The sequence below is a fragment of the Epinephelus lanceolatus genome, chromosome 16 (assembly GCF_041903045.1).
Source record: "Epinephelus lanceolatus isolate andai-2023 chromosome 16, ASM4190304v1, whole genome shotgun sequence".
Lineage (NCBI taxonomy): Eukaryota > Metazoa > Chordata > Actinopteri > Perciformes > Serranidae > Epinephelus > Epinephelus lanceolatus.
This window is the reverse complement of record NC_135749.1, coordinates 15818825-15960923: the sequence shown is the minus strand read 5'-3', so window position 1 is coordinate 15960923 and position 142099 is coordinate 15818825. Positions and strand designations below refer to the sequence as shown.

The 142099-nt window shown below is 41.7% G+C and overlaps 9 protein-coding genes and 1 long non-coding RNA gene across 15 annotated transcripts; 5 read left to right on the top strand and 5 right to left on the bottom strand.

Annotated features, from left to right (window-relative positions):
- The first annotated feature begins 12766 nt into the window (after nucleotides 1–12766).
- ccn4a (cellular communication network factor 4a) lies at nucleotides 12767–21819 on the top strand. The gene is made up of 5 exons (XM_033636502.2): nucleotides 12767–13038; nucleotides 16325–16613; nucleotides 18232–18486; nucleotides 20282–20475; nucleotides 20578–21819. The coding sequence occupies exons 1-5, from the start codon at nucleotides 12991–12993 to the stop codon at nucleotides 20875–20877; spliced, it is 1086 nt and encodes a 361-aa protein (XP_033492393.1). The 5' UTR covers nucleotides 12767–12990; the 3' UTR covers nucleotides 20878–21819.
- ndrg1a (N-myc downstream regulated 1a) lies at nucleotides 21419–40284 on the bottom strand. 2 transcript variants are annotated; one of them, XM_033636500.2, is made up of 16 exons: nucleotides 40126–40284; nucleotides 33475–33546; nucleotides 31799–31834; nucleotides 29013–29118; nucleotides 28534–28654; nucleotides 28153–28215; nucleotides 27993–28053; nucleotides 27278–27364; nucleotides 26476–26532; nucleotides 26284–26387; nucleotides 26098–26154; nucleotides 25942–25993; nucleotides 25292–25339; nucleotides 24775–24810; nucleotides 24396–24447; nucleotides 21419–22984 (listed from the first exon to the last, which is right to left on the bottom strand). In XM_033636500.2, exons 2-16 carry the CDS (start codon nucleotides 33526–33528, stop codon nucleotides 22728–22730), a joined length of 1191 nt encoding a protein of 396 aa, XP_033492391.1. In that variant the 5' UTR covers nucleotides 33529–33546; nucleotides 40126–40284; the 3' UTR covers nucleotides 21419–22727. The 2 variants fall into 2 exon arrangements, with proteins under 2 accessions (XP_033492391.1, XP_033492392.1); XM_033636501.2 differs by lacking the exons at nucleotides 31799–31834; nucleotides 33475–33546; nucleotides 40126–40284 and adding an exon at nucleotides 29833–29976.
- A 14168-nt stretch (nucleotides 40285–54452) lies between these two features.
- On the bottom strand, nucleotides 54453–57693 carry LOC117263433 (uncharacterized). Of its 2 annotated transcripts, none has more exons than XM_033636750.2 (5): nucleotides 57556–57693; nucleotides 57185–57252; nucleotides 55775–56028; nucleotides 55581–55676; nucleotides 54453–55476 (listed from the first exon to the last, which is right to left on the bottom strand). In XM_033636750.2, exons 3-5 carry the CDS (start codon nucleotides 55928–55930, stop codon nucleotides 54832–54834), a joined length of 897 nt encoding a protein of 298 aa, XP_033492641.2. In that variant the 5' UTR covers nucleotides 55931–56028; nucleotides 57185–57252; nucleotides 57556–57693; the 3' UTR covers nucleotides 54453–54831. The 2 variants fall into 2 exon arrangements, with proteins under 2 accessions (XP_033492641.2, XP_033492645.2); XM_033636754.2 differs by having other exon boundaries at nucleotides 55775–55930.
- Nucleotides 57694–57745: 52 nt separating this feature from the next.
- On the top strand, nucleotides 57746–62477 carry LOC117263436 (uncharacterized). The gene is made up of 4 exons (XR_004502183.2): nucleotides 57746–57870; nucleotides 61956–62098; nucleotides 62208–62246; nucleotides 62368–62477. It is a non-coding gene; the product is annotated as an uncharacterized LOC117263436 (long non-coding RNA).
- A 963-nt stretch (nucleotides 62478–63440) lies between these two features.
- LOC117263435 (uncharacterized) lies at nucleotides 63441–64657 on the top strand. The gene is made up of 3 exons (XM_033636755.2): nucleotides 63441–63689; nucleotides 63788–63883; nucleotides 63988–64657. The coding sequence occupies exons 1-3, from the start codon at nucleotides 63534–63536 to the stop codon at nucleotides 64630–64632; spliced, it is 897 nt and encodes a 298-aa protein (XP_033492646.2). The 5' UTR covers nucleotides 63441–63533; the 3' UTR covers nucleotides 64633–64657.
- Nucleotides 64658–67278: 2621 nt separating this feature from the next.
- LOC117263434 (forkhead box protein H1-like) lies at nucleotides 67279–68413 on the bottom strand. Its single transcript, XM_078176095.1, has 4 exons — nucleotides 68229–68413; nucleotides 68028–68123; nucleotides 67581–67923; nucleotides 67279–67499 (listed from the first exon to the last, which is right to left on the bottom strand). Exons 1-4 carry the CDS (start codon nucleotides 68382–68384, stop codon nucleotides 67279–67281), a joined length of 816 nt encoding a protein of 271 aa, XP_078032221.1. The 5' UTR covers nucleotides 68385–68413.
- A 3363-nt stretch (nucleotides 68414–71776) lies between these two features.
- On the bottom strand, nucleotides 71777–81276 carry LOC117263601 (catenin beta-1-like). 2 transcript variants are annotated; one of them, XM_033637146.2, is made up of 17 exons: nucleotides 81137–81276; nucleotides 80098–80147; nucleotides 79290–79499; nucleotides 78945–79195; nucleotides 78568–78806; nucleotides 76855–77056; nucleotides 76570–76714; nucleotides 76297–76400; nucleotides 75817–75951; nucleotides 75486–75689; nucleotides 75219–75377; nucleotides 74996–75115; nucleotides 73829–73979; nucleotides 73618–73739; nucleotides 73324–73384; nucleotides 72824–73019; nucleotides 71777–72733 (listed from the first exon to the last, which is right to left on the bottom strand). In XM_033637146.2, exons 2-16 carry the CDS (start codon nucleotides 80108–80110, stop codon nucleotides 72829–72831), a joined length of 2307 nt encoding a protein of 768 aa, XP_033493037.2. In that variant the 5' UTR covers nucleotides 80111–80147; nucleotides 81137–81276; the 3' UTR covers nucleotides 71777–72733; nucleotides 72824–72828. The 2 variants fall into 2 exon arrangements, with proteins under 2 accessions (XP_033493037.2, XP_033493038.2); XM_033637147.2 differs by lacking the exon at nucleotides 81137–81276 and adding an exon at nucleotides 80298–80391.
- A 2752-nt stretch (nucleotides 81277–84028) lies between these two features.
- Nucleotides 84029–94143, bottom strand: dync1li1 (dynein, cytoplasmic 1, light intermediate chain 1). Of its 2 annotated transcripts, XM_033637674.2 has the most exons (14): nucleotides 93989–94143; nucleotides 93677–93750; nucleotides 91648–91764; nucleotides 91300–91530; nucleotides 90893–91047; nucleotides 90619–90712; nucleotides 89832–89967; nucleotides 89646–89757; nucleotides 89338–89397; nucleotides 89159–89203; nucleotides 88976–89063; nucleotides 88759–88881; nucleotides 88536–88553; nucleotides 84029–85541 (listed from the first exon to the last, which is right to left on the bottom strand). In XM_033637674.2, exons 1-14 carry the CDS (start codon nucleotides 94090–94092, stop codon nucleotides 85423–85425), a joined length of 1476 nt encoding a protein of 491 aa, XP_033493565.1. In that variant the 5' UTR covers nucleotides 94093–94143; the 3' UTR covers nucleotides 84029–85422. The 2 variants fall into 2 exon arrangements, with proteins under 2 accessions (XP_033493565.1, XP_033493566.1); XM_033637675.2 differs by lacking the exon at nucleotides 88536–88553.
- A 1402-nt stretch (nucleotides 94144–95545) lies between these two features.
- cpne4b (copine IVb) lies at nucleotides 95546–125520 on the top strand. The gene is made up of 16 exons (XM_033637264.2): nucleotides 95546–95871; nucleotides 100157–100347; nucleotides 106916–107095; nucleotides 110244–110315; nucleotides 110574–110648; nucleotides 111221–111304; nucleotides 111399–111488; nucleotides 114344–114442; nucleotides 116280–116366; nucleotides 117111–117170; nucleotides 117272–117405; nucleotides 117577–117631; nucleotides 117841–117892; nucleotides 118498–118631; nucleotides 119055–119291; nucleotides 124547–125520. Exons 2-16 carry the CDS (start codon nucleotides 100177–100179, stop codon nucleotides 124676–124678), a joined length of 1662 nt encoding a protein of 553 aa, XP_033493155.2. The 5' UTR covers nucleotides 95546–95871; nucleotides 100157–100176; the 3' UTR covers nucleotides 124679–125520.
- Nucleotides 125521–126884: 1364 nt separating this feature from the next.
- mrpl3 (mitochondrial ribosomal protein L3) lies at nucleotides 126885–139391 on the top strand. Of its 2 annotated transcripts, XM_078175689.1 has the most exons (11): nucleotides 126885–127092; nucleotides 128292–128473; nucleotides 128568–128659; nucleotides 129643–129741; nucleotides 133491–133590; nucleotides 135169–135229; nucleotides 135455–135566; nucleotides 135706–135783; nucleotides 135888–135965; nucleotides 139068–139240; nucleotides 139274–139391. In XM_078175689.1, the coding sequence occupies exons 1-10, from the start codon at nucleotides 127019–127021 to the stop codon at nucleotides 139215–139217; spliced, it is 1026 nt and encodes a 341-aa protein (XP_078031815.1). In that variant the 5' UTR covers nucleotides 126885–127018; the 3' UTR covers nucleotides 139218–139240; nucleotides 139274–139391. The 2 variants fall into 2 exon arrangements, with proteins under 2 accessions (XP_078031815.1, XP_033493156.2); XM_033637265.2 differs by having other exon boundaries at nucleotides 139068–139391.
- The last annotated feature ends 2708 nt before the right edge of the window (nucleotides 139392–142099 follow it).

Genomic DNA, 142099 nt, shown 5'->3' with positions numbered 1-142099 from the left:
TTTAATTTCTCCTGGCTATTTGGGATCAATAGGACCGAAAAGTATAAAAGACTAAACATTGTCAACGATAACTAAGTCCCAGTGTCCTCAAAGGAGACAACAATAAAATCCCAATGTCTTAATTGAGTACTTCCTAATCAACAGTGTCTTAGCTTGTTACTGTTGCTAAAATTGGTCAATTTTGTTGCCATACCAAACTACAAGCATTATTAATCGTAAGTAAACAAGTTTCAACCATAAAATGTGATCAGGTTTTGGACCTTTTGTGTCGGGATCGGCAGCACACTGACTTGGCAGACATGGCTGCCATCTTGTTTTTACATGGATTATTGTATTGTGCTCTTACTACCACTAGATGGCACAAAAAGTGTCCATGAACGAGGACAACAGGTCTAAGTTAAGTAGAATGAGGTATAAGGTCAAGTTAACCCAAAATGTGATGTCCTCATATGAGGAGAGAGGGTCTCAGGAGGATAAAACTCCAAACTGTCTTAAGTCTTTTTTGCTTCTTGATGTTCCGACAAAATCAAACATGTTTAATATTATCGTAAGCTTGTAGTCTGGGCTCAAGAACATTGTCCACAACGAATAGCTTCGGTCTCTACAGCGCTAAACAAGAAGTATCAAGCTGGGTGGACTGTAAATATGGAGGGGACACCGGGATGGCGCAAAAACATGTCTCCATTGTCTTGTACTGTGGAAAAGGAGGAGAGTTTTGGAGTGAACGAGAGCGGTCGTGTATCTGATCCACCAACCAGCACTTGATAAATCTTACATTTTTAAAACAGTTCACCCCTCATTCCCACAGTTTCATACATACTTTTTCTTATGCAACAGTAATAACAAAAACTGCGCTGACCAGTGTGAAATATTTTGTATTGAAGCTCAAAGTGCAGCTTTAATGTGCAGGAAGAAACAGCCATTAAAGGGAAATTTCGGTTTATTTCAACCTGTCTCCTATCGTCCTAAATTTGTTTCAAGTGACTAGTGACATAAAAATAATAGTTAGCATGTTAGCCGTTAGCCTAGATACAGCTGGGGCGCATAGTAGCGTCAGACCTGTTAAAACATAAGTGAACGGGTATACTTAAAGTCCAAAGTTAGTCCACTAAACAGGCACGGTATGAGATCGCTGCTTGTTCTCGCGATATTTTGGCCACGCTTTGGAAAGCAGAGTTTGTTAATTTAACAAACATGGCACCACACCGGTAAGGTAAGAACACGTTTACATGACGTTTTCTATATGTTCTCTGACATTCATCCTAACGATATGAGACAGTCTTTGTGGAAAAAAAAGCTTGTTTAGTGGACTAACTTTGCACTTGAAGGTTGCCCTTTCACTTACGTTTTAACAGGTTTGACGCTACTATGCGCCCCGGCTGTATCTAGGCTAACGGCTAACATGCTAACTATTATTTTTATGTCACTAGTCACTTGAAACAAATTTAGGACAATAGGAGACAGGTTGAAATAAACCAAAATTTCCCTTTAAGTTTTAAGTTCAAGCGAGGAGCAGCCTCATGGAAGTGCACCGATGTTTCTCTCTGCATGAACTTCCTCAGCTGACACTAACATTTTAGAAGCTTCAGATGACAAAAAACTGGATCTATCTATTCACCCACTCACTGAAGCTTGATAGGTTTTACAATTGATCTAACGAATGATAATAAGGCAAAAACAGTATTCCATTTCTGTCCTGCTGTGAGGGAGCAAATGCTTGTGGTGTTCATTCCACCAGTGTAACCACCACTGAATACGCGTAACGTGATTCCTGTCATTTCCCTCGTTCCTGGCATTCCTGCCTGATGTTTTTTAACTTTGGAATTCACCTTGTCAACTGAGTTCAAGGTCCAGGATGAGGTGAGAACATTGCTATTTCTGTTATTGGAAAGTGGTTATTTTTTTTTGTTGTATTGTCCCTTAACTTTACTCTCATCTTCTTCACTTGTGGTTAATTTAATTTCAAAAATAAAACATCAAGAATTAAGCAGAGGCAGATCTATCTCTAGGCAACATAGTTTGCATGGGGTGCCAAATGTGCTCGGTCCGGCACTTTTTACACATACTGATAAAACACTCGAGGCCTTACTTCACCTGTCAATAGCTGCATGACTTGAAGAGAATATGATCCCAAGTCACAACAATATATTGACTTAGTGTCTGACTAACATATTTCATTGTCAAATGCAGATGCTAACTTAGACTTCCACTGTGTGCAGATTGTTTTTCATCCCAGTGTATAACTGGCCCTGGTTCACTCCCATTACCAACTTCACAAAGTTGTAAAGGTCAAGGAAAAATTCTGGAGCTATCTGGAATGATTGCAGTGCTCTTATATGTACAAGTTTATGAAGATGGAGCGAGACATTAAAGGAAGCCCTGTCATACATCCCGTCTCACTTTCAACTGGTCCCTGCAGGTTTGGAGCTGTGATTGCGTAAACCAGACAGACGTTTAAAGTGCGGTTTCTGCTGTGGCGGGTTCACCAGGGATGTGCTCAGCTCTAAATCTTGTTTACGACTTCACTTTGAGAAAATCCATTCAGCCACGATGACTCCAAGATTCCCCGTAACCATCTGAATTTCTCAAAAGATGGAGCAGATAAGGACTCTCACAGTGATTATATTTTTCCTCTTCTACTTTTCCTTGTGCTGCTGCTAATTCTAACCACCGGCTTGTATCGGAATGAAGGTAACTACCTGCAAAAGTGCCAATGACTGATTCCATGAATGCTGAGGGGATTAGCTGCCGATGTAAGAGATCTGGCATTAAAGCCTGAGAATGCCTCAAAGTCATTTAGCCCTGTCAGTCACTTGGATATGCACAGGATCCAGAGGGACTGTGATAAACAGCTGCTGCAAAGCCTCAGCACAGACCTGATTTCTTTGCTGTGTACCCATCTGTATGTCAGATAGCACCTTGTGCTAATCCTTGGATGCAAATGGCAGCTTTTCATAATCACATATCCTGAGGCTAGGGCTTTAGAGATAGAAGGTCAGCCGGGGTAAACACTTAAAGACAAAGCATTCCTACAGTGGGCTGGGCTCACGCAATCAAGAAATGAAAGGACCTTTACGAATCAGACATTCATAACCAATACATATGCAAAAGCAGTCATATGTTTGTGGGGGTTTTTTTACAGTCAATGTCTACGCAAAGTTAAAAGGAGCTCGAGTCGGTGTTTGATTTGAATTACAGCCAAAGCCATACTGAGCTGAAACGTATACGCCTCACTGGGCTGCTCATTGTTGACCCACACACAGATGCTGTAAAAGACAGCTTTTGTTAAAAGTCATGATCATGAGAGCAGTTAGGATCTCGAAGCATCTTAAGTCCCTCGCTTTGTCTACACATCACCTCTCGCCCTGCCAAAAGCTAAACAAATGAACAAAGCAGCACGAAAGTTGGGCCTCAGTCTGTAAGACGTGAACCACAACCTTTGCCTGTGATCAACGCACATACACGTTCATTCATACGCATAAGCACTGACGTCCCTTCTGACTTTATCACACACACACTGTATTACTGTATAATGCTTATTGGCTGGCACTGTACCAGCATGTGCAATACATTCACATGAGACATGTCTGAGCCTGGACTTAAAATCAGAGGACAAGGCTCATGTGAGATGAGGAATTTCAGCTCAGGTTACCTGGAAACCAAATCCATATTCGCACAGATGTTTGTTTTTTTCTGTAACACAGTTAAAGTCCTTTGTCACCAGTGTTAGTATCTGATATCTTTGCTTTCTTTCTTAGGTTTTACCTGCTCATGATCAAGAATGACCAAAGGTTTGTGATTTAATCTTCAGCCTACCTACTTATTTAACATACAAGGACTGCCGACCGTTGTCCCTGGAGACCCCATGAATAAACAACTGTAAGAGACAACCATCATGGCAAAGTGTTAACTTAGTTCATCTTAAAGCATTAAAGGTTATGTAATGAATGTCATCTGAGAAAAAAAATATATTAGTTTAGGAAAATTATAGTTAATTTGCATATTGTGTAAAACAAAAATATCCATCCATCCATCTATTTTCATCCACTTATCCGGGGCCAGGTCGCAGGGGCAGCAGGCCAAGCAGAGCACCCCAGACGTCCCTCTCCCCAGCAACACTTTCCAGCTCCTCCTGGGGGACCCCAAGGCGTTCCCAGGCCAGACGAGATATGTAATCCCTCCAACATGTTCTGGGTCTGCCCCAGGGCCTCTTACTAGAGCTGAGCTGGAAAGCAAAGCTTTTGATTTACTGGTCCATCTACGTCCAAACCCTCACCTAAAAGGATGAGATTGAGGATACAAGCGGTGGAAATGAGTTTCCTCCGTGGGGTGTCTGGGCTCAGCCTGAGAGGTGGGGAGCTCGGACATCCGGAGGGAGCTCGGATTAGAGCCGCTGCTCCTACGCGTTGAAATGGGTCAGTTGAGGTGGTTCGGGCATCTGACGGGGATGCCTCCTGGGTGCCTCCCGCTGGAGGTGTCCCGGGCACGTCCCACTGGTAGGAGGCCCCGGGGTAGACTAAAATATACAGTTTTCTTTAATACAAATTGCAGCGTAAAATTCGAACTTAAAATCTTAATTAAAATCCCTTGCTTCTGGTATCTTTTAATTTTAGTAATTTTGAGTAAACATTATTCCTTGATATATTTACGTGGTAAAACCAACCAGCATTTTGACCCCAGTATAAAATAATTGAAATAAACCCACAATCACTCAAGCTTCTTTTTCAGTACAAAATTAGATAAAGACCTTGGTCTCAGTATGACCAAGATGTAACACAAATTTTGATTTTTCACTTTTTGTGCATAATGTAAAATGAATGGCATTTACATAGTATTACAGGCAGTTATAGTAAATTTTCCAACTGAACACTGGACGTCCACAGCAGCAGGTCACGGTTTATAAACCATCCCATCTTGATAAAAAATAAAGTCAGGACTGAGAATTTCTTGCTAACATCTTCTGTGGTGAGAACATTTGGACAAATGTGCTGTAAACTGTGATATAATCAACTTTAGGTTTGCAAAAGCTGATTAAATCACATTGAAGGCACATTTGTGAGCGCACAAACCAGAGACAAAACTACAACATTAGTTTTTCAAATATGGCTTAGATTAAAGATTGCATCCGTAGGCTACTTATGTCCATCTAGTCTGACCGTCCTGACTGATCTGTTATTGTCTAGATGCATAGCCGCAGACCGTTAAAGAGGAGATACTAAAGCAGGCCTTTGATAGGAAACGGAAATGTCAGACAAAAATGTTTTGCCAGAGTTATAAATCTAGCCTCGCTGGGTCAGCCAGTGGAAATCAACAGCTAGATGAGAATAATGATAGACATTAAAGGCCTTTGGTATAAATCATATTAATCACAAGCAAGCGAGCATGGCCCCTGGTGTGTGTGCTCTTGTGTGTTGAAATGTCTGTGCGCATTTGCACAACACACCACTTTTTATACAAAGCCTATTATGCAGAGCCGACAGCGTTGGAACAGAAACGAAAATAAAAGTTGTTTTTGGCAGGGTGGTGACTTGCTAAATGTTTGCAGGACCATTTTTCACTTAACAACAAACACAGGCATGGAAACTTGATTTTTATATACATGTCTCTCCTCAACAACTGCAGGGTACTAAAGGTGCTTTAACAAGTTAACTGTGCAGTCTGTCAAATATTAATGTATATTTTCACCCAACCCATTCCCTTACAAAAGATGCAGAGAGCATTTCATGTAATAAATCAGTGGTTAAATAGCTGACTGAGTGGCATTGTGAGCTTAGCTTTGTTTAAACTGTACCTGCGTGCTGTTGGCTGGACTAAGCTAACAATGTTATAGCTATATAATCTATCAATAGTACAGTATTAGATGGTAAATAGTGTTAACAAATACCTACAGGCTGCATGAGGAATCGTTCGCCATTAAACCGCTTCAACTTCATGTAGGATTCTCATATCTGCAGAGCCCAGCAGATGTTTTCCTCAGTCCATGTGACCACAGCTATATAAAGACAATATAATTACTGGACTGGTCTGAGCATAGCTTGCCGTGCCCTTTCTCCGTCGCACACACACATACACACAAACAAACAAGCCTCTCATATAAGCCTGAAGGCCTACATATGGCTCACAAAGTTCAGTCGGGTTCAAAGGTACAGTTTGAGATTTTGGGAAACACGCAAATGCGGAGTCTTGCTGCGAGTTAGACGTGAAGATTACAATGCTCATGACTGTCCTGTAAATATAGCTTAACATGCATACCGGACACAGTGGAAACCGCTAGCCTGGCTGCACTCAAGCTAACAAAAGGATCTGTTTGCCAAGCAGCACCTACACGTTGTGGTTTTACAGGGACTATTTTTTGGCAGGGCACAGTCACTTTCTGGTGAATTCAGGAGACATTCTCATCATGTCAACCCACTGTACTTAAATTAACTTTGAAACTTCTCTTTTTGCAGGAAGACTGATTGTCCTGAAGTTGAGCTATTTCCAGCTGCAGAGAAGATACATTCTGCTGTTTTAAGAGGTATGCAGTCTGTTATGAAGCTGGCTGCAGAGAAGAAAGAAAATCAGACATTCTTCCCACACTGGTGGTGTGCTGTGAGGGACCTTTTTTTTTTTAATGTATCACCTCAGCAGTTTTTGGTCGCCTCAAGGTGTTGTAAAGTCAGTCTCCCATTCTAAGGAGGATTACCAACTCCACTTGACTTTGAAGCTCGAAGATTTCCAAAACACTGTTTGACTTCAAGACTTCTCTGCGAGTTGAGGAGATTTTAATGAGGGGATTTTGACTGGAGTCATAGATGGTCGGCTCCCGTAATCAGGCCATCCATCACACTTTTATACCTGGAGTGCTTTACTGGCTCCTTCATTCTCATGGGATAGATACTGCACAGTGCTCAGGGTGTACTGTGTTTTATTCTGCTTCATATAGGCTTACAGGACTATGATGCACCCAAAGAGTGTAGTGGGTGACACAGTCGGGCAGTAGTTAGAACAGTGCAGACTTTTGGTTTATGCACATCAAGTGTATGACATGAATGAATGAAGCATGTGTTATTTGATTTCTTGTTGAGAATTTCAAAGATCAATATCACTCCATGTCTGTACAGTGGGAAGCTACAACCAGTAGACTGTTAGCTTAGCTCAGCTTAAAGATTGGAAACAGTGGAAAACAGCTAGCATGGCTCTTTCCAGAATGTAAGAATCTGGCCACCAAAACCTCTAAATTTTAAACATATTAATTGAAATGTTAAAACAAAATATTGCTGAAAGTCTTTCTTACTTGTTTGCATTTTATTAAGGCTTAAAGTTACACAAATTTAAGGGCGGGCTGCTTTGAGTGACAGGCTGTCTGCCAATAGTGTTGTCGGCTTCTCAGTCAGATCCACCCCTCGCGTCAGCCTCTCGCCTAATATGATCACTTCTGGCTCCAAAAACCCAAGATGGCGACAGCTGAAATGCTGAACTCAAGGCTTCAGAATGGGAGTCAACAAACCAATGGGTGATGTCAGAGTAGCTTCATCCATTATTTTTACAGTCTGTGGTTTCAAGTCTTTATTTTAAGCTTGGCAAATCACCTGCTTACTATAACTTCATATTTTGGTACAATGCCATAATTCCAAAGTCCCATTAGTCTGAAAATGTCCCACTAGACCAAAAGCCCATTTGCCCAACAGCCTGTTATTCCAAAAACAAACAACCATTGCTCCAAAGTCCCGTCTCCAAAAAATACACACTCCCTGCAGCTAGTTTCAGTTTCTCAGCAATGTTTGAGCAACCAATCCTGGGTGTTTTTACTGACCCATCATGATGTTTCCCAGCGGCGTTTGAACCACCAAACCTGGGTGTTTCTCACCAACCCGTGTCCTTCTTTTCCAGTGACTTTTGTGCCACAAAATGTGGGTGTTTTAAGCCAAAACATGATCTCTTCCTAACCATAACCAAATGGCTTTTGTTCCTAAACCTAACCACACACTCAACTCAGCATTGTTGAGACAATTTCAGGGTCAATTTATCTGCCACAAAATAATGTACAAATGTAACATATCTGTGGTTTACAGACACGTACAATGATGACATTTCTTCTTGTGATTAAGTTGTCTAACTGCAGGAAGCAGTGCAAATCTTTGATATAACAGGACTTCGGAGCAATGTCCATGAGAGTGGTATTGCTCATCTAGCTTTTGGCAAAAAACAACTATTGCCTTGAGACAATAAATTTATTCATGATTTGATACACTAGAGCTCTTTGTTTCTGCTGTCACTCCCTGTTAAGCCTTTCCCTTAAAAAATCTTCACCCTTAAACTTTGACTGAATCATTAACCACTCAAGTCAGCTGACAAACTCAGCCCTATATCCTCTTCATGTGAGAGCAAAGCACTAGTTGCTTCAGACCTAGCTTTCATCATAGGATATTTTTTGCCAAATGCACCACAACAGACACATGAAACGCACCGAGGAGTTGGCACGCAGCACAGCTTTGATTGACGTCACCTAATGATGCATAAAGGTCCACGTGAAGCCCCGCAGTTAACACTAACTACTATCGTAACAGACCAGAAAATGGAGGACAGATGCTGACATGAGCATGAATGATACCACCTGTGGTTTGAAACTTTTCTTTCCTGTCTCTGTATGATTTAAGTGGTGGCGGAAGGCCTTTGGTGTGCGAGGGAACCAGTTTGTGACGGACGAGCAGAGAGCGGTTAGAGGATTAAAGGGAGAAGGAAAAAAGGCAGAATGAGAAAGCGATATTTCAATGATGATTTATAGAGAAGAAATCTCCATCAATGAACTCAAAATCTCAAGATCTCAAAATTAGCTTACTCACCTTTAAGCTGTTAGTTATATATATCTGCCTGCATGTCTTAGTTTATTTTATTTTTTTCCCCAAATGTTAGCTTGTTTTTTAATGTTTATGGAAAAGGAAATCCAATAGGGTTGATGAAATCCTTTGACAGCACAGACGTGTTGCCACAAAATAGGATGCAATTATAAAACTGATGTTTAAATGGGAGTTTTACTTCTGGTCCCAGACGGTTCCTAATTTACATTGGAAGACATCAACACCGTTACATTAAGAACATTGACTCAAGAAAAAATGAATATTTAAAGCTTGATGGCACAGGAAAGGTTACATGGCATAAAAAAGTAACCGATATACCAGAGAACTGAACTGAGCTGACGTGAGGTTGACGGAAAGGGACTAAAGTAGGGAAAGAAAGAGAGCAACAGAAAGTGACAGAAATGGAAAAGTAAAGATGGAGAGAAATTGAGCGTGAGAGAAAGAGAGCAGCAGAGACAGACAGAGTGGGCACATTGTGCTGTGGAGTCAGATCGGGTCGTCCTGGTCAGAGCAGAGAGAGAAGCGCCGCTCAGATCAGCTCAGAGGCTGACAGCTCTCTGACAGGGATTAGAGGACTGCCTGTAAATAATAGGGGTTCAGACCTGGGGCACCTTGCTCCTTGACAAAGTGCTCATTTCTCATCTGTCACTCTTTCCCTCTCCCTCTCTCGCTCTGTTGCCTACGGTGCCTATAATTCTTACAGAGTTTAGATTATTCTCAGTGATATTTTCACCAGACCAGTGGCATGAGAGGTAGCTGAAGTAGGAGACCGTTTCCATATGGTTGAACAGCAGCGTAAAGTGGAATTCTTTTGGCGATCATTTGCGCCATCTCAAAAAGAAACATTCGAAATTCCAGGAAAATGAAAAGAGAGCAAAGTAGCAGACTTTGAGATAGATGACATCATTGATTCGAGCTCAACATCTGTGGGCCAGACACAGCCCCGGCCTTAAAATAACATCTGTAGGTAGGAGGTAGGCAACCTGCAGGGGTGTATTTGTTCACACCTTCTAAAGCAAATGTTCATTTCAACAATTTCAGTTCAGATCATTTTTGACTTAAAGTCTTAAAGGTGGTCTTAAAGGGACAGTTCACCCCAAAATTAAAAAATACACATTTCTTCTCTTACCTGTAGTGCTATTTATCAGGTTAGATTGTTTTGGCGTGAGCTGCCGAGTGCTGGAGATATCGGCTGTGGAGAAGTCTGCCTTCTCTCAAATATAATGAAACAAGATGGCACTCAGCTTGTGGTGCTCAAAGTGCCAAAAAATTGCATTTAAAAAACTTAAATGCAATGTGTCTTTTCAAAAATTATTACCTGGTTACTCAAGATAATCCACAGACCTTGTTGTGAGCAGTTTCATGTAGATGTAGGAAGTATTTTCTTTCTACTGAACTACCTGCCAACTGTATTACTGCGCAGAAGGAAGTGTCCGATGGAGTTGACTCGAGTGTACAGATTAACAGATGATTTGTGCTGATTAAGATTTAACAGAAGTCTTTCATACTTGGACACCAGAGGGAGATATTTTGTGATTGAGGGACATCTGAGTGGCAGCAGGATAAATCCCCCCATGGAGTCCAGACACTAGTGGTGGTGGTGGCTGATGACTCTGAGGGGCTGTCCACACCAACGCGAGTATTTATAAAACCATGACTCTTTGCTCACGGTTTGGCCTTTCATCCACACGTAACCGCAGATTTGGGCCCCTGTAACCGGAGGTTTTTGTAACCGGAGTCCAGGGAGAACTTTTTGGAAAAGTCCGGTGTCAGCAGTCATGTGTGGACAGGATAACCGCAGTTATTTTGTCTCGTCTCCATTGTATGACGTCACAGTGTGCGACGTAAACAGAAAACAGCTGTGTTGTTATCCGATCTAGTGTGTGCGAGAGATGATTTGAGGATGGACCTAAACAAAATACTGCTGCTATTTAGCAGCATATCAGCACTTTGTGGCTGTATCATACAACTAATGCTACTCAACCACATCCAGCAACAGAGGCGCAAGAGTGTGCTATTACGGAGACTGCTCCTGCTGCATTATAGTTCGCTTGTTGTTGTTTTTCCGGTATTGACGTTTTACTGCCTTCTGATTGGCTACAATGGCCTTACAGTTAGGAGTTATATCGCCACCTACTGCTTTGGCATGTGTATTACATTGCTTGATAGTGGAATTTGCGGTGTCATGTGGTATTTTTATTACACCGCTCGTATGGACGCAGATTTTTTCAAAAGTGGATGCCAAAAAAGTTCGGCTTTAAAAATACCTGTGCTCGTGAGGACTAGGCCTGAGGCTGCTGACTGCTGAGACGTATGAGGCTGATGAATCTGTAAAGACTAGGTGGTGATGGGGAGGTGGAAGGCGCACACAATGGCAGCAAGAAAGAAATGCAGCAGAGAATGAACCATATTTAAAATGAGGAGCAGTAAGATGATAGGCTGACAGAGAACAGCGGATGACTCAATTGACAGCCTGGACAATGACACCTTGAGATACTAGTGAGCATGCTTGCAAGGATTAATTGACAGGGTGACAAAGAAAACTTACAGCCTGAGCTTTGAAAGTATTGTCTTCCCGACTGACCTTTCACTAGAGTTTCATTTAGTTCCATTATATCTGAGAGGGCAGACGTCCCTATAGCCTATATCTCCAACATTTAGTGTCCTACACCAAGACAATCTAGACCAGTGGTTCCCAGCTCATCCAGCCACAGGGTCCAGATTCCTCCTTAGTCATTAGTTCAAGGTCCCACAGTTTAATACATTCAGTGTCATACTTGTGTTTGGTCATGTCACTGAGCTAGTTTTCCGTCTCGTCTAGTAGCAGTCTGCTATTTACTGTCTGCTATTTACTCACTCTACAGCAGGAAAGGAAAGGGCGCTTCAAAATAAAAACTATGTGCCAGAAATCACTGCACTCTAAAATGAAGTGTGTTTTTTACAAACTTGACACATTCGTTAGTCACTTGGGATACATTCAGGATGGACCTGACCCATGTTTGGATCGCGACTCACCACTTAAATTTGGAGTGAACTGGCCCTTTAAAGTGTGTATGGATGACCAGATCAGATGAGGTGAGAGTGGACACTCAAGGGCTTGATTGGAGAATACCAATCCCAAATCAACAATAAGTAGACTGTATTTCAGTGCCATAAATACAATACAGTTACCAAAGTTGATGCTGTGGCATTTTTGGTCCAGATTTCACACTTATATTTGAATTTATTGAAAAGATACCCCTTTAAGATGTAGCATCTTATTTTCAAAGGGGTCCTCTAGACACAAATACAAAACCAAAACACACAAACAAAACTGCATGACATAGCAAACATCTTGCTCACCATCTCCCACCCACCCCCTCTGCCCTCAGCTGCTGTACAAGAAACACTGGAATTGGATACCGTGACCTTGGATGGTTTCACAGCACTTTTCAGAATGACAACTTGAAAACATGAGTTGTTTTGAGATGAGAATGCAAAGAAGTCCTGAAGCAGCAGAAAGAGGTATAAAGCAGACCATCAGTCCACAATCAAACCCACTGTGACACTGTGGGTAACAATGCTGGTGTAAGATTTGCAGATGCACATATGGCAATTGCACATGCAAAGAGTTATTGCAGAGACATTTTTTAAAGTGTATTCTTGCACACAATGAGCACTGTGGTTTTCCCAGCTCATCACTCAACAGTGAAATCCTGAGAGGAAAGGATGCCTCACGGCCAGCATGGAGATGAGACATCATTAAAGCAACCAAACTCTTTTAATCCACATCTGGGCATGTGAGTAACACGTGCGTCAAAGGGACCTCTGCCTGGCCCTGGGTGTCTTTGGGTTTCCAGACACGCCCTGTAACCACCGGGGCTGCCAGTGCCGCTGCTGAGGAGGAGGAGGAGGAGGAGGAGGAGGAGGATCGGGTGAAAGTGGAGCTGGAGGGAAAGAGAAAGAAACCGTCCCCTGTCAGAAGTATGCGGGGCTTACGTCAGCCCGGACTCTTTATCAGGCTGTCAGCCCCGGTCCGGACGCAGACAAGAGGTGCGCTGAGATGACAGCGACGGGACGAGGATGTAGCACACCTGCGGGGAGCGGCGTGTCGCGCGTTTAATAACGGGACTAATTCTGGATTCAATGCATTTGCAGTTCCTCACCAGTGATGAGTTGGCTCCTGTTGTGGATTCTAACTGCAGCCGGGATTCAACAGGTGGGATGGAGAATAGATCAAAAATAGCCTTTAAATGAGCAGTTTGCATATCTAACTTACTGTCAGGGTGCAGAGGACATTATACATCTGCTGCCCATCTAAAAGACTCAGTGTTCCTGTTTACACAATACTGTAAACTTCCAGCAGGGACTTCTCAGCAAGTTTTCTTTTTCTTCGAGTTTTTATTTTACACTGTGTTTCCTCAAAACTTGCTATATGGACTATATGAGTATTTGTATATCTTACATCTTACATGTAGGGACTTCTGGGGTGCTTAAACTTCTTCAAGGTATCTTAAATTAATGCAATGACATGAAAAATGAGTTGGCTGCAGATCTGTAGATGTGGCCCCAGTGCTGCCTGTGCCAAGCTCCCATAACTTGTCACAGGGTAGGCTTGATTAAATGAGCCCCATTATTCCCTCTAAATGTTTCTGAGGAGAAGTGGTTTTGTCATCAATCATCCCGGGGTTAACTTTACAGTGGGAGATGTTGGCAGCTGCCACACTGCAGTCTCACGTCCCCATCGTTTGTTATGTTTTAGTGCCACCTCGTGGTTATGTAGGAAACAGCATTTTTATAAATGGCCTAATTAATGCACATCCTCTTTCCACAGATCCACATCTGTCAGTCAGCTTTTGGAAATTGGATGCTTGAGGAGAAGAAGCAGTTATTTATTATAAGGAAATTGCAGTATTCTCCCAGTTAAACAGCCATTTAGCAACTGGAAAAAATGATTAATTTAATACTTGGCAAAATATACATACATATATATAAATATAAAGATTTCCCTTTCACAATACATTGTGTAAAAATTAGGTCATGATAATACATCATCTCAAATAAGATGATGTTGTCACAAAACTTGAATTTCTAACTTTGATACAATACCTTGAAAATATCAATATCCGATACAACAGGGCAAATAAATAAATAAATAAAAATCTTAATTTAAAAGTAATAATAACAAGGATATAACATGACAATGACAACTTTTCTAATTTTGGTAAGCAGCAGAGAACAGCAGAATAACTGCAGTAAACATTAACATTAAGAGAGAGCAAGAAAGGTCAGCAGGTACCGGTGTATTGATACTGTAGAAAATAAGTATTGCAACAGTTTCAAATATTCAGAATCAGTATATATTGATAAATCAATATTTTTCACACTTTCATAGCATCTTTTACAGTAGGCTGAGACTAGGGGTTTAACTGTTTTCAGCCAGGTTTCCTCTCTAAATTTAAGAAAAAAGTGACAGTTTGCCCATCCCCCCCCCCCCCCCCCCCCCCACCCCCCACCCCCCCCCCCCCCCCCGGCCTTTTTTGTTCTTTGTTTTTTCAATGATTTCCCACTTCCCTGAGGAAGGGTTTGTCCTTGCCTGTGCACAGATTAGAGGTCATCCGATCTGGCGGGAGATAAAAGATCAAACCAGCAGGGGAAGAAAGATCATCAGTCCTTGCCATCACCAAAACATGACAGCAATTCAAGGTCACACTGGAAAACATTCAAAGAGATGACAATGTTGGAGGGTGGTGCCACAATTATCTTAACATAGAAATACAAATGTTTTGGGATCACCACATAATTTGAGTGTCTCGTTTAAGTTTTTGTCAGTATCTGTTTCTGTAATTCATTTAGTGCTCTGCTACTCAGCCCTTTCCAGACAGCAATTAAATACTTTTAAAACAAAATCATGAATTTAGTCAGCAAAGACAAATGATTTCAGGCTGATGACTGCATTAGGCGTAGCCCATGTTTTCATAATCAACTTATGAAACTCCCCCCTCTCTCTCTCTCCTCTCTTCAGCTGTGTTTGTATTCCTCCTCTAATTCCCTGTAAATTAGCCTGATAACAGCGGGCTAAATTAACTCTTTTGATGAATTGCATTGTGGCACGGCTGTGATTAAAACTCATTCATCTGCGTTAACTTTCAACACCATGCACAGCAGTTATTATTATGACCATAATTCCACTGAAGTGCCAAGAACAAGCTCAGGGATGTGATGCAGCGTATACGGCTTGCATAAGATGATTAAGCATTGTGTCCTCACAATTAATTGCGGATTAAGTGGGCATACATGTGTGTGTGTGTGTGTATGCATTTGTCTTTCATGGGTCAGAGGCTCTTTACTAAAGTGCAGTGCTCTGAGCATTTGGATGATATTATGATTTATGAGTATAGAGACAATATTGGACCTCCCTGTTTAGACAATGTGGCAATGATGATGGACATGGTGTCTGCTGCAGCTTTAGTGTGTCTAACTCATTCCCACTGTGATTTATTATTATGTCATGAAAACTGACTTTGCATTTTTCCCATAAATATTCCATGTTAGTTTTAAGGATGAATTCATTTGTCAGCTTTTATTTGCCTGAACAGCTAATCTTGATGTCTCGCTCACTCAGCAATGACCCAGAGATCATCCTCTGGCATTTTCTCAAGAACAACATGTTCTCATTACAAGCAAGATTAAATTTGGCTTCCAAATGTGATATCTGTCATCATAAAAACACATACTAAATCAAAATAAGACAGGCTCCCTCTGCGGAGACTCGCAGCATCCACTGCCCAAAACTAACCTCCAAGTGCTAGGCTGTTAATGCGGCTCATGTGGCCCGTTTCAGCGAGAACATCTGCTTTCAAGAGCCGTGGAGCTGTTGATTGTGTCATTTTGTCTTCACAGAGCAGCTTGTAAGAGTCAAAAGACAGTGAGGATGGGCTTGTTGATTAAGTTTCATTGGCAGGATTTTGTAACTGTTCAGCACAGTTGCAGATTTTAAATATGATGATGGAACACTTCCAGAGTGTTAAGTACATGCATGTCATTGATTTGATAAGATTATGTCCACTGGGTGTTCCATTCATTTTCAGAGGCTTAATTGATTTATGTCACAGCGTGTGAGCAGATGTTAGCAGGCTGTGTTTCACCGTGTTGGAAGTGAAACAGAGGTGTTTGAGACCGGTAGGATCAGCAACTTTGTGGTTACCACAGAGTGCAGGATATGAAAGAATTCAGGATTACGGATATTAAGAATATTGCCTCACCACATGGGGTCAAATACCTTTCATGTAATAAAAGATGGCATTTTGATTTTGCTGAGAGAGTAGCTCCTGAAGCCTATAACTTTGTGTGATCAAAGCAAGGTTCATTAAGGTGCATTCAGTTAATAATTGCATATTGAGAAGGCAGTTGGTCATACTGTGAACACAAACATTATATGTCAGTGTTATTTTTGTTGTTGAGACTGTATTTCAGGTCTAATTTGTCCACTTTTCTCTCTCTAGGCCTACTCCCAGAATTCCACTGCCATGCCGCCTGCCACAGCCTTTACATCCCCAGCTGCGGACCTTTACAACCGCACGCAGTACTGCAAGTGGCCCTGCGATTGCCCCAAGGTCACCCCTACTTGTCCGCCGGGCGTGAGCCTCCTTATGGATGGCTGCGACTGCTGCAAGACCTGTGCCCGGCAGGTGGGCGAGGTGTGCAACGAGGCAGACACGTGCGACTACCACAAGGGACTGTACTGTGACTACAGCTCGGACAAGCCTAGGTACGAAAAAGGATTGTGTGCATGTAAGTGTCACTCACCAAAACCGACAAAACAAACAACAGATTTTACACTGCAGGTTCTATCTTATATTCTGTATTTGAGTAGAGCAGGTGTTTGCTGCCATATCAATACTGGTTGTCCTAGCAACAATACAGATGTCACTCATCCAGAATACTGATGCATTTTAATGCTGTCTGCTTGGCAGCACAGGCAGCAGTAAGCCATTCCTTCATTTTCTCTGATTTTTGTTTGATATTTCAGTATTTTGTTGTTGCATTTTGACAACAGATATTCATGTGCAGAGCTCTGTTAGCTGTTATCATAAAGGGCCATCTAGGTCATCTGTACAAGCAGCTTAGTACAACCCATATTTACGTCTTATTGTTCAATGGGAACGTCAAGTGGCCATTGTGATTATGACAGGAGCCAAGGAGGAAGTCGGGTGACGTAGTATAAAGAGCAAGAAAGTCCAGGCAGGAGGCAGGAGTTCAGGGTGGATGGATGGCTCTGTCACTACCAATCTGTACTATAAACCCGATTTGTTCAGGTCCTTTCCCCTGACCAACGGGCTGTCCTAACCATAACCATTCTAGGTCAATGTGTAACCCTAAGGCAAGCTTTTTTTTCTGGGATGGTGAAGGTATAACCCACCCTACCCTCTTACCCTAACAGATCTAACCCCTCATGCCTAAACCTAACTAATCCAGCCAATGAAAGCAACAAGTACTAACCAGTCAGAGGTAGAGTAGGACAGGTCATGCCTATGCCATCATAGGAAAAACAAATTGCAACCATTAACCTAACTATCTTTGCACATGCATAGATAAGATCAGGTTTCCAGTACAGATCAACTAGCGACAGAGTCAAACAAACACAGGACTTTCACCCAGGAGAGCACTGTCTGTGTCCAGCGTGAAATGAAAAGTCAACATTAACTTACTTAACATAACGTACTGAACATTGGTGAGGTACATATGTATTTACAAACTTAAAAGTTATTTAACAAACATATTTTAACCCAAACCGTGATCTTTTCCTAGACCTTACGAATTACTTATGGTTTCAAACCACGTGGCTTATGGTTTCAAACCAATGGCAGCTGTTATTGGTCATATATGTCATTTTTGGAGTCATTGCAAACAATCTGTTCTGTCACTTAGGCATAGGGATGTGTTGGATATCCTGTTGAATTAAGTCACTTCAAATGCAATGACCATAATGCATGTCCATAAATGTGATGTGGGTCATATAATAAACCACATATTGGGGTGACTTGCTGACATCAAAACCCTGACTTTCACTCGTTGGGGCTGTTTACACATGGGAAATAATATCCAACTCAATATCCAACACCCAAAATTATGCCTAAATCTAATTTAGACTATCCACTTTTCACACTGAAATGGTCACTTGTAATGTATTTTATATTTTATTGTGTTATCATTCACAGCATTGTTATTGTGTGAGATCAGCCTGAAACAATAAGTGTCAAACCAGAAACACATTCATCCTACAATGTCACAGATATTACCTCTAAGAATATTTAACTCATAAATGTTTGACTGTAATGTAGCTCTCAAGTGTTTGCAGTGTGCCTTGCATGTCTCTACAATATGTGACCGCTTGTCGTTTGTCCACCAGATATGGTGGGAACGGGCTGCGAGCATGATGGCGTGATCTACCGCAACGGGCAGAGCTTCAAGCCCAGCTGTAAATACCAGTGCGTGTGTGTGAACGGTGCCATTGGCTGTGTGGCGCTGTGCACCGAGTCCCAGCCTCCACGGGTGTGGTGCCAAACCCCACGGCGGGTCAAAGTCAAGGGACAATGCTGTGAGCAATGGATCTGTGATGAACCCAAAAGAGGGCGCAAGACGGCACCACGTCACGCAGTAGAGGGTAGGACGCCTTGGTTATATACACACTAGGGTAGGAGGGGTGATGTATTCTGTTGCTCAGTGAAGTTGGGCTTTATCTTGCAAACTCCTCTTGATCTTTTTCTTTTACACAATTCCCAATAGCACTGCCAAATCCCCTAATTTCCTTCCAGCCCACTGAAATGCATCACAGTTCACAGTCTGAAAACATCAAGGCGAGCGAAATCAAAGGGATGCTTCAAGTATTGTAAGAGAACACACAAACTAGGTAATGCGAGGGAACAAGCCAGTTGTTTTAAAAGAATCATTGTCATCGCTCTAAAAGCATGGTTATGTGAACTTATTCTTAGGTTCAGGAAGCTTTTTAAAGCACTGTGATCCGAAGTATATAGTTAACTTTGTTTATGAGTAGATGCGGTTCTCTGAAAAAAAGTTTGTCAGAGGCCAGGAAATGCAAATTATTTCCAAAAATCTCCTTCATGGCCTTTTATTTACATATATTTTCAACTCTCTTTGTTTCTAGTGGATAGATAGCTTGGATTTGATAAGTAGCAGCAGCTGTGTTTAAGATTGCCAGTACAAACATCTGCAGTTATGTGAGTACAGTGTGTAGTCCAGGAGGATCATGAGGTTTGGGTGTGTGTGTGTGTGTGTGTGTGTGTGTGTGCAGGGACAGACCAATCCTTTCCTGTGGAAGCCCTCACAATGTTTTTGGGTCATGTCCAGTTTCCAGACCTTTATTGCAGCAGTGCTGCAGAGGGATCAGTGTGAACGAAGATCTCTTTGTGTTGCATAAGGATACAAATCAGATCCAGATTACGAGGCGAGCACAATTTAAAGATTTTGATTAAAAACAGAGACAGTAGAGGCGGTGCAGGGTTCCTATGCTTCTTTTGGTAAATGCTTTTCTTTTGGGGCTTCTCTCTGTTGTCAGTTGAATTATTGTGTTGATATCTTCATTTTATGGGTTTTTATTTTGTTGTTTCAATGTAACTTTGCAAAAAAAAAATAGGTTTTTGTCATATTCAGACAGACAATCTGTGAAAACAATCAAACTCATCTGCCCACTCTGTTGCTTTGTAGCGCTTCTAACAGCCTTACTGCATGGAGATTAAATCAACAAATCAAAGCAGAGGAGTCTCCAATGCAGCTGTTAATCATGTCAATGACTCCATGAACTGTGGTCAAACTGTCAAACTAGGCAGCGCTGATCAAACATCAATCAAGATTCTGTTACTGCCTTGCCTATTTCTCACCTAAAAGGTTTTCGGAAACATATTTTAGTGTACTGTTTAGCTGTTAAATGAGGAAGCTGGTCGAGCTGGTGGGTAGTGCTTGGTTCTTTAGTTTCCAACTGGTGGCCAGGTCTCATTTTACAGCTAAACAGTACACTAAAATGTGTTTCTGGAAACATTTGAGGTGAAAAACAGGCAGTGCAGTAACAGAGTCTTCTGTTCATATTTGATCAGTGCTGCCTAGTTTGACAGTTTGACCAAAGTTCACAGAGTCATTGACATGATTGACAGCTCTGATTGGTTGTTTTTGGTGCACCACTGTAGATTCTAGTGATGCCACTGGAAGCAGTAGGGGCATGATTTTATTCAGATGATCTGTCTCATGTTCTTCTTTCAGGATAAAGTAACCATTTCAGCAAATATGACAAAAGGTTATTTCTATAAAAAAAATACCAACTGTAGCTTTAAGCTGATATGACACAGACTTTGGTATTAAACCAAGATGTATCAGTGTGTATCAACAATGAATTGTAACCAGTTGTAAACACACTCTATTTACCTTATGTCTCTATGCTGATCCAGCCCTCACAGCTGAGACCAGGAGCTGGCACAAGAACTGCATTACCCAGACTACCTCATGGAGCCCTTGCTCAAAGACCTGTGGCCGCGGCCTGTCCCTGAGGATCTCTAACGCCAACGAGCAGTGTGAGCTGGTCAAAGAGTCTCGCCTTTGCAACCTGCGGCCCTGTGAAGTCGACATCACCAAACACATCAAGGTAGTAACTCTTAAGCAGTCAAACGATGATTTAAAATAAAATTAAAATTGGATGTTATAAAGGTTCCCAGACTTTACGCCTTTCTGCTCCTTCCTTTATCAGCCAGGGAAGAAATGCCTGAACATCTACAGGGAGGAGCTGCCCTCAAACCTCACCATCTCTGGCTGCACCAGCAGGAAGCCGTACAGGCCCAAATACTGCGGCGTCTGCACAGACGAGCGCTGCTGCATCCCCTACAAGTCCAAAACCATTGACGTGGAGTTCGAGTGTCCTAACGGGATGGGATTCACCTGGAAGATGCTGTGGATCCAGGCCTGCTTCTGCAACCTCAGCTGCAAGAACCCCAATGACATCTTCGCTGAGCTGGAGAGTTACTATGGTTACCCAGAAGTCGTGAACTGACAGGCGGCAGTCAAGCTCTCTGCCCTGTGGAGGATCCCGACTTTCTTCTGGCTTCTTTTTATTAAGGAATGTTTTGTATTTGTGTGATGTGTGTGTACAAGGGATTTTCTTATGGTCTTTTTTCCTATTGGAAAAATCTGTAAATATGAAATATATATGTGTCTCCAGATTGGATTCATAAAGCATGGTGTGCTTTTGAAGAATATTTGAAGAACTACTTTGCAAATGAAAGAAAAACAATATTCAGTCAGTGAGTGTGTGAAACATTGAAGGCTTAATTTATTTGTAGCTCTTTGCATATGTCATAACATATGTAATGTTCTTGAGACGCTTTCAAGAGCGGTCAAACATTGTCTGTCTTTAAACTCACAAGCCAACCACATAGTAAGGCTTTAATGTAGATATTTTCTTTATATTTCATGAAATTAACTTTATAGTAAACATTAAAAAAAAGCAGAAAAAGACTGAGATGCCAAAGACAGAGCCTCACTTCAGGGACCACGTGTCCACCTATATGCAATAATGACAGGATCAGGGAAGATCAGTTACAAGTTTTTTTATTGTCATTTTTTTAATAAATACAAACTGTTATGTCATTTTAATGCTTTTCTACAGCATTAGACAGTTCATCACATCTTTACAAAGCTGTGTATGTGTTCTACAAAGCAGAATGTTGCTGTAGTGCAAGTAAAATACAGGAGTAGAAGGAGTCGGGTAAGTTCTATGGCTATCCTCGTGTTAACATGTGGACCGATTACTTCACACACCCCAAAAAACCACAACCACATAGGAGCATCATGTCTAAAAAAAAAATTCCATGGCACATCTTTGTTCCATTGTGCTTGATTGCATAGAAATCATCATTGAAAAAAAGGAAAAAAAAAACATTTTGTCTGAAGCCATGATCCATTAATAAAGCATACAATGTAAAAGCTTTTTGAATTTTGTATTTCAGAGTGTTTTGATTAATGACAAAGCATACAGCCATGATCGTTTGATTCCTGAAAAAGATTTACAAGTTTGCCAGTGAAAAGATGAATAATCATTAAAATAACAGCTGGTTTGGGAAAAAAAACCTCAAGGGTAATGGATATTGGCATGGTGAAACAATATTATTTGCTGTATATACATGATACACTTGAAGTCTGTCCCTTAAATGTTGAAAGTTACATTGCAATTTGTGAGGCAAACTGCCCTTTTCATTGATCCAAGTGCCTCCCCATTCTCTCTCCACATCTACAACTCTGCTCCTACACACATACGACAACACTTCAGACATGGAAAATAAAGAAATAAATGATCAAACAATTACAGTGAGAAAAGAAAACAGTCATTTACAGTCAGGTATATTTGAGAAAGCTGTGTCAATATGGTAAAAATGGATACAAATGGGATGAGGGAACACAGAGATTGAAATTAAAACATGTTTTTATATGTATGAGAGATTATGAGAGATACATGTACAAGCTGGTGTAGCCACAGCTTTCTCCGACATTCTCTGCTTCGGTGTCCCAAAATGCTGCATTGCCCCTAACTACACATGCACCTGACCGAGGAGCTCAGGAGCACGCTCTGTTCAGATGTGTTTGAGTCCCTCGGACATAACAGACATACAGTTGACCCTGACGTCACACTCGTAAGACATCATATTTTTAAATTGTTGCATCTCAGCTGCACTGAATCATCTACATTGTGCGTTTTTACAATTCCAGGTTAACTATCTTAATGTCCCTCTTCACATCTGTGTGTATGTGCGTAGGAATGTGTGTGTCTGTGTGTCAGTTAGAGGCAGCGCAGCACAAACCGAAGGGACCTTGAGAGGTTTGGGTGCCTGGAGAGTTAAGATCAACTTAGCAGGACACTTCGGTGGACTTGGGCACGGCTTGGTCCACGCCGCTGTTGCCCGTGCCATCCATGGAGCCGTCCGTGTGGGAGCGACCGCGGTTCTCGGCCGTTTGGCTGCGGCTGCGAGCGCCCTCGTTGGTGTGTGAGCGGGAGCGGTTGCCATCGGCGGTGTGTGAGCGGGAGCGGTTGCCATCGAAGGAGGTGACGCTGGAGCCGGAGGCGGTGCGGGAGCGAACCAGGCGGGTCATGCTGGCAGCGGGCACTGAGGAAGGAGGGAGGAAGGATTTAGTAAATGCACTGTTGACTGAAGATTACTGCAATGCTGCCAGGAAAAAACTAAGTTACTCAAGCACATTTCTGAGGCACTTTTACTTCACTTGAGTGTTTTAATTTCTTGCAGTGTGTAGGATTAACATGGATCTATTGGCAGAAATGGAATATATTTAGAATTATATTTTCAGTAGTGCAGCCCAGAAGGGACAAACCAAACACTGACACTAGAGAAGGCCTTTTGTGTTTTTATGGTGGAGTGAAGGCCACTGTAGGCAGTCTTGTGAACATTCACACCTCACAAACACTAGCTTACAGTTCAGTTCACACAGTTTAAAATAAACTATTTCACGTTCATAGTCCCAAAAAATTAATCATTTTACGTTCATGTCATGTTTTTTTAAAGAAAAAATTATCTTGAAATCACCATTCACACGCAGATATCTATCAAGACTTGTTGGAAGCTTCCCTGGTTTGGACCCAGCCGGCACAATTTGCATAGAAAAAAAGGACTGGACTGATTTGCGCATAATAGTCCTTCGAATATGAACTTATGAAGTGGCTTCAGCAGTGCTGGTAGCTGCGTTGCCTAAAGTGCCATTAGCACTTGCCAAGAGGAGGGAAACATGTAAAACAACAGTGTTGCACTGTGTCAGCATGGGTGCCTCAAAACCAGCCTTGTTAACTCTCACTTTCAAGTTCATGAGTTGCAAAGTGATGCGTTCAGTTTACCGTTCACTTAAACACGAGCACATTAAATGGACATGCTCTTTTAGCGCAATCATGCGCAACACTGACTGTAGCTTCTCCTACATGCTTGGATCGGGAGCGGTGAGTGGAGGGGTATTCAGATGGTTGCAATCTGCAACCTAAATGCAAGATGCCACTAAATCCTTCACACTGGGCTTTTAAGAGGGAAATGTACTTTTTACTCCACTACTGCGTACATCTGAAAGCTATAGTTACTAGTTTTAAAAATCTATAATGAGCCTAAAAAGTACAATTTAATGTAACACAATAAATCAAACCACTCAAAAGTATATAAAATATGTAGAATCAATTCAACCTCAACCAACTACATTAAAATGCTTTGAATTAAATATTTTTACTCGAGTGATACTACTTGAAATCTTCATCCACTGCTGAGCATGATGATGCTGCACACTATAGTGCAAAAAAAAAAAACATCTGAAGTTGACCTTACGCTGAGTTCAAGTTAGGCCCCAGTGAGCACAAGTCATTTATTAACCAACACAGAGGTGAAGAGGAGAGTGTGGGTGAACTCTGTTAACACTCCAAAAGAATTTAAGTACAATGTTTAAAAAAATAAGTTTATGCAAATCTAACCTCAACATTCCTGAGAAGTGACCAAGGTAAAAATACTGCATGTTTTAAATACTTACTGTATCCCATGCCTTGAATGAAGTACTTGAAAGCTTCTGTCAGTTTGGCAGGCTGCAGAGAAGGAAAAAAAATGGAGATAATTAGTCCTCTTGTCATTAATTATCACACTTGTTTACATACTCTATCTCTCATCCAGCAGCTTACTGCTCAGGGTCTGAGATATGACAGCTGCTGTGAGCAGGTGCTGCACAGGGTGGAGGATTACAACCTGACAAGTGTGGTTCATGTCTGCCACTTGCTAATGCTCTTAAGTGCAACCTTCTTATGCCATCCATCCCGTCCACCTGACCCTCTGTGCCGATTATCCAGCCCTGCCCCGCCTGCTCTACAACACTACCAGTGTCTCTGTTTCTGTCGCACAAACACAGACATACACACCTGGTCCACCTGGGGCATGCCTCCGCAGTCTGCCATCTGGAGAGAGGAGGAGAAACACAGAAAAGGCTATTAGCATTTAGCATGCTGGCGCTTGTACATTCGCACAGCAGTGGGTCGACACACGCCCCATTACCCCCCATTTACACAGTCCCATTTGAACACGCCGAACACCTTGTCCCTGCCACCTCAAATCGGTGTTCCTCTAGACCCTGAACAGTTAACCCCGATAAATGGCATCCATTTTAGCTCTAATGGCCATTTGGTTTCAGCGGCGGGTCATAAAAGGTTGCCACAGGCCGACACAAGTAGGTCAGCCGCAGCAGATTGCGTGCTCAGAGGTGATACACATACGCACGTCGCCTCTGAGGACGCATACAGCTTTTCTACCCCTGGTTAATATGTCACTGAGTAAATGCTGAGCCACTGGAATCTTATCAGCTGATGCGTGTCCATCAAGGCTATTATAATCTGAATGAGGGTACGGGACATGAGGGCGGCAGATCGGAGGCCATCTTACCTTAAGCAGGGTAGTCTTTGTTGGGTCCAGCTTGGTGTTGCACTCAACCTGTGGGTACAAACAAAACACATATATTCAGTAAATTATCTTGCATGATCAGTCGTATTTTGCAGGTTGAATATATAAATTGTTGGCTAAAATAATTTATTCAGTTGGATCCCCGTTAGCCACTACTGAGATAGCAACTACTCTCTCTGGGGTCCACACACGTAAACACTGGATTATAATGTGAAACAAATGTAATTAAAAATCCAACAAAACAAAGTACAAAGCATTTAAAATGTTAAATTGTGAATCTGGAAAAAAAAAAGTACTGTATGTACGCATGTAAATCGCTTGCAATGGCTAATAGGTGCTAACAAATTGGTAATGCTGTTTGGGGGATTTGGCGTATAAATCTTTTAACCTTTAAGAGATTAAAACTACGCCATGTCACTTTAATTCTGTTCCCAACTTTGTTCTCGCTTAAATCATGTCCTCACTGATTGAACCTTGCATATCTCTTGGGCTTAAATGGGTGACTGGAGTGAATGGAAAACACGTCCAGCACAAGTTAGCTAACGGTTAACGGGGGTGGGACGTCTAATCATTTGCATTAGATCCTTGTTTTTAATGCCTGTGTGAAAGACTGAGATTGCGTATCAACTCACCACAGCCTCCACAGCAGGAGAGCTGTCTCCAACCACCAGCAGAGAAGGGCACCTGGATAAAGGAGACACACACAATAACGTATTTAATATGATATTGTGATTCATACTAAATACATGGCAAGTGATGCTGATGACTGTTGCTTGATGACAACTTACTTGAGGGTTCTGACGTTGCTGCCAGGGACCGGCCTCTCAATTTCCAGATCCCTCCGACTGTAAAGAGAAGCATACGTTACAGAAAATCTTCTTATTTTACTTAATCAAATGTTAAGATTCTGCAACCTTTAGCATCTCATGTTGTACTTAACTAAGTGTATTTCCAGACAACTGTGTTTTCTTTACCTTTCGTAGGACTTGACAAAGAGATGCAGGTTAAACTGGTTCATGGTGTTTAAGATGTGGTGGCGATATGTTCCGATCAGGTCCTGGTTGTGGTGGATCTCCTCCTGTGATGACCAAACACAAAATCTGATTAGGTCGCTGGGACCCAAAGACCTTGAAAAGCTGTGACTCAAAGAGAGTTTGAAGGTGTACCTTTCCAAAGAGGTGGGTGATGATCATGTCAGGCTCAGCATGGGTCCAGCCGCTGATCTGAAATCAGACATAAAAACTACATTTAGCTTTAATGCAGCGTTTATGGTTTTGTGAGCTCTGCCAGTCCAAAATTCTTAGTTCTTAGTAACTTCTTGTGATGTTTAAAAGGACAGTTCACCCAAAATCTAAAATATTTTTTTCCCCTCCTACCTGTAGTGCCATTTATCAATCTAGATAATAGCAGTTTCATGCAGGAACTATTTTCTTTCTACCAAACAACACCCATCACCGTTTGACCACGCAGAAGGAAGTGTGCATCTACTGCTAGCTCACTTAGCCCCACTGAGCTACCTAATGTTACAGCTCAGCCCAGGAGGACCCCATTAATATTTAAATCTCACACTGTCACGAGCCTCTCGTCCACGAGTAGATGCACACTTCTGCACAATGATACGGTTGGGTGTAGCTAAGTAGATAGAAAATAGTTCCTCCATGAAACTGCTCACAACAAGGTCTGTGGACTATCTTGAGTAACCGGGGTCATGATTTCTAGAAAGTTGAGTTTTTCAGGTGTTTTTTTTGGTGCTTTGAGCACCACAAGCTGAGTGTCATCTAGTTCCATTACATTCGAGAGAGGGCAGACATCTCCACAGCTCATACCTCTAACACTCGGCAACTCACACCGAAACAATCAAGATTGATAAATAGCACTACAACTCTTTATTTGGGGATTAACTATCCCTTAAGCTAATTATTTTAAGTTTGTTTTTTTGTTTTTTTATTTTTTTTTAAAGTTTGTTACCTTGTGTGCAGCCCAGTCCATCCATCCCTCAGCACATGGGTTGATGTTGATGAGCATCAGCCCCTCCACCATGGTCGGGTAGTCCAGCTGAAAACACGCAACACAAAATTAGTGATTTGTTACTGTAACACACAATGCCATGTTTAGCTGAATATACGTGCAAAAACTGTGTGCTCTCTCTTCAGGCTGCCAATGTTTTGGAGTATTTTAAAATCTTAATGTCTTTAATCTCATTAAGGCATATTCTGGATTAGGCTTAGTTATTTTTATGCTTTTGGACAGCTCTTGGGTTGTTCTCTGTTGCCATGCGGGTTATTTTTAGGATGTCGTTTACATTATGACATACATGTTTTTCTTTTATAATTAAATTTCTGTTTAATTTGGTGAGATATTCTGTGTTACAAAGAAAATTTCCTTCATCATAAAAAAAATGCAATAATGTACACTTCAGTTGCAGAAAAGGCTGCAGCAAGGAGTTAAAAGCTGTATCTCTGTCAGCCATGTGTCAACAGAGTGAGACTTCCTACTGAGCACAGTGTTAGTGTTGAGCTGATCTGGAACATTCCTGAGGCTTTTATGGCTCAGCAGGCTCAAGCAATAAGCAGCACTATATTGCCAAAATGAGCAAAAAGACCAAACACATTAGCTGGCTCTGCTAATCCTAAAATGATTAAAACTCATAATTATTAAGCCTGATTGAAGGGGGGGGGCTTACAGCGAATCTGGTCAGAATGTAGGCCCCGGCTCCAATGCCCATTCCGACAACACTCTTCAGCCTGCAGTCAAACATACGCGGATACTGTTAGAACAACAGGTTAGAAAAAATCTTAAATGTGAGTGTGAAGGGTTGGGCTGAAAACTGCAGCTGAACATACCCAAAGTGCTTCAACACCAGGGGGAGGGTCTCAGAGACTTGGTCCATAGATGGGTACTCATATCTAGAAAACAAAAAGCGTATTGTTCCAATTAATAATTGACAATTTAATAATAACCTCTATCTAATCACTGGCCTATATTGCTCTTTGTTTTTGATATTAGCCTGGAATAGACATCTGTGTCTCACTATCAGGTTATCTCAGGTTAACATGAGGCAAAGTCCCACCATCAAAGCCGCGATTAGTCTGAACGAGATAAACACCTGTCCCTGAAACACACTTGTCAAATTAGGTCGTCTTAAGTACATCCGCAGCGATTCACCTGCCGAGTCAAAGGTCACAGACTGTTTGGTATACATTAAGCGCTTGTGAATGGCTCACCCAGTGGAAAAAGTGTTAGCTCCCTCATGCTGCCCGGGGGCGTCTACGTGACACACAGCAAAGTGTTGCATGATCTCTGACATGTCTTCGTGGTTGAAGAGCGGGTCCCAGCAGGTTTTGTCTGGAGGGAAAAAAATCCAAATACAAGGAGTGAGTGATACTTGGCGGATAAGCAGAAATGACCTCACATAACCGGAGAATACTTTTGTTTAGCATAATGTGCAGGTGTCATGTTTCAACGGCTTACAATATTTGACACCATCACACACACACACACACACACACACACACACACACACAAAATCAGTCAGTACGCTCAGAAGAGTTTAGATAGGGTAATGTAATAGACTTAATGATATAAAGTTAGCCTGGTGAAACTAATCTGGTCCCACGTGGTACAGTAATTCAAAACACCCCAGGCTTTAGGCACAACAACAGATGTTTCACCTAGATTGAGCTGAATAAGGAGTTGAGCTTACGGTTCAGTCCAATGTCATGGAAGGTGAGGATGACGGGTCTGTCAGTCTTGGGAACCCCCTTCATTGTGCAGTGGACTCTTCCATAAGGAGTCTCCACGTCATGCTCCTAAAAATGCAAAATATGACCAAGCTTAGATACAATTCTGACAAAAATTCCAAGCAAACATATCAAGAATTTATCTTAAAGTTAAAAAACATGTTGCATATCACAGTATATTCAGCAACAGGTTGATATCTACAACCTGAATGCATCTGCACCATTATAAATGTAATTAAAATTCATCTGTAAACACAAAATAAATTAAATTAACCTTACAGGATTTTCCATTTTTGCATTTCAGTTTGCAAATGATGTGTACTATATTATTGTCTTTATTATTAACTGGTAAACATTTAATTTTGTTAATATTTGTTTTTTTTTCTTGCGTATTTTTAAACCCTTGTTACGTTGTTGTGTTGTTTTGTTGTAATACTTCTACATACCAGCACAGTGGTCTGATAGAAACAGCATTTCAATCCTCTGTCTTGTATGTATGGCAGAATTGGCAATAAAGTTGCCAATTCTGCCAAATGTATTAATTTTCTTAAAGCCATTAAAATGCTTTCTTTCCCTCCAACCAAACTACAAAACAGCCAAACCATTTATTATCTATCCACTTGTTGACATCCAGTCCCTTCCTTCCTCTAAGCCACAACACAGACATCTAAAACTATTATCTATCCAGAGCTGACACCTGTTCCACAACTCCAGCAGCGAGCATAATCCCACAATTCACTGGAAACTACTCAAACATTTCATTAAATCCTTTCGTCTACTCACGCTGACTTCAATCTCAGCAACAATCATTTCCACGTCAGAATCCTCCAGAACCATGTTTGTAGGAGAGTCCAACTCTGCGTGCTAGTGAAACAAGTATAGACGCTGTAGTGGCTCCCTGAGCTATAGATCCAAATGCTGGTAAGCCTCTAAAGTTGTTTAGCCCCGCTCTGAGAGCTGGGTTTTATACCCCCGCTGCTTACCAGCTGGCCTAAGCCCCCAGCCTCCCATGGTGCCTTGCAGGCTGGTCAAAACAAGCTAACTCTAGATGGAGAGATCCCTAAATTGGATCAAGCAATGTCAGACAGAGAGGGCATTGGCTACTGCGTTGACGTGATGAGTACGTATGGGTGCGTGATCAGTGGGAAAACATGCTGGATAGATGAGAGGGGAAAACAGCAGCCATTATTCGGTGACATGTGGGAAAACACTTCCAAAATAACAGCTGGACTGAGGATCCTTTGACTAAATCCTCAAGTGTGACACAGCAGCAAAAGCTAGAAAGAGCTTAAACTTTTAATGACAGTCATCAACAACTCCAAAAAAACACTCTGACTGATGTAATAAGGAATACAGACAGACCAATATGTATTTCAATATCAAAGTTTAAATTCTAAATGTGTGTATTTTCCATAGGTGTAGATTTCGAGAGGGACACGCCCGCCTTAGTATTTCGAACATATGCATTTACCTAATCAATAAAAACATGATAGTAGCAGAGGACTTTTGATGAAATTTAGGACATTTCCACCATAAACAAAAAATTCACCAGAATGCAGGAAATTAAGTGTCTGAAACTCAAAATGTCCTCATAGAGGAACCCAAACCAAACACTGTTGTTATAGAAGAAAAATGCTTGCGATACATTTCTGTATTTTCACCACAAAAATCAAACTGTTTGTGTGCAGACTGAATCCTACAAAAACAAAAACGCCTGCCCTATAGTAACCTGACCTGTAGCTTTAGCACTCTGTACAAGATGACCTATTGGATGGTTTTCAAACCAGTTTTGACTGCATGGGATCTGCCCTGGAGGAAAATCCAAGCAGACGTATAACCTATTTACTGGGCACCGAGTAAACATCTAAGGATTCACCACGCCTCACTCCACCCACCCTCCACCTCTACTGGACACACTCCCGCACATAGGCTACACAGGCGAGATAATCCTGTAAGGCGACATGTGTAAGTGCATATGTATTTACTATGAATGTCAAGCGTAAAGCACTGATATTGCCACCCCCAACTCATCCTACGTCACTAATAGTTGGAAGCTTAGCTGCAGCAGCGATATCAGACACTTGCCCTGGATACGTCAGGTCATCTAAGCTGTCAGTGTGACACCAGAAGGGCAAATTAGCTTTTGAGAGAGCTTCGTGAAATATATCCACCCACTAGAAAACCCCCAGCCTCACACACTCTGATCTCTCAGACTGGAGCCACTGTGTCTGAGGCAAAGGTGGGAGAACATATTACTCATGCCAACACTGTACCTTTTAGATCAGCAGGTTGTTTTACTGACTGTGAGGGTCTGAGCGCTGTCCAAGGTGCTGAGAGGCCCCCAGACTCAGCAGCACCCATATACCATCCATAATGTGTGTGTGTGTGAAGTGAAAGGGTTGATGCACTGTAGCTGTGTCATCTGTCCAAAGTGTGTTTGATCACTTACAGTAGCCGACTGAATTAGTAGACGCCCAATTGGATTTCAGTGTTAATAAAATCACAGCGGATGAATGGTCATCACCAAGACAGATGAGCCGCTGCAGCAACTATGTTATTTAGTATTTCTTATTATCCACCACTAGATGGTACCAAACAAGCTCAAATACTAAGATATAGAATAAAACCATCTGCATACACAGTCAGTAATCAAAATCATCTGTCGACACAGCTTTAAATAATAAAGCTGGCTTTACAGCTGGCGGGAATGATGAATGCTGGATGTTATTTCGTGTGTCTGCAAACGTACCTTGACGACGAGCTGCAGCACAGCCTCTCTCAGGCCCTGCGAGGAAAGAACAGAGTAATGAAAATACACAACTAATGCAATTACATTGTAACATGCTATAATCTAATATCCTGAGGGCGCCATCCTGTCACTGAATGTATTTTCACATGCGTACAGTGTGTCCTGTGTCGTGTGAGGCACCGAGTTTCATTTCAACTGTACAACTTTGTAGTTGTGGACAAAAGGTCAGGAAACCTTCAGAAGTTGTGCTGCGCAGGTACTTTCACACAAACCAACTCGAGTTCACTCATTGAGGTCACTCACTCATGATTAGAAAACTCTTTCTTTTTTCCACTTTTAAAAGGAAGATTATGTTTTAACTTTGGGCGAGGCAAGGTATCAACATTATAGTGATATTGTGATATGAGACGAGATATTGGCTTAGATTTTGGATATCATTATATCGTAAGTGTTGTATTTTCCTGGTTTTAAAGGCTGCAAGTGATGTCATTTTCTGAAGTTACCAGACTGTTCTAGCTGTTCTATTATTTGTTTTTACCCATTCTGTCATTATATCCACATTACTGATAATTATTTATCAAAAATCTCACCAATCGCCAATAATCAACCCTACAAAATCTTTGTAATATATTTGGTAAAAAATATTGTGATATTTGATTTTCTCCATATCACCCTGCCCTCATTTAACTTCCATTTATCTGTCTTTCTATTAGTTAGTGTTTTATTTATTGTTATCAATTAGGGTTGCAACAGTATGAGATTTTCACGGTACCATAACCGTCTCAGAAAATTTGTATTTCTTCTTTCCTATTCCATTTTTGTTTCTCTTATTTAACCTTATCTTATCTATCATTTATTTACTCTTTACCCCATAAGATCCTCTGGTTTCCTACCTCACCTGCACATTCTCTAAACCACTGTCTATTTGGAGTGATTTGTACTGAATCTATAATTTGTGCAAATAAACAAAACAAAACAAAACAAATATCGCGGTTTCACTATATCATGGTATCACAGAATTTACAGTATTATCAGTCAGAATGACCCTTAAGGGAATGAAGGCTTGCTGTTGGTTGAACAAATGTTTTATTACTATAACTAAAACCTGAAAAAATCTTGTTAATGAGAGTATGTGTAAAAAAAAATCTCCCTTTGAAAATAACTAAAATAAAGTTGAGTTTCTTCATCCAGTGTCACTTTTTACAACATCATAGATGTTTATATCAGCATATACCTTGAAACCAATACATCGCTGCAACCCTATTATCAATATTATGTTGTAGATCCAAATCCAGGTCCACAATTATGACTAGCTAATTGTGAGATTAAGCATTTTATTTCTTTTTTTTTTTTAGTGAACTGCTACATTTACTTAAATAAAACAAACCCAGTACATATATCCCATGACTGCATATCACTGTATGTATCTTAACACAAATCCAGGTGAAGAATGAAGTATTTATAATCATGTTTATTTGTGCACAGCACCTGTGTTATTCGTTTAAAATGTGCACAAATTCTTTCACGCAGCAATCTGATTGAACCACAGATGTACTGATGAACCCCACAAACAACCTATATATAAATCATGCAAAGCTGAGCAATATAGCACTCAAGCAAGTTTCTGAGAATTCTTTCCAGACACTATTTGTCTTGGCTCTGTTCAGAATACATACCGGCAGCTCCCTGTCGACCAGCAGGGGTTTGGACTCAACCTGGATGTCATCCATTTCAAAGAGTAGCAGAGCCTGGGTATCAGAGAGATCAGAATGATTAGTCCGTGACCGGTTTAACCTGTGTTTCAGACTTTTCCAAATGGAAGACGCTTCAGGTTATATTGGATAAAGTGTGGGGAAAAAAAGGGCTTGTACAATATTTGACGTTCCCAGACTTCAGAAAACACACAGGTGTGTTCTTTTAAATGAACTAATATGTTAGCATTTTACACAAGGCCCTTTTGAAAAGGTGTGGCAAAGGTTGACTTGCAGACAATAAAATGAAAGATTGCTTAAACTTTGGGGTGGGTGTGTTTCTTATTTACACAAAGCTCATAAAATGAGACAACAGGCATGATCACACTCACGTACACACACACACTACCACAAAGGAGTAGAGACACATGAGCAGGCAGAGACTGGTGTTCTGACCTGCACTGACATGTGGACCACGTAAAGGGCCACACCTGTAAACCACTCACAACAGAGACACACACACACACACATAGAGAAAGTCTCACAGACAACCTGGAAGACAGGGTACACAGGCAGGCAGACTTGCGTGTCTCACCAACAGATAAAAAGAAGGTCGAGTTGAGGAGGGAGAATAGAAGAAATGTAATGCCACACCCAAGTGTCGATACATTTGAGTTTGACGTTGATATTTGTTTGAATTTAGGTTATGATGTCGGGTGACCAGAATTATATTAGCATATTTCTTTTACTTCTACTTTGCAAAACATTGTAGTTGCTGATCTACCGCTGCCTCGGTTGGTTAGTGTCTTAGGCAAAACTGAGATAAAATTCTAAATTTAGTGTACACTTACACTCATATTGATTTTATACATGGGTCTTTTTAGGTGGCTAAAATACGTTTTGCTCCCAGACTTTTACTGTGGCCACAGCAGTGTATTGTTTAGCCTTGTTCTTTGTAGATTTGGTTTATCAAAGACGCAACACAGTATATAAACAACAAGCATTAGAAATGTCAAATAGATCAGACCTTTGTGTCCTTCTTAACAGACACAAAGGTCATTAATCATTATGGCTGCAGAAATAAACAAGTTCATAGAGTTCACATATCTCTTCAACTCAAATAAATTGCCAGTTGTCAACCAGGAAGTGATGTTATTAGTGCGATATCTACATGATTCGGACTATAAGGTGTGTGTTCTTTATACTATGACAGCTTTCGCAATCGCAATATATCACCTTGCTAATAGGGGTGTAACAATCCATTGATTAGGATCGATATATCGATTCAATGATAAGCGATCCAATATCATCAATCCATATCGACCATATCTTTAGCACAGGCTTTTATTTTGAAAGTCTGTGTCACTGTCAAACAGCGACAGGCAGAAAGCAAGCAGCCAAGAGAAAGATGAAGAGGATAATGTTATGTACTCGTTATGTACAGAGCACAATGCGGTACCTAAACAATGCTGTTAAGACAAAACACAACAAAACATGACATAACATTACCGGCCTGGGTAACCTCTCACTACAGCAACATTAGCTGCTCTGTCCCAACAGTGTTCGGCTGAAAAAAACAACATGCATGCAGACTGAAATTCAACCGAGCTGTTCTGTCAGTAGATACAGTCACTTAAACAAACAGTGGGTGAGAATAATAATAACGCCACAGGTCATTTGTTAAGCTGTGAGTGGAGGAAAAAAGTCTGCTAGCCGCTGGGCTAATTTATGCAATGTAAACATGCTAAAGATGATAATGGGTGACTAGCAAAAAACAATTGTTTTTAGTCTCTAAACCTTGACAGTTATTACTGAGCTGAATTTTATACTTGTGTTAAATAATGTTGTTGATCCATGTTTTATGGCTGTTTTGGAGAAGTTTGCCTTGAGGGCTTTCAGCCAGACAGACCTGACGTTTTCAAAAACAGATGATGGTTTGGGTTAAAATGAAAAGATCTCTTTCAGAAGGGACTGTCTGGCAGAAAGCCCTGAGGGTTAACTTATCCCATGTGCTGCTTTATGTGTGTTAGTGGAGTTAGTCTAAAGTAAACTTTGCTGCACTTAAGCAGTTGCAGTTACTTTTTTATGTGTCTTTTATGGTCAAAAGCAAAAGAGAAAGGGGTGGCAGCTACTTTTCAATCAATCAATCAATCAATTTTATTTATAAAGCCCAATATCACAAATCACAATTTGCCTCACAGGGCTTTACAGCATACGACATCCCTCTGTCCTTATGACCCTCGCAGCGGATAAGGAAAAACTCCCCAAAAAAAAACCCTTTAACAGGGAAAAAAAAAACGGTAGAAACCTCAGGAAGAGCAACTGAGGAGGGATCCCTCTTCCAGGATGGACAGACGTGCAATAGATGTCGTACAGAACAGATCAGCATAATAAATTAACAGTAATCGGCATGACACAATGAGACAGAGAGAGAGAGAGAGAGAAAGACAGAGAGAGAGATGCAGGTAATGACAGTAGCTTACAACAACATTATTGAAAGTAATAATATTATAGTTATAGTTCTGGCTACTGTGGTACAATATGTTGAAAGTATGTATTAATATCTGGCAGTATACATGTGTGACAATAGTCATATGTGTATAATAACAGTAGAAGTATGACTAATGACTAATGATAGCAGCAGCAGCAGCAGGAGGCATCTGGCAGGACCACGGCAGCAGCACAACCACACACGTCACGCTGTCCAGGCACCGCTGTACTTTTGTAACTGACTGTGTTAAATGGGCAGATAATATCGATCACAGGCCCCTAAATCACATCGAATCAAAATCGTAGACTTTGTAAAATCGGCAATGAATCAATATGATATTGTATCATGACGTCACTGGTGATTTACACCCCTACTTGCTAACAGTATCGCAACACACTGACTCATAATGCCTGTGTTGTGATTCATGTCGTATTGCCAGATTCTTGCTGATACACACCTCTCTACTGAAACATGCCTAAAATACTGCATTGTGGCCAAAGTCATCTACACATGCTTTCTGAAGGCAGAGAACTCCCAGTGCTAAAAACTGAATCCGTCCCTCCCTGGTAATAGTTTCAAGACTGGGAAAAAAAGAACAAGAATGTTCTGTCCAGGAAGAAGAGAGGGAGAGACAAACAGAGAAACCTAAAGAAAGAAAAAGGGGGGGGGGGGGGGGGGGGTGAAGAGAAGCCAGGCGCACAGACTGTGCTGCGGGTCATGCTGGAGGAGAGCGGGCAGGCTGCGGCCCTGCATGCAAATCAAATTAGCCAGTCAAGAGGGCTCTTTGTCCACTGGCACCGGTGACTCCTGAGAACCAGGGGCCTGCCCTCCTTCAGTGACCCACACACACAGGAAGCAACGGACACCCTGGTTTCCATCAATACACCCCAGCCTCTTTTCATCCCTCTGCTGGCTTTCTCTCATTTCTCCCTTTTCTCTGTTTGTCTTGGTTTCTGCTTGGTTTCAGTTGCTATGTTTGCTCTTTCCAGACTCAGTCCATGTGTTTTGTGCTCTCTGTCTCTCCGTTTGTCTTTGTGCACAGCCACAAGAGACAACTAATCAACATCGACCTACAGGACTGCAGTGTGGCTGTCGCAGTGAGAGGTCTTTCAGAGGAAATGATTAATCGCACTTCAAATGTGGAGATGTCCGGCAGAACATGCCTTGGACACACACACGCACAAGCACACACATGCTCCTTTGACTGGGAGAAAACAGACCGGAGCCAACCGGATCTCACAATAGCTCTGAGGAAGAGGAGTATCAAACAACAGGTTCATTTTTCTGCCAAGGCCTTCAAAAACATGGCCGCCATCGCACTGCAGGAGCTTTGTTGAGGGGGACAAGAGGTCAGCCCCCGTTGAGATTCCACAGCCATGTGAGAGAAGTCATGTCCATGATGTTGAAAAATGAAAGGCCGTTTCAGATCGGGAAAATGGAGTGAAAGAAATCAGCTCATGCTTCAACGTGGGGGAATCCTCTAAGCCTATTTTCAAGTCTATTTGCAAACACTGCTATGTAAAACCTGACTGGAGAGCTCATTAACATTGAAAGCAGAGAGCAGACTTCCTCTGAACTTGGCCACCTTCACCACATGTTCACAGGTTGGCAGCACAGGGAGAGCCTGGCTGGGGAGCAGGCTGAGGCAACTAGGTCACCTGCTGTTTACACCAAGGGTATGCCTGCTCGCCTCGCTGAGCTAATGTTTCACCTGGTCAAGAGGAGCGCAGGGAGGGCGTTGTTTTAGTTCAACCTCACAGGAACCTAATCCCAAGCAATGAGATATGAGTACTCCTGTCTCGGCACGTCTTATGTAATGATTAGTCAAAGTAATTTCATAGACGTGGAGTTATGTCAAATGACTGCCATGGAAGAACATTCAAAGTAAATTAGTTTCGTTTATCAGATATGCCTAAAAACAAAATATAAAAACGGAAGTGTTGTGTGCTGCTGCTGCAACGGGGGCTCTCGTTTAACTGGCTCCGCTCCAAATCTGGCTTGGTGTCATGGCATGGCAACAGTCACACATTGTCCTCGACCAAGTCAAACCAGTTTCTACATGCATATTCTCTATTGAAACTAGTGTGTGTGTGTGTGGTTTTTTTTTTCTTTTTAGAAAATGTCAGGCTGTGGGGAAGAAAGCAAACTATTCACTGAGACAGCTCTGGTCTGGCAGAAGTGAGACTGTGTTATGCAATCACGAACAGGAAACAGTGGGAGGATATAGGCCCGGGATGATCCAAAATGTGTGGTCCAAAATCAGCTGCATGAATAGTACACACTCTATACTTTTCAGTTTCACTATTTCTGAAACAAGATTTGGAAGTAAACATTTGTTGGCTGACAACATACACTGGGCTCTCCATGCTTGTACCATCTAATTGATAATCCACTGCGCTTTCGACTAACAATAACTCCTATGATTAGGTTTTACATGTTGATTCCTGAAAATCTGACTTTTGGAAAATCCAATGTTTTCACTTGACAGCGTGATAAAGTGGCTTGAGCTCTAGAGAAAAACAACAACACTGATGCGGGCCTACATAACACATTAGTGCGTGTACCGCCACTGCAAATCCAAAGATGTGACACACAATTTAAGCCAGAACATCCAAGTTACAAAACAGCATGAGCCCAAACTCTTTCTCTGTTCACTGAGAGAGAGAGAAACATATGCACTGATTAGATTTGAACAGTGAGTCTCAATTTTAGGGAGTCAAAATCAAGGCCAGGCCATCCTTCCTCCATTGCCTCCATATAGATTTAAATCCACGAGTCCGCGGCTTCCATCTGCAGAAACAATGATTGCTTCCCTAATCTTTGGGAACTCGCTTAATCTGTCAAATCCCTGGTTCGGAAATATCAGCACAGCGGCAGCAGGCCCGCTGGACTAAGCTGTCACAGACCTACATTTTCAGATCGTAAAAAGATATCGAAAATGTGGGTGTCTCCACTGCTACAGTGAGTTGGAGAGTTAGGGGGGGTCAGGGTGATTTGAGAGGATCACACCATTACTAGTTCAAGCAGCTGGTGTTGTTTATCATGGGATGCATTCTTCTGTATCAGCACTGCAGACGGCAGTCAGCAGACCTCCTCAGATCAGGTTCATAATCTTTCAGATGGGATTGATGCTTGGATTTGACTCAAAATTTGAATTAGCTGGAAAAAAATATACACACGCTGAAAGCAGGTCAGGATGCGGAGTTGTTTTAGTAGCAGCCAGCAGAAGACAGGCTAAATTAATAAGCATTTTTTCATATTTCGACTTAGCCAGTTGCACTGTCCCCTCCCTCCCTCCCTAGCCCCTCTTCCCCGCCCACCCTCCTGCATGTTGTTGTTTGTTTTCTTTATATCAAGGCTAGAGAGCAAAGAGGATTTGTTATGCAATTATGGCTCTCATAATATTTACAACTTTGTCCCCCCCCCCCCAAAAAAAGCTTGCTGCCTTTGTGTGAGCATGCCTCCAGTGTCATGTGTGAAAAGCAGTGTTTATTTATGATCAGGTCCCTGTACTGACACACAGGATGTGCCCTGCCTTGCTAAAAAAAACTGCATGCATAGGTTTAGATTTCAGGGAGACACGAGGGACACATCTCCCTCAATATTTAAAACCTCCCCTATGATAAAAACATGGAAGTAGAAGAGGACTTCATAAAGACGGTTACACCATGAACTGGTGCAGAAAAGGCACAAATTGGTGCATAAAAATCACCCGAGAACAGGAAATGAAATGTTTGACACTCAGAATTTTCTGGTGCCCCCCTTTTGATATGTGCCCCCCTCAATGTTGAAAAAAAAAAACTACACCCTTGACTGCATAATTTTAAATACAAAAACACAAACAAATGCGCGCCCAAAAAGTTCATGCACATGTAGTAACTCTTGTTTTGCATTTCCTCATATGCACCAAAACACATTCTGAAAATATGAGTTGCTTTGCTCTATGTGTTGGCCTTTTCTATTGATTATGCTTGAATAAAGTTGGCATATCTCAACTGAAACTTAAAAACTGTGTTTCAGTGGAGTTACACTGCCAACGCAAGAAAAACAACGTGCTCCAAAACTACCACGCAACTGGGAAGTGAGCGCCCAGTTCCCCTTGTAGAATAACTCAAACAGCTGTATCATTTGGAGCAGAAACCTACCTGTGGTTTAAACTTGTGATTGTCCTGAGATGAACACTCCCGAGATGAAAAAAAGTCCAAAAAGAAAACTTTTTCTGTCTATTCAAAGAGCGCAGATTGTAGCAGTGTCGAGCAGAGGCGTTGCTTTGTTTATAACGTGCAGCACAAGGCGGATGTCTGAGGGAATTTTTTATAAAGCCTTGGGGGTGTGCAGCCCGGCCCACTTTCCGCCGCTGCTCTCTCTATTGGGCGACGGCAGCTGTGAGGCCGATAACGCTACACTACTCTTTCCAGCGGTGGCATGATGAGGAAGCTGATGACAGCGACTCGTGGGTGAAAAATACTCAGGAAGAGTCGATTCCCTGCTGCATGACACATTTCCAATACTGTCACAGTGTTGCCCAACTGCCTGTGGATTCATAGTGACTTCTAACGCTCCTTTAAGCGCTCACTTTTCTCTTCTAAATCATTTCCCATATGGAGATAGGGAGGTGTTGCTTCACACTGGTGCAGACAGAACAGTTAAACTGGGAGTGAGAAGTGTGGGGTTTCATTGTTGTCACCCTGCTGTGTGCTTTGTGACTGTGTCATCTTTACACCTCCTGATGTGACACTTTATTGTCATGGTTAGGTGGTAATTAGTTGGGTATAACAGTCTGGAGCTCCTTCTCTCCTCGATGAGCCGACAGGGTGTGGACAGGAATCTTGGCAAGACAGTTTGTCTTTTTTACATCAGTGCACTGAACATTATAATTCTCCCCACTCCAACTGAGGACTAGAAGGCACACTGGTATTTTTACACTTTTGCAATCCAAGCAATGGCTTTTTTTTAAAGATGGGTTTGAGGCATTGTTGGCTGTGATTGTCTGAAGGGGTTAGGAATGCAGCCAGGCCTGCAACCTTGATTTGAGGCCAAGAGGAGATCAGTCTGTACAAAGGGAAGCCCTTCCCTCTCCTTGAATCCAACCGCTTTTTCTTGATAGCACACTTTGTCTGATCAAAGTTAGCTTGTCTTACAGAAGCGATAATCGATACCACAGTTTGCTCCTGTGTGAGCTGTGATACAGATGTTACAAGCATGAGATACATGTTATCTGCAACAATCCCCTCTACAAGTAACCTCAAAGAGATATCATATCTGAAAATAAGGCTGCATAACCATTTTTTTTGTTTGACACCATTTCATAGCACACGCACACATGTAATCTGAGGTGTGTGGATAAATGCAAGCCAGCATCTTCTAAGCATGTTGTTTGTGGTTACAGATCTATTTCACTTACTAAGCATCTACTAAAGTGCTGTGGAAATTTCCACACCTGCAAGAGGCTGACTGTACTGCGAATCTGCCAATAAGTGCTAGTATTGGCAATGAGTCTGTGAAAGGTCCTTGTCAGGACACAATAGGCGCACTGTGGGCTTGTAATGTGAGGCCCACGATAGGAACACGTCGGACAATAGGCGCGTTTGAGGGGGAAAATATAACCACTATGCTAATGAAACGGTCAGTCACTTAGTACAAAACATGGGGAGCAACACTGATGGACGGATGTCAAAACAAAAATTTTCTTATACATCTGCATTAATAAAAACACTACGTAATGACATGTATGCATGTGTGTGAATGAGTTCCTGACCCTACAGCTACTGTCCAGCTGTTATTGTGAAACTAAGATAGCGTTTGCGGGCCTGCCAACTTTGAGAGATTTAGTGCAGCATACGTGGGTCGCAGAGTGTCTCAATACTTGATAAAACCAGCGGACTTTCACCGGGCTGATTGCAGTGTTTGCTGTCAGCCTCTACAAGGCATATCAAATGAGGCCAGAGCTCCTCAGGTCCACAAGGATGGACTTCCCCTCTTCACACAAAGCAACTGATACTGTGAGGAACCTCTGGGTTGATTCTCTATGGAAATGATTCTGGTCAATAAATCCTTTTGTAGAAAAGATTGTTTCCAAAACCTCAGTTTAAGGTACTGCATGGGTGTGTACGTGTGTATGGTATGTATGTTCTTCATACACACACATCAGCTCCTGTCCTGCTAAAGCCCAGTCAAGCCAAAGTGAGATAAAAGAACTGGAGGACTGCTGCGTTGCCTCACATTGCCTTTGTTGGTCAAAAAGTTGTACCTGAACACACCGCAAAGACTACAGGCAACAGCCAACCAGCAAGTAGGTTCTGTGCCTGCATGAGAGGAAATAACTCTCCATACTAGCAGGCAGCGGTAGTCTGTATTCGTCATTCGAACGGGAAACCAGAAGGCTGACAGGTTGGACTCAAGATGCTAGTTATCCGTTAGTACATTAATGACACAACCAGACACTGAAAGAGCGAAGGATATTTACCGTGTGCTAGCAAACAATAACTCAAACAGTTACGACCATTTTTGCTGATGAGCTTAATGGCTAAAAACATCATCTTACCTCATAGAACAACTTAATTTCAACCTCAGACCCACTTGACTTTAGCTCTTTGTTTACTTTCCTCACTTCCATTTCTCTTCTCGTGCACTTTGCTGCGAGTGATTTCATTCATCATCTGGCTTTGCCGTCACTGACATCGATTCACCATGCTGCATTGGATTAAACAAAGCCAATGAGGGCCAGCAGAGTGGGACATATGCTCACCAACGGCCTGATATTGAACAATGGCTGACCATTGGCTTGGTGTGTCAGGGCCCTTTCAAACAAAGTTTGTGTATTCAGTACATTTTTATGTACGTTACCATATTCTTACTTATTACCTCTCTTTGCCATTTCGATGCTGCTTTGTTTCTGTATTGATAGTATGCCATTATCGTTATATCAGAGGTGTGGACTTGAGTCACATGACTTGGACCTGAGTCAGACTCGAGCCACAAATATGATGACTTAAGACTCGACTTCACAAAAAAAAAAAAAAAAAAAAGCAACTCGACTTGGACTTTATGACCAGTGACTCATGACTATACTTGGACTTGGGGCCTCTGGATACTTGATACCTTGAGGCTCATATTAGCATGGTTAGCGAGCTAATGTGAGTGCTATGAGCTAATTGTGGTACAAGTTAATAGTGCAATGTCAGCACTACTTTTTTATGATTATGTTCAGTCACACTTATTTAAACAAATAAATACAAACTTTAAAAAGCTCCTGATTTTTGTTTATTAAAAATGCCATTTCAGCGAAGAGGCGTATCATGACTTCTTCAGGAATTTAAACTTGCCTGTCTTGACCTCGGACTTCAGTGCAAAAGCTTGAGGCTTACTTGTGACTTAACTTGTTCCGACCTCTGTGTTATTGTAACTTCATATCTAGTCATACTGTGTTATCTAGATTGTATGTAAAGATAAATAAATCATTGGATGAGGTGGAGTAAACAGTTGCGTTCTATAAACAGAAAGACTAAAACAGAAATATATTGTGCAACTAAAACCTTCAAGAACATTAGAGCAAATTAGAGCCTGATAGTTGTGTCTGTCACATGCCTTGGTCCTCTTTTCTTCCTCTCTTTCTCTAATACAGTAGGTCTAAAATGTACATCCAGACATAGCATTAGCTGAAACTGTCTCATGCTCTCTGTTTCTGCTCTCTGCCAGTCATGGGTCACCCAGTTAATGTGTGTTTGATCTCTGAGTTCATGACCACAATGTTCCTTGCAAACAGAGCAGATAATAAAAGACAGACATGCAGCGCTGAAGGCCAAAGCTCATTCATTCTACTGACTACTGCTGAATTCTGTGGCAGCAGAAGTATTTACATGAAATTTAACATCATTACAGGCTGTTTCCTGACTCCTGCTTGTTCCTCACATATTTCAACACACACGCCCATCCCAAAGTCTTTGTGTGGCCCTCCTTTTCATTCAGTCAGTCGTGACAGCCACAGTGATGCAATAGGCTTGTAACAGAAATGTGTGATTCAGACACACATGACATGAAATGTGCCTTTCAGTCACGTAGTAAATGGTCTTGAAAATGATGTGAATTTGTGACCAATGCAGAAAGGTATGCATAAGTGAAAAGCAGGACATCATTAATGGTGTACTGACAGTGTCTGCTGACCTCAGTGGTAAATATTTACAAACATTTTTTTAATTAACACAGAAGTTGAAAAGTTACTTTCCAAAGTTACATGTGGGGTCCAGATGAATCATTACTTGCAGTTTGTGAAGGCCCAGACACACCAAACTGACATCAAAGAACAAGTGTCAACAGAGGCCAACTGTTGCGTCGCCTAACGTCTTAGCCAAAAAATTGCACATGAGCACACACAAAGACTACAGACAACTAGCATGTCGCTCTGTGCCTGCGCGAGAGGAAATAACTGTCCACTTAAAAAGGGAACTGGAAGAATGATGGGACGGATTCATGACGCTGGTAGCCAGATAGATATTAAAGAGCACAACTGGATGTTGACAGACCAAAGGGTATTTACTGTGTGACAGTGCACAATAACACAAAGGGAGCATATCTATGTTTCCAGGGTTCTATGTTTCCCGGGTTCTGTGTTCCCCACTTAACCCTGCAAAAAAAGGTTCTATGTTCCCCACTTACACAAAAAGGTTCTATGTTTCCCGGGTTCTATGTTGCCCGCTCAACCAAGCGGGAAACATAGAACCCTTTTTGTGTAAGCGGGGAACATAGAAGCTTTTTCGCAGGGTTAAGTGGGGAACATAGAACCTGGGAAACATAGGGATGACCCCAACACAAACACCAGGAAACTGTTTCTGCTAAAGATCTCAATGGCTAAAATAAAAACAAGTTTGTTTTGACCTCACGCGCTCTTGACTTTAGCCGTGTCTCCTTTGGTGTGCTAAGCTAAACTGACAATCAGAATGGTTCCATTCAGTGACAGGCTCCGCCATCTCCAACGCCGATTCAACATGCTGAATTGGCTGAAAAAAGCCGACAAGGGCCGACTTGTGCTAGCCGTGCAAGACACACTGCAAAAACTCACTGACGACTTGATGTGTCAGGGGACTTAGTTACCACTTTCATAGCCTACTTTCTGTTTAATTTGACAGCAAGCAGCCAATTAGCTTAGCTTAACATAAATACAACAAACAGGGGGAAACCGCTAGCTTAGCTCTTGGTCTGTCTGACCGTAACAAAATCCACCAACCAGCACCTGTAAAGCTCATGTTATAGCCTATTGTTTAACATGTATAAAAACCAAAGTCTCAAGCTTCACATATAACAGACAGTATCAATCAGACAGATTTTGTTAGCGTCAAACATAGCCAGGCTAGCTGTTTCCCAATTTACAGTTTATGCTAAGCTAACCTACACTAACTATCTACTGCAGAGAGCTTTATAGTTACTGTACAAACACAAGTGTCATATTAATCTTCTCATCTAACCTTCAGTAAGAAAGAAAAACAGCATATGTCCCAAAATGCAACACTATGCCTTCAAAAGCTAAAGAAAATGTGTCCAATATAAATCACATTCTCACTCACAACCTAACAAATGTATCTTAGTCCTTTTACAGACAAAGATTATTGTAAACCATGTTGGCATGTTACCATAGATTGTGGTTAAAAACCTCCCTAACAGCCAGCACCTAGGTGTTTTATGAATTTATGTAGCATGTGATTTCTGCACCTTATTATGGCTTAACAGACAAACAACCTTGTGGGTTTTTATTTGGCTGTAAAGTGAGTTTGGTGGTGGTGTCAGCTCAGACTGCACGGGCCTGGCTGGCCTATATTCAATATTGATTATCTGTATAAGGTGCGGTTACCGCTATGATAAGACTGTCCTGTTTTCTCTTGATGTTGATAAGGCTGTTACTGAGTGACTAACCAGGCTGGGGAAATGTTACTGATGTACATGGGTCATTATTAAACAGTAAAGCCTCAATAACATTGTTTGTTTGGTCTGTGAGCTCCTGGGAGCAAAGATTAGACTAACCTGACACCTACAAATGCGAACACACTCCTTAGGGTCTTTAGTGTTGAGTGAATTTTGACCCCCATCTTGGAAAAGCTATAAACTATGATGAAGAAAATAAATCTGACTTAGTTTGATAAGGCAGTCTAGAGTCACATAACCACGGGGCCAGTCAGCTGACACATTCTCAAAGCAGTGACACAAACAAGTCTGTGTAATTATTACCGCATCTTACAAAAGGCACAAACAACCCTGTGCCTGTTCTGAAACAAAAAGCAAGGGCGCAAAACTAGTAACACATTAAAGTGTGCTCACTCATGTATTCACACTGTCTAACTGAGTCGGTACAAATTATTATCTCCATCTAACTATGCAGTACAAGAGGTCATATAAATGACCATGCATGCATCTCACTGAGTGCATTCTGTGTTGCATAAGAGAAGAAGATAAACAAACAGTGAGCTAACCTAATCCTCCCAGAGCTACAGTGAGTGCTCATAGCAGTAATATCTTTATCACCAGCGCCGCTTTTAGACACAGTAAACATGCCAAGGCACAGCAGTGGGTACTGATGACACACTCAAACAAAGCTGAAGTAGCACTCTCAATGGAAGCCAAGTGTAAATCTATACTACTCTACTGTAGCTGTGTGCCAGGGGTGGGGGGGACTCCAGTCACATGATTTGACTCAAGTCAGGTTTAAGTTGCAAGTTTGAGGACTTGCTTGACTAACATTGCTAAAAGACTCAACTTGACTTCGACTTGGTATTCATAACTTGAGACTTGACTCAGAATTGACTCAAAAATACTTTTCTTAAATCAAATGTTTGCATTTTTCTAGATATTGAGAAGTTGCATTTTGTTTTTTAAACATGATTGGACGATTTCTTGTGCGATGCGCGCAAACCTTGCAGCCTATTAGGACGTGGCAGCAACTCATGAGGCTGCTAACATGGAGGGGTCCAGAGCAAAAATAATAAAATCTGAATTCAAGGCAAATGTTAACGATGATTTTAGCAAGAAGGGAACTGCAGTATGAACGATCTGCAGCTTAAACATCAGTGGACTGAGCCCTACTACATCCAACTTTATCCATCACTACACAAACCATTAAGAAAGGTACATGACTCTATCTAGCCAATAAGCTAATTATTAGCGTAGGCTGGAAAGCTTAACATATAGCAGGGACTCAACCTGACTTGCTTGACTTATAGCAGGGACTCTACTCGACCTTTGCAAGAGCAAAAGGGAGGCCTCCAGTTTAGTGATAAGTGTCATGGGAACAGTTACGAAGTAAGTTTCTCATACACAGGTGAAATGTGTTCAAGGACAAAGTTCATTTTAGGTCAGATTAAATCTTACACATTTTGTTCCTACAGACTCAACTTGACCTGCTTGACTTATAGCAGGGACTCAACTTGCTTGACTTATTGCGGGGACTTGACTCGACTTGCTTGACTTATAACAGGGTCTTGACTTACTTGATTTATAGTAAGGACTCAACTTATTTGGCTTATACCAGTGACTCAACTTCCTTGATTTATACCAGAGACTTAACTTGTTTGACTTGCAGCAGGGACTCTACCTGACTTATAACAGAGACACGACTTGCTTGATTTATAGCAGGGATTCAACTAATGACTTGTAGCAGGGACTTGACTCATTTTCCTTGATTTATAGCAGGCACTCGACTTGACTGGCTTGACTTCTAGCTGGGACTCAACTTGTTTGACTTGTAGCAAAGACTCCACTCACCTTGTTTGACTTACAGCAAGGACTCAACTTGTTTGACCTGTACCAGGGACTCGACTTCCTTGACTTACAGCAGGGACTCAACTTGTTTGACCTGTACCAGGGACTCGACTTCCTTGACTTATAGCAGGGACTCAACTTGTTGGACTAATAGCAGTGACTTCCACTCAACTTGTTGGACTTATAGCAAGGACTCGACTTGACTTGCTTGATTTATGACAGGGTCTCAACTTGCTTGACTTATAGCAGGGACTCGACTCGACTTGTTTAATTTAAAGCAGGAACTCAACTTGTTTGACCTATACCAGGAAATCAATTTGACTTACAACAGTGACTTGACTTGTTTGACTTAAAGCAGGGACTTGACTTGACGTGCTCAATTTATAGCAGGGACTCAACTTGATTTGTTTGTTTTACAGCAGGGACTTGACTTGACTTGCTTGACTTAAAGCAGGGACTCGACTTGCTTTATTCTCACCACAGTAACATGCTTGAGACTTAAGGTTAGGACTTGTGACTTGTGTGACTTACTCCCACCTCTGCTGTGTGCAGCTTTGACATTGGTGCTGCCCAGGAATCACTTAGCAACACACTGATGATGTTGTCTCATTGTGCCTGTAACACTGTAACAAGCAGCTCCCCTCACACATTGTTTACTTTTTCCACACGTGGAAAATCTCACCCACGGTCTGAGTTATTTTTCTGCATTTACACTTGGCAGCAGCAGCACATTCCAGCAGCAGCGGGTCAGCCTGTGCACATAAAGTTGGACCGGGTGCTAAAGTGGAAGCTGCACCTAACTAGCCCCTGTTTTGGTTCCTGAGGAAAATATGTGAGGTCAGGATGACAGGATGTTAGCTCGTGGGTGAGACTGCATCATGCTAGAATCAAACCTATGAACTCGGTGTAATATAATCCAATCAACAGCTTGATTCAGTTCCTATCAAGTTGATTGGAATTACTGAAGTGAAATCGAATTCCTAATCCTGGTCATGGGCCTCTTCTTGGATGTATTAAAGGGGCAGTCTGTGATCTGTGACATACAGAGCCCCTGCTGTGTCCCATAAAGACATAAATATACATAAACAGTAGACACAGCTGTTTGATATAGGGGTGAGGGGGTGTCTGATGAAACAGATATCAGGGATGGTGTTATGTTGTGGATGAGGGGAGAGGGGTCATCAGTAGAAGTAAAAGGGAGAGAAGGTCAAGGAGTCACACACAGTGGGAAGGAACACCACAAAACACAGAGACACGTAAATCTAAGTGTACGTATTAAAGCAGATAAATTCCCCAAATGTTTAACTATTGCTTTAAAAGACATCTGGAGGTCACACAGAGGGCAGGAGACTGTGTGTGGCTGAAGGATGTTATGACGGACCACGTGTCCTCAAAGTTACAGACTCATTCACAGCCAAGAGAAATGTACAGTTTATCAACTCAAGCTAAACCTGCCCGAATGTCTGAACTCTGCAGTGTACTTTTAATGATTGATAGTTTGTTTTGGGAAAAAAATGGAGCACTGTGATATTGTGTCGCCTGCTTCTCTGTGGGACATGTTGTTAATAGTTAGTGAAGAATTACTGACCCAGATAGCCCAGCTGTTAATTATTCCTTATTAACCATAAAGTGAGGGTAAACAAACAGCACACTCTTGGAAAACAGATCATATAATCCTACAATATCACTGCTGTAAAACAAAGGTCACCCCTACATCGCCTGAGGATAAAACACTCCTCTGTTGAAAGTTATAAGAAGTACTATAAAATGAATACTATTGTAAATCATGACTGGCATATTTAAAGGTGCTATCAATGTTATTCTACTGAGATGGCCTTTATGATAAGCCTGCTGTACTTTGATCAAAATAAAATAAAAGCATGTGTTACATAAAGACACATAAAAGACTAAATATCCTACAGTATAACCGCGTTTGGATTAAAAATATAACTTTCAAAAGACCAAAAACACCCTACTTATTCATTACATGGGCAATGCTGCCTTCAGGGGCTGTTGTAAATACAGCGGCTGTGATTAGACATGAAATTCAATGACGTAAGAAAGGGGTAGGGTTGGAGTAAGAAAAAGAAACAAAACCACGCTCGTAAAATTCTCAATCATAAGTCAAAGGCGTGCATTTAAAGTGATTAAAAGTCCATTATTATAATTAGAAAAGTTGACTCAATATATCAAAAGTGAAAGTGCTCCATGTAGCAAATGATCCATGGGAGTATTATGCTATAAATAATTTTTACACATAGAATGCACAGAGTGACTTCGTGCAGTTTTCACATTAAAAAATACCGCCACAACACAAACAAGGTTGTGTGATATCTCGTTGCTGCACCCGGTTCTTGAACGCAGCACAGCCCCGCAGCCTGAATGAACAGGCTGTAATGATGATACAGTACTTCCAGGATGACAGCAGCAGCTGCTGTGGGCGGGGCGAGGCGGGACCGAGACGAGGAAGACGAGGGCGACGTGACTGTTTGTTGTAAACGCATGTCAACGTGGTGCTCGTCTTAATCCGCTGACGTACAAGGAGTCATACCTTGGGGACAACTCCTTACTCAGGACAAAACGGCATGAGTTGTACAGTCAGCTAAAAATATAATCTACTGTACCTCCAAGAAAAATCAACACAGCGAAGCCTATTATGTGTCATATATTTTACATTATTTAATGGATTTTACATTAAACTTGATTTAAGGTATCTGTATTCCTCCGTGGTGTAAAGCAACACAAGTTACTTATTTAGGCTATTACTTTTATTCTTGTACTCTACTCCATAATTCAGAGGGAAATTATTTTATCTTTTTACACACAAAACACATGGTCAGTTTAAGATAGCCTATATGATGCAATATTCTGTTTTTTTGTTGTTGTTTTACAGGAAACATGGTCAACTTAAAATATATGATACAATATTCTGTTTTTTGGGGTTTTAATTTTATTTATTTTTTTACACAAAACACGGTCAGCTTAAAAAATATGTATTATTCGGTTTTGTTTTTGTTTTTTTACACGAAACATGGTCAACTTAAAAAATATGATGTAATATTCTGTTTTTTGTTGTTTTTTTGTTGTTGTTTTTTTTTTACATGAAACACAGTCAACTTAAAATACCTGATGCAATATTCTGCTTTTTTTTTCTTTTGTTGGTTCGTTGTTTATTTTTACATGAAACATGGTCGACTTAAAATATGATGCAATATTCTGTTTTGTTGTTGTTGTTGTTTTGTTGTTTTTTTGACACAAAACATGGTCAACTTAAAATACATGATGCAATATTTTTTTTTGTTGTTGTTTTTGACACAAAACATGATCAGCTTAAAATATATGATGCAATATTCATTTTTTTTTGTTGTTTTGTTTATTTTTACACGAAACATGGTCAGCTTAAAATATATGATGCAATATTCAGTTTTTTTGTTTGTTTTTTTACAGGAAACATGGACAACTTAGAATATATGATGCAATTTTCTGTTTTTTTTTGTTGTTTTTTTACACAAAACATGATCAATTTGAAATATACGATGCAATATTTTTTTACACACACAGAGCATATAGTCAATTTAAAATACATGATGCAGTGTTAGGTTAAACCACTCGACAATATATAAAGTAAATATAATAGAAATAACTACGTAACATAATAGTATAACATTGACAGAGGTCATGATGCTGCGTATTGAGTACTTTTACTTTTGATGCTTAACATTCATTTTGCTGACAAAACTTCCATACTTTTACCTCAGTCATATTTAACTACGAAACGTTTACTTGTAATTGAGGGTCCTTATGATGGGGTTTTGCTGAGTAAAGGATCCAAATACTTGCACAACGCATTTCTGTAATCTTCCGCCCATATTCCCAAAGGTATATGATCCAAACATTCAATTGTACTGTTTCTTTTAGTATTTCTTAATACTAATAGTAGTACAAAGTACAACATTCAGTTACAATGGCAGTAATGACAGTTTGCTCATTACTCGAGAGACTCCACAGACAAATGGGAGGAAATGGAAGTCTGAGTGCTAATATTAGTGCATTTGTCCTCAGTGCAGCAGGTTTCCATGGTGTCTCCGGGCCTACATGTAAACAAGCTGGAGAAGAACTGTCCAGGGATTAGCCTGAGACCTGCACGCATATTTACATGTGCATACAGTAGGTCATGCAAAGAGGCAAGAACCAGAACACAATTTGGTCAAATCTTATTTGAATGGAGAGGAGAGGCATATTTTGGTTCAGAGGTGAGGACTAACATCAGAACTACACAGCTGGGCTAAGGTTTAACTTAAGTTGAGGATTTCTGTGACCAATTTACAAACAGAGCAACATACATACAGAGACTCACACAGGGTGAGGTCAGGAAATCTGTGACATCCAGAGCAATACCAGCCTGTACAGCAAATACAGTGAGGATCCTCCATACAATACAGCATTCAGGGGGATTAATGCTTGAACCAGTTTACTCAATCAGTAAACACAAACCAGCAACTGAGGTTAATCCTTAACTGTGGACAGACAAGACAGAGAGGCGAGCTCCAGTTTACTCTGATTGTGAAATGAAAGGAAATCTCATCCGCTCAATCATCTGGTGTCATTTTCATCAACACTTCTATGTAAAATCTGGAGTTTTTAAACATTCAAAACAAAGTAGTTCTGTGTCTAGCGAAGGCCTCATTCATCCCAGGATATGACTTTATATAATGTCCCTAAAGAAGCTGCTCTGAGGGATGAATAGTGTTGTGTACATTACACAAAAACATAAAGACCAGAGTACAGATGAGAAAAAATGAGTTAAGAAAAGAAAAGAGAAGTGTTTTCTTTCTTCCATCCCTGTGTGTCACTCAGTCAGTCACATGCTGAGCCCTTCTGTCTGACTGCCAGGCTCTGCTCTCTGAGTGTAATCTCTATTGACCAGTCAGCACAGGGAGGGAGGGGAAAAAAAGATGGAGGGCTGCGTCGCAATCTAGGTCGTCCACCAGTAATCCCACAGGGTGGAACTATGTCGTGGGCATACAATGCCAAATGCTGAGCTCACCCAACTCCTCTTTCCTTGCCCTCCGTCCAGCCAAGGTCTTGTCTCATGACAGACCTCTATCAGTTTGCTTTTGACCACAAGACTCACATGTTCTGATGTTTATCTGTAGGAAATTCCTGACCTTGATAAGGCTGTCAAGGAGGGGGATGACATGAATAGGAGTGAACATCAAAACTTGACCTCAGATCACTACGCCTATTAAGTCATTTGCTTCATGACACCGAGACACACAGCATTTTAAGTGTGGAAACACCACATGATTGCAGCCTATTTACTGCCAATGAGCTGTGTTAACAAGATTCAACATGGTGGAGAATTTGCACTGTATCATCTTATTAACATTATGTTATGGTATGTGGGCAGTGGCAGATCTCCCTGGAGGCGACATTTCAAATCACTCACTGGAGTATAAGAGAAAAAATGATTCAAGGAAACAAACAAACAAAAGAAATAAGAACTTTTTTTTATCTCTATTTTTGTTGTTTACACAAGCTCACATTCTTGTTTGTAATAAATACAGTCAAATAAATTTGATTAAAAATCAGGTTGGGGGTTGGGAGTGCCAGGGGAAGCTTGGCTAGGGCGCCCAATGTGAGACGTGTGCTAGGTCTGGCACTGTATGTAAGGAGTGGCTAATGATTTAAATCTATTACCTCCAAGTGGAGCGTCAGCCCATTTAAACTCTATCTAATGTTTGACTTTGAATCAGAACAACTGGACAAACTTTGATGTTATTCAGTCGTTTGACTTGCTGGACAACATTTCACCAAACGAGGTGCATCTATTCAGTCTGACGTGATTTTTCTTCCAGTGTCCCTGGCTTTAAACATCGCAGGTAATCCCTGGCACTTACACACTACTAATTGTCTTCCTTAGCTCTTGCCACTAAGCTTGTCTCGCCAGCGTTCATGACTTCCTAGTGACCTGGCAGCGAGACATGTTGATGGAGAGTGAGAGACACTCTGCACTGCTTGACCTCCCACTCTTGTCCAGGAGTGCTTGTACTCTGTGAAAGTGTGTCAGTACAATATGTGAAGAGCTACTGTGCAGGCAGAAGTTTTTTTTGCCGTCATAATCCCTGACTCTGGGCCTTTGTATCCTGACTAAATCCTATACTGTATGGCTGAATGGTCAGCTAACGTGATTCCATCCCACATAGTCAAACTGCATTTCAGTATCAAGGTATTTGATGCTCTTGCTAAAGGGACGGAAACATTTCTAATGAATGACTACGCAATACTGGCCTCCTGTTGGTTAGTGTGGTTAACCTCAATGTGGATCTTACCAAAGATGTTCAGACTAAGTAGGTCAAGACAATGTACACTGCAGTGCAGATGTACTGCAAATAGAAAAGCAAACAGATGTCAGTCATTAGATGTTTACACACGATAACCTTGTCACGGTCAGTCAACTCAGTATTATGTCAGCCACTAAAAAAAGGGACTGCAGCCTCAGGAAAGGGGTTAAAGTTCAAATTTGACAACAAAATCGACATGTATGGATCATATGATTTGTAGTTTTTGTCGTGGTTAATCATGGCGTGCACCTCTGGATGGTGGAAACTCATCACACCCTGAACATGGCATGACTTTCATGTGAGTTAAGGAGGAGTAAGTAAGTTCATAGACAAATATAATGATGATTATGATTTTTTTTAAAAGTCACATGTAAGCACCAGGATACAGAAGAAACACTTTTAATCATGCTGAGTTTGACATGTGGGTTGTTATATTTCAAGCTGAACTTTAAAACACTATGCTGCCCTCTTGTGGTCAGATACTGATCTCAAACACAAAAGACACTAAAAAAAATATATATATATATAAAATGTCCCATTGAGTGTATTACACACTGCATATAAAAAAGGTACAGCTTCAGGAGATTTTAACCACGAATTATCTGCCTATACACACATATATAAAATATGACACACATGAGACCAAGTATGGGCCTTGTGTGATTTGAAAGCGTGTCTGATTTTAAAGAAGGAACTCTCTGAAGTGTACAGTCAAAAACATATAGAATATAAAAGTGCAATTTGGAAGTAGGAAAAATACTTTCACAAACGAAACCTGAGAGCATCATGGGTAAATGCTGGTACAGAGTAAGTGATGTAACCGCTGTGTGGGCTGGTGAAATAAGGAGCAGCACTGGCTCTTGTGCAGACAGGGAATGAGGACTGAGAGCACACATGCATCCTCTTGATGGGCTGAGCAGCTCCATTAGCAGTGAGTCCACGGTGTGTGCTGCCCCCTGCTGAGCAGATGGGGGAACTTCCAGCTGAAGCTTGAAGGAGGAGAGGCTCCTCAGAGTCCCAGCTGAAGCTCCTCTTTGTCCCATGTGGTCTGTGTGTGGAGCGAGGCTGCTGCTCCGCTCTGACCGGCACTCTGCACAGAGGAGAAGCTCTGGAGGCCTGAGTAGAGGGACTGTCTCTCTTCAGGAGGGATTCAATGGAGAAAGGACTGCTGAACTTCACCTCACATTTGACCTGAACAGCTCTGCAGGCTGCAGGTTCAGGAGAGTGGAGAGCTGAGCAGCGCTCTGATGGTCTGCTGGTGTTCTCCGTCTCCACTTTGGAGGCCAGCTCAGGGAAGAGGAGCAGGATGCCTTTGAAGTGACGACGCACCATCTTTGCCGTGATCTGACTGTGGTCCAGTTTCCAGTAGTTTCTCTTACTGTCCAGAGAATCTGGGACCACTGGAATCTGAAAAACACAACACAGGGGTTTTAGAGACAGAGGTTAAGTTGTTCATTAAAATAATATGTTGTGTTCATTTGAAATATTAAAGATTGAGAATGTAAACTCACCTTGACAAAACATTTGTTGCTTGATAAACAGACTCTGATGTTGTTCTCAACAGATTTTCTGTCTTCAGAGATTAATGGTGCCAGTCTGTCCATCAACTGGAAAACATCAAGTTGAGGTTTTAAAATGACAATTAGTTTGCCATATGACATACTTCTTAAACATGGTCATTAAAAACAACTTGACTCTTTCTTACCTGTGTGAAAGTGAGCATCTTGGCTGGAGCGTCTTGGAGGACGACAGCGATCTTAGCCAGGTAGGTGGTGCTCTTCCTGAGCAGACCTCGCTGAGAGCTGCTGGCTGGAGCAAAGAGAGGCAGCTGAGCTCCAAACTTCTCAGTCCTGTTCTGCATCTTGTTTGTTGGAGAATCACAGGAGTCAGGTCCCACACACACACACAGAGTAGTGAGAGCAAATGTGGGCCTGAAGTGTTCAGCTCTGGGTATAAGTCCTGCTGGGACAATAGGACATTAGAGGGTGTGCACTGCAGGTTAATGAGGACCTATTGATGAGTCGATGAGCCATTACTGCTGGAGGAGGAGCCAGTGATCACAATAATAGTCTGTTTCCAAAAGTTCATCAACATGTCTATGAGGATGTTCTGTGAGTCTGATCTGCCTCTTTGTCCACATTAGCAGTTAAAGTATATCCAAACTTTAAATAAGTTAATGTCTAAAAGTAAAGTCTGTCACTGCTTACACATTAAAGGAATACAGAACACCCAAAACATCATTTGTATATCAATCCTGCATCCGCTTCCAGCATGCTCCCAGTGAACGAAGAATCCAAAAACTGGAAAAAAAAAAAATCATGAATTGGAGTAAAAGGGGGGCGTGTTTCACAGCAGCTAAACTCTTTTGAAACATCCATTTACAAACTCTCCCACAAGTCATGTAGTATGATCTAAACCTCATTTAACCCACCTGTCCTATTTAAATGTCTTAATTAGTAAGATTTTAGAAAAAAAACATGTGTTTGGGCAGTGATGAGCATATGACTGGATAAATAAGACTTGGATTAAATTGCACAAGTTGTGCGAGAGTTAGTAAACAAATCATTTGATATAGTTTTGTTGTTGTAAAACCTGGCCCCCTTTTACTCCAATCCATTAAGAATTATCTCAGTTTTTTGGATTATTTGTTCACTGTGGAGACGTGAGAAAAACACTATTCCTCCCAAAATTCAGCATAACATGGGGTGCTATAATTAATATACAAATGATCTTTGGGGGCTATAGTATTCCTTTAATATTAGAAACTTTTATTTAATGGAAGACCTTCTGTTGAGGCCTCAAGGTAACACACCATGTACAAAAAAAATACATTTACTATTATTAAATTGGAAGGTTTTATCAAAAGCAATGTAAAAATAAAGTACAGTCCAAGCCACGGTAAATCATCAAACTACTTTCAAAATTTACCCAAAAATACATAAAGTATTGTCAACTTTTGAAGCTTTAGTGACAGTGTTTATATAAAGCCAACAAATTCTAAAAACCCATCATTAAAAATAGTGAATAATTTGCATTTCTAGATGTATTTCAGGGGTTCACTACTCATAAAAGTGAACTCAAATGAAAGTGTTTTAGTGAAATGTACAATACTCACATTGAAGTTGTTTTCACAGCGGAGCAGCAGACAAACTATCTGCAGGTGTGTGTTGTTCCTCCTTTAATCTGTGACACGTGGAAATTTTAACTCCAGTAATTATTACATAAACTTGAAACAATCACGTTCCATCTTACACTGTCTCCAACTGTTTTTCTTGACGTTGCAATTCAACCTCTCAAAGGCTGGTCTGACAATACACAACACACGGCTGAGTGACACTGACATTCCAATGAGCAATCTAATCACATTCCAGCAGTTTGCACATCCCTAATCGCTCCTTTAGTCAAACCTATTATTGCCCTTTGTCCCAGACAGTGACGAAGGTCATTTACATCAGTGATCCTCATTCAGATGCATTAACACATTACCTGTGCTGAATGCTTTGAAACAAGTTTGGAAGATGACTCCAATGGAGAGCTGTGAGTCTGCAGAGCAGCTGATTTCACTTGGGTTTGATTGAAACTGTGCTGCTCCAGCTGCTCTGGGGTCAGTTCCAAGAAGCAGGTTGGGTAAAGTGTGTGGATTTCAAGTTGTAAGATATCTGAAGGTAGTTAGAATTAAAACGTTGCTTTTGCATTAATCATAATAAAAACTGAATGACTGAGACCACCCAAGGGTGTTGACAGGCAGTTACCACACCCTCACCTGAGATGCAGAGAAACCATTCACTGAACATGAAACAGGTGAGTAGCAAGTGGCAGATGAGAATAGTGGAGCGGGATTGTGACTGCAGTGAGGCCCCCAGGGGACCCTTTGAGACATGACAGAGGATGTGACAGAAAAAACGGACGGAGGGTGAGGCACAGAATACTATAACAAACGGGCGTGCAGGACAGAGAACTGTTTACAGATGTATGACTGGAATGAGGAGTGTTTGAGGTGTGGTCCTGCTCCCAAAACAAACTGGACCCAATGTTCACCCATTATAATAGCTGTGTCCCTCAGGAATCACCGTATGCCTTATGTTAATTGAAGAGAAGCTGATAATTAAATGTGTTGACATTTTAATTGCATGTTCTTCAAACCAGAGTTCATTTAAGTTCGTTGGTCACATACACCCTAATTTGATCTCAAGAGCCAAAGCAGTAAAACCATTACATAATAACCTATAAATAACAACAACTTCTAATTGTTCCCTTCCTTTAAGTGTAAAGAAGTACACTCTGAAACATTCCTATGGTTACATAACAGATAAACAGCCTGAGATGTGTTTGGAAAAATAAGCACAATTTAAGAAAAAAGTCTCAGTTTTTTCACTTTCATTACTCGTGCATTTCTCCATACATTTCCACTCCTCTGTAGTAATGCTGACAACTGACACACCAACCTAAAGTGGAAGCTGTTGAGCAAGCAGGTGAAGTTACCCCCTGCCTTGCTTTGCCAGTGGGGTTCCACCATTATTGTTTAAAGATACAGACTCTTTTGTCTTTTGTGCTGAAGCTGCTGCACAATATTTTTTAAATATGACCACAGTAATATTCACTGTGTTTTCATGGAGCTGTATTCTCACTGTTTAACTTGCTCCTGAATCCTGTTAGACTTCACAAGTGCATCAATGTTATCATAGGGGGATTATGAGACAATTGCCCCTTGGGCCTGGACTTATACATAGTCTTATAGACAAACACTTACTGAAATAATATCATCATAGTTTGTTTCTTGTGTCATCTTCAGGGTGATTGTTTATGCCGGTCCTTCAAGTTTTCTTATGTAGGACTTTTGGGACTCTGTTTTGGACAAGAATGACAAAGTGATTTGACAACTATACTCTAGTCTAGACCGTGACCTTTTCTTTCCAAAGCAGCCAGTTGACTGGTTCTGAATTCAGGCAAGGCATTTTGACCATCATCTCGTGTTAGCATATAGAGTGTATGTCTAACAAGAGCTCAGCAAGCAGTACATATATTTCACGTGGTCAAAATGATGAGCAGATTGCACTTTTATCTGGAAATCAAAACCTCACACAGTGTACTGTGTGTTATTGAAATACTTTGGCTATCTTCACACAGAGTTGAGCTGAATGTGAATGAAGCTCAGACGAGGTGTAAATCACTGGAATGTGACCAAAGACTTACATCCCACTCAAAGCCATTGTGTTTGATGTATTCAGCCATTTAAACTGTTACATTCCAGCGCTTACTACAGCCTTTGTCTGTCACGGGGGTTTACCTGTTTGTGAAAGGGCACACTGTTGTAGTTTAATCCCTAAATATTTGTCATGTACTCTTTCAATTATCTCTGTGCACAATATTAGAGAGAGTCAAAATATTGCTTGAGAAATTAAAAGCTCAGTCCATGAAAAACAGCTTTTACTGATCTAAGTGGTTTTTAGTTCATTAAAAGGGCAAATATTAGACTAAGTAGGTTGCCAGATCTTGCCAGTATCCCTGAAACTCTGAAACTAATCACACAAGGATCACCTTTTCCCAAGAAGACATGTTGATTTGACTTCTACATCTCATCTGACCCTCAGCTTGACTCAAGAAAACAAGAATAATTCTACATTTTCTAGACAAATTGTTCAACAAAAAGCATTAATTCTTGGTGGTGTTGTTGTACTTGATAATGGTCTTTAACATCTTCCTGTCTTGGACTCAACCGCATTTTTACTTGGTCTTGTCTCAGTCTCTGACAAGGACAACTCTGGAGTTCCTCAATGATCGTGATCGGCGATCACTTAAACGTTTGGTGAGATCAAATCGAAGAAAAACAATGGTAGAACTCAGGGCTATGTTTAATAGTGAAAGTAAGAGCATTTCCACACACACAATGCAAAGGGAACTCAAGGGATTGGGACTGAACAGCTGTGTAGCCTTAAGAAAACCACTAATCAGTGAGGCTAACCGAAAAAAAAGGCTTCAATTTGCTAGGGAGCATAAAGATTGGACTATGGAGCAATGGAAGAAGGTCATGTGGTCTGATGAGTCCAGATTTACCCTGTTCCAGAGTGATGGGCGCATCAGGGTAAGAAGAGAGGCAGATGAAGTGATGCACCCATCATGCCTAGTGCCTACTGTACAAGCCTGTGGGGGCAGTGTTATGATCTGGGGTTGCTGCAGTTGGTCAGGTCTAGGTTCAGCAACAGTATGTGCTCAAAGAATGAGGTCAGCTGACTACCTGAATATACTGAATGACCAGGTTATTCCATCAATGGATTTTTTCTTCCCTGATGGCACGGGCATATTCCAAGATGACAATGCCAGGATTCATCGGGCTCAAATTGTGAAAGACTGGTTCAGGGAGCATGAGACATCATTTTCACACATGGATTGGCCACCACAGAGTCCAGACCTTAACCCCATTGAGAATCTTTGGGATGTGCTGGAGAAGGCTTTGCGCAGCGGTCAGACTCTACCATCATCAATGCAAGATCTTGGTGAAAAATTAATGCAACACTGGATGGAAATAAATCTTGTGACATTGCAGAAGCTTATCGAAACAATGCCACAGCGAATGCGTGCCGTAATCAAAGCTAAAGGCGGTCCAACGAAATATTAGAGTGTATGACCTTTTTTTTGGTGGTGACTTTTTTTTTGGCCAGGTAGTGTATGTATGGATAGAAAATTCAGTTATATTACAAAATTATATCGCTCAAAGACAGAAATTCAGATGGGCCCCTATAGATAGGGGACACATACACACACTAGAGTGTGGCTACCCGATCCGAGCCCGACAGGTCCCGATGGTAGGCCTACCCTACGGGTCGGGCCGGGTTCAGTCAAAAATGTATAAATTGTATTCGGGCTCGGGTCGGATTGGGTCAGCTTTCAGTGAACATGTAGTGTAAAAATAAATAAAATCCTATTGTCTGTCCTGTTTATTGCTTTGGGACTGTTATTTAGCCTATGTGACAACACCTGAACAGAACACACGCACACATTGGCTGTTTGTTTCTACCTCTCCCCTCGCTGGAAGCCTTTGACCTTCTGCCGCCCACCTCCGCCTTGATTAAATGCTGAAAATAAAATAAAAGAGGGAGACAAGTTTTCCTATTTTATCTTATTTTGTAATATTTCTCCCTCTCCCCTCACTGGAAGCCTCGGACCTCCCACTGCCCGCTCCCGTCTCAAACACGGAGGTCTCCCTCTCCGCAGAGCACCCATGGCGCACGCCCGGCCTGTTAAATAGCCTGTAACCATAACAACTGTGTGACACAAACTCAGTGCTTTAGTAATTAAATAATGTCGGGCTCGGTTCGATTTCGGACATAACAAAACAGAATGACTGTCGGGTTCGGACAGGACGTGAAAAGTGGACATGTCCGGGCAAAAGAGGACGTTTGGTCAGCCTATATGCTAATGGTGAAAAACAACAAAAACAATCATAACTCCTGAACCAGACAACATACAAAGACACAGGAACCCACTTTTTCATATAATTTGGACACCAGGAATCAAATGGAAACATCACTGACATGCTACAACCAAAAAAACAAAAACAGGCAAATGTCACATTTTAGGCTCACAGCAGTATAACATCTGCCATTCTGTTTCGCAGTTATTTCCTGCAATAGCCAAATGTAGCTATGTTATTAAAACTGATGAGGTCTATGACACCATGATGAGGACCTCAAATCAGACCAGGTGCCTGATGGAGTGTGAATAATGCTGTTGAGTGTCAAGTGCAGCTTATGTTTAATAAGCTTTGAAGTTTCACAATCTTACTCATAGGCTATATAATATCACAGCTTTGTTTAATGCAGTTACCTGAAGTAGTTCTGACTATCACATGTAAAGAACAAGTCCACCATGTCCCTATTGTCCTTAAGAGAGAGCACCAGGTCAGTGGTGTTCACAGAGAAGAGTCTGCGGTCCATGACAGACCACAAGAATACCGCTTTCCTGCCAAGATGATACATGCAGACCTTGTCTTGGTACTCCAGATAATGCCTGCTGCATATGAGCTCCACAGGTGAGCAGATAAACCGTTGCTGAGGGGCTTGACAGGTTCCTCACATTTGTCTTGTCTGGTGCTCATGATTTTTTGTGTGAGAAGACTTGTCGGCTTGTGCTTTCTATAGGATTGGACCTCTGTAGAGCAGTGTCAAATGGCGGATCAGGTGGGTTTGTGTTTGTTTAACTGAATCAACTATGAGTAAAATAAGCAGATTAGAAAGTGGATAGTTGGACTTCTAGATCTCTGTGTTAATACTTGTCCTTTTATGTGTTTGTTTCTTGCAGCAGTTCCCCCAGATCTGATGTGTGTAGACTTGTGTTGAACTTGGTAGTGTTTTAATTTTGGAAGTATTAGTTTTGAGTGCTGTTGCTCTCTTCTTAATAAAGTTTTTTTATGGACTTATCTGTCCTAACAGATTTCTTATATACTGAAGGGCCCAGTTCATGCAAAATCACCTAACTCTGACAACAGAGGGGGTCCTACAATGGACACTGTACTGCCATCTCAAAGAAACAGGCCAGTTTCATCAAGGTGAAGAAAGTGCTTCTGTCACATCCAAATGTTCCGGCTATTCTACCCCGCTGTGCTGCACATCTCACTCCCCAGCAGACAGCCTGACAGGTGTGAGGATCCCCATTTGGCATAAGCCTTTGTGAATGGAAACATAAATAAGGGGGTTACCCCAGCTTCATAGATTAGGCTGAAAGGTAACCCATTTTGTCACTCTAACATTTTGTTAGTCCAGTGGCCAATATGTCTGCTTTGTCACAACCCTCTTGTTAATGTAAACATTCTATGTAAAACCTTATAAATGTTTTTATGTTAAAAAAATGACTTAGACTTGTATATTTTTTATCATTTGAGCGCAAAAATCTTACTTTGTAAAGTAACTAGTAACTGAAGTTATTGAATGATTGTAGTGGAGTAAAAAGTACAATATATCACTCTGAAGTATAGCGGAGTAGAAAGAAGTGGTGTGACATAATAATATTCAAGTGAAAGTACCTATAGATGCATTTAAGTACAGTATTAAAGTAAATGTACTGGGTTACATTCCATCTCTGTAAGAATCAGCAAGACAATTCATTTCTGAAGAGGAAATGTGATTTCCAACAACTTTTTGATTTTGTATTTATTTAACTTTATTTAATTTTCAGGGAGTAGTTGGAAAAGTATCTCCCCCAGTGTGAACAAAGTCTCAGAACATCCTCATAGACATGTTGATGAACTTTTGGAAACAGACTATTACTGTGATCACTGGCTCCTCCTCCAGCAGTAATGGCTCATCGACTCATCAATAGGTCCTCATTAACCTGCAGTGCACACCCTCTAATGTCCTATTGTCCCAGCAGGACTTATACCCAGAGCTGAACACTTCAGGCCCACATTTGCTCTCACTACTCTGTGTGTGTGTGTGGGACCTGACTCCTGTGATTCTCCAACAAACAAGATGCAGAACAGGACTGAGAAGTTTGGAGCTCAGCTGCCTCTCTTTGCTCCAGCCAGCAGCTCTCAGCGAGGTCTGCTCAGGAAGAGCACCACCTACCTGGCTAAGATCGCTGTCGTCCTCCAAGACGCTCCAGCCAAGATGCTCACTTTCACACAGGTAAGAAAGAGTCAAGTTGTTTTTAATGACCATGTTTAAGAAGTATGTCATATGGCAAACTAATTGTCATTTTAAAACCTCAACTTGATGTTTTCCAGTTGATGGACAGACTGGCACCATTAATCTCTGAAGATAGAAAATCTGTTGAGAACAACATCAGAGTCTGTTTATCAAGCAACAAATGTTTTGTCAAGGTGAGTTTACATTCTCAATCTTTAACATTTCAAATGAACACAACACATTATTGTAATGAACAACTTAACCTCTGTCTCTAAAACCCCTGTGTTGTGTTTTTCAGATTCCAGTGGTCCCAGATTCTCTGGACAGTAAGAGAAACTACTGGAAACTGGACCACAGTCAGATCACGGCAAAGATGGTGCGTCGTCACTTCAAAGGCATCCTGCTCCTCTTCCCTGAGCTGGCCTCCAAAGTGGAGACGGAGAACACCAGCAGACCATCAGAGCGCTGCTCAGCTCTCCACTCTCCTGAACCTGCAGCCTGCAGAGCTGTTCAGGTCAAATGTGAGGTGAAGTTCAGCAGTCCTTTCTCCATTGAATCCCTCCTGAAGAGAGACAGTCCCTCTGCTCGGGCCTCCAGAGCTTCTCCTCTGTGCAGAGTGCCGGTCAGAGCAGAGCAGCAGCCTCCCTCCACACACAGACCACATGGGACAAAGAGGAGCTTCAGCTGGGACTCTGAGGAGCCTCTCCTCCTTCAAGCTTCAGCTGGAAGTTCCCCCATCTGCTCAGCAGGGGGCAGCACACACCGTGGACTCACTGCTAATGGAGCTGCTCAGCCCATCAAGAGGATGCATGTGTGCTCTCAGTCCTCATTCCCTGTCTGCACAAGAGCCAGTGCTGCTCCTTATTTCACCAGCCCACACAGCGGTTACATCACTTACTCTGTACCAGCATTTACCCATGATGCTCTCTGTTTCTGGCTGTAATGTGTATTGTACCTGGCAGAACGGCTTTTTGGAGCACTTTATGTTTTATAATAAACTGAAAACAAATGAAGCGTTTCGTTATTGTCGATAATCAAGAGGATTGTTGATAAATGCATAAGGTCTTTTTAACAGCGGACATTTTGTCGTCATAGGAAATGCACAGGTGTTATAATATTAACCTAACTTAGGCATCCCAGTAAGTCATGACACTGACACATGACAGTCAGCACAAGTGGAAAATAAAGCAGCTATATGGAATTCAGACATTATTATTTTCATCTCTGCTTTTCCAAGTGTGACATGTCAAACTGTAATGTTTGTAAAAAGCACACATGGGAGAGGTTTGCCAAGAGGGGTTAAACTATTAATTTGAACCCAAACCACAACTTATTTCCTGCCATTAACTTGGAAAACAATGTCTGGCAAAAATACTGACCTCAGATATGTTGTGGAGTAGAAGTAGCCTGTAAAGTAGCATAAAATGAAAATACTTAAGTACAAATACCTTAAATGTGTGACCTTAAAATGTCAGTGAAATGCTCCTGCAGTCAGAAGAACACAGCAGAGCTTGGGTGATGTGAAAATCATTGGGTTGTCTCCAAAATCTTTCCACCTAAAAGCAGCATTGTTCTTGTTCAATCACCCACATTCCAGTGTTTGTCACCTCGTTTATTAGGAGCTGTTGTCTCTGATTGCAACTTCTTAGTGGAGGGACAAACTGTTTTTGCATCTACTAAATATGCATTATTTTTTTCTGAAACAACAGTGAAGTGCCAACATTTCCACTTGGACCCGTCCTACCAGATTTTATGCAAAAATGTACATTTGTGTCACTCTTATTAAGAAGATGTTGTTTAAGTACATTCAGTTATTGGTCTGAAGTGCTTGATTTGGCCTCCTGAATGAATACTGTCTGGGATATAGTGAGGCAGCATAGCTATGAAAGCCTTCATTTTGTGATTAAAGCACCAAATTTGGCAGATGTGTTGACAAATATATTTAGAACAAATCTGGATATTGGGGCATCAGAAACTCGCCCCCTGGTGGCCAGAGCAGGCAATTGAACCCTACCTGCCCACGGACCCGTCCCGTTAATTGGATCCGCTCCAAAATGTAATGGCTTCTAAGTTGGATCATGCTACATGCCTCCACCTAAAGTGAAAAATATGTTTCATTCTAATGTGGGACAATAGTAAATTAAAGATATCTAACACAATGGTGAGATTTAGGCTAGTTATTTATAAGGCCATTTAACAATGTTACAGTTTGAACATATGATATACCTTGATGCCTTAATAATAGAGCTGTTTTTACAACGAGGCCTTGAATATTATGAGAAAAGATGGAAAATAGGGGGGGAAAACATTCACAGATCACAGTGTCACTGTCACTATAATCAGGAGGCCATTAAATTGGTTGTGGATTATTTAATACTCCTTTTAATCTTCACGTTGAATGCATATTGTCTTCTGTAAATTTTAAACTTTTTCTCATGTGCATTTTGAAAATAGATTTAGTTCAGTTAATTCAGGATATCTGAACACTACAGAGCACAGACCAGTGTAAGTGAAGAAACTGCATAGAGATATCAATGCTGGGTATTTGTAAAAAAAAAAAAAATGCAGATGGCTGCACTAGTTAGATATCCTATGTTCAAACTGTTGCAGTGTAACTGTTAACTGTGAACATTGTAAAATGGCCTTATAAATAACTATAAATCTCACCATTGTGTTGGAGGTCTTTAATTTACTATTGCATTAGAATGAAATGTATTTTTCTCTTTAACTGGTCTCTAAATTATATTTGTGATGCTGAAAACATGGTAACAGCAAAGTGTTCTATTCCAGTATATTAAGCTATAAATGTATGTGTAGTCCAAGCATGGTCCAACTTAGAAGCCATTACATTTTGGAGTGGATCCAATTAACGGGTCCATGGGCAGGTACACTGGCGACAAATGTACATTTTTGCATAAAATCTGGTAGGACGGGTCCAATTGGAAATGTTGGCACTTCACTATTGTCTCAGAAAAAAACTTAATGCATATTTAGTAGATGTACAACCAGTTTGTCCCTCCACTAAAAAGTTGTCATCAGAGACAACAGCTGTCATAAACGAGGTGACAAACACTGGATTGTGGGTGATTGAACAAGAACAATGCTGCTTTTAGGTGGAAAGATTTTTGAAACAACCCAATGATTTTCACATCATCTGCTGACTGCAGGAGCATTTCACTGACATTTTAAGGTCACACATTTAAGGTATTTGTACTTAAGTATTTTCATTTTATGCTACTTTACAGGCTACTTCTACTCCACAACATGTCTGAGGTAAATATTTTTGCCAGACATTGTTTTCCAAGTTAAGGGTTGGGAATAAGTTGTGGTTTGGGTTAAAATATGAACCCCTCTTTGCAAACCTCTCCATGTGTATGGGAGCGGTGCACCTGTGCATTTCCTACAGTGGCAAAATGTCTGCTGTTATAAAGGCCCTTTATTTTTTATTTATTTATAATTTATCTACAATCCTCTTGATTACTAAATATCAATAACCTTATTGACAATAAAAAAGGGCTTCATTTGTTTTCACAGTTTATTATAAAACATAAAGTGCTCCAAAAAGCTGTTCTGCCAGGTACAATACACATTACAGCCAGAAACAGAGAGCATCATGGGTAAATGCTGGTACAGAGTAAGTGATGTAACCGCTGTGTGGGCTGGTGAAATAAGGAGCAGCACTGGCTCTTGTGCAGACAGGGAATGAGGACTGAGAGCACACATGCGTCCTCTTGATGGGCTGAGCAGCTCCATTAGCAGTGAGTCCACGGTGTGTGCTGCCCCCTGCTGAGCAGATGGGGGAACTTCCAGCTGAAGCTTGAAGGAGGAGAGGCTCCTCAGAGTCCCAGCTGAAGCTCCTCTTTGTCCCATGTGGTCTGTGTGTGGAGGGAGGCTGCTGCTCTGCTCTGACCGGCACTCTGCACAGAGGAGAAGCTCTGGAGGCCCGAGCAGAGGGACTGTCTCTCTTCAGGAGGGATTCAATGGAGAAAGGACTGCTGAACTTCACCTCACATTTGACCTGAACAGCTCTGCAGGCTGCAGGTTCAGGAGAGTGGAGAGCTGAGCAGCGCTCTGATGGTCTGCTGGTGTTCTCCGTCTCCACTTTGGAGGCCAACTCAGGGAAGAGGAGCAGGATGCCTTTGAAGTGACGACGCACCATCTTTGCCGTGATCTGACTGTGGTCCAGTTTCCAGTAGTTTCTCTTACTGTCCAGAGAATCTGGGACCACTGGAATCTGAAAAACACAACACAGGGGTTTTAGAGACAGAGGTTAAGTTGCTCATTAAAATAATGTGTTGTGTTCATTTGAAATGTTAAAGATTGAGAATGTAAACTCACCTTGACAAAACATTTGTTGCTTGATAAACAGACTCTGATGTTGTTCTCAACAGATTTTCTGTCTTCAGAGATTAATGGTGCCAGTCTGTCCATCAACTGGAAAACATCAAGTTGAGATTAGAGGTTTTAAAATGACAATTAGTTTGCCATATGACATACTTCTTAAACATGGTCATTAAAAACAACTTGACTCTTTCTTACCTGTGTGAAAGTGAGCATCTTGGCTGGAGCGTCTTGGAGGACGACAGCGATCTTAGCCAGGTAGGTGGTGCTCTTCCTGAGCAGACCGCGCTGAGAGCTGCTGGCTGGAGCAAAGAGAGGCAGCTGAGCTCCAAACTTCTCAGTCCTGTACTGCATCTTGTTTGTTGGAGAATCACAGGAGTCAGGTCCCACACACACACACACACACAGAGTAGTGCAATCACAACCTCACTGAGAGCAGATGTGGGCCTGAAGTGTTCAGCTCTGGGTATAAGTCCTGCTGGGACAATAGGACATTAGAGGGTGTGCACTGCAGGTTAATGAGGACCTATTGTTCCTTTAATGAGGTGAAAACATCTGTGGGCCACTGACCACAGGTCCACTTGAACAATTGCTGCTTTTTTGGAAGCCAGTTTCACAGTTATCTGTAAATATAGCCTAAATTATTGGATTTGTGCAAGAATCCCAGCTCATACACTGATCTTAACACAAATTATCAGCTAGTTTCAGTGTGATTAAAATAATATGACTTAAGGTGACACAAGTAAAGGAGCTTGGAAAAATCCTCTTCTGTTTGTTATGTAACTGTCATATTTGCTAAATGTGCATGATAAAGCATATTTAGGCATGAGAGCATGGATGATATTAAGATGTCATGTGTTGATATTCTTCACTGTAAGTTTTGTTTGAATTGTTTTTCGTGAGTGAAAGAAGAATAAGAACAGACGTGTATTGAGACTCAATTTGAATGCACGCAACACATGCACAGGGTATATGTTGCAGTGTCATAGTTACAGAGAATGAACATATTCATATTATTATAGGGCTCATTGTTTGATTATACCAGAACCAGTAACAACCAGTGGGTTTCCTGTGTCAGGTTCACTCACTGAGCCCAGTTTTAGAAACAATAGATCTGTCAAAATGTACAAATATACAAGATAAGAAGTGTTTTCAAGGGGCAAAAGCAAAACCAGTGCCTATTAGAGTAAAAACTGGAGTGAGACAAGCACAAGTGTTACTAAAATCTAACTAAAATGGCAGAAAAGGCTGTCATGAGATCCTGAATCCAGCTGGTTTAAAAGTCCTATAGGCCCACATTGTATCATTTAAATATGTAGATATATGGATCATCTGCTAACATTTTCATTCACAAAACTAATGCACACCTGAGTGACCCATTAGACAAGATCTATTCACATGCACACGACCCTACCTGAGGATTCAGACCTCATTCAGCCATGAAAAGGAGCTCATTAACATGGAATACACAAGGTCCCTCTAATGTCCCATTGAGCTTAAAGGGCTGCTTTAAAGGCCTATAATAATGTAGCACTTCCACATAAGGGTGAGGGTCTACACATTAACAACAACAGTTCTTACACCTTTTTACTTTTGACAGGACAACTCTTCTTCCTATTATTGCAGAGGTTAAATAACGACCTCAGTCAGGTCTGCACAGCCTTCCCAATCTCCCACAATGCCATGAAAAGGAACTTTTATTCTTTCTTTGTTGAACTGCTCTCATAAACTACTTCAAACTTTCTCTCTAGCATGTCTTTGTTCCCCCTGACTCTTATGCAAGCACGAAGATATTGTTATAACTCTGTCTCGTAACTGGGGTTTTAGAAATGTGTCTGATTTTTTATTTCACTCATCTTCTCTTGTACAAAAACGTCATCTACATTTCAAACATGTTAGCTCACACAATGCTTCATGGTAACTGTCATCAGATGTTTAACCTTGAGCAAATGAAATGTGAAAGCTCTTTGTGAGGATGGAAAGGCTTTGAGTCAGATACCTTCAGACTGTCTCAGTCATATGCTTTTATGGTGTTTCTGAGATACACAACAGCAGCGACACTATTATAGGAACCTTGACCACAGTGATGCCACCGTATTGTGTCCTTCTGACTTACAGCAATGCTGCCGTCCACACGTCACCACCAGAGGAGTCACTTGAGGTACAGTGATGACAAATAAACTGTCGAAAGTTTTTAGTTGTGATACTGGCAGGAATGAGTTTGCCTTTGAGGTATACCATACGTTGTATTTGAAATACAGACTGTGGTTCTTTTAAGTCACTAAACTATTACGAAGTCCTCTTGGCACAATGAAAGCACTTTTGTTGTATTTCCGTAAGGTTTATTGTGTCAGACGTTCCTTCTGTTTCACCCAAAACTGTCTGTGTGTAACTCGAATATACTGCGAGCTGGTGAGGCTCCGGATATGACACTTTACTGGAGTGAACAGTTAGTGGTGGTGAGGCTGGTAGGATTTAGCGTGTGAGTGAAGCAGGACAGATGTTTTCCCTGGGGTGTATCCTACTATTTTTTTAAGACAAATACTCTCTCACACACAAACTCCAGACTATCTTTACAGCACACACTTTCTGCTTAAAAATAAACAGAAGTTGCTACCCAATTAATAACACACAGGTCATAATCAAGGTTATATTCATTCTTTTTACACTCAAACCAAACATAACTGCTGTTAGATGCACTTAATCCAAATGCGGATCTCTTGCAAAAGACAATATGCAATTTTTCAGATAGCTTTCAACCTTTAGCAGCCTGTCAAATTATTTTGTAGCCATTTAGCCAGTTTTACCTTTTTTTTCTTACAGAAAATGTTAATTCAGACATAAATACATTTAAATTTTACATAACAGGTTTCCTAAGAAAATAAAAAAAGAACTACTCACAGTATGGCAAAGATAAAACAAAAATAAAAATGGCATCGTGTATCTGTAGAGAAGCATCTCCAAAAATAAAGTACCTTAGAAACACATCATTTTTGGCTAAATTCACAGTTAAATCTGCACCTTAACACATTGGTAATTTAAAATGAGTCATTGCAAAACCCACTGGTTTAAAAACTGGTTTATCTTTTGCCATTATTTTTTTTTTACATTGAGGAAACTTTTACTTATTGGTCTTGCAATCAATATAGTGGGTGGCAGTGCAGTGAGGCAATATAGTTATCTTTTTTGGTCACGTACAAAAGGAGATGCAGCAAGTAAGCATTTCTCTTTCCGTTGCTCTATCAGGAATTGTTAAAAAAAAAATACAATTAGTGCTAAATCAAAGCTTCAAATAGCAAGTTTTCTGTACCAATCCCTTCAATTTTGGAAATTGACCAAAAATGTGTGATTTCAAAGATTTTTACAATCTCTCCAGTGCATCATTTCACACATCAGTCATGTTTTAATATACCTAAAGTTCTAAATTACCCAAGTTTTAATTTCAAGTTGAATTACTTTCACGTTACATAAATAACTTTCATCTTAAGCTAATGCTGCCTCATTTTAAACTTCTGTATTGGAACTTTGATGTTTCATCTGATGTCACCATTTGTGTGGAGAATACTGCTGCTTGAATTTTGATTACCTGTATTTATGTCAGAATAGTGCAACACAACTTGAAGGTAATTTCACATGCTATAATTTCATTCATTTACCAGCATACTGAAGCTTGGAAACACGGGTCTGTCTGTCAAAAAAGCAAACAATCATGACATGGAAGGACAGAAGACACGGGACAGACCAAATGAAATAAAATGCCATTTTATTGTTCAGCCGTGTCATAACCTCGTCTCCAAAATAAGCACAGCAGGACTACAACTGGTTCATCAACCTAGCTACCCTTGATAGCACATAAAACTGAGTTTTATTAGACCACCAACGATAGCGTTAAAGACTTTTCTATCAGACATCCAATGATAGCATACAAAATAGTTGTTAACCTACCAGTGATACTGTATATAAAACACTTGTCTCTAGATTTTTCCCCACCCGCCCTCAATTTCACCCCATCTCCCTCTTTAGAACATTTGTGACACTGACATACTTTATGCTTAAACAAGCACATATTAAGAATGCATAATTCTCCATTTTTGAGATTATAAAAAAAACTACACAATGTTACACTTTAAGTCAGAGTACAATTCAACTGATTATTAGTGTTCTACACATTCGGCCATAAACCAAAGGAACATTGTATAATATCACTATAACTTAACACTACATGTAATATACGTTTTTAAAAAAGAAAATTACAAATGATTAGCATCGAAGAGAATATGAAGATGGCTAGTGCGAAGGCAAGCTGGGTCAGTACCATAACAGAGAATGAGTAATACAAAAAGAAATAAAAAAATAGAATAAGAAAAATAGAAACAAAAAACTGATAAGAATACAGGCAAGGCTAAAACATATGTGTTTCAAACTTTTAAGATCCACCTCATGTGCACTCATCCATATAGGTAACCTGCTCCGAGACCTCCATTGTGTGATTCCACATCTCTCTGATACTTTAACCCCTTCTTCCCCCCCCTACTTCAACTTGCTTAAACATTCCCATGGCAACCATCTTCTTTGTTTTCTTGTGTCAGGCACTTTCCAAGACCTCTTATTCCCCTCTTTACCTTCAACAACTCTACAGGCCAATCATAATGCTGCTTCAGACAATACAGGCCAATCACAATGCAGGTTCTATCAAAATACAACTGCAAAAGAGCAAAGACAGAAAAACATCAATATTTACATCAATATTACCTTTACTATGAACTTACATCTTGGATGAAAGTCTATCTTACCAATCCTACAGGTCGGTGTCAAACCAGGCCAGCTGGTTGCTGTCCATCAGGTCTTGGGTGTGGCCAAGGTCTGGCAATGGATCAGTGTGGTGACCCAGGTCGGGCAGAGTGTCAGCATGGTAGTCCGCACCTTCCATCATGGGGTCCAAAAGGGTGTCCTGGCCGTAGGCTGCTGGGTAGGCCCGGTAGGCTCCATCTAGAAAAGACAAAGGACAGACAAACATTATTGAATTGGTACAAAAGGTTCCAATCACAGAGACACAAGGCTAGATTGTGTTATTCTAAACAAACCCATAGTGATCAGCTGTAATTGCTGGGTGGCATCAAATGATACATCGGAGAGAAGAGGTGGGAGGACGATGAAATTAAGTTTCTTATATGAAATTTCTTGTTTTCTATAAACTCATAAAGATCAAATTACATCAACCAAAGGATGATGAAATAATTGGCGAGAAACAGAGAAGGGATTTTATTTCATTACAGATAACACAGGCACTTACCATCCTGCCTGTAAGCAAGAGGGTCTCCCTGAGCTCCCATATCCAGTCCCAGGTCTCCAGTCTATAAAAGGCAAAAGAGTGATGAGTAAAGCCAGACATTAGCCAGCCCACACAGAGAAGTGGATGTAGTAACAGTATACAGCATTAACTGACACTGTTTAGTCTACATTTTATATTTGGTCACCTTTTCAGTGTGAATGCACTCACACAATCTAGGTTGCACCTGACCATAGCTTATATGTTTGAACATCAGTTTGGGTGTGTGTGTGTGTGTGTGTGTGCGTGTGTGTGTACCTCGTTCCAGGCCATGGGCTCAGTTCTGAACAAAGAGCTGGTCAGCTCCACTGACAGACGTTTCTTGTAGTCCTGGGGCTTGTCCTCAGACATGCGGAACAGGACAGCTGCAGCGTAGGTTGCTACAGAAGACAATGCACAATAACACAAGTCAAGTACACCGACAATCAGTAATGTGTGCACAGTCTGTTTTTTATGAATGTATACTCACCAACGCCCTCGTTACGGGAGTGCAGCAGCTCAGTGAGGGGTGCGGTGGCTCCTTCAGCTTCGATTGCCTCGGCAGCTTCCTTGTCCTGAGCCAGTTCACACAGCACACCTGCTGCCACGCGCTGGATATTCTCCACTGGAGAATACAGCAACTGGAGACAGCGAATAACAGAGAGAAAGAGAAGATGTTTAATTAAGACAAAAGAAAGTTGGGGGCAAGTTTGTTGTGGAAAGATAATAAGAAGGAGCGGGATAGGGAAATCAAAGTTGCTAATTGGCAAATATGGTATTTCCAAAACCAAATGCTAAGAGTTTTTAACAAAGACATTTACATAGGTTGGCGGTCAGTGTTTTTCTGTAGTGAAACAGTCCCCTCCAGGATTTTGCAGACTGTTTTTGTGATTGTTGTGGCCTGAAACACCTGATTTCACTGCAGCTTTACTAAAAAAAAAAAATTGCGATTCATTTTGCAATATTTTTAGGCACTTTTTTTTAATCATACAGAAATAAACAATTACATAAAAAAGTACAGTGACACAGAATGCACATGAGGATGAAACAGGCCTACCTGATTGTAAAGCGAGTGATCGTCAATAAAAAAAGGCTACATTACAGATTCAGCAGACACCGCAGTAGTGTTAGCATCAGATAAGAGGGAGGCCACTGTGCGCCTCACAGCTTCACTGTCAGGTCAGGGCGAGCCCGGTGTGCCTCCGTCCAGTGTTCCAAAGTGGTTTGTTAAATTTTGCTGTGCATTCGGAATGACAAGCATCCTCACTAAGGAAGATTTTAAAATTCACCTGCTCTGTGCTGAGAAATGGGCCCCACTCGGGTTTAGTTGCTGCCCACACCAGAACGAAACAGCTCTACTAGGTCATAACCCTGTTAATAAACTTTGGGTCGTCCTTGTCACTGTGTGCCACTCTGCCCTAGCTGTAGTCTCCTGATAAACAGAGACAGAACTGGGAAAGGAGGGGCTGAGCAGATCAATACGCTGAGTGCAGCTCTACATTGAAACAAGATTTTATCCACTTTAAATAGTCACATTTGTGGTACATCTGCAAGATTGGACAAAAATGCAACGTTGCGCAGAATTAGCTCTAATTGTGGCTAACGCAACATCGCAAAATCCTGGAGGGACTGGTTACAGTGGGGGTTAGGTTTATACCTGGACAAAGAGTGGAATGGTGTTGAGCCCTCTGATGACAATTCTGTTGTGGACGTCCCGGGCCAGGATGTGCAGTGCTCCTGTGCAGCCTTCCACTATTTCCTCCATACGCACACCCTCCTGTATGTGTTTGAGAGGGGAAAAACAGGGAACTCAAACAAAAAATTCTAAATGTTCAAATTATTAAAAAAAAACTTGAAGGGTTGCTGGCTTGGTTACACACCACAAACTGCTGCTGGTTGCCTCCCATGCTGGTGCGTCTCTGGGTGTCCTGGTGAGCCCTGACGAGCAGTTGGACCAGTCGGGGGATGGCTCCCTGCTCCCGCAGAGCACTGTGGTTGGCCGGGCAAAGAGCTAGGTTGCGGATAAGTCCGACTGTGGCCTAGATAGGAGGGAAAATTAAAGATATTTTAGTTTGTTGGAATTGAATTATGTTAATAAATGATGTTACCATATGCAAGGTTGATCCAAAACTAAAATGGCTAATGACCTTGATTAGTGGCCAGTGGGACGGAGGGTGCAGTAGTTTGACCACCACAGGCAGGCCGTAATGAAGGCGCACAGCATTCTGGGCCATCTCAGCATCCTGGTGGCGGGAAGTCAGGTGACGCAGGGCACAGACTGCTGGCTCTGTGATGTCCTCTCTGTCGCCGGCCCTCAGCACCGTTCGCACCAGAGCCTCAATGCCTCCAACCTAGTGTGATGAGATCAATCAGTAGACAAGAAATACGACACTGCAGACAAAGCATTTAAATCACAATACACAATCTGCATCGCACAGATACATAGTTATGCTCAAATATTGTGTGTATACTACATACCTGGCAGACCATGAGTTTGTTACTATAGTTGTTGCAGGTCAGGTTGGAGAGGATGCCAGCAGCACATGTCACTACATTGATGTCATCACTGCCCAGCAGCTGGACCAGGGTCCCCAGGAGACCCTCCATTCCCTCCTGGAGAGAGCAGAAGACAGGTTGGAAGAGAGGAAAACAAATTAGTAGAGAAGAATGGACACTTTAGAAATAATTTAGCATTTTCTTTTATCAATTACTTTGTATTAAATGGATTCTGTGAGTGGGCAAGAGTTAAATGTCATAACACAAGTACAGTCTCCTGTATGTTTCATGTATAAAGTAGTTATACTAAAAATTACGGAGAAATCAGTGTTTTATGTATCGATATTTTTTGTTACACACCACGGACATTTAATACAATGATTACCAAGTAGGAGTTCTTAACATTGAACATGGGGAATCATAAGTAGTTAACATTTGTGCACACTGAAGAGTGTGTTGTACCTGTTTAGTGGCAGCATCTGAAAGATTCCTCAGGGTCCAGAGGCAGTTCTGGACCAGACGCTGGCTGGGGTCTGTCAGGTGAAGCCCCAGGGCCTGCATGCCTCCTGCACACACAAGATAAAGAACATACAAATTCATTGCATCAGAGGAATTTCACCTTAGCAGCAACCACAACTAGAAAATGTATGCAGGACCTGTAAAAATGCCCACAGTAATATTGTAATGAGTTAGACCAGAACATTTGTGTGTTTTCCATTCCAGTTCTGCACGTACCAGCCTCAACGATGGCAGGTTTGTTGCTTGAGCAAACAGAGAGCACCTTGAGCACTCTGCTTGTGGTCCACAGCAGTTTCTCATATGTGAAGGTCCTCATGATGTTGACCAGGGCCTGGGGACCACCACTGGCCAGAATGATCAGCTAAAACAAAGATATTTGGATGTTACAAACTGCTGCCAGCCAAGTGGCATCAGCAGACAGGTCAGGGGCTTTAACATCTGGACAGAATGAATGCTTTAATTAATGTAAATGCATGCGTTAATATGTTTATCTTCCAATACCTTGCTTTCCTGGTTGCCATATGCAAGGATCTGCAGGCAGTCAGTAGTGATTGCCAGGAATTTGACATTGGTGTTAGACAGCAGGGCCACCATCTTCTGCAGTCCTCCAGCCAAGCGCACTGCCATCTTTGCCCCTTCTTGATGCAACAACAGGTTGTGGAGTGTGGTGATGGCATAGAACAGCACACTGTCCACTGGAGAGCTGGGAAAATGTCCAAACAGTACCAAATAATCAACAACAGTCCAACATACCTTTCCAGAGATAAACACACTTAATCATCACATAAATTATAATTTTTAATCGCATGTGTTGGACACAGTTGGTTCAAGTCATTACAATCAGCTGTAAATGCGGGCATAGCAGTTTTGTTGGGATGAACTGACATTTTACATAAAGTATTGAAATTAAATTAGCTTGAAAAATCTACATATTAAATTCCCACAGGAGCCCTGTGTCCAGTGGCAATCTGGCAAAACCAGATGTTTGTTACTTTGGAGCACATCAAGAGTACAACACAGTTCGCCAAACTCTGTCCAAACCTGCCCTTATAATGCAACATTCAAGAAACAATTGACACATTGGGAATATAAACTCAAATCACTGCACTATAAAGTAACTTTATAAAGCAAATCAACACCCACTCATGATGGGTAGATAATCTAAATTGCTACCTGTACTTAAATCTATTTGGTGATCACCTGTACGTAGTCAAAGAAAATCAGGTGGTTCATCGTCCACTCTCAGGTAACTGTGTCATCCTGCATTTTAAGTGTGGTAATATGATTCCACGTGCAATTTCAAACACGCACGTGACATCCAACAGGTTGCAACTTGCCGGCTAGCTAACTTGTAGTGGCTGTGTGGTCTGGCTTTTCATGGAGATAACAAAGACTAAAGTAAGGGAGGAAAGCTTTATAAAGGTTAAAAAATGGTAACATTGTGGAGTATTCTGTTTTTTGAGGGTGTAGCTGGTTAGCGAAGATTTGGTTATGTGAGGTAATAGCAACTATTTCTCACAGTGCTTTTCTCAGAATCAAAGCAAAGTGATGAGTCAGTTTTGCTTTCACACTGTTAGTCTCATACTTTCTAGTTTGTTATGATTGTTAAGACGAGATTCTCTATGCAGGTGATGGTTGGTAAACCAGGCTAATGCTTTGTGAAAGCTATACCTTGAACATCAACTGTCTTTATTTGCAACTGACTCATTATTTGCTTAATCATGGTTGATAGACTCATAGTTGTTGCAGCAGAGTGCATTGCTGCATTTTTTAAGTGTCCAGCCTTTACTAGCAATGTAGAGTTAGAGAAAGAAAACAAAATGGGGACAGCAAGGGAGTATAAGAGACACACAAAATTAACACATCTTAGGTTATTTGTGCATTGTCTTACGGGCCTATGTGATTATTAGAACATTGCGGCCTGCTGGACATAACTAGGCCTAAGACAAACATACTTTGCCAATCAGTAGCCAATGGGACGCAGTCAACAGTCATTTGATAAAGTGCAGTATTGTATCCCGACACAAATTTGAGCGACAAGGAAATTCAACAAACAACTCTCTCCTACACTTTTGCACTTGCTGCAAAAACCCCAACACCAACCACTCTAAAACATCTTCTCAGCATTCTTCTTCCTAGCTTCAGACCATTTTGCTGTTTCAACACTGATACTGCACATATGCAGTGAAGAGAGCCACAGGGCCAGTTCCTTACCCTAGCATCTTGACCAGGGCAGGAATGCCTCCAGACTTGAATATTGCAAGGAGCCCCTCGCGATGGTGGGAAAGATTGTGCAAGGTGCCAGCAGAGCAACGAGCTGTCTCCACATCACCAGTGTTCTGCATGGCACGAACAACGGCCGAAACCATTTGTGGGGAGCGCATCAGGGCGTGGCGCGAGGCCTCCTTCTTGGACAACTGATGCACCATCACAGCTGCTTTATTCACGACAACCTGGGACAGAGACAATGTTTGTTGAGTGTGATTTGGGAGTAAGTGTGATTTGGAAGTTGATGCCAAATGTATTGCGCATAATCTTACATTATACCATGTGTTAATCAGCAGGCATCGTTCACTCATTTGAACACATACCTGGTCCTCATCATTGAGCAGTTTAGTAAGCTCAGGGATGGCACGTGTGGCCAATTCTGCATCATCTTGGTAGTTAATGAGATTGACCACGGCATGCTTCAGCATCTGAGAGGGCTCTGCCAGCCGCTGCACTGCTGTGGGGTGGGCAGCATCCAGCTGGGTAGGTGGGATCTGAATGCCCTCCTCTAAGGTCTCTGGGAACATGGCAGCACGCACACGCTGGGCCCGGGTCATGGCATACCCCTCAATGTCTGAAAGTAATGCGATATGACACTTAATACGATGAAAGGACATAATCCCAATGTTGTCAATATCACAATATTTTTGTATCAGTATCTCTTATACCTGTAGGCTCAGGAGTGAAGGGCTGGTTGAATTCCCAGTCGTAGAGAGTTGGATCATCCTCCTCAGCATCAGGGTTTCCCTTGCCGCTCAGAGATGGTGCTGTGGTGGTGACTCCAGACTGAATGCCTGAATCCAGGTAGGACTGCTGCTGCCACTGGCTCACTGCAGCCTTGCTGTCTCCCATTGCCATGTCCAACTCCATCAAATCAGCTGCACAAAAGGGGAGAAATAGTGAAACACATAGAATGACAGTTTAGGAGAGGAGTAATCTTCACTTCACCCACTTGACTTGAACTTAGTTTCTCGCTTACAATCAAAAAAAAAGAAGAAGAGTGATCTTAAAGGTTTCAGTACTCACATGTAATATCATAACATACCTAATCTTGAGTTAATTCAGAAAGGAGATGTAGGAGTTAAAGAAGTGGTAGTTAGTTGTCAGGAGAACAAAGAGGGACACAAAGTTAGAGAGACAACAGTCCTGTTTAGACTAAGAAAAAGCTAATACTCTTAATAACTGATGCCCTCGGGTGCTGATTATAAGTTAAAGTACGTAGACATTATATTCCTCTTTGAATTCCCAAGCACGTTTTTTTCCTGGAGGAGAAACTCAGATGTAACAAAAGACGAACTGTAATTACTTGGCATACTGTGACATGTGCTCACCTAGCTCCCATTTTCCCCCAATTTCCACAGTGTCTCAAAGCTTACTTATGTACAAACAAACTCTCATGTGTGGATCTAAAAGAAACTATGAAGGGCAGCGTTCATCTCATCATAATACTTTTAAATTAAAGTTTTTCATACTTACACTGGGTAGCCATTGTTCTTGCCTGCCCTCAGCCCGCACAGCAGATAAGTCTGCGTAAAAGGAAAGAGGCACACAGGGGAAAAATAAGACAACTCGCACTCAACCTTGAATTCTTGTTTGCCAACGCCAAACCCAATCGTAATGTTTATGCGTTTCTCCTACGTGGTCTCAATAATAAAAACCCCAGTCTTCTGCGCTACCTGTGATTCAGACGCTTGTTTGGCTTGCTAACGTAGCTTTGAGGGGAAATGCCGAGCCTCCACCTCCAGCCGAGAGAGCAAAGCGGTGGGTATTTCCAGGCCAGCACGAACACAATTCACCATTCAGCGGCAAAGAACATCAAAGGCATATTTCTCCCCCTCCCCCTACCACGGCCAAGTTCCGACCTCGCAGCTTGGGTTTCCAATGAGAGAAACTACCCCCTCCGCCCCGCAATCACTTCCATGACTCCTCCTCTCACGGTGGGTCTGACTAGGAGTGTAACAAGCTACCTAATCACAACTAAAAACCACATCAAACTGTGTAAGTTACATCAACCACCATTTGAAGGGCATATAATTCAGGAGCGAAACGCTAGCATGTATTAGCCACCACCGCTAGCTAACAGGTTGGCTAGCTTACCTTGAGAGCTCGCTAAGCTAACCTAACGTGCGTAGCTAACCCCTCCGCTAGTTAGCTACTAGCTAACATAAACAAACACAGTTTTCGGCTTCACTCAACAAAGCCTAAATTATTAAGACCTGCCCACAGACGCAACCCGTACTCGAACTCATTATCATTACAAATCGGCTCATTATTGGAATCGTGACTTTCAAGCGAACCCTCCAAATGTTTAATTCTGGTTTGATTAGCTTAGCTAACCAGGACGTATGAAAAGTAGATCCAAGCGCCACCGTACAAAACCTGCTGTGCTGCCAGCCAAATCAGAAAACCCCACCGGAGCCCCCTCCCTAGCCAAAGATGATTTTCTTTGGTGAAGCGAACATTGACGCGCCGTAAATTCGTTATATAATAGCTGTAGCGAACACGGTATCTTTACCAGAGTCGAGCGGCTCCTCCGTGGTTCTTGTCAGGAAAATTTTCTCCTTTCTCTTGGCTGGAAATGGGAAAAGGGCTGCTAGGTGAACCACCCGTAGAAGTCCGAACCACACCCGCTGTTGCTCCGCCGAGGATGCTGCTTCCGCCTGTGCGATCGAACATCAAGATGGCGAGGGGGGGAAAATACAGTATTCTGCCGCACTCGAAAAAATAGGGCGCCATTTTAAATAAAGTGTTATCATAGAAACAGTTATTTTACAGCAGATATTGATATCTTTTTATGCTCAGAGAAGTCGGCTATGTTAGTGTTGAGATTTTCACCCTCTTTAATAAAGGATGTGTGCTGTAGTGGTGGGGAGGGCAAGGAGCATTCATTAGTATGGAATGTGATTCATGAGCTGCTGTGATGTGATAGTGGGAGTTGATTAACATGCAGTTAACTCAGAGACAAAAACATTTCCCTTAACAGCACTAGTTAATTCATCCATCTTTTTTTAATCCCATTTAGTCGTAGGTTTTGGCAAATATAAGAGGTGCTTGCCAGCCATCGTTCTCATCCTCATTCATCACACTTAAACAATTAAATTGGGAATTATTTTGCAAATTAAAAACTGCAGTAGTTGAAGGAGGAAGAAAAATCAAAGAATGAAACCATGTAGAAAGCTGTAGAATGTTATGATTGAATTGCAATTTTGTATAGACACCCATAATCTGATCCCTTTTAGAAACAAAACACTAGTTGTAAGGAAAAACACATGCAGTGGCCACAATAACATGAAACTGTGCTGTGGGTTCATTGACATTTAATCATTTGTCTCCAGAGTTGTTTGTGTCGTGACATGAACTGCTCAACTTGTGACACGTAATGACCTCAATCCATCACTAACTTATTTAAGACAGTAAAACACAGACACACTCTGCTATGTGCAGGCTTCTTTTTGTGTCTTTAAATGGCCTAACAACATTAGATATGTTTATTCTTGGTATTGTATAAAATTCCCTATGTATGCATCTCCTTTTTGGGCAATTATTCATTGACTAGCTGTAATCTAATTGCAGCACACATGCCTGTGTAAGTCTGATATCCAACATCCACTTAAATGCATCTAGCGTACTTGAGTATCTACTTCAGCATGAAATACACACAGCTCCAGTTAACCAATAGGAGCTCAATTTGACCTATTATCATAGATATATGACAAGAATATGTATTGATGTTAAATTAAAACAGTGTCACACATAGCAGCGTGCTTGTTCATGCGCCTGACACATGCTGCAGAGTAGAAAAGGTCAAAGTCCAAAGTGTCAGAGGAAAGCATTCTGGTGTCGCTGTGAGAAACGTAAAAAGGAAACTTATGATCGCTTGTTATACCACAATAATCAGTTGCAACATTTTATATTCATAGCCTCTCTCAAACAGGGACAGAAATGTGTCGCAGACAAATAAAAAATCAGTCATATGTCTGCGAGGAGGATGAATAATATCCGAGTGAGAGAGAGTAATCATAACACAGACCACATAGCAGAGCAAATAGAAATGTGACAATACATTTTTCTCCACACGCTGCTTAAAGTGAACCTATCATAATAGATCTGTCTATCCAACTGTGGCAGAGAGAGCAGTGAGTCTATTTCTATTACCCAAGTAATGAAAGACACAGCATTGTAAACAGAAAGGCAGTGTAAAGCACAGCTACTGCATGTCTGCAATGTGACATCAGGAACCTCTCCTATAAACACATAACCAGATTTGTGATGCAACCTCTTCTCACACGTGTATTCATTTATTTGGCAAAAGTAGTCGCTCTTATTCCTTGCATCAGTTATGCGTGTGCATATTTGGTGTGAGATTAAATGTATTGTAGGCTGTTTATCTCCTCAGAGCGCATGAAAAGACATTCAGATCGATGCTTTAAAGTAAGCTGCACATTAACAGTGTTCTTATTAAGACATCAAGAGAAATTATTTGGATATAAGACACCGAAGGATTGTGTAAATATACCGGGCGTGCGTGAACAAAATAAATCAGCCCACCCCGCCTTCAGAGCATACAGATCAGAATCTGCTGGACGGCAGCAGCCATAGTGCCTACACAGGCTGGACAAAATAACAGAAACCACTTGCAATGCGATAATCCTGCAGCAAATGCCTTAGTGATGAGGCTCCTGAGTTGGAGTTATCTATGAGACCCTCATAAACAGATTGAAAAACACTTAGTGGCCTCAAAAATGGCAATTTAATTGTAACAATATGTCTCAGCGTCAACTGTATTTTAATGTGTTTCTGTTACTTTGTGCACCCAGTGCCTCGTCCCTCCATTACCCTGTTGTTTCTGCACTGTATTCTTAACAGCAGTGCTGATACGATGCCAACTGCTTTTACACTTTAGCCATTCATATGTCAATTTTCTGACATTTGGACATTTCCAAAATAGTTTAAAATAATTGATTCTTTGAAAACAAGATAATTCAGTGTGTTACACCAATGCAAGGTCACAACTGTAGGTGGATGCTCACCAACATGGGCTTAACTCAGTGGTTCTCAAACTGTGGGGCGTGGATGAAAAATATGGAGTGAGATAAAGTTTAATAATTATGATTTATTAAAGGGAAAATGAGCAAATAAGAGCTTTATTTATATATGTTTTTATTAGTTGCCTTCCCATTTATTGCTAATGACTGATAAAAAAAATTGTGGGGTGGGTGGCATGGACTTATTTCGACACCTGAAGGGGGACAACAGATAAAGTTTGAGGACAGCTGGCTTAACCCGGGTTATCTAACTGAAGGAGCTGTGAAAGCAGGTTTTGTTCTTCGTGACAAATCTAGCTTTGTATTGTGAGCGAGGAGAGGAGGAATGACTGGTGATGAAACAAAAACAAAGAGACGCCAGGTGGATGAATCCGAATAAATACACCTTTTATTTGACTGATTAACAGATCTGATTATACAAACGCCAACACCAAGCTCCGAGTCAAATTTCTCTAAGGAGACCATGAACGAACTGAACTGAATTGAACACAGAGCTCTGAAATAACAGGACCAATCAGCGAGACAATGACTGTACATTCTTGGTGTGACCCTCCCTTGTTCTGACCCCGTTGCCCACCCACCACCCCACCCGCAGTAACTATGGAACTGAATCACTAGTGCTTCTTTCTGTACAAGTAAAGCTCCGCTATCCACCAACCCGCCCACCCACCTACCCTCTACAACCCTCCCACCTACCCTCTACAACCCTCCCCTTTCAGTGCACTGTCTGTTATCTACAGGTCTGAGCAGTATCTAACATGAGGGGAAGTTTGGCCAATTGTAGAACTGGGTGCCATCATGCTGGACCTTAAGGGCCCTCTACACAAGACTTGCGCTTGAGTGTGAACTTCATATATGTTTTGTCATGTTTGGTTTGTGTAGTCTAGCAGACAGTGCTGCTGTAATAATAGTGTGTGCACTATTTTAAGAGCATGTAGTGTAAGAGCATAGTAATGTTTCTGCCTTTTGGTTGAAATGCAAACAGCCAAAAATCTCTCGGTAAACAGGTCTAGGTTGAAGTAACTTCCTTAACTGTCTTCATCATCCTCTCTTTCTCTTTCACACACACACACACACACACACACACACACACACAGTCGCACACACACAAATACTGGTACGTTATGTCCCTTCATGTTAAAAAACAAGATTGTTTGCAATTTTGTGTCAGGCATTTTTTTTGTGTTTTTTGTTCTCAATCTCTTCCTCTGGCCAAACGTGACTTGCCCCACACACATTCAACTCACACACAGTCATCCCTATATCGTACCCTAAGTGCAGTTTCCTCAACATGCACCCTTTAGCAGTTCCTACAGTAAAAAACACCAACTGTACCATCACAACGAATGGATGGATAACACACTCTCGCTTTCATTCCTGTAATCAATCTTTTTCAACCCACCTCTCACCCCAACCTCCACACCACCATCGGTACCCCATTCCCATCGACTCTCATGTAACAGACAGTCTTGTATGTAACAGTGACAAATACTCGCCATCAGAGCAACAGCCAGGAGGAGAAGAGAAAGAGAGAAAGAGAGAGGGGGGGGAGAGGAGAACGAGGTGTGGGAAAAGGGGTAGAAGAAGAGAGGGTGAGCTCCTCTCCTTGAGAAGAGAGTTAAAGATGACAGGGAGGGGAAACCGTGTGCGTCTTTCTCCCCGCATCTTTGACATGAAGTGGAGGGTGAGAGTGAAGGGAGGGCGGACGAGGGAGGTGGAAGGTGGGTAGGGAGCAGGATGAAAAGTGTGTTGGTCTTCATGTGTCCTGGCCGTCAGTGGCAGGGGTGTCGTTGGCATTGGGCAAGTCTGAGTCAGTCTCCCGGCTGGATATGCGGTCCAGCTCCGCCTGTACGTCGCTCAGGCCCAGCTTCGAACCTGCGTCAAGCAACACACGTACAAATTAGTACATTGCAGCAAAGACACACTTTAGTCGGTGCAATAAATGACACAGCATTGAGTGGTTAAGGCCCAGTGCAACAAAGATCAAAACCATTACACATGATTAAAATAAGAGCTTGTTGAAATACTGAATATTCGCACAAACATCCACAATATAGAGATAATATTAAGAGTTTTCTTATTGTTAATTAGGCTATTTTTTCCAATCTAATACAAAAATTTCACCGGACATGACTAGTTTCAGTGTTCTCAATGTGTCTCATCTAATTTGTGAACAAAGAACAACGGCTATATAACGAGTTATTTGGGTAACAGAGGAGAGAGAGGAGTGCATACTGTGATACAGAGGTGCTAAAGCAGTTTAACTTTACTTTGTTGATTGGATTAGCTTTTGTTAATATTTAGTAATGTCATACCGTTACTTATGGTATTTAGATAAAACGGAACAATTTCTTTACATCAAGGTGTATTTTATATTGCAATAATACAAATGTGATCATGTTCTACCTCCTCCTCATGCTTGTGTTGTACAAACAAACCTTTGGTAATTGTGAACGTATATAAATATAGTTTCATTTTAGTTGTTATTGCTCTAAATATGTTAAATATACCTTTAAAATTGTCCTTATCGCAGGAGACAGATGTTGGGTTTTAGTGTGTCTGACAGTTTTGACGGTGCATTGTTAAAATGATAAAAAATATGGCTCTATCTAAATGATCTATCTTAAACCATTTGACAGAGAACGAATGAATATTGGGTGTATGGTATACATATATATCATATCTGTTAAAAAGATATATTTTTCCCATATTGCTCAGCCTTAGTTAGAATCATGTGCAATGTTTTTGGCAGATGTTAGTGATGAGAAATGCAATGCAACATGCCAAATAAAAGGTAGAGGAGCAGAATGGAGACAGGGTAATCAGAGGGGAAGCATCAGGGGTGCGACTGTCATTAAATCATCAATCAAATAAATAAAATGATTGTGGCATGAGTGGCACTTTTTCCCCGACCACATAGGTGAAAGGAAAAGAGTGCGGCTTCTGTGGACGTTGATCTGGATCTTGCAATTAATATGAAATCAGTACACTTATTTTAATACATATAAGCCAGGTGCAGTGAAATTTATTTTTCTTACTTTTTTTTGTGGTGCTTAGGCTTTAAAATATTGCAATTGATGAAGCTACCTGCATTCCTAAAAACAAAGTTAAGGCATAAGGTGCAAAAGTAATTCAACAGCCATGGGATCATCTTCTGAACCACAACTTCCTAATCTAGTCTCATAATCTAAATAAATAAATTGACATAATTTATAGCTCACAACTCCATGTGTGTGTATACACAAGAAGTAAATGGGTGATACAGGAAGCTTGATCCTGGCATTGTTCCTCCTCAGATGCTGGAGAAAGTTGGAGGCTCAGGGGAGGGGAAAGGGTCAAAAGAATATAAGGATGCTTCCAAGAATGAACGATGACATACACAAGCAATAATATATGAGGAGTATCTCTCTCGCACACACCTTAACGTGGCCAGCATCCTCTGACTAGTGCATACACATACACACACATTATGAGTGATGTTAACAGTGAGATTGCACAACACACTATGAGCATAGTTAGAGGGTAACTTTGGTGTTTTTCAATCGGGACTCTATTTTTCAAAGCACTGCAGCAATAAAACAGGCTGCAGTGTAACCAGTTGGGGCATCTGTGCATCGTCAGTGTACATCCACTAAGAGTGCTTGTTTCTGACACTGACAGGCTCACGTTATTAGTAGTAATATGATTAAGATCCCTCTTGTTCAACCAGAAACGGACCCAAAATTGCTATCAGCAAACCCACCAGACTCTATTAAATCAACAGTAATTTTAGTGTGTTTAGAGGCGGCATATTTTCACATCTAACTGGGCGACTTATGGGTTTATTTTAATCATACCAGAGTTGCTGATTGTTTAAACAGTGCTAAGACGAACTAAGACAATATTGTGAGTTTAATTTTATTTCTGTAAACTCTGAATGAAGTGTGCTTTAAAATTACGGTTTGTTTAAATGGAGTCTGGTGGCTTTGGTGATAGTGATTTCGGGGCTGTTTCTGGTTACACAAAAAGGACTTTAATCTAAAAAAAGGTCGACCTCTGTGGGGTTCTTTCCATAATATTGTCACATGTAAAATAACAATCTGAGTCTGTCACTGTTAAAACAAGCAGTTTTAAGCTCCTGAGACCCTGTGTCCACATATGAGGACATCACATTTTGGGTTTACTGGACCTTATACTTCATTCTACTCAACTTAGACCTGTTGTCCTTGTTCTTGGACACTTTTTTTGTGCCATCTGGTGGTAGTAAGGCCACAATATGAACAAAATGGCAGCCATCTCTGCCAAGCCACACTACAGCCGATCCCGACACAAAAGTGGACAAGGTTCAAAACCTGATCACATTTTATTGTTGACGCTTGTTTATTTATGAATAATAATGTTTGTAGTTTTATATGGCAACACATTTGACCAATTTTAGCAACAGTATCAAGGTAAGACACTGTTAATTAGGAAGTACTCGTTTGAAGACATTTTAAAGACATCGGGACATCGTTAAGGGACATTGGAACTTTATTGTTGTCTCGTTTGAGGACATTTGGACTTTATTATCATTGATAATGTTTGGTTTTTATACTTATCAGTCCTACTGATCCCAAAAAGCTAGGAAAAATTAAAAATGCGGGTCTCAGGAGGTTAATGGACATAAATTGATGGTTCACAGATGCCCTCATTGCAGCTTGTTGTGGCTGCAGCGCTCTTGCTAGATGCTGAAATAATTTCAAAAACTGTTATTCCCATTTGAAAATAGGGTCCAGGTTGAAAATGACCAAAGCTACTCTGTCAGAATGAAAAGACAGTCACACAAATTTACAGACAGGCATAAAGATGATGGGTGTTTGCTTGCTCAGACCCTTTTATGATTTTCTTTACCATGTGTTATGTTCAAGTCTGGAGTAGAGGACAGGAGAGGAAAGAGGTGAGAAAATGAAGAGTGGCAGATGGGAGGTGGAAACCAAAAAAGAAGCTGAGTGATGGGGAGTAACTGAAAATGACATTTAACCCAGAAAACGACTGAATAAATGAGCACTTTTTACTCTATCCTGCAAAATCAAGGCATCATAAATAACCTCTGCCGCCTCGTGTGTACTCTCACCTGACTTGCGTACTGTTCCCGGAGTGTTGTTACCACCACCTGGCGTCCCGGGGCTCCCTGTCCCAGCTTTCTTTGTCAGTAGACTGTTGAAGAAGTTGGCCAACACACCCTCACTGGTCTGACCTGCAGCGTATAGGAACTACAGTTAAAAACACACACACATACACAAAGCAGTGTTAATGGGTTGATGTGTGCAGCTATGACATGCATGACATACCCGACTGTGGCATGGCGTTTGCTACGTTAGCCGCAGCTGAGCGATTACTCGTCCTAGGGGAGCCAGTGGGCGCTCTACTGGTGGTGTCCTGTTAAAGACAACAGTATATTTCACACACGTGAACAATGGAGGGGGCTCTCCTTTATCTTATTAGCCCAAACTAGAAAAACAAGGATTACTCACCACTGGTCGCCCTGCTGTCACAGCGGGTTGTTTGGCGAGCAGCGACTGCAAATTAGAGCACAATATGCACACTCACTCCAATTAGTATTTAATTAACATATCAGGACCCTCAAGTCAGATTTAATTGGAGTACCCACAAGTGGCGACTGGCTTTAACACAAACAGAAATGTTTTCTGACCTGCAGTTTTACCAGAAACACTTGGTCATCTTCTGCCTGAATCTCCTTTTCGTGTACAATCTGGTGACAAGCGAGAAAAAATGTTATTTAAAAGTCGCTTCCAGGCTTTCTTTGTAGCTCTACAACAGTTAATAATTTAGATTGCATAAAAAAATCTTGTGACCCCTCCAGGGATATTGGGCAAAGCTTATCGCAATGGCTGTAAAAAAATAATGCAGAAGGTGATGATACATTATATTACAGCAGTAATCAATTTGTTGCCCAAGAGGATCTCTCAAAGTTAGCATTTTTTTAGTGGGAGCCTGTACCTTTCTGACTGGCGGTTTGACTATTACTTCCTCGAAGCTGTCGTCTGATTTTACTGTCTGGAAGTTCTCGTGAAGTATGGCGATCTTCTTCTCATTGTCCCAACCTGATGGACTGAGAGAGCAGAGGAAGGGTTAAATACAATATACAGGTGGCCTCACAGTGTACGTACAAAAACACAGGCTTACATGAAGACGGCATCTCTTTCCACCACTTGTGCCGGGCAGTGGAAGGGAAAGCCGTAGAGTCTGTGGACCAGATATTTGTACAGGATATCCAGGTTTTTCATCTCCTTCACTGATGTGTAAAGCAGAGACGCCCCGTCTAATACAGCTGTCAAGGATATTTTGCAACATGGCCATTTCTAATTCCAGGAACAAAAATAAAACTAACACCACAGCGGCAGAAAACCCACATCTCTTCATAATAACAGTACAGAAGTACAGATTCAGGCTTTGACTGATTGCTACCAGCTCACTAAAGAACTAAAGCAGTGTGCAATCTTGGCTCATTTGAAATGCAATAACTGTGAAAAGCACTGACTGGAGAAATGACTCTGAAAAACAAACTTTGTCAAGCAGCGCTGGATCGTCTATGACTTTTATGGAACTCTCATTGCAACAAAGCAATATCAGGTGTAGCTTACAGAGGCCAAAATACTGCAATAACAATACTGCTGGAAACCTTTTCCCTGAGAACAAAACACCTTGTACCGCCGGTCACTCGGGTGCATCACCATCCCTCATCACTTAATAGTTGGATGCTCGGAGAGATACGGCCAAAATGTGAATGAATGCCTTACATTTCCGCATCGGATGTGAAAACTGCAGAGTCAGGGATATTGATCAACAGCCTCATTAAAACCCTGGCGTGTACTGTTCTCCGACCAAAAGTTTCATTCTATTGTCTGACACTATACACTCTTGTTTGTGTACTTTTAAGCTCACAGCAGAAACAGTGTTTGGTGAAGGATACACTGCAGACAGAAACGTCTGACGTGAGACTGGATGAAGTCCAGGTGTTCGTCTCTGTAGTCGTGCTCCTTCTCCAATGTGCTGATGGCGTCGCACTGAGGACAGAGGGGTAGGTGTCAGACACAGGTGAGTGCATGTAAGTAGATGCAATGCAAATACAAGGACAATTCTACTTTGAAATTATTTAACAAGGGTTCACAAGTTTCAGAATAATGTACAGCAAGCAAGTAAAATATATTTCCACACATAAGCCAGCAGTGAGTGAGTGTGTGTACCTTGGTGCAGACGACCACCACTGGTATTCCCAGGTTGTGTGTGAGTGTGTTGTCTCCTAAGGGCAACAGCACGCTCTCCTCGTCTTCACTCCTCCTCTGCGGGGTGCCATCCTCCCCACTGCCTGGCTCTGTGTACTCCTGGAACTGTTTTACAACTACATATACAAACAACATAAACACACACAATGGTTATTAAACAGAGAGATCTAGGTTATATTAACATATGGCATCATTAATGTCATAACTGTCCTCATAAGACAAACTCTTAAAGGGTTAGTAGTCCAATATAAAGCTTTGATAACAAGGCTTCTTATCTAACAACTGTCTTCACACTGCTATGAGCATTTCCACCAAGAAACACTGACACATATTTATTTTTTAACCTGACTGCTGTCAGTATGACTCACGTCTGTGCTCCAGCTCCCGCAGCGTTTCCGGGGCGACCCGGAGTTTGTCGATGTGTTCCCTAGCGACGGCGGCCCACTTCTGGAGAGAGTCCAGGGCGTTCCATGGCCGCGACATGTCAACCGTTATCAGCAGCAACGTGTTACCGATCGAGTCCACTGGCACAGCTACTCCCTGCAGACCTTTGTGGTAAAGGTCTCCATCTAACACCCAGGCATTACACCTGGTGTGGTCTAAACACACACACACACACACATCAATATACATACATTACATCAGAGGTACTCTGTGGTGGGATCAAAAAGACAAGGAAAAAAAAGACTTATGGACTACTAGCACTTGCTGGTTACCATCAATGTCATCGTCATGGACACTGAAGTAAAGGTATTCCAGGCCACGCCCTTTCATGAACTCTTCAACCCCCTGTAGCTTTGCAACCAAGGTGGTTTTCCCCGAACCCACCTCACCTAAACACACAAAATCAGTCAGAACAGAGTTATGCATAGTGGACAATTATAGGTCATTGCCTTGTTCATGTCAGCATCCACTGCTATAATAATACTGCAGTTTAGTACTAAACCATAGATGCTTTCAGTCTGAATGAGAGGGAGTGTGAATTCAAATAGGCAAAACATGCACATTACTAACTGAAGCCAACACAACACATCACTGCTGAAGGTGTACGACTTATCCATGCATCCTGCTGCCCTCTGTCCTGCTATGAGCTGTGCTAGTAACACACTGCAGAATTAGGATTGCACAAAACGGCACAAATATAAGACTGTAACTAACCATTATTTCCAACCACGATTAATGTGCACTGAATAATGTGTTACTCATTTAGTTTATAAAGTGCCAGAAAATTTTGACAAATGCAGCAAAACCCAAAGACACTCAGTTTACTGTCACAAGGGACAAAGAAAAGCATCACGTCCTTACAACAGAGAAGCTGAAACTAGGACATATATGGCAATTTGCTTGAAAATGACTTAGGCAATTATTAATATTTTCTGTCAGTCACATAATCAATTAATTAATTATTGCTTCAACTCTACACAAATATGAGTAGCACTAGGGCTGCAACTAAAAATCTGTTGATTATTTTCATGATTAATTGATCAGTTGCGCAACACGGCGGTGCAGTGGTTTGCACTCACAGCAAGATGGTTCTGGGTTCAGAACTGCCAGCCAGCGGGGCCTCTCTGTGTGAAGTTTGTTTTCTCAAGCTTCCTCCCACAGGTTAGGTTAACTGGGGACTCTAAATTGCCCGTAGGTGTGAATGTGAGCGTGAATGATTGTCTGTCTTCATGTGTCAGCCCTGTGATAGTCTGGCGACCTGTCCAGAGTGTCCCACCCCCGGCAACCCTTAACAGGAGAAGCGGTTGCAGAGAATGAATGAATGAATAACTGATTAGTTGTTTGGTCTACATAATGTCAGAAAATGAGATAAATCCCTGAATTATTTTGTCCACAAACCCAAGAAGATATTCAGCTTGCTGTGAGAGTAAAGAAAGCAGAGCATATATTCACATTTAAGAAGCTGGAATCAGATAATTACTCAAACTGATTAATCACCAATCAATCCTATATCCTGTGACTTGAGCCACACAGCTTCATTAGATGCAGATTTCATTAAAGGTCAACAGCCCTTGTAAACTCTAGTGTATATTTACTGACTATGGGCTTTGCATTTATCCTAGCACTGCTGCAAACCTCAACACTGGCATGACTTCCATTATTGTGTGTGTGATAAGGGTCAAGGCTGCATCCATTCTTGCACTGTGCCATATGATGTCGACAGGGGGACTCAATGCACCATAAAGCTATCTGATGTTGTCATGCACAGCATAACAGACAAATAGCTGTGAAGCTTTACATCGGTAACCAACTCGCTGATTAGCAGGAATGGGTAGCAGGCTGCGGATTATCCCGGGCGGATGTGTGTGTTAGTGTGTGTGCAGCAGCAGCGGGACATGAGCACAGAGCGAGACGCGGAGGCACCCGGCTAAATAAAAGGCTGATGGTTTGTCTTGTCCTCTCAGCATCATCTCCACTTAGCTGCTCCTAGCATCACTGGATGCTAGAATGACTTGCAGTGTTTCAAAGCGGCCCGGATCTCTCTCATAAGATGATGGAGTGTGTGTTTGTGTGCGCGCGCGCGCCCCGTGCGTCTGTGTAGGCGCTCATGAAAATACACCTGTCTCCCCTCTCTGTGTGCTAGCCGACCAGGCGTGAACACAAAAGCACCATCAGCCCAGAACAAGCTAGCCTCGTAGCTATCGAGCAGTATTAAGTCTAGCAAGGTGCATAAGGATGAGATGAAGCTAACGATGCTTATTGGCTAGCCAGAAGGCTGCAGACACACACACAGATACCCACCCATGACCAGGACATTTTTCCCAGACGGTAGCTTAGACCTTGAATGGGTTGACACTTCACTCAGGATGGTGGACCTGCAGACAGAAGAGCCCCGTTACAACACGGCCACACACGACTCCTTCATCCATTCACAAACAAACAGCGAGGAGCTAAAGCGAGCTAGTGCTGCTGTGTCACCAGTCAGTCTGGTGCTGATGCTAGCTAGCCTCGTTAGCATGCTAGCTGTCAAACTATCCTCATCCCAGCACAATGGTCCCTCCGCGCCCACAAACGCATCCCATAATAACCCGTCTCAAATAACGCTTCGCCCACCATAAGTCCTGTCCGTCATCCTCCTCTGGGTTGGAGTTCTCCAGCGTGCTCTTAGGTCCAGTTGAGGTGGAGGATAATAATGCACTCCTCCCTGAAGTCGCCATCTTCGCAGGGCTTGTAAACCGAGCAGAGCGCCCGGATGTAGCAGCTGTGTGCTAACCTAGCCTGGTGCACCGCACGCCGGGGCCGGGGCGTGGTCCGCCCGCACAAAGCTGGGGTCCCTGCTCCAGACATGACATGATCTCATCCTCACTGTCCACACCAAGTCAAGCACATGAGCTGAGTGCATTATTGAAAATACACCTGTGCTAGTAGTAGGAACTGATTTATTAATATCTTATGTAATGTTTGTGTAAATTGGGACCGATGCATAAATAATAACCCAAATGCTCTGGTGGTACAAAGCCCAGGTTGTTATGACAATTACAGGCTATTAGAGAATATTCCACTACAGTGTGTGCCTGTCTCGGCTGATTCATCAGGGTAAATTATCAGGAGAAATGGGCTTTCAGAAGAGCCACACAAATCCGTTGCAGACTAAATATCCTCTTAAATCAATGCCTTGATTTGTGCATAATATTATGTGGCCCTGTGCCTAAGCCTACAGGATAGAGATAAAGCTGTAATGCCATGTGAGACTTGGATTCACATCAAATTGACTATTATGCATCAGAAGCTGAGATTAACAGCATCAGTGATTTTAGAACAGGTAAGACAACATGATGATATGATAACGCAGAGGAAAGGAGGAAATTAAGATAAGTAAATAAAATCCAGCCATTAAAAATCTTAACCACAGTTAAATACACCCATCTTGTCAGTGCACATTCAACATAGATTAAAAATAAATAAATCAGAATTTATTTGTACAGCACCTTCCACACAGGTAGCCTACATGCTTTACAGGTTATTGGTAAGCTGATAATATAAGTGCAAATATAGACCAATGCATACGAAAAAAGGATGATTACATACAAACTAGGAGACTCAAGATGACCACAAACGGCGCAAAGGACCACCAAGAGACACAAAATGGCCACACACTACTCTATAATTACCACAAAGGGACACAAAACCACAAAAAGATGCATAACTACAAAATAACACAGACAACACCAAAAAAGACGCTTAACAACTTAAGTTTGCATGTTCATATGCATTAGGAGAGGTGATGGGGCCTTTTGCACATCCCAGGGGCCAACTGGCCCATGAAGAAAATGATTAAACACATAAAAATATAGAGAACCATTGCATAAGCACATAGGGCCTTGTGTATTCTCATTATTTCAGCAGCAATGCACTGTGAGCCAGCGTCTTAAATTGATCTGAGCCAATGAATCTGGTGGGCACAGCGTGAACTTTAAATTAACTACCAAGTGGTCTCAGGTGTGCGGTCATCGCTTATTATAAAACCGCTGAAGCACATCGCAGCCAATCAAAGCTGAGACCCGGAAAATCAGCTTTGCGCTACGTGTCAGTGCGCGGTCACAGCCACGAGATGGCGCTGACGCACCGCGCTCGGAGGCCCGCTGGTCCCTGGACACTGTGCGCTCTCTGCGGCCCCCGATGGAGCAAGCGGATTACAAACTCTAGTTAAGTGGCGCACCGTCCTCCTCCTCCTCCCCATCTCTCACCCAGAGTAAACCCAGGCGCACGGAGCGCATCCTCACCGTGCTCGCCCTGAGGGAATTGGAAAGCAGCTCTGCTCGGCTGTCAGCGCCAAACCGGCCGAGCTCTGCAGTGTAGGGGGACTGAGGAGAACATATAGACAAAAGAGTGAGGAGAGAGAGATGGGTCCGGAGGCGGCGAGGCATCCGTGATTGTCAAGTAAACGGCGGTGAAGTTGTTCGGCTCCGCTCGGATCTTTTCCCCAGGTCGTTGAGGTGAGTTTTCTCTCTGCAGGAGAAAGGAGCAGCCCGGATGGTGCATGTCTTACCCGCTGCATGAGAGGTGTAGAGTCCAAACATTTGCCCTGGACATATTTTTCCTCTATCGTCTCATAAGTGGAAGACATTTATGATGACATCAGTTATAGTCTGATCTATCATATGTATTCTTTAACAGCTTGTGTGACTTTGTGTATTTGTTAATTTATGTAGAATTAAATGCATCATTAAACTATGTTCTTACTATCAGGCAACATATTGTAAAGAAATGCACAGTGACTTGAGGAATTCTGTCTTTGAGAAAATACCTTTGTAGGCTACTCTTAGAAAGCCTCTGCTTTAATTTATTTCGACTGGAGTGTTATAAGACAAGATAAGCCCTATGGGAGGGGAAGATCTGCTTCATTCTCTGTCCGCCTCTCTTCTCTCTCCCCTCTGTTCCATTCACTCTCACTTGCCTGCCTTTCTCCAGTCTTTTCTCTCACTCCATCCCTCTAATCCCCCCTCTCACAACCTCTGTCTCCCTCACTCTCACTGCTTCTCTCTCTGTCAGCTCTAATGACACTGTGAGTTCTCAACACCAGACCGCCTCACTTCTCATACTCCTCTCTTGTCTTTCCTCGCACCCAGCCGCCTTTTCCTGTGTCCACTCTTTCAGCTGAGCATGTTGCTGTCACCTGTCATGATTAATATTCCACGCAGGGGGATGCATAACATGCCACACAGTTCCTTAGCTTCCTGCTGCCTGCACTGTGTCCTGGTGCCGATGTTACTTCTCTTTGTGTGGTGATCAATATGTGACCGAGCAGTTATGTTATGGATCCTCCTGTGGGTGAATCATTAATGTCGCTCTCCACACCTGCACATGTGAAGGTGAATGGTCACGCACACATGTAAACGTTTGCACACATGCACACACAGTCAAGGGTCATGGCAATCGAGCTCTGAGCTGTGGTTGATTGTTACAGTGTGGAGAATACGAGCTGACAGTAAGGAGCCTTGGAATGATTATTAGACATCTTACACCGCCCGGCAATCAATCATTGCCATTCTGGTTTGTGTTTGGGTACTATATTTGATTTGCACACAGGATTTGGAGCACTCAAACTCATTTGTCAGAAAGCGTTCAGCCTCTCCTTCTGCAATCTGCCCATCTTTGTTTGTGCTGGTGGCTTCTGTCAGTGAAACATTGCATTTTATGCAGTTACATTCCCTGTCAAATGTTTGAAACAAGCCCTTTGGCTCCGTAAGTTTATGTACTTGTTCAGATGAGGGGGAAACTACCAAAATTGAGTCAGAAAACAGCTCCTACTTAAACCCCCTCACCAATGCATTTGATTGGAATTCCATTTATCAAAATAAACCAGTTTCCAGCCTTGACAAAACCACTTTTGAGACTTTTTGTACCCCCCAAGAAGCTATTGCAAGATGCTATGACAAAGTGTGATATGAAAATTCATTGTCACCTCTGGCAATGTGCAACACATGTGACAGCTGATGCTTAGCTGTACTGTAAAGGCAGAGCCCGCACACAGCTCCTCCACAGTAGCTGTAGAAATCTGCCACATCCTCCGTCACTTATCAGTGTCATCTGCTGTCACCCGGAACAGACAGGCATCTGCTGCTTCCCGCACACACACACTCACACACACATGCAGACATGTCACTACCGTGCACACATACGGAAACACAACTAACTACACGCCACCTACACACAGGTCTGCTATATGTCACACACCTGCCCTGTGGCTCTGTCCACGCCTGTTTGTCTGTAGCTATACAGCCAGTTAAGTGAGCTTAGCTAAAAATAATCACCACCAGCCAAGACACACATGGAACATGAATTATGGAAGACAGAGGGAGAGAGAGAGACATTCAGGTCAGATTCAGACCCAGTTCCAAGAGCTTTGCTCCCTAAGGATGATTCTACTATACCGCTGCATTAATATGCAGTTTGTACTATCTAGCACATTAGACCTGCAGTTATCCTTTAGCTCGGACTAACTGGACGTGACGCTACTCGAGGTTTAAGCCCAATTCTTCATGTGCAATATAGGCTGGGGGAATGAATCTGTGCATTTTGAGATTAATTATACATACAATGCAGTGTTTCCAATGTTATACTAATAGATTTATAGCTAGTGTCAACTGGATCCTGCTGTAGACACTGGCTGTGAGTAAAGTGCACACGCTGGGAGGTTATTACAGTATCATCGATGATGCTATAATGTGTTTTGAAGTGTTCTAGCTATGAACAGTACAAAGTATACTGTTAATTTTCAATGAGAAGATCGATACCAGTGTCATGTTTCCATTATATATGAAGCTGCAGTCAGGAGATGGTTAGCTTAGCTTAGCACGAAGACTGGAAGCAGGAGAACAGAGCATGGCGTTGTATAAAAACAACAAAATCTAATTAAAGCTCACTCATAGTTTTTTGTACAAATAGATGAACAAGATTTATAAATTAATGAGCCTTTGTATTTCACCTTTAGACCAGGGGATGGCAACCTTTAGCCTACTATCGAAACAGCCATTTTTGGCCCGAAACCCCCCCCACAATCAGTCTGGAGCTGCAAACCATATTTGAGCCTTATATTGAAGGTAACACAGACTATTAAGTCTAAATTAGCATATCAGCTTCACTAATGGGTCTAAATGAGCATTTATTAAAGATTTAAGATTTACCACAAGATAGCTACTCTGTAACTGTATGATTATTTGGTAAATTAATTTTGCAGCATTTGTGAAGAAACAAACAAATCTGTACATGCACTATTAAATTCTCTATTTTTATCTGAGATTTTATTTTATTTTTTACTCGAAATCCATAGCTAGCCTAGCGAGGGGTATTAAAGACTAGCCGCCGCCATTGAGCTTGGGCTAAATTTAGAGAATTCTTATGATTGGAGAATGTAAAAATCGCTTTAGGCATGTAACAGTGAAAAATGAACATGAAAATGTAAAAAAAAAAAAAAGAGATCACTATTCATTAATATATATAATTTTTGTTAAAGCCACAGCGGAGAGGGGCTAAAGAGCTGATAGAGCCAAGCTAGCTGTTTCTACTCTTACGCTATGCTAAGCTTAGCTAATCGCCTCCTGGCTCACATGTCATATGTCATGTCATATGTCATGTCACGGACAGACATGACAGAGGAATCGATCTTCTCATGTTACTCCCAGCAAGAAGGCAAATAAGCACATTTTCCAAAATGTTTAACCGTTCCTCTGAAGGTCCTGCACACCCACACATGTGTTTTAATACTTACTTAATTACATCTCTTGTCAAGTTGGAGGTGGGCAGAGTTATACTGGGAATTACATTAAGTCACAAGAGTCCATGTATGATTAAGAACTATAAAAGTGTAGATTTTTACACTCAAACAGGGGCAGCAAAACTAAAAGGAGAGCGATGAAGATGTCTGCACATGCCCACGCAGATCCAATTAAGCAGAATAATTAAAAACACCTGTGTGGGTGTTTGATGGATGTGCAGGGCCTTTAAGATCAAGAGAGTTAGCCCTCAATGCTTTAAACATTATTGTTATGAAAGTGCCATACTTACCATAATTGCTGTGTGCAAAAGTTCTTGTGAGATGTGTTATGTAGTTTACTTCTTGAAAGAAATAGCTGGACTTTGTGTCAGAATTCAAGAGCTCTGACCTTGAACAAATGAAGAGCAGCAGATATTTTCAGCCCTCATTGTGATGATGGGTCATTTTCTTTGCAGCTTTTGCTGTAAAATGTTATTTAACTCATTTCATAATTAACGATTCATTACACATCATGGGGAAAAAAGTCTGTGTTGCAGCGATTAGATGCTTGACAGTATTCTATTTGAGGACTGTGAACATTATACCCTCTGTGGAAACCTGAGGAGAAACCCCGCCAATTTGTTCTGGTTACTCAGCAGAGCTCCCTGTATATGTGTATGTATGTGTGTGTGTATGTGCACGTATGCATCTGTATACAGAACTAGTGCATACATCCAAATGTGTGTTTGAATTAACATGTACATGCATAATTGTGTGTGTTTGCATTCATGCTGTACGGTATGTGTGCATTTGTGTGTATGTGGGGACCTTGTCTGATATTCAGTAGCTTCAAAGTCCTGACCTTGAACAGTTTGAGTGCTGTCTGCTTAGTCAGGGCCACTGCATCTGCTCCTGTCAAAGCAAACAACAGTTCCAGTGTACTGCAGTGCATGGGATTTTTTTTATGATCTATCTATCTAGATAATAACCCTGTTTTTTTTGTATCCTCTTCCCTCTCTTTACAGTGTGTGATTGTGTGTTCAGCATGAGTAACATCTATGAGTCTGCAGAGGCCACGCTGGGCTTCATCAGCTCCCCATGCCTGACCAAAGTGGAGCTGAGAGTGGCCTGCCGGGGGATCTCAGACCGTGACGCTCTTTCCAAACCCGACCCTTGCGTGGTGCTGAAGATGCAGTCGCACGGGCAGTGGTTTGAGGTACAGTAATGGGGTGGGATGAAGTGTTGAACTGAAGCGTGCTTCCAGTTCAGGAAGACTGTTTCCTAAACAGAAAATGAGAGACACTCTTAAGAGGAGCTGAAATGCATGTGTGAGGAGTCCGACATCTGACCATGATGTATATTATGTGAGTCCATAGAACCTATAGAACAGCCCGTAGCGCTGATTGCCATTGACATGAGATTTCTAACAATAGAGATGAAACATTATGGCCTATAAATCTTTCTACTAACAATTTACCTTTGAGTTATGTAAGGTTTTATGCTTCTACTACAAAGTTGATCCAACCTTCAGAGTCAGAGTCAGAGTCAGTGAAAAGAAGTGTTTTCAAAGGACTTTACTGTGCCTATTCAACATTATTTTATAATCTACACCATACGTCCATGACCTGATGTACCACACAGACTGTAAGTGTATTCATCCACTCTACACATTCTGTTGCACGGGCGTAACACTGGACGGGAACATGTACATGTGTGCATGTATGAGTATGTTCCTCTGTCTGGCAGCAGCTAAACCCACAAACTACCGGACCAATCAGCCTAATATTTTGTGTGCATGTTTATGACTGTATGCTCAAAGGCCAATTTGTGGTTGCGGTGATTCATAATTTTTGAAAAACCTTTTTCTTTGACTGTTTTATTCCGTCGTCAACTGCTGTCCACTCACGCTTCTTAACCGGCTGATAGGGGCTGCAAGTTTTCCAGAAATCAGCTCAGCTAAAAACAACAAGCCTTACTGTTTGTCGCAGGCCACATTTTGGCCCACGTTGAGGCACAACGACTGACATTCGTAGAAAAGTTTGGTCTCGTTTTGAACCGGAGCATCTGCAGATTGAATCCATACCTGATATGTCATGATTCACCAAAGTTAGGCATGAATTAGTCCCTGTTGTTGTTATCTCCACTGCCATATTGCCTGTAAGGGAGCTGGAAGGGACAATTCCACCAAACGCAGCCGCAACAAGGTTTTATTCCGTCCTCTGCAGGGCATCACACCACGGCAGGAATGTTTCAGAAGTGGAGAATTTGCTTTCTAGATTTTGTAGACTCGCAGATTTTGTTGATTGGGACATTTTTCCTTGTACTTGTACCATAACTTAGTAAGCAGGCTATGTAGTTAAATGTTTTTTGTCTGTTTTAATTGTGTAGTTATGTCCTAGTTTGTTGTGCCGTAGCCTACAATCAAAAATAACACCCTTCAAAGTCCAGTCATGAACAACATGGGTCAAAGAGTCATCCTCATACGTATGTTGTACATATATTTCACATACAGTGCCTGTCAGCAGGTCTGCTCTTTGCAATGATCTGTGGCTCCATCAGAAATTGATGAGAATGTTTATATTTATTGGCTTCTGGGATGTGCAGAGGTCTGCACATTCCTAGTTCCTTAAGGATTTCTCCGTATTTGAAATGATTCAATCATATCAGAGAATTCATGTTTGACTAATTGATTTTGTGTAATCAAGGACCTACGCTGTCAAGCAGAGCTGTGATTGTGCCGCGAAACCTTCTCGCACTAAATTAAGTTATGTTTGGTTTTAATAAATTATGGATGATCATTGTCACAGAAGGCAACAGAAATCTCAACTTTTGTGAGTTGGTGCACAGATTGTGTTTAGCTATTCAAATGCTTTTGTCACCTTGAAATGGAAAGTGTGCTAGTTTTGTTTCTCTGCTCATCTCAGCTCTCCAAAACACGCTGTCTGCTCCAGTAGTTTTGATATTGAAAATAATTTGAGCACTGAACTACTTCTTCCTGGAGTCATGAACAATTTTATCAGGCTAAATGTACACAATAAAAAGGTCTCAAATAGATGGAGACAACATCTTTCTTGAATAGATTGTTTAGCACTTGAAATTGGAAAAGAAAGGGAGAAGTGATGGTGCTTTCTGCTAGTAAGTTTCCACTTCCTCTCCTTTTATCTCTAAGACTCACAACCTGCTCCTTCTGGTACTTCAGATGGAATCTCCTTCTTTAAGGGAACATCTTATTCCCACTGAAGTCTCACCGGTGGCAGCAGCACATGTATTAGCTGAACTTTGTAAGAACACAGCATGAGGTTAAAGGTAAATCTGAGAGAATTTCAGGATAAAAGTGGATCTTTTTCTTTATCTCTTTCCTGTATTTCTGGGAGAGACAGTCATATGCTGAGTGAACTGTCTTCCTTTTAAATATGTAGATACCAACACACCCACGCATACACGCACATCCTCACACATACAGTGCTACAGTGAGCCACTCCAACAGACGTACATGGATTCACACACACATCAGTCACTAACGCAAACTGTCACAGGAAGCAGCTCTACACAGCACTGCACTGCACACACACAACGCCCCCCCCCCCCCCCCCCCCCCCCCTCCCCACACACACACACACACCCACACACCCACACACCCACCCACCCACACAAACCCACACACACACACACACACACACACACACACATAGATTTCCACAGGGGCTCAAGATCAAGTGCTCAGAAAGTAGTGCAGCACTATTCTGTCTTTGGAGACTCCACAAAAAGCTACTTTGTACAGCATACTGATGTGTGTGTGTTTGTGTGTTTGTGTGTGTGTGTGTGTGCCTGTGGGATATGTGTGTGTGAGTTTGTGTGTATGTGTTACAATAAGCCCCTTCGTGAGAGTGAGGGAATGGACAAATGTTATCACTGCCCATCAGATTCAGAGTCTCTTAATTGGATAATTGCTGAGAGTGTGTTCAAGCCATTGGGCATAATGTGTTTGTGTGTGTGTGTGCGTGTGTGTGTGTGTGTGTGTGTGTGTGTTCATGATTCTTTTTGCTTTGATGAGATGCCAGCCTATTGAGGTAAGTGTCACAAAAAGGCCAAATCTGTGTGTGTGTGTATGTGTGTGTGTGTGTGTGTTGAGTCTGCTGCTGTGCCATTCACTTTTTTGTTCATGTGTTTGTGTGTGTGTGTGTGTGTGTGTGTGTGTGTGTGTGTGTGTGTCAAAGGGTTATCAACAATAAAAGGGACCCAGTCGTCGCTGCTAGTGTTGGATAGGTTTTGTTGGCAGCACGGAGCCAGACTTTTGTTTGGGCTTCTATTCCTCTCCACATCAGGCAGTTAGAGAGAAGAAAATGCGAGATCAATATTACCATCGTCGCTTCTTTGTGTCGTCAAACAGCTTGCTCGATTTTAGCCATCAAAAACAAAATCCATATTCGCAGTCCTCAAGTTGATAAGTGTAAACAATTTGGTAATGGATATTTGTGGTAATTGCTGCAGTGCTGAAAAGTCTGCTGAGGTTCACAATCGATGCACATTGGCAGCGTGTTGGATGTTGAATGAAATCTTCGTACTTTAGTCCACTTTGGAAGACCACAAACAAAACTCAATTTAAAGTGAAACTGCCAACAGTGAAGAGGCAGTTTTATGAAACACTACTTTCACACAGCCAGACCTTTACAATAAAATAAATACACACAACTATGTAAAAACATTGAATTCGGTGGAGGTGTGGACGTGAGCCACAAGACTTGGACTCCAGTTGGACTCAAGTCACAAATTTGACAATCTGGAAATCCATTGGTAAAAAAAAAAAAATAAATAAAAAATTCTTCCTTAGACTTGACCAAATTATAAAACACTTGCAACTCAACTTGGCTTTTAACACCAGTGACTAGTGACTTCACTTGGACTTGAGCCTGTTGACTTGAAAATACTTGATACCTTCCCAAAGATTAAGGTTTATTTCCCTTCATTTCTTGCATCAACCAGCATCGGGGATAGTCTTTCACAGCGTGTCAACAAGTCATTTTCAGCCAGGAACACTGTCCTCATAGATTTAACCATTTATTGCATCAACAGAAAACACAGTAATACTTGGTGCTGACGGCTCTGCTCAGAAGTTGCTCCCTGGATTTGACAAGCAGCATGCTAAGCCCAAACAGGGAGCACAATACAGAAACACCTTCCCCCTGGTATACAGGAGTAGGCCCAAAGCAAGACATTAAATCCCACAAAGGAGACAAAGCTTTGCCAGCAGCAGTGGTGTAGCAGGGATCAGTAAGTGGAAAGCTATATTTAAATGGACTGTTGTGAGAATGGGCTGTGATGAGTGTGTGACTGATTAGAAAAGAAGATTCAATCAGTGGGCTGTCAGCTGATTACAGCTGAGATGTATGATTCCCTAGTCCTGCATGAACAAACGTGATAGTCCCTTTAGTGCACTTCGAACCAATCGGACAGCATCCAATCAAGATGTAGGAGAGAACCATGAAGAACTAATGTTACGTTACAGAGCACCAGCTAGAATTGTATCAAATATCATTTTGTTCACGCACAAAAACTATATGGTGGTCAACGAAAAAATGATTTGCACTTTGCAAAAATTGTGGGTCAAATATTATACTCAGACACGCAACAACTTTGGACTTTGATGTTTAAAGCTGCACAAAGAATAGTAAGGCTAATATTAACATAGTTAGCAAGCTAATGCGAACAGCAAAGTAATTAAAAAGGAAAATGTGTTTAAACAAATTAATACAAACTATAAATTGTTATTAGGCCTTCTCTGTTGTTAAAACCCGGTTACTGCCTGAAGCGAGGGAGTTCAAGTATCTCAGGGTCTTTTTCACGAGTGAGGGTAGAATGGAGCGTGAGATGTATCGGTGGTTTGGTGCGGCGTCTGCAATGATGCGAGCGCTGCACCGATCCGTCATGGTGAAGAGGGAGCTGAGCCGGTAAGCGAAGCTTTCGATTTACTGGTCCATCTACGTCCCAACCCTCACCTATGTTCATGAGCTCTGGGTAGTGACCGAAGAATGAGATCATGGATACAAGAGGCCAAAATTAGTTTCCTCCGTGGGGTGGCTGGGCTCAGCCTTAGAGATAGGGTGAGGAGCTCAGACATCCAGAGGGAGCTTGGAGTAGAGCCACTGCTTCTTCGTGTCTAAAGGGGTCAGTTGAGGTGGTTCGGGCATCTGATCAGGATGCCTCCTGGGTGCCTCCCGCTGGAGGTGTTTTAGGCACGTCCCACTGGTAGGAGGCCCTGGGGCAGATCCAGAACACGCCTGAGGGATTACATATCTCATCTGGCCTGGGAACACCTTGGGGTCCACCAGGAGCTGGAAAGTCTTGCTGGAGAGAGGGACATCTGGGGTGCTTTGCTCAGCCTGCTGCCCCTCGACCTGGCCCCGGATAAGCAGATGAAGATGGATGGATGTTGTTAAAATTGTATTACATTTGGAGTAGAGTAGAGTAGAGTACATTGTGGCTTGTTTAGGACTTGAAACTCAAAGTTTAGGAATTGGGACTTCTCAATCTTGAATTGGGCTTTGACTCACAACTTGCCTGTCTTGATTTGGGACTCAAATTGGAACTTAAGTGCGAAGACTTGAGACTTACTTGTGACTTGAAAAACAATGACTTGGTCCCACCTCTGGAACTCTGTGTAACACAAGAATAAGATTAAGTTGTTGGTGATAGGCGAAACGATTCTTACACAGTATCGGTTACTTCAAGATGCATGAAAATGTATCCAACCTTCAAATTTTTGATACTTTCGATAGTTTCTCTGACAGCCAGTGCTGCCTGACCCACAAAACTTCTCTTCAATGCATTACCAGCCATCATGCTGACGTTTACATCAATAAAGACTGATTTAGCATCCCACTTGTATGTAGGAAGGATATATAAGATCAATACGATATTAAAGAAATGTCACTGATGTCCCATTTACTTCCCCAGCTTTGTGCTGTATTCATGTGGTGTTGGATTAATCTGAAAAGTGAGTTTCTGATCATATTTCATGGCTCACTTGATCCGCATTAAAATGCATCTTCTCTGTAGCATCCATGTTGTTTCCACATTACAAAAAAGGTCATGAACGCACCGAAATCAAAAGAACGACCATCTGAGGAGCATTATCCTGTATAGTCAGTATCCTATAGTAACAGCAGGAGGGCAAATGGGAAAGTTGGAGATTCATGAGCACCTAGGTGTTGGACAAGCTGACTACGTATACATACCGGACACTGAAAATAGTTGTTCAAAAAGATTTGTTCGTTCGTTTTCACCCATCACCATTAGTTGTTAGTTATTAGATGTTTTGACCAATGTGTAGGAAAGACATCAGTGGTTTTACAAATCATTATACAGGAGTTAATTAATTTATATTTATTAAGCAATAAAAAACAATGATTACAAAAGAGAGTTTACAGATTATAATTAATATGTCAACACATAAATTACATTCTGAAACTATTAATTTATGGTTAATTGGAAATGACAAAGTAATAAAACAAACAGACTGATTAATACAGAAGTGAATAATTGAAATCAATTTGACAGTTTAGTTTTATAATGGTATCATTTGTTATAGCATTTCCACCTATCAAATGCTTTTCCATTTACCAACTGTTAGATGATTTACAGCCCTCTGGGATCTTTGAGAAAATTGAAACCCACAGTAATAGTAGTTATGTTCTTTCAGATTCCAAAAAATGTGTTGGACATACTATGGTTAACCCGGAGTTGTGTGTGTGTGTGTGTGTGTGTCCATGCACCCCTCTGTGCAGGTGGACCGTACAGAGGTGATTCGCAGTAGTAGCGGCCCCGTCTTCTCCAAGATCTTCCTGGTGGATTACTACTTCGAGGAGGTCCAGAGGCTCCGCTTTGAACTGCATGACATCAGCTCTGGCAACAATGGTCTCCGTGACGCTGACTTCCTGGGAGCCATGGAGTGCACCTTAGGACAGGTCAGTGTGTTTTGACACGGGGAGTGTATGTGAAACACGCAGGTTAGTTAAGAATGCATGATGTGAGTAAGGCGGGTAGCCTGAGTGAAGTGCTGGACGCTTACTGTAATCACGCTAGGTTTCACTCCTTGCTATTATTGTCTCCTTCCATTGTCCACTATTCAATAAAACAGACATCTCCTAGAAGTCAGGCGTCTATGAATGAATATGAAACAGCAGGCGGGCTGCTGCACAAGCCAAGTGGTGCGTGTGAGTGAAGTTCGGAGTTCATTTATGCGCATCAGTAAGTGCACTTACCAGTACACCAGTATATCAGTGTTGTGTTTACCAGTGCAGAGCATAGCAGGCCATGTCAGACGTACACACACACATGAATTGAGCCTGCATGCTTTGAGTGTAAGACTTACAGACTGGAATGTATAATCCTTTGTAACGTTAACCGAGCTTGTTGGGATTTTAAATGTCTGTATCAGGTAATGTGTGCTTTGATTAGGGTGAGGGAGCAACTTTAAGATAAGAGAGGCCAACTTTAGCCGTGGCTGGAATCCTAATGTCATCTTTCACTCGAGGTCGGATACTGTCTCTGTGTGCATTTACACTGAGCTGTCCTTGAATGCTAACTTACATAAAGCCCTGACGGTGCTTTATGTTTCAAAGCATATGCGATTACGTATTTTTTTCCCTCACTTAGTGGTGTTGTTGCACCTATTTATGATATAACTATAATCAGTATTTAAAGATTCACTTTATTACGCGCTATATCCAAGAGCATTTAAGAAGAGATTGTAATTGTATTAGTGGTAATTAACAAGATCATTTCAGAGAATCACCAGTTAAGTCACGCTGAGAAGAAGGAAATAAAGACAAAGCAGAAAGGACAGGCTTTCCAAAAAGTACTGAAGTGTTTGTGTCCACTTCTCATTGTCAGAGATGCTATCAGCAATATAAAGCTGGTGGAACAGTTGGGAGAACTGAGATAATTGATACGGAGGGAGGTTATTTTGAAGGCAAGAGCCGTGGAGGTTTACTGAAAGGGGATAACATGCTGCCAACATTTTGTCTGGAAGCTGCAGCCTTTCCAGCAGTGTAATTTAGAAAAAGACAGCATTACAGTATGTAAGTGCAATGAAAGCACCAGAAGCACAGATAACAATTTGTTCAAGTAATATAAATTGATCTGTTAATGGTGGTTTACAGTGGCAGGCCCCCCATAGTTGCTGGTGTCATCACTGGGGAATGTAGCCAGAAAGAAGGCATGTCACAGATGTACTGTGTCAGTGATATTTGCCACAGACAGCATGCCAGCGATTAACCAAGGCAAGTTGTCCTTAAAGTCAATCAATATTTATGTTTTTCCAATGGGTCACATTATATGGACCCATTATATGTGATAAAACCATGGAGAAGTATCTGCAGACTCTGGAGTGCTCCCCTTTATTGCACCGTTCACCTTGTCTCTTTGATTAGCTGGTGAACGTAGTGGAGCATGTGGCAGTTTAAGAGCCAAGAGTTTTTCGCATGTGTCGGTGAAAACCAAAACGGAGTCAAAAGTCAAATATGAGACAAACATAGATGAACGCTAATGTTGCTCCACATTTGCTGTTTGCTAACAAGTTCACCGCATCAACTTAAAAGTAATATGTCAGTATTGTGTTTACAAATTTGCGTCTGCTGCCCCCGAGTGGACAGTTATTGCAGACTTAAATAAAGTTGAAGTCAATGGACATCCCTTTTCCTTGGAATTACATTTCATTACAAAATGACACACATTAAAAGGTGTATTCTATCAGAATTGTCAGTTTATGTTTGTTAACATAACATTAAAACTTTGCCCCTTCTCCCCACGCTGCTTGTACCAACGTAACCTCACACAACAGTTCGTATGGCAATGGTTCCCAACGGGTCCAGCCACGGGATCCAGATTTCTGTTCAGTCATTAGTCCAAGGTCCACACAGTTTAATACATTCAGCGTCACACTTGCGTTTGGTCATGTCTTTCAGCTAGTGTGCTGTCCGATAGTCACTTTCCTCAGCAGGAAACGGCACATCAAATAAAAGCTCTGTGACAGAAATTCACTGTACTTAACAATAAAGTGTGATTTTATGTATTTGTTTTTGCAAACAACAAATTTGCGAGTCACTTGTGGTCCAGTCAGAATAGACACGTAACCTACCTTTGGACTACTACCCACCAGTTTGGAACCACTGTTGTATGGTATCTTATTAAAATGCGCACAAAACAGTTTGTATCATATCTAAAAAATTAACGAATTACATATTTAATGCAAAGTTATAGAGGTTAGGTTTAGACACGTTAAGTTACCCTTAAGGTTTAAGAAAAGAAATATAGTGACGACGTGAACTAAAATGACTCAAAGTCCCTGCCTTGAGGGACTACTTCCTTAAATTCTCCACATTGGTCACCTTCGCAAATATGTGGGTTTTATGCAAATTACTGGCCTGGCTCATGATTACGTGTGCTAAATATGAATTCACGCATATTACTTTATGTATAAGTATATGTACGAACAATACAACCTGCTTGCATGTATGCTTCAAGCTACTGTAGGCCTACTATTGTAGGAACGCTGTATTGGAACAGCCGATACTTGAAGCTTACTAAGCCAAATGATGGCACCTACCTGTCCGAGAGAAAATAGGCCAACCCCACGTTGCTCTTCAGCTCCACCCTCTCCTGTAATTTGAAAGCATCGATGGTGCTGCAGATCCCACTGAGAATCAACACCTCACTCTGCAGCTCAACGCGGCTTCCAGGTGCTTTTAGCTCATAATTTTGGTTCATCTATCCGTGTGATGAGCACCCAGTGGATCTCACCGACCTTCTCATGTACACTTTAGCAGTCATTTATAGCTTGTGTAACACCTGGCCTGCCCAAAATAGTAATAGGTGAGAAAAGTGCAGGAGCTGGCAGATCATACAAAACCTGAGAAAATTACATTTGACAGGTGGTGGGAAAGGTGACTCTGACATGCTGCTTTCTGTCCATTGGATGTGTGAAGTAGGCAATTGTATGCTAGCATTAAAGAGAAGTGCCAACACGAGGGTGACACTAACAGGGCGAGCTTGTGCCTCTGAGGAGAAACACTGGAATGTGTGGGCTGACTTTGTGGAGTCTGTTTGTTTCAGATCGTCTCTCAGAGGAAACTGACCAAAGCTCTACTCAAACAGGGAAACACGGCTGGAAAGTCCTCCATAACGGTATGACACTGTTTCCAGAGTCAGCCCATCACTATTACACACACATACACACGCGCACACACACACACACACACACACAAATCACACGCACCACCTCTTGCACTCAGACACTCTGAAGATAATTAATTTGATGATGTTGCCTGTTCAATCTGCTCTGTTCCTCATTTCCATCTCATTTTCTCTCACCTCTTCCTTCTACCTCTCTCTCTCCTCCTCCTCCTCATCTTCCCCCTTTTCCTCTCCACCCTCACTGTAAAGGTGACAGCCGAGGAGTTGTCTGGTAATGACGATTACGTTGAACTGTCCTTCAGTGCTCGTAAGCTAGACGACAAGGTTTGTGTGAGTGTGTGTGCACTTTCAAAAGGATTTAAAAAATCTGTGGTTTTCCTTCAGATATGAGAGGAATTAATATTCACAGATATGAGTTTGTATGTGTGGGCTATTAGGCAGGTGTGTGTGTGTGTGAGTGTGTGGGCGGGGGGAGTATGTGGGTGGAGGGCTGTGGGAATTGGCAATGAAGCAACTTACACACAATACACAAAAGTACAATCTGGCATTAGAGGAGGCCTGCTGAGATAGGTGGGCACCCCCCTCTCCCCAATAACCCCCTCCTATCTCAGCCACCCCACCACACACACAGATAACTATATTAATTTTCAGCCTCCACACACGCGCGCGTACATGTCCACGGATGACTAATCCAAACAAGTTGTGCCTTAGGGGAAAAATGGAAGAAAGCAGGGGAGGGGCAGCTAAATTGGAGAGGACGGGAAAGGGATGGGTGGAAGACACAAGGAAGAAAGGGAGAAAAATGGGGTGAAATAATGATTCTGTTAGTGTATGAATGATTTATGGTGATCAAAGGCAGTTCTGAGGCAATGCCTTACATGTTTTCCCCTCTGAAGGATTTCTTCAGCAAGTCAGACCCCTTCCTGGAGATTTTTAGAATAAATGATGATGGCACTGAGTCGCTTGTACACAGAACTGAGGTGATTACAAGCACACACAAACACACATTTAGATATTATATTTCTTTCTCCAGGCCTGTGATTAACAAAGACTGTGATGTTTTGTGCCCTGTAGACGGTCATGAACAACCTGAGCCCAATTTGGAAATCCTTCAAAGTCTCCCTGAACACACTCTGCAGCGGTGACCATGACAGGGAGCTAAAGGTGAGTCTGTGACTATAACTACGTGTTGCAAGTCAATGGAGTGGCAGAGTCATTTTATATAACCTTAAACATAACATGCAACAAATTAAAAAATAGGGGGTGCTGCTGTATTTCAAAATACACTTACGTTATAACAGGAAATGTAGGTTACAGACAGTCTCTGTCAAAATAAACACACTACGTCAGTACAACAGCACAAAATGACTTTTTTTTCACTCCAACAACTAACGCACGTGGTTGGGGTTAGGCAACAAAAGCACGTGGTTAGGTGTAGGAAAAAAGAACATGGGACGTGAACAGCGCTCTCCTGGGTGAAAGTCGGTGTTTGTTGGAGGTGTCTTAAACAGTTTTCATATATAAACGAGGAAGTGCGCACATCCAAAAATAAGGATTGGGTCCTGGACAAAAAAGTCAAAACGTGTAAGATAAAGGAAAAGAAGTTCGCACACCAAAAAAGCTGCAATGCAAATAAAATTTAATTAAAACACTTCATGGATGGGTGACATTTTGGGCACACAGTCTGGGGAAGGGCCTTGTGCCTGAAACGTCACCCATCCATGAAGTGATTTAATTAAATTTTATTTGCATTGCAGCTTTTTTGGTGTGCGGACTTCTTTTCCTTTATCTTAAACAGTTTTCATCCCAATAAAGACTGACTGCGAGTAAGGATCCTTTATTCATACATGAATAACTTAACTTAAACAGTCTTTATCAGGGTATAAAAACCCTTTCATACCCTGATAAAGACTGATTTTAGTAAAAATTCTTCATTAATACATGGACGATCAATGTATTTTGACTTTAACAGTTTTCATTAGGGTGTAAAAACCCTTTTATACCCAGATGAAGACTGATCATAAGTAAAAAAGTCCTTACATGCATGGATGACCGACGCGTTTCGACTAAGACAGTCTTCATCAGGGAATAAAACCCCTTTTATACCCTGACGAAGAGTATAAAAGGGGACTGATGAATGTTTAAGTCAAAGCGCATTGATCATCCATGTATTACTAAAGGATGTATTTACAATCAGAGTGCCTCAGATGCTTTTTAGACTGCCAGTCTATACCAAAGACTTCTACACTAAGTAAGCTTGACAGTCTTTGTTTTTTACTCTTATATAATATGCAACAACTTGAGCATGCAGAACCAGAAGGCAACAGCTCTTTTTGTTTTTTAGGTCCCCCCAGGGAGACACTGTGCATTTAAGAGTAGAGGCCAAACAGCACCTGAAGGCCTGCAGGTGTTTCTTTGCAAGGTTTTTTTCTGTGCAGCATACAAATGATGAGATTTGTAAAACATAAACAAAGTGCCACATACCCACAAGCGAATCAAACCGTGTGAGCAAGTCACAGAGCAGCCTTGATCATCTCCTTCCGTTATCTTCTCGGAGCCATGAGTTGGGTTCAGGTCATGTGCTGCCACTCCTGTCATCCTGATGCCTGATGTGTTATTTAAAGAGCCGGACGGGTGTGAAAGAGCTCAGTGGTTGTCCTAAACTCTCACCTTTACTTGCCAGAATAGATCCGTGTGCACACGTTTGTGTGTGTGTGCGTGTGAAGTGGTGGCCGCACATCAGCTCCGAACAGTTATTCTTTCCATGAATAAACATGAGCTTGTGCATTAAATATTCAGAGGCGTCTTAACTCTGCATGGCTCCTGACAGCAGGAGAAAGGGCTCACACACTCACACGCACGCCATTGGCTATGGTTTCCAGGGCTACCTGTTTGAAGCATCAGAGCTATAGTGAGAAATGGCAGGGCAGAGATTTCTATTCAGACCAGTGCTTCCTTTTCACAGGGCTCTTAACTGACCAATGCATAAATGCATAACCCTCCTCTGCGGTGTCTGTCTCTTGCTTTGTGTTTCTTCTCGTCCACTTCCTCCACCTTCCTACTTTTTCATCTGTCCCTCCGCTGCCATGTCTCTCTCTCTCTCTCTCTCTCTCTCTCTCTCTCTCTCTCTCTCCGTCCAACAGTTAGTATTCAGTGAATGGAACGGAGATTCTTCAGTTTTTCATCACTCTCTCGCATAGTGCTCAGCAACTTGAAGTGGAAGCGAGGCTGCAAAAAGCAAGCACTTGCTCCCTCACACAAAAAAACACAGACACGTGTACAATCCACAAATGATCACACACACAGACAAAAAGGCACACACACACTTCAGGGGCAGGCACTCGTGTGTTTAAGTGGGAGACAGGAAATAAGGGGACAACTGCCGGCCGTTGTTTTTAATCAAACGTTAGTGGATTGGTTCTGATCGCAAGTTGTTTGGGTGACCTAAGACGAGAAGGTCGCAAAGCTCAACAGGAAAATGAGTCATTCACGGTCATTTAACCTTTGTGAAAGGTAGAAGCATTTATCTGTCTCTCTCTCTGTTAACGAGGGTCTCTATTGACCCACTTTATTGAGTATTATTGATTGTACAGTGTGTCCAAATATTGGTGCCTTTTGTCACCTTTTCATATTATAGGATTATTTCTTTATGATGTGCGGAGCCTTGGCCCGCTGACCTGCACATTTCACCGGTGATTGAGGCCATTTTTCTTGTCTGACAGCTCCTTTGAGAGAAACAAACTATTACGCCTAAACACACACACACACACACACACACACACACACACAAACACACATAAAGCGGTCTCTTAAGCCACATCCCTCTCAGCATCCTCAGATTAATATTTCACCGCTCCATTGCCCCCCCACTAACACTGCCTTATCAATCATTCAGCATGGCATTTCCCTGCATGCCATGAGTGCATGTGTGTGTGTGTGCGTTTAGGTGACAGTGTTTCAGCTGCGCTCTAACTGAATGAGTGTGTGCTCCTGTGGGTGTCTCTTTGTGTCTGTTTCAGTGCACAGTTTGGGACTGGGACTCTAATGGAAAACATGACTTTATTGGGGAGTTTCAGACCACCTTTAAGGAGATGAGAGCAGAGCAGGAGGGCAAACAGGTGAGCACACGCAAAGAAATGGAAGGAGTAATGACTGCACACCAACTCACCGCAGCTGTATTTAGATGGACAATGGTGCAATAGCTGGATTGTAGTCACTTAGTCACACTTGTATTTATACCAGTGAGCTCATAGGCTCAATGATAATGTGGTTAACCATCCAACCTAAGTCCCAAGTCAAGACTGACAAAAGCGGAGTCAAGTCCCGAGTCCTACAGTCATAATGCTGTCTTCACCAAGCCTAATGCCATTTTAACAACAGAGTAATAATATATTAAATATACCAAAACCATGATTGCTTTTTAAAATTTATATTTATTTGTTAAAACATATTCGTTGGGAGTTGTCGCATCTCCATCTGCAAATTCCAGCTCGCTCGTTTTCTATACTACAGTTACTTTTTTGTTGACGACACCCTAGTTTTTGTACGGGAACAAATTTAACTTTGGTATTGTTTTTCAGCTGGCGCTCAGTATCGTTACGCTAGTTCTTCATAGTTCTCTCCTGCAACTTGATTGGATGATGTTCGATTAGTTCAAACAAAGTGGATCTTGGGAATAACCTTTGGCTATGCCCCGCCCCTTTGTGATGGTCCGACAAGACGTTGGAGCAAGCATGGAGCCCACACTGTAACTAACTGCACTCCCTGGAAAAATGTTATCAAATTTTTAGGAAAACAAAAAAGTGTTTTCAGAGAGAAGCAGACAGACAGGTCTAAAATATGTGTTTGAAGGATATATCCAGGATGTCAAACTGACTCAGCGGCATAAACAGATCAAAATAATAAGGACAGAAGCTAAAGCCAAACTGGTTATTGAGACAGCAGACAATTATTATAAAGGAAAGCTTCACTGATATTCATCCAGCTGTATATCATCACAGTGTGTGTAGATAACAGCGTTAAGCTAACCCCCGTGCCGCTGTCAGTGCCCAGACTTACGCTACCAGACCTCTGCTGGCAGACAGGCAGGGAGCACCAGGGGAAGCCAAACAACATTCATCTGCACACTCACTGTGATGACACACAGCTGGTTGAATATCAGCAAGTTTCCCTGCTTCCCTTCACTGGTTCCTGTACAGCAGGGTCGGTCTTCATTCACTGTTAATAATAATAATTTCAATAGCAAAAGCAGCATGTGTATACATTCAGGCTATATCTTCAGTAGCTAGCTAGCTAACCCTACACTTTTTAGGGTTTGATTTTGGTACATAGATTTTGGGACATAGCGAAGGGTCAGTTAAGTCTCACCTTGTTGGGACTGAATCATGTTAAAGTTAGATGATTAGGAAAATAGAATAATTTGTGGGACACTGTCACTTAAGATATTTTTTAAACTTTGAGCTGCGGGGAAGGTGTCACATATTTTCAAGTCAGAAGGCTCAAGTCCAAGTGAAGTCATGAGTCATTGGTAATTAATTCCAAGACAAGTTTCAAGTGTTTTTCATTTTGTAAGTTGTGCATAAAGTCATTGAATTTGTGATGAGTCTGTGACGACTCCAAGTGATGTGACTCAAGTAAACACCTCGGCAACGGGGTAATAAACATCTCAGCAATCGTACTCAATCAAAAATATGCCAGACTTATCTTTTCTTCTATGATTTGAAAGATTAAAATATCGCACATGTCACAAGGCTCTTGTATTTTGACGGAAACATTTTCACAACTGTTTACAAACATTAACATTCATGTATGTTATGATCAAAATGATAGACGGCTATCAACAGTCAGCTTTAGCGTAAAGAAATAGTTCAGACCTCTGTTGACTTGACATGACATTGACATGAATGTGTGTGTGTGTGTGTGTGTGTGTGTGTGTGTGTGTGTGTGTGTTCCCAGCTTCAGTGGGAGTGCATCAACCCTAAATACCAGATGAAGAAGAAGAATTACAGAAACTCTGGTGTTGTCATTCTCAATCACTGTAAGGTGAAGTAACACAATATCATATCCTTCTACTTCCTGCAATCCCCTCCTCCATGAGTCTCTAATAACAGTTGTTTTAATTATTGGTTAAAAGTGCACTGTGGCATTTTGTATAATACAAACAAAAATGCATTGTGTGTCTTTGAATCTTTTCTCTCCTTATTTAACATCTAAGGGTGGATTTCTGGGTCCGTTACATCCATGTTTGCTTGCTGACAGTCTTCTTCTTCACTAATTTTATTGTCACATTTCTACGCTTCTTGGTGCATTACCATCACCAACTGTCAATTAATCGAATAGTGTGAAGCCAGTGTGAAATCATTGTTCAAAAGCGCTGCTCTGGGCCAATTAAACAACAAAGAATACATTTAATCTGTCAGTTAATGTTTAGTTGATTAGTTGTTTACTGTTTCAGTGTCACATTACAGTTAAAAATTGTGTTACAAACCAAAGATATTAAAGGTACAATGAAATAAAATAGAGATAAGCAGCAATTTCTCATATTTCAACTGGCACCAGTAAATGTTTTGCATTTTTGTCTGATGTAATTAAAACTATTTATCACTACATATCAATTTATTAAAGATTTGTATGGGTTCATTTTGTGTTATCTAATCGATTCATTATTTAAGCCCTAATCTTAAACTTAACAGTGCATTATGCACAGCCACATCCACCCCATTCAGCTTTTATTATATCCTGTCTTGACTCCATGACATCTATAAATCTCAACTTTCCCCCTGACAGATCATCAAAATGTATTCCTTTCTGGATTATATCATGGGAGGCTGCCAAATCCAGTTCACCGTAAGTTCTGTCACTTATAATCTCTTCAATATTATAGCAGCATGTCATTGTCTGTCCATGCTCATTCATGCTGTGTGTGTGTGTATGTGTTTATGTCCCAGGTGGCAATAGACTTCACAGCATCAAATGGGGATCCCAGAAACAGCTGCTCCCTCCACTACATCCACCCCTACCAGCCCAATGAGTACCTCAAGGCGCTGGTGGCTGTCGGGGAGATCTGCCAAGACTATGACAGGTAGAAACCACCCCATCAATCATCATTTATCTAATGCTGACACACTCACACACACACCAAGACATATACACATTAGCTGTCCCCTCTCAAGGCTTTGGTCCATTATTTGTCCTTGGCTCTGTACCTTTCTCCATCGCTTTCAGTGACTCATGTGCCTTGCTCTTTCTCTAGTGATAAAATGTTCCCTGCGTTTGGTTTTGGAGCACTGATACCACCTGACTTCAAGGTAGGACACTCAGAATGTGTGTATGAGTGTTTTTGCAGTAGCAGGAGGAGTTCTGGTTACTTTAAATCTCTCTCCAAGGCACAGCTTGCTTTTGATCAACATGAAAAGAGAATACATCTGTCAACCTGTAAATTAGACTGAACATGTTGTGCTGAGTGCTGGCTTTACCATGGCGGTAAAAGGCCCTGTGTTCTCTGCCCCGCATGAAGGTTTCGCACGATTTCGCCGTGAACTTTGATGAGGACAACCCTGAATGTGCTGGTAAGCTATCAAATGAAAGAAACATACACTTCATTCACAGATTTCTTGGCTTGCAGAAACTTTTGTTCATGCACCACACAACCAAACCACTCTGACAGTATCGCTGCTGCATGCCTTTTAATCTCTCCCTCGCTGTCAGTCCCATATTTCTCCCTCTGTATCTATCCCCACTCTCTGTTTCTTCCCCTCACACATACAAATACACACTCCTAAACACACACACATGCAGCTGGGAGATTTGTCACTATGCTGCAGGAAGTATTTCAGGCTCTAAGATACAGAGAAAAACAACACTAATCTGTATGTGTGAAATGGGCTTCTGCGCTCTTCTCCCAACATAGCAGTGTTCCTGCCGTGAAGGTGCGTGTGCGTGTGAGCTTGTGTTTGTGTGGACTATGTAGGAATGCTTTTTGAAAAATGCCCGTTCACCTTGAAGTGCAATCACATGCGCAGAGTCTGATTGATTTTAGCAAATACTTTTGCAAGTACTGGAACTTTGCTTGGCGAGGTCAGTGCAGCGTAATATACAGACGGATCAACAGGAAGACAGATAAATAGTAAGAAGTGAAAGAGCCTGTGTGTGTGTGTGTGTTTGTGTGCTGCAGGGATCCAAGGTGTGGTGGAGGCCTACCAGAACTGTCTCCCCAAGATCCAGCTCTACGGGCCCACCAACATCGCCCCAATCATCCAGAAAGTGGCCTCGTCTGCCTCTGAGGAGATGCACACCAAAGAGGCCATGGTGAGAGAGAATGAGAAAGATTAAAAAAAAAGTCTGGGCCATTTTGTTCCTGTTGTTGTGAGTGTTGGTGTTTGGTGTTTGCATTGGCACACGAGGGGACAAAGGAACAGACAAATGGCAATGAAAAGACAGAAAGTGAGATATCAGAGTGGGCAAAAAAATGAAACAAAGACGGGCAGAAGGAGATGCATTGAAAAGTGGGAGGAAGTGATTGATATTAATTTAATTCCAATCATAAATTTTAGAGCAGAAATTCCTCTCTGCCTTAATGCCTCCCGCTTCTCTCTGGCTCTCTCGTGGATTAGAATGAGGTTTATTCAAATTAGCTCCTGACAAGAAGCCACTTCTAAAACATAAAAGTCATCGAACATCTTTTCTTCCCTCCCCCCTTCCACCCACAACTGTCTCCCCCTCTACCCCCAGGAATACTTCATCCTGCTGATCCTGACAGACGGCGTCATCACCGACATGGCGGACACACGGGAGGCCATTGTGCACGCTTCCCACCTGCCCATGTCGGTAATCATCGTCGGCGTGGGCAACGCAGACTTCACAGACATGCAGATCTTGGACGGGGATGATGGGATCCTGCGTTCACCAAAGGGCGAGCCCGTCCTCCGCGACATCGTCCAGTTCGTCCCCTTCAAGGACTTCAAACACGTGGGTGGCACTTGGGAGGAGTTGTAAATAGCGAGGGGTAGAAATCTTGTATTTCTGGAAAAACCCACAGAGCTGGGATAAATACATCCCAGGCAGAAAATGTGACTAATTCTCCAGGGAGGTCAGGCAACATCAAGTTATACGAACGGGGCACTATATGAGACTGCAGCAGAATGGGTTTTGTAACATATTTTTGCACTAGATGCTGTTTTTCAGCTATTTTTGATTCTCGTGTGGTTACTTCTTCACAGCTAGCAAGACTATAGTGGATACCGAGCTGCTTACTTTAAAAGTAGAGCGTTCTCATGCTGAATAACAACATTAAAGGGCATAAGAAATGTGAGGTCATAAAAGAGTAGCGAGTCATGAAACGTTAAGAGAATTCACATCAAGGCCATGGACTAAAAAAGCTTCTAAAGTGGGGCTAAGTGTTGCTTTAAAATGTTCAATACTGTTGCCAGAACAACACCTGAGCTTCTGTACTGCTTTCACTTAAAGATATACTATGCAGGATTGTCCTAAAAAACAATTTCTATAGACTCATACAGAAGTAATCCCTCTCAATCATCACTTATGATCCACTAGAGGTGTATTTTCTGTGTTCACGACATTTATGGGTGTGTATCCCCGCAGCACTTATGTGAGGTCGGGGCTTTATAAAAAGGTAACGACCAGGTGCTAGCTGTAAGCAGCAGGCATTCAAGAGATGCAGCACTAACTAAAGCTCAAATATAGTGAGGTGAAATGAGAGTGAATCTAGGGTTGGCTAGTGTGTTCACAAACAGAAACCATCACTCCTGCATAGTATATCTTTCAGTGTAAACCATCAAATTTACGATACAGAGAAGTGAAGGTAAAAAGTAGCCCGTCGGTTAAATCTGCACAGAAAAATATTTGCCCCCTACGGCAACAATGATAGGATAATTCACATCAGATACGTCTGCATGTTCTTTCCCAAATCTGATGCGGATAACAATACACAATGCTCATGTAAATCCCAACAAATATGATGATTATCAAAAGTTACATCGGACAGCTTTCTGCTTGACTTCAAGCAGTTTTAACTCCATAACCGTGGCCTAGGCACGGATGTGTGTCTCACAAACACAGACAGAACTTCATACTGACGACAACAGGAATGACAGCACTTTTATTTAACCATAAATAGAGCACTGCCCGCTTTTTTTTCTAAGCTGAACTACAACCCTGAACCAATGGCAACCTCCAAGGCTAAACAATAAAGCCAGTGCGGAAGTGCCAAAACCTGCAGCTCATCGAATGGCCTCTTGAAGCTGACTCATGAAGTCTGTCAATTAAAATGCCCATGACATAGACATGCCCATGCCTGGTACCAAAAAAGGGTTAGCTCTCTATTGCTAATTTCAACATTCAAGACAAGTATTTGAGGTGTACATTTTTTATAACCAACCCGTTTAAAGTTATGCATATTTAAGGGTTTGGGCCGCTTGAGGGACAGGCTGTCACTGTGGTGTGAGTCAGATCCATCCCTCGCTCTCAGTCAAATATGGTCACTTCTGGCTCCAGAAAAGATAGCTACGGCCAAAATGCTGAACCCGAGGCTTCATAATGATGTCCACAAACCAATGGGTGACATCACGGTTGCCACAGCGATTATTAAATGCAGTCTATGCACAGAACATATGACATACAGGAGTCCTTTTTTCTGCCAAATGAGTATCAACATAAGCTGATGTGGTATGCTATGCAGGAATTGCCAGTTACTGTTCTGAATTTATTCTGTAGCTTCCTCTTGGTTGTGTGCTTTACAGTTTGGCACCTGGTCGCTACCTTTTTAAAAAGTCCCAACCTCATCTGATCGCTGTGCCCAGAAATGTCCTTAACATGCCTGAATAATGAGAAAATATGAAAATACAGGCAGCGAGCAGGGTCTCTGTCGATAAATCCATTGCCACGCACTTCTAGTGGGTCATAAGTGATGAATGAGAGGGCTTACTTTTGTATGAGTCTGTATCATAGACTGTATACAATAATGGACCTAGCTACTGGGACGTCACCCATGAGTTTGTGGAGTGCCATTTTGAAGCCTCAAGTTCAGCATCTTGGGGATCACCATCTTGGTTTTTGGAGCCAGAATTGACCAAATTCAGAGGAGAGGGTGGAACTGTGGAGGAGCACGTGATAGATATGAGTCATTGACTGTAGTGACACCTTGCAGACAGCCTGTCACTCAAGCGGCTTGCCCCTTCAATATGCGTAACTTTAAGCCTTAGTGACATTTTGACCCGTGAGTTTTATAAACAAAACCGTTTTTGTACATGTTTATTTCTGCTGTTAAGTTGGGCAATTTCACATAAGGGTCTATGAGGATTGACTGGCTTCTGGAGCCAGCCTCAAGTGGCCATTCAAACAACTTTAGTTTTTGGCACTTGCGTGTTGGCCTCATTTTTCAGCCCTGGAGGTTTATAGCTCTTAGTCTTTACACTGTTCATTCGTTCATTTATTCATGTTAGCATAATGCTGCAGCGGTTGGCATTGTCGCCTCACAGCAAGAGGCTTCCTGGTTCAAACCCAGGGTGGAGGAGCCTTTCTGTGCAGAGTTTGCATTTTGCATGTTCTCTCCATGTCAGCGTGGGTTTCCTCCATGTCAATCCTTGTATGTCAGTCATTGGTGACTCTAAATTGTCGGTGCGAGCATGAATAGTTGTCTGTCTCTATGTGTCAGCCCTGTGATAGTCTGGTGGCCTGTCCAGGGTGTACCCTGCCTCTCGCCCAGTGTCAGGTGGGATAGGCTCCAGCCCTCCATGACCCCTAACAGGATAAGCGGTTACGGAAAATAAATGAATGGCCCATAGCTGAATTTAATGGCTGGCCCCTGATTAGGAGGAAATATGTCAAAATGTGTGCTCAAAGAGTGAGTAAACATTTTTGTCGTTGCCCAGAAAGTATTGACATTTGATACCAAGCCATGCTATTTGGGGAAAGTTATACTTCAACTGTGGCTCTATCTGTGTGTGTGTGCTGGGTGGGTGTCAAGAAGTGTTGTATTCAGGGGGTAACGAGTGTGAGTGTGTGGGCGTAATATGCTTGGCGTGCTCGTCAAAACACATCAGCTATCTGGTCCCTGCATGTTTGTGTGTGTGTCTCTCTCTGGTGGCATTAATTTATTTGCCTGACTTTGACAGGGTCTGTTTGGTCGGGTCTGTTATGGTGCGTTTGGTCTGTGACAGGTTGAGAAATCAACCAATTACACCCCAACTAAGGGGAAAGAGAAGGGGGGAGAGAATGTAGGAAGGAGCAGAAACATATAGTATACCTAAAAGTACATAGAGAGACAAGTCAGAGAGGAGAGGTGAGGAATAAATCTGGAGGAACAGAGGAGGAAGGTGGAGGGAGAGGGCGGTCAACAGGAGACCGGAGCTAAAGACAAAAGGGAGCGAGGGACTGTGTGACAGAGGTGGAGAGGTGATTTTCTGCTCTGTCGTTTCTTTTCAGAAGGGATTAGCAGGACGGAGCTGCTGTGAGACAGGCAGAGTGGGGGATAACAGGTAGATAGGAGCAGAGGAGAGGGTGGAAATGAGAGGAGGAAGAGAAGGGAGGGGGGATCGGGGTGGGTGCACTTTGATGGTGCATTGTCTCTGGGAATTATGTGAGACGGAGTACGACAGACTTTCTGACTTTGAGGATTCGGATTGTGTGTGTAGCATGGGAGCGTGTGTGTACGTGCAGATGTGTGGCTGGCCTGTATGTGTGCATAAAAAGTGTGTGAATATGAATATGTTATATTTAAAAGGAATAGTCTTACATTTGTTTTGATAACATTCATGACAATCATCCTATGGATTTCGAAAGTCTTCTTGTGACCCACTATATTTTATTACTTATGCATTACAGAGCAAAAAAGCAAACAGAATAAAAGTCCAGACACATAGAAGTACAGGAATAATTGTCCCAGTGTTGTACCACTCTCAAACTGTCCTCCCACAACCCTAAATGTGGAATATAGTGAATAATAATTAACACTCAACCTGAAATGATGATAACAATTCTGCAAGGCCAGAATGATCTCATTTTTACAACACGCATCCTGACTACAAATATCGTCAATTAATGAGGTCAAGGAAAGTGTTTTTGTTATTCAGTGCCTTTTTTGGCTGCAGTAGTCCCTGATAGGTAAATAAACCCTTTCCATTAATATTTTCAAGGGTTTCTTGACCCTTCAGTGTTCACAAACCTATGCCTTAAAATTTGGAATAGCTTCTTTGCATATGATGTCATACATCTGTATGTTGTACAGATGGAGGGCAGGCAACTGGAGGGAAAGACTACCAACACTGCGCACATGCCTATGATTTGCACTGTTTACAGGTGTTCCAATGAGAAAGCGGTAGATACTGATTGAAAACCTCCGTCTTCAGTCTGGAGAAGCGGATTCAGCTAATGTCAAACATTAAAGTGTTGTGTTAAACATGCCGTTGCTGTTACATCTTCTCTGTGTTTTTAGCCGTGACCCCGATTTTTATTAAAGGCGTTTCAACAGACCTCTAAGAATGGTTGCCCTAGGAGGAAGAAAATTGCAGCTTAAGTTTGATAATGTTGGCCTGACAGCAGTGCACCCATGCACAGAGCTGATATGGCATTTATTACTCATCCTGCCAAAAACAAGAGGGTCATCATTTCAGCTGTGGACCCTACCACAAGCGAAATACTTACAGTCCACGAGACTTTCATACACTTTTAATGGCTTGCCGTGCCACACCATACAAATCTGTCAAGTTCATCCAACACTTTTATGCAGTCTCTGTCCTCTATTTCCAATTCATGCAGTGTATGGATATATCACTTCCTGCCCTTCATCTGAACTTCACACTTTTTTAATAATCGTGATTGTAAACAAGCTTTAGCAATTTTTCAAATAATTGCAGGGAGAATCACAGCTGGACTACTTACATGAATTGACTCATACAGCATAATGTACTTGATCATTTGCTTTTGCATGAATAATGTGCTTTAATGGATTGTTCCTTTTATGAATAGACAGGCTCTGATGTGCTTTTCTCCTGTGCTATGGAACTAGAGGACAAAAAGGTGAATGCAGGGGTGTTTTGAGGTTGTCAAATGAGCTTGTCTGATCACATCAGTCTCAGTAGTCCAGACCTTTGACAGCATTGGGCTCAACAGCATATTTTAACATTCTAGAATCATGCATGGCCGGTGATGTGCGTTCGTTTGTGACCTCTCCGCTCCTCTCTGTCCATCTGTCTCTGTGTTTCCAGGCCTCCCCAGCCGCACTGGCTAAGAGTGTTTTGGCAGAAGTCCCTAACCAGGTGGTGGATTACTACAATGCTAAAGGCATCAAACCCAAGTGTATGTCGGATTATGAGTCCACAAGAACCTTCAGCCCCTGACAATGGACTACATGCAATTATACACTCCAATACACACATATATATATCATATATATATATATATACATTTATGTACTGTATAATACATATACACATGTAAAAGCACAAGCACACATACGCACACAAACAAACATGTACACATAACCATATTACATACATACAGTAGTCTAGCTCAGAGAATTAGCTCGTTCTGGTGAAACAATTTGAACTACTCCATTGATGACTATTGCATGTTCGGCCACAATGGCATCACCTGGGAAATTATTACTATCTACTGTATATCTAAAAGATGTTTATAGAAATAAGAGCAGTCTTCTGAACCAGCATGCAGACTCAGACCATAGCCCACCCAGAGAAATGACACTCCTACCTTATTTAGATAACTAGCAAGTTCACGAACCAAAAGATCTGTGGGTAGGAAAAGCCAAAAATATGTGATTGCATAGCCCGAAATGCTTAGAATTAGCATTGCAAATGTTATTTATGGGAATGGTAGTATCCCTGTTAGTGTACTGCATAAATGCATGAATAATTCAGCTCCTGCTAATATCCAATCTCCAGTACCCGCTTGCTAGTTATGAAATAAAGTATCTCTGTCATTTGAGTGACATTCAGGGTTGTCTTGGGTGTTTGGGGGTTCTTTTCTACAGATTTGTTTGAGATTTTGCTAAATGGAAATGAACAACTGAATAATTGTAATAATTTCTTATTAACCTTCTTACATTGTAAAGAGTTTTGGGAGGATAGAAAAGCGTGTGTGGTAGACTCTCATCTGTGAGCTGAAAAATGTTTTTTTCTGTATTCTGCATGTTGATTATAATAAAGACACTTTGGTTTTCTCATTTTTGTGTGATCTGATGTTTGTTTGCATGTGTACTTGTATTAATTGTGTTGTATAGACATGTTCACACTGTTGCAAAAGCTCACTTTTGTGGACAAAAAGTTTTCAGTTAACATTAGGACTTGGTTTTTGGTAAAAGTTCTAGTTATAGAAATAGAAATGGGGCTAGGCATGTTATGGTTACAGCTAATTTAGGTTTTAGTCTCCAAGGAATTAATGAAAAACAATGAAACTTCCTCCTAAGTGATAAAATAAAAAATTTGTGTGTGTTCAGGGATGCAATGTGGAGATCTAGAATAACAAAGAAAAAAGCAGTTGGCGGCCTATTAGTTGATTTGGTTTTCCACCTCGTGAGCTTCTGTTTCTCAGTTTGCCGTCACATATTCAAACTATATATATATATATATATACAGACCTCCACTGAAGTTAGCTATCACACACCTCCCTCTCTGTCTCACTCATGGACAGCCCTATGAGCCGACAGTGTTATTTGTGCTTGTGGCAGTTTCAAGTATTGTGAAATGCAGGTTCATGACACCTTCATCCACAACATGTCTCTTTCACTTTCTCTACGTCTCCCAGACAGACATTAAAATGCAAGAATTAATTATCTGACGAATCTCCATATAGTTAATTAGGGGGAGCCAAAGTTGGGCTGTCCTGAGAGTGCACTCCATACGTGCCTCAGTGTCTGACAGTCGGATCAGTATTCAACACATGAGCCTCTCTGATATCTTTTTCAGAGACTACCCACATCAGAGGAGTTACACTGAGAGGATCAGTTATATAAAGGGTGGAAGAAACCACTGAAAATGAGTAAAAATCCAACTTTACCTTCTACACTATTCTTTTCTGATATAATATCTGGGTTATAATTGGCTATATTGTTATAATTCAGGAGACCGTCAGAACAGAGCCTCAAATCAACAGGACTTGTTTTACTTGATATTGGACATAATAAAATATTTTTTATCATGCTTATTTGTTTTATTTGTCATTGTTTTGTATTCTTTTTAGCATTTTATAGTGTTCAAAAATGGAAATGTAAACATCAGCATTTTCAGGTGGGCAAAATCCATTTGTTGATGAAGATCATGCAATTTGATTGAAAGCTTTTAAACTACTGAACTGACCTTAAGGTAAAATTGTTGCTGTTACTGCTGTTTCCAAGGTCAATAATTAACTTTTATTATTTTTAATATAACTTAACTTTAAGATTTATACGACCATGTAAATATAATAGTTTAATATCAGGATATCAGATTTAATTGGTTATCATTTAAAAAAAAATATGAATCCGGTATTCGTGCGGAACCTTGTCATCACGACGCTCTATGCAGCGGAACTGTTTTGTCACGTACCGGAAGTAGCCAGGGTGACATTAGGACAGGACGAAAACTAAGGCATGGGTGTGCATTTGTTGTGAGAGTCCCATGTTCCTCTAGTTTGTGTGTATTTTTTCTTATATTTATGTGGAAGTGTATATATTAAAGAACAAAATGGCGGCGTGGAGCTGTCGGTTTCTTCTCCAGCGGGGAACTCGTCTCATTTCTCTGCGAGCAACGGCTGAAAGGTGGCTAATGCTAAGTGGCTAGTTGTGCTAATATAACTGAAGTTAACTTTAGCATGTAGCTTCGTTAAATGGGGCTGCTTTGATTTTCCTTTGCTTTTATACCAGGGCATTTTGTTTGCTAATTAACTAGCTAATGTTACAGTTTTCTCTTTATAAGTAACGCTAGCTTGCCTCTAATTCCCAGTGAATTATAATTGATATAACGCATCGGGGCGTTTGTGTTGTGTTTGTGTTTTATTTTCACTCTTCTACGCGAAATAAAGTTACTTAAAGATCAATATAGACACTGTTGTAAAGGACAAAACTGATGAACCACTCCACAGTCCCAGTCTACAGTTACAGATGAGTAATGTCTTAATAGCCATCTGCAAGCAGACGTGGGCAGACTTTAATATGACAAAATGTCACCAGGGTTCATTCAGGCCTCTTTTTATTTATTTCTGGTTCGACTCGTAATTAAACAGTGGCATTTATGCACTTAAAATGCACAAACTGTCCTGCTCATTACTCACCAGCAAGGACACTGCAGTGACTGAAGTGACTTGGTAAAGTAAAGTGACAGAGCAGCGTGAGATCTGACGCTGCAATGCAAATTTCTTGAGTTATGATCTTCAAAAAGAATAAAGGAGCAAGTTAGTTTGCAATTAGTTAGTCAGAAATACCAGGTCAGCTTCTCCCTTATGTGACAGTTTGCTTCCTATCTCTGTCTCGTAGCATTATAAACGGCACATGTTTGATTTTGTGGCTGTTTGTCAGACAGAATTAACGATGTGTAGTTGCCACCTTGTACTCTGGGAAATTGTGATCAGCAGTTTTCTTTTCATTGACTCAAAAAAAAAACCTGAACATGATTCAACAGGACAAAATAATTGTCAGTTGCAGCTCTTTAATACATATGTACATATGCATGTATGCTACCTGACAGTCTTGTTTTGATTGGACATTTTTTTAACAGTTATGAGCAGTGATCCAGAATGAAAACCTGCAGAATTTAGTGGACTGTGTTTTTACATTTTCAAGTTATTTTGTGCTTATAATGTGATGGACAATATTTATTTAAGACAATATTTTTTTAAAAAATCTGAGGAGGTGTCAGAATTCTGCGTCTGCAGATTCTGTGTGAGCCTGATTATTAGTGTAGCTCTGGACATACGTGATTGTCGTCTTTGTAAATAACTACCTTTTTTTTTATCTGGCAGTCCTGCCCATTCATTGGGTTGTATCAGGACAGTGAAGACCACAACATGGTTCGAGGAACACCTCACAGAGGACAACCAGGAGTACATGAGGAAGAGTATGGCAGAGGAATACAGAAAACAAACAGCTGAAAAGCTAAACCCTCTCAAAGATGAACCCTGGGAGCGTCATCAATGGACAGAGGGTTGGTGTTATCAATACTGAGAGCTGTGTACATCGTGAATCCTCTACCTGTTGGCTCGCACTTAAACGGTCTTTTCATCTGTCCGTCTTCACAGGTAGTCAAAGAGTTGGGTTAGTAGCCGTGAAGCTGGGGATGGCTCCTATCTGGACGAAAACAGGAGAAAGACATGTAGTCACCATGTTGCAGGTAGCACACACACACACACACACACACACACACACACACCTGTTGTCTTCTCTGTTGTGCCTCAGCTTTGCATCAAAACAGCTGCCTGTATTCTTCAGGAATGATAATACCTCTTAGTCATCCATAATGAAATGACCAGCAGGTCAGAAAAGCAGTCAGATAAATTGGATTGTTCTGTGGAGTGAGGGGGAACACTAGCAAATATTGAACAGCTTGAAACCTCACCTGCAGCCTCTGATCGTGCAAGGTGCAAAGAGGAGATATTCCTAGTCAGGTTTATTCAGATCACGTTTTAATCTCATCAGCTATTCTGTCAGCGAAGTAAATTGATGGCAGACCGCGGCCTTCTGTGTTTATTCTGCTCTTTATTGATAATGATATACTTTAGTGGGTAGCACAAAAAACTTCTATTGCAATTTCAGTAAAATGTTAGTGTTAATACTCAGACTTTTTAAACTTTGTCATCACCTCCACTTGATATCAGATTCAAGGCCATACAGTAGCTTCTACCCCCATCTGCTGATTCACTTTTGTCACATTTAGTCATTTGATTCTTTTCGGCTGACACAAGAACGCTCTGTGCTAGATGAAAAGTAGAGCATTTAAATTTACTTTCTCAGGGAGAAAGTACTCCCACCACTTTGGCACACATTCTATCTGAAGCGAAACTGAAAGTACGTCATAATGCAGTGAATAAATACAGCACAGGCTTCATTGTTGCTTCATAAGAAAACATTTTCCTCCTCTTTTCTCATCCTCTGATTTACTTCTTATGTAACATGTATTGCTAAATGCCTGTGATGTATTTCTGTTGTTGATTGAGTTAGCGGGGGCCCCATGTTGAAATGTTTTACACCAGGGGCTTGTATTTTTTTGTGGTGTTCACGTAGGTGGTTATGTAGGTCAGGAGGAAAGAAGTAGCACAGAGAAAACCGCAATCGGGCTGTGACTAATGTTAATCCAGCCTCTGTTCCTTTTTCCAGGTGCAGGACTGCCATGTAATAAAGCACCTGTCCAAGGAAGAAAATGACGGACGCTCTGCCGCCCTTGTGGTAGGAGGGAAAAACGTATCACCATTCCATGTAAGAAACAGCTGTAAATGTCATAAAAAAAAAAAAAAAAAAAGTGTGAGGTTTTTATCTTTGCTGTGAAATGGTATTTGTGGACAGACAGACGCAGCAGGCAGCTGTTTTCAATGAAAAAGCTCTGAAAAGCCACTGTACACCGCCTGCTCAGCACCAAACTGCAGAAGGACACAGTAACAGACCAGCTGGTGAACATAGTAGAGAATCCAGCAGCTAGAGAGCCTGATATTTCTCTCAGGAGTTGGTAGAGACCAAATAGTGTAAAAAGTATTTACTACAGGTTTTTAAAAAGTACATTTTAGGAAAACAAAAATATCACTTGGGTTATGATTTGATAAGTAATAAACCTGTGAGAATAATCACAGAAAACTGAAATGCCTCTGCTTTGTTTCACCATGAGAGGCTGAAGCCAACAATTAAAAGGCTCCCCCTAATGTAATGGTAGGGGAAACACTGTTTGAGTTTGCCAACATTAGCCGCCCTGAGCTACTGGTCATTCTGGACCAAGCAAAGCCTAGTTCACATTACACGATTTTCACCCTGATTTTGCGTCATGGAGACTATCGTTATCTTTTGAGTGTTCATAACTGGCGAGGTGTGTTTCTGTCAGCGGGAGTCTCGCCAACTGCGTTACGACCTGTGTGTGCACACCACAAGATTTCTCCACTGAGCCTTCACCGACAGAGCCCCAGATAACGCGGTGACATCACCAAACTTGGAGACGACACATCGTAAAGGCATGGATATTCTTCCCAGTGTTGAATCAGATCTGCCTCCAGGGCCTGGGTCCAAACACAACGCGCTCCCCGCGATCCTGTGGATGCCGCCATTGTTGTTATTGCTTGCTGGCTTGATCAGTGTTGCCAGATCTTGGGAGAGAAACAAGCAACCAGGGCTATGGAAACAAGCCCAAAAGAAGCGACTATCATGCGTTTAAATAATGTATTAGATGGATATATAGAGAGAAAGGTGATGTTTAGAGAGCAAGCCCAAATAAGCAACTCCACTTTAGAAACAAGCCCAAAGTCGCAGCTAATAAGCGGACCTGGCAAGTGGCAACCCTGCAGCTTGTCCTCCTCACATTTCTTCCGTCCTCCTGCGTGCTGACGTGGGACGTATCTCGCCTCTCATTGGCTGATGCTCTTTGTCAGTCGTGTCAGACTTCTCCAGTTTTCTAGCATGCCAGATATCCAGTCCCAGTCGCAGACGAGGGGGCGACTTGCTCATAGGCTTGTTCACATATGAGGACTTGTCGTGGCAGACTCACCCCCGCAGTGAAAATCGTGTAATGTGAACTAGGCTTAAGGCTGTAGCAGCCAAATTCCTCAGTATTGAATTCAGCATGGTATGTTAATCGCCTCTGACTTCACCTTTTCATTCAGTGTAGTAATGTGTTATTTCTATCAAAAGTTACATAGTTAAACTTTAAGCAAAAGCAAATGTTTCTGAAATGAGTTGGAAGAGTTTCTTTGTCAATTTGACCTTTTTTGAAAATATATAATGATTAAAAAACATTTTTGTGTTCAGCAAAGGGCCAGCAGTATTTATAATGAGCAGCTCTGCCTACACAGAAACATAATTATTATTGTGTGCTCATTTATTTTTGCCTCCCAATAGCTTGAGAAATTGCCAACGTTACTCATCTTTTATTCTTTATTAAAAGATATCCACATATGTATGCAGAATCTGTGGGCAGTGTTCTGGTTTCCATTTGTAATCCAAGTAGTATTGACCAATCATGTTTGAGCATCAGGGAAACAGCCAGTGTGGAAAGCATTGGCCAAAATGCGGCCTCACAACCCATCGGCTATCGTCTGGTCTTTCTGTTTATAGAGATTAGCAGAAATGACCAGCATACAGAAGAGGAAGTCTCGGCCCTAATATTTGCTGGCTACTCTGGAACTCTGGAAATATTTGTTGTTGCCCCCAGAGACTCATTGTCGTGAGACTGAGAGGTTCCGAGATTACTTAACTTTAAAAGCAGCCGTTCACTCAGTTGTTTGAACTTTCACAAAGTTAGAGGCTGAGCAACAACATTTTTAAGTCACGATTTTGACTACACAAATTATTTGATTAATGGGTCATCTGACGCAAATTTTAGACAGTTACTTTACATATAACAATAATTACATGAATCATAAACAGGGCTAAAACTGATGACTTGTTTAACCATTTAATTTATACTGATATTTAATGTCTAAGAATATCATGTCTAGTCGACCTGCAATGTGTAGCCCCATTAATTAGCTGTATATTTGATTGAAAGAAAGTTAATTGGCAACTATTTTGATCAACGTTCAGTCATTTTTCAAGCAAAAATGTCAAACATTTGCTTTTTAAAGCTTCTTAAATGTGAGGATTAGCTGCTTTTCTTCATTATGTTGTATGATACTAAATGGTGAGTCTTTGGGTTCTGGACAGTTGGTTGGACAAATGAAGCAAATTTAAGATGTCATTTTGGGTTCTGGGAAATTGCGATGAGCATTTCTTACAACATTTTGTCATTTTATAGGCTAAACTGTTAATCAAATATGAAAACACGAAAACAATCTGCAGATTAATTACTGAAATTAATTGTAAATTGCATCCCTAATATCTAATCACACCAGTCACTTTGCTCTTAATGCCAGCAGAGCGGCCGGTGCCAATTACTTTATCACATCACAACGTCCATTTCTGCTCATTTTAGTTCTGGCTACATTTCATAATCATGCAAAAAAAAATCTAATCAGTGTGACAGCTTTATGGAAGCATAACTGAATTTTGTCATTTCCCTGTAGCACTGAGCTCGTATCAGGCCTCCCAGTTTTAGGACCTTTTATGAATACAGATCCGTAGTCAGGAAATTATACCCGACCATCAGTGAGTATATTTCATCTTTGGTGTCTAAATGAGCAGAATCCAATAGATTTCATTGCTGCTACGTCCCACTTACAATGACAAGCCCTCGCACATTTAGAAGTGTCTTTCATGCTCATAATAAACTCTAAGGTCCCATCACAGCCTCAGACTGCATATCTGACCTCTATAACACACACACACACACACACACACACACACACTGCAACCTGAAGTGATAGACAGCAACAATGGCTCTTCAGTTTGCTCTGTGAACCTGTACTTGCTTTTCAGAATGGGAAGACAGTTTAAGGCAGGTATTGTTTTTTTAAGAAAATCTCCTCTTAGTATGTATGAGGAGGACTTTTTCCTTTTTGTATGTTCCATCCATCTTTTTAAGGAAAAAAAAGATAAACAAGAATGAATAAATCAAAGTGTAATTTATTCATTGAGTCTTGATAGATGCTTGATGGGCCGGTGTTGAACGTGAAGTTGTTTAGAATCCCTCTCACACAGCCGCCACATCACTCTCCAGTCAGGCAGCGTTTGTCGGAGTGAGAAGCTTTGGCAGGCTGATTTTCACCCTTCTGTTGAAAGGGAGAGAGAGAGTTTAGAGTGACTGGAGGGGCTGAGATGAGAGCGAGCCGAGCGAAAGCAAATGTCAGAGATGCTCGCTGCCAAGTGTGCATGCGTATGCCTCCGTGTGTGTGTGTGTGTGTGTGTGTGTGTGTGTGTGTGTGTGTGTGTGTGTGTGTGTGTGTGTTTGGCTCCCATACAGTCATAACAGGCCCACGTTTAATTTTAAAATGCCAAAGTCCAACTGCTGTTGGTTCTTCTTTTACCACTTTATTTCCCTCCCTCCCTCCATCCTAATACGTATGTCTTCTTTTCATCATTCTGACCGGCAGAGGTCTGAAGGGGAAATGGAGATGTTCAGGAATGCAGGCGTGCCTCCGAAACAGAAAGTCACCACCTTTAAAGTGTCAGACAACGCCATCATCAAGCCAGGTATATGCACACGCATTAGCTTGTACTTAAAGGGGATCTATTCTGCCTTTTTTCTGTCATCAGTGTTGGGCAGTAACGCGTTACAGTAATGTTATTACTTTTTCCAGTAACCAGTAGTTACTAGTCACATCACTGCCAACTTGAAATACAACAGTCACATCAGCGGACTCATTTTCGTAATAGTTGTGCTGCGCACGCATGTTGTAAAGCAGCAAGCTAGTTGGAAACACTTACTTAGCGGCTGGAAAGATTCCCAACGTTTTGGCTTTGTCAGGAGGAAAGATGAAAACTGGATTTTAATCGCGCACAGCTGCAGCTACAAAGAAGTGATGAAGTGATATGTGGTGGCTGTAATGTTGCTCCACGAGTGAGTCTCCGTCTTTTGGGCAGAGCTTTGGGAAAATACCGGTCACAGGCAACAGGAAGCCCCCAGGTAAATAGAGGCTATCTAGCATTAGCTACATTTAACGGCAATTACCCTGACATTCACACAGAGGCACACATCTCAATTATGCGGAGGAACGCAAATGCCGCTTTTATGGGGTGTAACAGAAAAGTAATATAGCAAGTAGTGTAACGAATTACTGTTGGCAGGGTGTAATAAGTAAAGTAACTCTATTACTTTTGAAAAGACTAACAAGTAGCAAGCCCATCACTGTCTGTCATAATGTTATATTGATAGATGTTCATATTGATCATGGCCAGAGTTTCAAATAATGAGGTAAACATATGTATAAGTAATCCCTGTGAGCATAAACCTTCAGAACGTTTCGAATACTCTGTTTCCAACTTTTTTTATATATATATATACTTTGGAGACAAGGTGACGTCACCTCGTGATAGATTTCTTTATTTAGTCATCTGCTCCAGGCACATGACTGCAAGTGTTTACGTTACATAAACTGCTACATGTAGCTACCTGCTAATAACGAGAAACATGTATTCTTGGTTGCTGATGTTGTTTATTTCTCCCAGATTTTGCATCATATTCCTAGAGAGAAGAATATTGTTTTCATAAACAGAATTTTGTTAATGTGTACTGCAGAATGTAGCTGCATGCTAGTGTGAGGGAAACATGTAATCTTGGTTCCTGATGTTGTTAAGTTCTACCCAGTTTCAGATCATACTCCTGCTTGAACATGTCCGGTTGTGTTTAGAAGCTTTTTTTTTTTGGTGATATTTCACAGTAGAGGTGCTGCTGTACTTCATTAGTCATTTGCCTGGCTGCAATTATGGTGCAGAAACACTGAAATACAGAAGACACAGTAACACTAACCAATCAGAGCAGACTAGGCTTTTAAAGAGGAAGGCTTAAAGACACAGGCAGAAGGGGTGAATACATGTGTCCAGCACAGGCAATAGGAAGAAGATAAAGTGGTTTTTGAATATTAAAGTGTGTAAATATGTTCTAATAGAAGCCCCAAAGTACAAGTATCAACTTTAAAATGAGCACAATAGGTTCCCTTTAAAGAAATACTCATATACTTTGTTTTCCACGTCACACAGTAAAATCTATTTTCTATTTTCTGACAGTTTTGTACACAATTTGTCATGTTGTCTTGTTTGTTGTGTGTACAGGCACTCCTCTGTATGCAGCACATTTCCGCCCAGGCCAATATGTGGACGTCACAGCCAAATCGTAAGTTCTGTTATGCCAGCTCTCCCTCTTCGCTGGCGCTTCATCTTGGCTTCCCACAACTACTTCTTCCCCACTTTTAGCAGCATGTTGAGAAGATAGATCAGTTTTTGACTTTACAAGAAAGTCCAAAGTCCAAACCTCTCTTTGTACATGGTTGTCCTCTCAGGCAACAAGTCAGCGCACTTTAAATAATGAGGGTGAATTTTCTTGTGTTTGTGTGTGTAGCATTGGCAAAGGTTTTCAAGGCGTAATGAAGCGATGGGGGTTCAAAGGTCAGCCAGCCACCCATGGTCAAACCAAAACTCATCGCAGACCAGGGTCTCTTGGACCTGGAGGGGTAAGACACACACAGACACACACACACACACACACACACACACACACACTGCATAAGATGCTCATGCATGCCAGACATGAACAGTTGGCTTCCCATAATCCAGTAATGTGAGCGTGTGTCTTTTATCATCTGCGTCTAGGATCCAGCCAAAGTTTGGAAAGGAAAAAAGATGCCTGGCCAGATGGGAAACATCTCCGTCACAGCCTATGGACTGAAGGTACACGCTCACAAGACGACACCCACACAGTTGTGGTTTTGAACTTGTGTGTCCTTGACTGCAATTTCAGTTCAATACTCTCATCTGCCTCTTCTCTCTCCCAGATATGGAGGGTCAATACCAAGTATGATGTGCTGTATGTTAACGGCTCCGTCCCCGGACACAGGAACTGCTTATTGAAGGTAAAAATAACGACACACACACACACACACACACACTTGGGAGTGAAGTGTAAAGTTTAAGGTCAACCCCAGCATGCTTAGTGTTCTGACAGGGACGAGTTTGACCTTGCACCTGTAAAACACTGTCACACCTGCAAGACAGTGTGATCTATCTTCATTGACACAGTGCTGGATCAGCAGTGCGTGTGAGTGTGTGTGTGTGTGTATGCATGAATCTGTTTGTGTGTTTTTGTGTGAAGGAATGGGAGCGTGCACCTTAATGATGCTAGTAATATCCACCGCATCCATCTCCATACTCAGCATGTTGTGTTCGCCTTGTATGTGTGTGTGTGTGTGTGCGTGTATGTGTGTGTGCGGACACACGCAGACTATTATTTGTTTTGCAGACAAGCGATAATGAATACAAATGTGCATTGCATTTCACACAGCTCAGCTATCTCTCACACACACACACACACACACACACACACACACACACACACACACCTGGATCCACTTCTATTACCCTTATGGGCACAAGTTAATAATGTTTGTTTACTGTTTGTTTTTGTCATTGTGTGCAATACCACTGTCCCGATGTTAACAAAGAACAATTATGGTTTATTAATTAGATTTAAGACTATGGGTAACAATTATTAGTAATTTTTAAATAGATTTTTTTTAGGGTAATCAGTCAGCCCAGGGAGTCAGGGACCCTTGGGTGCATAGACCACGGAAAAAGTAAATGATTAAGGTTCATTTGGGAACACTAAACAGACACTGATATTGCTAGCATAATTATTTTTGTTTGGTTTCAATAATATTAAACTACTATAAGTATTTTCCCCGATGTTGTTAATGATTGATTCAAATTAAAAGTGTGTCTGCAGGTCCTTAAAAAGTCTTACATTTCGTTTTGTAAATATTGGGCCATTAAATAGTCGTAAATTTGAATTTGTGAGGTACAATCACCACCAACATTTTACCTAATTTTATTTTTCCATTTTTGAATTTCTAATTGTTAAAGGGAGTCTAGCTCTTCTGTGTGATTGTCCACTTTTCTGAGGGTACAAATCTTTAAACCTACCACCAGCGGTGTGCAGATATTTCTGGAAGCTGGTGGTCAAGCAAAAAAAGAATCACATCTTTTACACATGTTTATTTCAGCTATTTATTTCAATGCCCTTAAAGTCATGCAGACAAGGGTGTTTATTTGCCTGAACATAGGTGGGGACCATATGAAGCGCAGTGTCTGGGGGTCCTCCCCTGGTAAACTTCAGGCATCAAACACTTGATTTCCTGCATTCTGGTGACTTTTTATTTGCATCAGTTTATGGTGGAAGTGTCTTGATGCTGCTCTGACACACAGACACACTCTGAGGATGATTTCTATGTCAGAGGTCATCAATTAGATATGAAATCCAGAGTGCTAGAGAGAAAAACATGTCTGTTGGTTTATTTACATTAAACTCAGGCTCTTACAACCATGTTCCTTCCCTACATGCCTTGTTTTTATATTTTCTCATGTTGTTACTTTCCCATCAGAACTCTTTAATTAAACATGTGATTCAGTCAAATGTTGCTTTAGTTCCTGTTGGTTCATTAATGAGATTAAATACACATTTTTTAAATCTAATCCGCCGCCTTAGAATCTGTCAACAATACAGTTTTGTTTGGGAGAGAACTGCACTAATTCTAATAATTATCTTCTAAATACGCTTTAAATATTCTTAAAGAATCCCAGAGAGCAGACACACGCTCTTCCTCTCCTCCTCCTGTGCTCTTTGTGCACACAGTGTTTCTGCAGCACCAAACCACGTCAGATTTCTTCAAATGAAATATCAGAGCCACGGTGTGGGAGAGGCAAACATTATTTCAAGTTAGGTTTTGGTTTATGAAGACAAGTAGAAGGGGCAAAAAGTTCAGCATCTGTCTCTGCTTGCTCCGGGGAGCTTGTGAACATAAATCTGCCAGAGAGTTGGAGCGACACTGTGGTTTTACACCAGACTAGCTTGCTTGTTATTAAGCTTAGTAGTGGGTTGTTGCCTAGGTTAGTTTGGCTCTATTGAGATATTTTAATAGTGGTTTAATTTCACAGCAGTGACAAACAATGCTGATGCTTTGGGCAAACACTATGGTTACCTGGCTGCTCATGAAGGCAGGTCAGGGAGACGTGGATGCTGCTCTGAAGGGTGCTCGATATGTGTGCGTTAACTGTGGTGGCTGTGACAACAAGGGGAGTAGAAGAGGGAGGGGCAGGCTGGCACAATTAAAACTCAAATGCAGCACACTTTTAATTGAGAATTGATGCCATGGGCCAAACTTACAAACTAAAATATAAAATATGGAAAGAAATACCTTACAAAAGGGCACTTATCCAGCTAGAGGCCTACAGAGCAGGTGCTTGAGCATCACCTGAGGTCTATCTCTGCACATATCTGCCTGCTACTGAACCTGACACTGTCTCTTTACTGTGTTTGAAAACCTAGATTAAAGTAACTCAATGTAATAATCATATTTCTACATAAGTCATCTGCTTCTAAAGATAGGCATGTCCGAAAAAGTTTGAGAACTGCTAATTAGATTTTAAAGATGCCAGAAAGCAGTGGTAAATGCCTGTAACACATTTTTCAGTCCCCAAGGTGACATTTCTGAAGTGCAGCAGTCCAAAACCCCAAAAATATTCTATTTAGAGTTAAATAAAACGCAGATGAGCAATAAATCCTCACATTTGAGAAGCAGGAGAATGCAGGCATTTTGTGCCTAATTGATTTGCAATAATAATTTTCAAAGTTGTTAGAGACAGATGAATGTTGGGCAGCCAAATACTCACAACTGTGTCCAATCAATACCAGAGTGCCAGGTACCATACAAGGACTGCGCAGTATATTGATGCTATATCGATACTGTGATCGCAGACTAGACATCTTCTTAGATTTTGAATATCGTAAAATAGTAAATGTTGGTTTTAATGGCTGCACTACGGCTACAGCATCAAAAGGCAACTCCACAGTGTCCTCGCAATATCAAGGTATTTGGTAAAAAATAACGTAATATTTTTCTGCACATCACCCTGCCCTACTTCAACTTTTACAAAAAAGTGTGTGTCTGTGTGTGTTCCAGGTAAGAGATACTGTACTGCCAACCAGGAAGTCCACCCTGCTCAACCCTCCTTTCCCTACCTATTTCACCGAAGAGGAAGGTGACCTGGATGAAGACCTGTACGACGATGACTTGTTCATTCACACAGACCCATCATTAACAATGACCTGACCACACACACACACACAAAATCCTCTCTCTCTCTCTCTCTCTCTCTCTCTCTCTCTCTCTCTCTCTCTCTCTCTCTCTCTCTCTCTCTCTCTCACACACACACACACGTGTCACGTTTTCATTTATACCCACAAACCATGTCTGGATCCTGTAATAAAGTGTAATTCCTTCGAATGTCTTGAGCCCCTTTAGTTCTTTTGTTTGTTTTTTTTAGAGTAAGATGCAACAGCACCGAGCCTGTCTGTTTGATCCAAACAGTTATTACGGCCCCTTTCCCCCGAAACCATGGTAACTGTAGGAGTGATGATGTCACGAGAGGATCCCCAAGCAGAGAGAGGAGGGGAAAAAAAGACAGTGAAACAAAACAAGAGAGAGGCAGATGTGTTGGAGAAATGTGCAATATCTATGCAGGACGCAGGATAAGGCTAGAGGGAGAGGAGGAGGAGGAGGAGGGGGAGAGCTGGATACAATGAGTTGCACAAAGCACAGTGAAAGAGTGAGGGGAATGCAGACAGGGGAGGGAAAGGGCCTGTGAAGGTAGGGGTGGAGGAATGAATGAGGTGGAAGGTATGGAAGCAAATACAAAGAAGTAGAAACAGGGCAGGAAAGGAGAGGGAGACGGTGAAGGTGTGGGGGGCGACTTGAAGGAGGAGAAAAGGAGAGGTGGGGATGGAGACTAACAAAGGTTGGCATTTGTGTGTAAGAGGATAAATGAGGACATTAATGTTGCAGCAGGAACCGCTGGGTGCTTAAGTCTGTGTTTGTGTTCAGCAGTATTTAAATGAGAACCTCTAGCTGGTGGGCTGACAGATTCCCCTCTGCACTGTCTGGGACGCCTCCTTGCCTGTTTGGGCAATTAATAATCAAATCTGAATCGTGTTCTCTAAAGTGTTGGACTCTTATTTCAGTGTAAATGTATCCTCAGAGGCCTGCATGTGATGTAGGCTCCCTCCCTGTTGGTCTCTGCTCTGTATCTGCCATGTAACTGACAGAAGCGAAAACAAGGCTTTTATTTGAAACACAAGTGGTAGCGATGCTTTGTAACAGCTGCAGATACACACGCCGCATTGATGCCTTTTCCCTAATTGAAACGACACAGGCGGCAGACTCAGAAATGCATAGCATGTAGTTGGTTGTCATTTAGATAAAGATGCAAGGTGGTGATTTAATGTGTAGCAAACAACGTCCTGCTCCATATAACATGCCACAGCTTGTAGGTCCATAAGGCAGCAGCAGGTTCTTTGAAATGGTAATGATATCGTTTGAAAGTCCTGCTCTGTGGAGCCTGCACATCATCAGGCTCTTGTGGGGGTGGACGAGAGGAGAGGCTGAGCAGAGAGGGGAGGGAGGGGTGAGGAGGGGTAGGGGGGGGGGTCGCTGCTGCCTGTTAAAGTAGCAGAGCAGAAAGAGAAGAAGAACTCCTGCATGGTGTTTGGGTGTGGTAAAACACCAGCCGCTAAGTCAGTTTTCAGTGTCACACTTGAGAAATTCTGTGTGTTCAAGGACAGAACTTCAAAAAGCCCAGTCTTAATGAAGCATTGGCATACGGTTAAACTTGAATTAGCAGCCCAATCAATTATTTGCTTAAATCACTGAACTCAACAGGCTAATATGAGGGACAGGCCTTTAATTCATTGAACACAAAATCATTGCAAAGATGGGAAATACAATCAAATAGTTTATTTGAACTAGTATGACTATAACTTTTCTATTCTGACTTTATGACAGCTTCAGAGGAAGGGAGTCACCACGTGTTTTTTGTCATGCTGGTCATTCTGAATGACTCACGGTCTCCTCTGGAGCTCACGGCTTCAGTAAAATAAAATCAACCAAGCTAACATTGTGTAGCATCTGCATACTGACAAAGTTTAAACATTTATATTTGTATGTGCGATCTAAACAGCTAATTGACGTTAGCTCAACAATCCAGTTCTGTACATCCAAAGTACTTCTATTAAAATGAAGTGCTTAGCAACCAGATCAGGCGTCTAATTGAGACAGGCCTTTACTTGTCAAAATGTGTAGCCACACCAGGCCAGTAAAAGGGACTGGGCGTTTAATTGAAGTTTTCAGTATTTCAAATAGTTGAAAAGCCTGGAAAAGATTGATTCGTCATTATTTCATTCATTCATTCATAATCTATAACCACTTGCCCTATTCAGGTCGCGGGGTGTTGGAGCCTATCCCAGCTGATGTTGGGCGAGAGGCAGGGTACACCCTGGACACGTCGCCAGACTATCACAGACACATAGTGACAGACATTCACATTCACATTCACACCTACGACCAATTTAGAGTCACCAATTAACCTGCATGTCTTTGGACTGTGGGAGGAAGGCGGAGTACCTGGAGAAAACCCACGCTGACACAGGGAGAACATGCAAACTCCGCACAGAAGGGCCCCATCCAGCCAGAGGGTTTGAACCCAGAACCTTCCTGCTGTGAGGTGACAGTGCTGACCGCTGCACAGCCTCCAAAAAACCCCATAAACAATAAGACTGTTTATCACTAAAAATGTTGTTGCGTAAAAAAAGACGAGCCTCCTATCTGTGATGCAATAAAAAAAATTATATTGTTTCATAACAAAATCTAAGGTAAAGTGATTCCAGTATGGTTTGTGGTATGCTTGATGATCCAAATAATATTGTAAATCACAGTTAGTTTGGCCAGGATAATTGTGACATGAAATTTTCATATTGTCTCATGCCAAACAGCCTCTATAACAAACAGAGGGGTCAATAAACATGCTGTGACATCAGTTGCTAGGCTTTAACCACTGGATTGCCTCCCTACAGTGCTTTCAAACACTAATGTCACAGTTATGAGGCCAAAACGTTTTGGATAGACTTGCACTTGCATAGCGCCTTTCTAGTTCTCTGACC

Coding starts and splice junctions, on each gene's coding strand:
- dync1li1 (XM_033637674.2), bottom strand. CDS start 94,092: ATGGCGACTTCAGGGAGGAGTGCATTATTATCCTCCACCTCAACTGGA. Junction 90,713..90,892: donor TGGTGGTCGTCTGCACCAAG/GTACACACACTC, acceptor CTCTGTCCTCAG/TGCGACGCCATCAGCACATT. Junction 89,204..89,337: donor TGTTTCTGGTAAAACTGCAG/GTCAGAAAACAT, acceptor TCTAATTTGCAG/TCGCTGCTCGCCAAACAACC.
- LOC117263601 (XM_033637146.2), bottom strand. Junction 76,401..76,569: donor ACCTGCCATCGTTGAGGCTG/GTACGTGCAGAA, acceptor TTGTGTGTGCAG/GAGGCATGCAGGCCCTGGGG. Junction 75,116..75,218: donor GCAACCAGCAGCAGTTTGTG/GTGTGTAACCAA, acceptor AAACACATACAG/GAGGGTGTGCGTATGGAGGA.
- LOC117263435 (XM_033636755.2), top strand. CDS start 63,534: ATGCAGAACAGGACTGAGAAGTTTGGAGCTCAGCTGCCTCTCTTTGCT. Junction 63,690..63,787: donor AGATGCTCACTTTCACACAG/GTAAGAAAGAGT, acceptor GATGTTTTCCAG/TTGATGGACAGACTGGCACC. Junction 63,884..63,987: donor GCAACAAATGTTTTGTCAAG/GTGAGTTTACAT, acceptor TGTGTTTTTCAG/ATTCCAGTGGTCCCAGATTC.
- ndrg1a (XM_033636500.2), bottom strand. CDS start 33,528: ATGGATGACATCCAGGTTGAGTCCAAACCCCTGCTGGTCGACAGGGAG. Junction 31,835..33,474: donor TGGTCGACAGGGAGCTGCCG/GTATGTATTCTG, acceptor CTTTCCTCGCAG/GGCCTGAGAGAGGCTGTGCT. Junction 28,655..29,012: donor CCATGACATTGGACTGAACC/GTAAGCTCAACT, acceptor TTTTCCCTCCAG/ACAAAACCTGCTGGGACCCG.
- LOC117263434 (XM_078176095.1), bottom strand. CDS start 68,384: ATGCAGTACAGGACTGAGAAGTTTGGAGCTCAGCTGCCTCTCTTTGCT. Junction 68,124..68,228: donor AGATGCTCACTTTCACACAG/GTAAGAAAGAGT, acceptor GATGTTTTCCAG/TTGATGGACAGACTGGCACC. Junction 67,500..67,580: donor GGTCAGAGCAGAGCAGCAGC/CTCCCTCCACAC, acceptor TTCAAGCTTCAG/CTGGAAGTTCCCCCATCTGC.
- ccn4a (XM_033636502.2), top strand. CDS start 12,991: ATGAGTTGGCTCCTGTTGTGGATTCTAACTGCAGCCGGGATTCAACAG. Junction 18,487..20,281: donor ACCACGTCACGCAGTAGAGG/GTAGGACGCCTT, acceptor ATGCTGATCCAG/CCCTCACAGCTGAGACCAGG. Junction 20,476..20,577: donor ACATCACCAAACACATCAAG/GTAGTAACTCTT, acceptor TTCCTTTATCAG/CCAGGGAAGAAATGCCTGAA.
- LOC117263433 (XM_033636750.2), bottom strand. CDS start 55,930: ATGCAGAACAGGACTGAGAAGTTTGGAGCTCAGCTGCCTCTCTTTGCT. Junction 55,677..55,774: donor AGATGCTCACTTTCACACAG/GTAAGAAAGAGT, acceptor GATGTTTTCCAG/TTGATGGACAGACTGGCACC. Junction 55,477..55,580: donor GCAACAAATGTTTTGTCAAG/GTGAGTTTACAT, acceptor TGTGTTTTTCAG/ATTCCAGTGGTCCCAGATTC.
- mrpl3 (XM_078175689.1), top strand. CDS start 127,019: ATGGCGGCGTGGAGCTGTCGGTTTCTTCTCCAGCGGGGAACTCGTCTC. Junction 128,660..129,642: donor ATGTAGTCACCATGTTGCAG/GTAGCACACACA, acceptor TCCTTTTTCCAG/GTGCAGGACTGCCATGTAAT. Junction 135,230..135,454: donor GTGGACGTCACAGCCAAATC/GTAAGTTCTGTT, acceptor TTGTGTGTGTAG/CATTGGCAAAGGTTTTCAAG.
- cpne4b (XM_033637264.2), top strand. CDS start 100,177: ATGAGTAACATCTATGAGTCTGCAGAGGCCACGCTGGGCTTCATCAGC. Junction 100,348..106,915: donor CGCACGGGCAGTGGTTTGAG/GTACAGTAATGG, acceptor CCCTCTGTGCAG/GTGGACCGTACAGAGGTGAT. Junction 117,632..117,840: donor TGATACCACCTGACTTCAAG/GTAGGACACTCA, acceptor CCCCGCATGAAG/GTTTCGCACGATTTCGCCGT.